Consider the following 144,179-nt stretch of genomic DNA (forward strand, 5'->3'; position numbering starts at 1 on the left):
ATATACTCGATCAATACACTCCCTCTGAGTGCTTCTGCATTAATAGGAATGTGGGCTGACCTGTGCTGTAAAATTGTTTATCTTCTACAGCGGAGTTCAACGAAGCAAGTTAATTGTCATGTCTAGAGGGAAAGGCTCGGTGATAAGTGCAGGTTTGTTGCCTAGTTCCTTCGATCTATCTAACTCTCTTTTGAGTGCATCCAGTGAATTGGCCTCCACTGCCTTCTGAGGCAGGGAATCTCACAAATTCACAACTCTCTGTGTGGAAAAAGGTTTTTCCTCATCTTATTTTGAATGGCCGACCCCTTATGCCCCTGTCCCACTTAGGAAACCTGAACGGAAACCTCTGGAGACTTTGCGCCCCACCCAAGGTTTCCGTGCGATTCCCGGAGGTTTTTCTCAGTCTCCCTACCTGCTTCCACTACCTGCAACCTCCGGGAACCGCACGGAAACCTTGGGTGGGGCGCAAAGTCTCCAGAGGTTTCCGTTCAGGTTTCCTAAGTGGGACAGGGGCATTTCTCTTAAACTGTGGCCCCTGGTTCTGGACTCCCCCAACATTGGGAACATGTTTCCTGCATCTAGCCTGTCCAATCCCTTGATAATTTTATGTTTCTATACAGTTAACCTAAAACTGGCATGTCTTTGGGATGTGGGAGGAAACCAGAGCGCCCGGAGAAAATGCACACGGCCAGTGAAAGAACGTGCAAACTCCACACAGACAGTAAATGCCGGAATCGAGCCCGGGTCTTGGTTGCTGTGAGGCAGCAGCTAGACCATCTCTGCCCCTGTGCAGCACTTAATTCACCTATTCATCGTTTTCCGCTCCCTGCAGAACTTGGCTCCGGTGACCTCCATTGCCGTCACATCCTTCTAAATGGAACTGCACTCACTCCAGTCCAATCAGTTAATTGCTGATGAAGCATCAGTTCCTGCATTACCCGACATGGTTGCTCCCGATTGGCGATGCTGCTTGTATTCCACCTGCCAACAGCACACAAATAGAGTGACTTTGCATTGGTGGGTTGTGCAAAAAGAATTGCACTCTGCTGAGTTTGTGTGTTAATAAAGAACCATCGATCCTTCACCTTCTCTGCTAGTTTAACATCGCAGAAACAGTCCCACTGAGTCCGCACCGACCAGCGATCCCCGCACACTAACACTATCCTACACACGCTAGGGACAATTTACAATAGCAGTCTGAAGAAGGGTTTCGGCACGAAACATTGCCTATCTCCTTCGCTCCATAGATGCTGCTGCACCCGCTGAGTTTCTCCAGCATTTTTGTCTACCTAGGGACAATTTACACTTGTCCCAAGCCAATTAACCCAAAAATCTGTACGTCTTTGGAGTGTGGGAGGAAACCAAACAATCTATAAACATAAACAATATAATAATAATAATAATAATAATATAGTCCGAAAAAGGTCTTGATCCAAAACGTCATCCATTCCTTCTCTCCAGAGATGCTGGTAGACAAAAGTGCTGGAGAAACTCAGCGGGTGAGGCAGCATCTATGGAACGAAGGAAATGGGCAACGTTTCGGGCCGAAACCCTTCTTCAGACTGCCTCCTCCAGAGATGCTGCCTGTCCGATTGAGTTACTCCAGCTTTTTGTGTATCTTTTAATTTTTTTTAAATATATACATATGAATGAATAAGTGTATTGGCCAAGTATTCACATACAAGGAATTTGCCTTGGTGCTCCGCCCACAAGTGACAACATGACATACAGTGACAGTTAGGAATGACACATAAAACATTAAACATTAAGAATAAAACATTATTGATTAAACATGTGAATTAAATAAAAATACTAGAGCAAAAGAAGGCTACAGATTTTTGGTTATTGAGCAGACGTTACAAGGCCTTCTACGCCCGAACCTCCAGACTCAGAAACAGCTTTATTCCAAGAGCTATAGCGGCTCTGAACCGGCCCTGCTGAGTGCCCCCCACCCCCCCTAGACTGTCTCCCTCGGATGGCCACGACACGCAGCTTATTTATTTATTTTACTTTTCTTTTTCATCGGTTGGAGCTGCATACTAAATCTCGTTGCACTGACGTGCAATGACAATAAAAGATATTATTATTATTAGAGCTACTACTTGTGTGGAAAATAGCTGTTTTTATGTCTGGCTGTGGCTGCTTTGACTGTCCGTATATGTCCATATATACGTACACATAAAAGCCAAAGGGCAATAATCACAATGTAGTTCAGAGCCAAATTGTGGTTGTCGTGTTGTACAAACGGTGTTTCAGAACTGCTGCCCACATCTTTGCTGGTGCTGGATTTAGAATGGTGGTGGACTTTGTGGCTCCGTGTGTGTGTGTGTGTTTGGGACTTTGACCCGCTGCTGTGCAGTTGAACAGATGGCAGATTGTTCCCTTTTAATCCATCGGCGGAGAATTGATTGGAAGGAGGACTTGACCTTCGTGAATCTAGTGCCGCGGAGAATTGGGGGCTGGGAGGGGGATTTAACCACGGCTCTTGATTGCTGCCCAAGGGCTGGGGCTGTGCACCTGTGTCTGTCCTGTCTATGAAGCCTGTGTTAGATGCAAGTCAAATGTGCGTGCAGATATCACTAAGCTGATAAGAACCATTCTAGATCAATCCAGACTGGCCCAGGTGAATTTGAGTGCAGTTTGGAGGTTGATAGTGCAATTAATAAAGCCTTTATCTGAGGAATTTCTGGTTGGCATGCTGTTTGCAAAGCAGTTTGATTGTCGATGGGGTGGGAGATCGGGTGGGGGGTGGGGGGTGGGGGGGGGGAATGGTGGGATGGGGGTGGAGGGAGAATATGGGGTGGGCGGGGTGGTGTGGGGGGTGAAATCTGGGGGTGGGGGGAGGTTGGGGGGGTAATGTGGGGATGGGGCTGTGGGGGGGGGGATGGGGGTGTGGGGGGGGGGGGAATATGGGGATGGTGTGTGAGGGGGTGTGGTGTGGGGGCGGGCCACTGAGAACATTGGGAGATCTGGCAGGGGCCCCACAAGAACATATGGGGACCCGATACCAAAGATCCTATAGCAGAGCTATAAGATCTTTGCCCGATACTGCTATGTGCGGGGGCAGTCCTTGTTCACCACTGTGAGAAGATCGGACTGTTCGATTAATTTTGTCAGCACTGGCAATGTGGCAACTCTTTGCGAACTCGGGTGAGGCCTGTATGGGTTTTACTGGGTTGTAAGTGAGAACAAAGCATTCCGCTAGTACAGGTGACAATAAGGTATTATCGAACCATTGAAGTTGTGTGGTGAAGACAGACACAAAGTGCTGGAGTAACCCAGCGGGTCAGGCAGCAACTCTGGAGAACGTGGACAGCACTCGGTGTCAATGCCACGACAACAGGCCTTCAAGGCCAAATTAAGACTCTGATTTTAAAAAAAACTTCAGAAGTTGGTGCCAGAAACGTGACTCTTTTGTGTTTGGCCTCGGGTGGTGCAGCGGTAGAGTTGCTGCCTTGCAGCACTTGCAGCGGCGGAGGCCCGGGTTCGATCCCGACTACAGGTGCTGTCTGTATGGAGTTTGCATGTTCTCCCTGTGATCTGCGTGGGTTTTCTCCGAGATCTTCGGTCTCCTCTCACATTTGAAAGACGTACAGGTTTGTAGATAAATTGGCTTGGTGTGTGTAAAACCTATCCCCAGTGTGTGTGGGATAGTGTTACTGTGTGGGATTGGCTGGTCAGTGCGGACCGAAGGGCCTGTTTCCGCGCTGTATCTCTAAACTAAAGTCTACTGTTCTTGCTCTTCGATCGCTGGACTTTTGTGCTTATCTATATAGAATGACTTTACCAGACTATATGCAAAACACATAATTTCTCTGTAACGAGGTATATGTGGCAATAACGTCTAATCAGTGTGACGCTTTGGGTTCAGACACATCTTTAGACTGTGGAACGTCCAGAAATGATGCCTTGCCCATTAAGTTACTCCAGCACTTTGTCTGTTGTTTTGTAAACCAGCATCTGCAGTTCCTGGTGTCTACATGTAAAAGATGATATTTTGTGAGCTTGCTGTTTTGTTGCCTATTGCTTCACCAACGACACCCTCGGGAGTACATGAGCTTTGAAGCACGCTTCAGGGACCCGGAGCAGTAATGTATCTGTCTAGTGTTTGTACCGGGGGGGGGGGGGGGAGTTGTTTATTACCTCTCCCCACTCTAAAAATCCCAGTACACTTTGGATTCCTAATGCATGGACATGAGGCCCTTCAGCCCAACTTGTGCATGTTGCCCAAGTGTTCCAGTCCCACTGGCATGCACCTGGTACATATCCCGACCAATCTTTCCTACCCATTTACCTGCCTTCAATGTTGTAACTATTCCTGCCGCTCGTCGCTCATTCCATGTACTCCCTATGTGGGAAAAGTTACCCTTCTGGTCCCTTTATGGTAAATAGTCCTTGTCTCACATGAAACCTATTCTGTCTAGTTTTAGGCAAAAGGCTAGTTATACCCCCTGTGACTTTAGAAATCTTTCTGAATATGTCAAGGGTCTCGACCCGAAACGTCGCTCTATTGATGCTGCCTCACCCGTGTAGTTTCTCCAGCATTTCTGTCTACTTTAGAAATCTCTCTCGTTGATTCTTGGTCTCTTATGCTCCAGGCAAATAAGTTCTAATAAGTCTGAAGAAGGGTTTTGGCCCAAAACGTTGCCTATTTCCTTCGCTCCATAGCTGCTGCCTCGCCCGCTGAGTTTCTCCAGCATTTTTGTCTACCTAAGTTCTAACCTCTCCAGTCTCTCTCTATCTGTAAATCTCACTCCAGTTCTGGTAACATTGTCAATGTCCTCAAATCTTTTTTTTTGCAACCCATCCAGATTAATGAGAGTTAATCTGTTTGGCTGAGAGACTAATTTGTTGCCTGCATATCTACTTGTTTTATTTGGGTTTTGGGTGGGGAAGAGAAAAAAGGGAGGGGGTGGGGCAAGAGGGAGAAGGGGGGGGGGAAGAGAGGGGAAGAGAAAATGAGTGGGGAGAGGGGAAGGGAAAAGAGTGGAGGGAGGGGAAGGGAAGACAGTGGGGGAGGAGAGGGGAAGAGAAAGAGTGGGGGCGGGGGAGAGAGGGGAAGAGGAAACATGGCTGTCGTGTAGAGAGATGAGAAGGTGCAGGACAATTATAGTGGCAGCAATTTATCCTAATGCATTAGGACTGCTGTTGATTGTATGTCTGCAGCTAATACGAATGCTCAGTAACCCTTGACTCTGAAGCCTGCTTTAAGCTAGCGGATGGAGTGGTTGTGACCTGTTCCCATTTCACACCGCACCACTGAGGTCCAGGAAGGAGCGCTCACGTCGATCGCGGCCCTGTTTCCACCAATCTTTATACCACCGCTCACAAGAAGCGGCAAGACAGACACCATTGTGTGCAGATGCCGAGAAGAGTGTTCATCTCCGGTTGGACAGCTTCTAATCTTGTGTTGTGGACTCAATAAGAAGACTGCACCACTGTTTCACAGCCTTGTCACTGTGCATGAACTGATATTCAATTGGACATAATTGCCTTTGCTGTTGTGCTCATTATTTCATCAGGAGCTCAACAATATTTAGTTGTGCGATGTGCACAGACTAAATAGCCAGTGACGATGGCAAATTGCCAAAACCAGTCGGCAACAAACCTTTAAACCGTGTTACCTGCTGCTGAATGGTAATGCACTAATGCCTCGGTTTCAATTTTAGTGTAGAGATAATAATAATAATAATAATATAATAATAACTTTATTTATAAAGCACTTTAAACAACCGCAGTTGCCACAAAGTGCTGTACATGAGAACTCGTGGACAAAAAGTTATTGCAAACCATTAAAAACCGTAAAACGAAGGACTAAAAAACAGTAAAAATTAAAAGACATTAAAAGCACTAAGAACAGGAGCAATGTCTCAGACCAGTGTCGAAAGCCAGAGAATAAAAATGAGTTTTTAGGGAGGATTTGAAGATGGACAGTGAGGGGGCCTGTCTGATGTGCAACGGCAAGGTGTTCCAGAGTGCCGGAGCAGCAACAGAAAAGGCTCTATCCCCTCTGAGCTTCCGCTTAGACCTTGGTACCTCAAGGAGCAGCTGATCAGCTGACCTGAGGCACCGGGCAGGAGCATATAGGTGGAGCAGCTCAGAGAGGTAAGGCGGGGCGAGCCCATTCAACGATTTGAAAACAAATAAAAGAATTTGAAAATGAACTCGAAAGTGCACTGGGAGCCAGTGAAGGGAGGCCAAAATTGGCGTAATGTGCTCCCTCTTTCGAGTTCCGGTCAAAAGGCGAGCGGCAGCATTTTGAACCAGCTGGAGACGAGCCAATGAAGCTCGTGCGACTCCAGAGTAGAGTGCGTTACAGCAATCCAGCCTAGATGTAATAAAGGCATGGTTTACTGTTTCAAAATGCTGCCGCTCGAGGATGGGCTTCACCTTTGCCAGCTTCCTTAGGTGAAAGAAGCTGGACTTAACCACCGCGCCTATTTGTTTATCTAGTTTAAAATCACCGTCCATCCTAAAACCCAGGTTTAAAACTGTTGGCTTTACGGACAGGCCCTTCAGCTCACCGAGTCCTCGCCGACCAGCAATCCCCACACACTAACACTATCCTACACACTATAGCCCCTGTCCCACTTTCCAGAGTTACTCACAAATTCTCCTGAGTTTTCCCCATGATTCAAACTCGGAGAATGTCCGTAGGAGCCCGTAGATGTTTCGTAGCGGCTCGTAATGCCAGCCGTAGGTATTCGGGGCATCGGGTAAGTCGGGACGTTTTTTCAGCATGTTGAAATATGTTCACGAGTAAAAAAAAATAGCCCTGAGTACCCACGGCTGGCATCTCCGAGTTTGAATCAAGGGGAGAATTCGTGAGTAAATCGGGAAAGTGGGACAGGGGCTTAAGGCTTCATAAGTACCCTGAGACAATCGCCATTGAATGCCAACTTCTACAGATGCGCCATGGAAAATATTTTATCGGGATGCATCGCAGCTTGGTTTCGGAACAGCTCCATCCAAGACCCGCAAGAAATTGCAGCAAATTGTGGGGCCCAGACCAGATCATCACCCAAACCAACCTCCCTTCCATTGACTCCATTTGTACCTCACTCTGCCTCGGCAAGGCCAGCAGCATAATCAAGGATGAGTCACACCATGGCCACTCCCTCTTCTCCCCTCTTCCCATCAGGAAGATATATAGATGTGTGAAATTGCACATCTACAGATTCAGAGACCGTCTGAAGAAGGGTCTTGACTCGAAACATTACCCATTCCTTCTCCAGAGAGGCTGCCTGTCCCGCTGAGTTACTCCAGCATTTTGTGTCTATCTTCGGTTTCAACCAGCATCTGCAGTTCCTTCCGACAAAGTTTCTTCCCAGCTATTATCAGGCAACTGAATCATCCTACCACAACCAGAGAGCAGTCCTAAACTAGTATCTACCTCATTAGTGACCTTCGGACTATCCTTGATTGGACTTTGCTGGCTTTACCTTGCACTAAACGTTATTCCCTTATCATGTATCACTGTGACATGTCTCGATTGTAATCGGATATTGTCTTTTTGCTGGCTGGCTAGCATGCAACAAAAGCGCGTACCTCGGTATATGTGACACTAAACTGAAACTTGGAAGTACGTGTTGGAGTGTGTGGGAAGGAACTGCAGATGCTAGTTTACACCGATGATAGACACAAGATGCTGGAGTAAAACGCCTGTCCCACTTTCACGACCTCTGCCGAGTTTGTCCTTGACTCGTACTCGCAGCATGGTCGTCACGAGGTCGTAGGTAGGTCGTAGCAGGTTGTGATGCTAGTCGTAGGTACTCGTGGCATCAAGTAGGTCGGGCGTTTTTTCCAGCCTGATGAAAAATGTCCACGAGTAAACAAAGTTGTGAATTAGGTCATGAAAGTGGGACAGGCCCTTAACTCAGCGGGGGCAGGCAGCATCTCTGGGGAGAAGGAATGGGTGACGTTTCGGGTCGAGACCCTTCTTCAGACTGGTTAGGGATAAGGGAAATGAGAGATGTAGACGATGATGTGGAGAGATAAAGAACAATGAATAAAAGATGCAAAAAAGTAACTATGATAAAGGAAACAGGCCATTGTTAGCTGTTTGTTGGATGAAAACGAGAAGCTGGTGCCACTTGGGTGGGGGAGGGATGGAGAGAGAGAGAGAGGGGGAATGCCGGGGCTACCTGAAGTGAAGGAAATCAATGTTCATACCACTGCCCAAGCGAAATATTAGATGCTGTTCCTCCAATTTGCGTTTAGCCTCACTCTGACAATGGAGGAGACTGGGGACAGAAAGGTCTGTGTCGGAATGGGAAGGAAAGTTTCCTCTTTCTGTTTTTGGGACATATGACAATAAGACACTCTCTTGTGTGTGAATGAGCAGGAATGTTAATGGTTCCAGAATTCCTCTGATATGTTTAAGATGGGTGACTGAATGCAGGAAACATCCCGCCACTCCAAGGGTGACAGGGTTTCCTTGTCAGTGAATGAACAATCTATTCAGTCATTATCCATATGTAGCTGAAGGCAAAACTGTCAGTCCCCTTTTTATCCCCTCCGAGTTTTGGTTTTAGAGATACAGCGTGGAAACAGGCCCTTCGGCCCATTGAATCTGCACCATGCTGCGATCCCCGCACATTAACACTACCTCACACACACACACACACACACACACACACACACAACAATTTACACATACACCAAGCCAATTAACCTACAAACCTGCACGTCTTTGGAGTGTGGGAGGAAATCAAATATAACCATATAACAATTACAGCACGGAAACAGGCCATCTCGACCCTTCTAGTCCGTGCCGAACACATAATCTCCCCTAGTCCCATATACCTGCGCTCAGACCATAACCCTCCATTCCTTTCCCATCCATATAACTATCCAATTTATTTTTAAATGATAAAAACGAACCTGCCTCCATCACCTTCACTGGAAGCTCATTCCACACAGCTACCACTCTCTGAGTAAAGAAGTTCCCCCTCATGTTACCCCTAAACTTCAGTCCCTTAATTCTCAAGTCATGTCCCCTTGTTTGAATCTTCCCTACTCTCAGTGGGAAAAGCTTTTCCACGTCAACTCTGTCTATCCCTCTCATCATTTTAAAAACCTCTATCAAGTCCCCCCTTAACCTTCTGCGCTCCAAAGAATAAAGCCCTAACTTGTTCAACCTTTCTCTGTAACTTAGTTGCTGAAACCCAGGCAACATTCTAGTAAATCTCCTCTGTACTCTCTCTATTTTGTTGACATCCTTCCTATAATTAGGCGACCAAAATTGTACCCCATACTCCAGAATTGGCCTCTGATTAGAATTCTCGGAGAAAACCCACGGGGAGAACGTACAAACTCCGTACCGACAGCACCCGTAGTCGGGATTGAACCCGGATCTCTGGCGCTGTGAGGCAGCAACTCTACCGCTGCGCCACCATGCCGCCCCCTAACCTGCTGAGTTCCTTCTCACAATATTTCTGTCACTGATTTGAAGCCTACCATTTTTATTCCATGTGTTTTGTCCCATTAATTGTGAAGATAGACACAAAGCTGGAGTAACTCGGCGGGTCAGGCAGCATCTCTGGAGAATCAGTAGAGGTGACAATTCGGATCGAAGCTCTTCTTTGGACTGAGAGTCGGGAGGGGGGGGGGGGGGGAAAGGGGCACGAGAGATATAGAAGGTACGTAGAACAAATGAATGAAAGATATGCAAAAAGCAACGATGTTTCAAGGAAAGGTAGAGCCCACAATGGTCCATTGTTGGCTGTGGGCTAGGTGATAACGAGATGCTTAGATACTCAGCAGGACGACAGTGCAACTTGGGTGGGGGCGGGATGGAGAGATGGGACGCAAGGGCTACTTGTAGTTAGAGAAGTCAATGTTCATACCGCTGGGGTGTAAGCTGCCCAAGTGAAATATGAGGTGCTGTTCCTCCAATTTGCGCTGGGCCTCACTCTGACAATGGAGGAGGCCCTGGACAGAAAGGTCAGTGTGGGAATGGGAGGGGGAGTTAAAGTGTTTGCCAACCGGGAGATCACATGGGCCTAGGCAGACTGAGCAGAGGTGTTCAGCGAAACGATCGTACAGCCTGCGTTTGATTCCTTCCTTTACATTAATTGTACTGAATTCTAATTTTTAAAAAAATATATATATTTTTTTGTAGCAAGACCTTTCTTCAGACCCGAAATGTCACCTATTTCTTGTCTCCAGAGATGCTGCCTGACCCGCTGAGTTAGTCCAACCTTTTGTGTCTAAGGTGTAAGCCAGCATCTGTGGTTACCTCAGGGGACTGTAAATTTCACAGCACAGATTGGACTATGCAGCTTGATTGGGAATGTAACAATCTGTGATGACACCAGCTTGTCCTTGCTAAGCTGCCCATCACATCTCTATTTGCTCAAGTCCCGCGGGTAGAGTCCAATATTCACATGCTCTCTGACTTAATTTTGAATGGAATTTGGTGACCATTGTACATGGAAGCCCTCCCCTCCATCACCTCTATCATCTGCTTGCCCCCTTAATACATTTACAAGTCGCGCCCTCTGGGTTTGCTCTGCATATTTTCTTCTTTCCCACCTCATTGCCTACTTTCCATTGATGAAGATCATCCTCTCACCTCTTGGGTGAGGTGAAAGCAACATTAATGACCTCCGAGACCGTCAAATCTCCATTTGGTCCTTTCTTGATTATTACGGGTGTCGGGGGTTATGGGGAGAAGGCAGGAGAATGGGGTTAGGAGGGAGAGATAGATCAGCCATCATTGAATGGTGGGGTAGACTTGATGGGCCGAACGGCCTAATTCTGCTCCTTATGAACCATGAACCAGTTTTGTTCCAAATCAAATAAAAAGAGGCGGTCAAGGTGGCGCAGCGGTAGAGTTGCTGCCTTACAGTGAAAGCACCGTTGGAGACCCGGGTTCGATCCCGACTACGGGTGCTGTCTGTACGGAGTTTGTACGTTCTCCCCGTGACCCGGAAGGGGTTGGACAGGCTAGATGCAGGAAGATTGTTCCCGATGTTGGGGAAGTCCAGGACAAGGGGTCACAGCTTAAGGATAAGGGGGAAATCCTTTAAAACCGAGATGAGAAAAACTTTTTTCACACAGAGAGTGGTGAATCTCTGGAACTCTCTGCCACAGAGGGTAGTCGAGGCCAGTTCATTGGCTATATTTAAGAGGGAGTTAGATGTGGCCCTTGTGGCTAAAGGGATCAGGGGGTATGGAGAGAAGGCAGGTACGGGATACTGAGTTGGATGATCAGCCATGATCATATTGAATGGCGTTGCAGGCTCGAAGGGCCGAATGGCCTACTCCTGCACCTAATTTCTATGTTCCTATGACCTGCGTGGGTTTTCTCCGAGATCTTCAGCTTCCTCCCACTCTCCCTGACGTACAGGTATGTAGGTTAATTGGCTTGGTATAAATGTAAAAATTGTCCCTAGTGTGTAGTGTTAATGTGCGAGGATCGCTGGTCGGCACGGCCCTGGTGGGCCAAAGGGCCTGTTTCCACGCTGTATCTCTAAACTAAACCCGACTATAATCTTGCCCAATTGTTAACATATTTGTTTAGTGATTACCTGGCCGGTGCAAGGTTGAAGAGCACTATACGATGCCAATCCCTCTGAATAATGCAACAAATGTACTTGTTGCAAAACCTGACTACCCGTTGTGTGTGTGTGTGTGTGTGTGTGTGTGTGTGTGTGTGTGTGGCAAGCTCTTGCCTGGGTCCCTGTTTATCCTCTGTCGTTGCAGGCAATCTGTGAATATTTCCAAATCGAGGGGTGCGGAGTGCTGGAGTAACGTGGATTGGTGGCGTTTTGGCTCGTGTCGCTTGTTTAGTAGTTTAGCGATACAGCGCGGAAACAGGCCCTTCGGCCCACTGAGTCCACACTGACCAGCGATCCCCGCACATTAACACTATCCTACACACACTAGGGACAATTTACACTTACACCAAGCCAATTAACCTACAAAACTGTTCGCCTTTGGAGTGCGGGAGGAAACCGAATATCTTGGAGAAAACCCACACGGTCACGGGGAGAGCGTACAAACTCCGCACAGACAGCACCCGTAGTCGGGATCGAGGGCAGCAACTCTACCGATGCGCCACCCTGCTGTGGGTTTGCAGGTTAATTGGCTTCTGTAAATTGCCCCTTAGTGTGTAGGATGAGAAAGTGGGATAATGTAGAACTAGTGTAGGGGTGACACATGGTCAGTGTGGACTCAATGGGCCAAAGGGCCTGTTTCCACACTATTTATATATATTTTTTAACTTGCTGCAAATGATTTTTCAGCTGCTGTTTATACAATTAATCTGGTTATAGACTTTGGAGTGTTTGCAACACATGTTTGGTGTGTGACATCTCTGGCCTCTTTCAAACGGTCAAAATACCAAACTGCATAGCTGATTGCTATCTCCCCCCCCTAGCCTTCCCAATGCTTAATCTGGACTGACTGAGGTTCTGTAATTTTAGGGAGAAGTGACAAATGATTATGGGGTTGTCATTAAGAATCGGCTGTCTAAATATTTGCCCAATGAAGTGCTGGGTGAGCTGCCAGTGCATATTATGCTTCTCGGTCATTAACCAGACGCCTGCTTCAACAGCGTGCGAAGGTTAATTTATCTGAAGTGTTCCTGGTGTTGCTGGGTGGTGAGAGAAACCTACTTTGCATTATTTGTGTAGGAAGGAACTGCAGATGCTGGTTTACACTGCAGATGGACAACACAAAATGCTGGAGTAACTACTTCTTCTTCTTGGGTATGGCGTGCACAGCCTAAAGTTGCAGGACAACTTGTTCGATTTGATTGTGCACGCCAGGTTGATTGCATTCGTCGAAACAGGGCGGACCACGTGAAGGTTGCAATCTCCCACCCCCTGGAGTAACTCGGGCAGCATCTCTGGAGAAAAGGAATAGGTGATGTCTGAAGAGGGATTTCAATCCAAAACCTTGCCCATTCCTTTTCAGAGATGCTGCCTGCCCCACTGAGTTACTCCAGCATTTTGTGTCTTATCTTTGGTATTGTACTGCACATTCTGTCACATGTACCGAGGTACAGTGATTTCATTTATGAATAGGTGACATTTTGGGTTGAGGCCCTTCTTCAGACTGAGAGTCAGGGAGAGGAAAACTAGAGGTAGGTAAAGGTACAGAACTGATCAGAGCTGGCACAGATGGCCCAGGAAAAGTGGAGCCCACAATGATCTATTGTTGGCTGTGGAAAAGGTGATAACAACGGGATGCGAACAGTGAAACTAGGGGGTGGGAGGGGAGGGAATGCAAGGGGGATCTTATAGAAACTTACAAAATTCTTAAGGGGTTGGACAGGCTAGATGCAGGAAGATTGTTCCCGATGTTGGGGAAGTCCAGAACAAGGGGTCACAGTTTAAGGATAAGGGGGAAATCTTTTAGGACCGAGATGAGAAAAACATGTTTCACACGGAGCGTTGTGAATCTGTGGAATTCTCTGCCACAGAAGGTAGTTGAGGCCACAGTTCATTGGCTATATTTAAGAAGGAGTTAGATGTGGCCCTTGTGGCTAAAGGGATCAGGGGGTATGGAGAGAAGGCAGGGATGGGATACTGAGTTGGATGATCAGCCATGATCATATTGAATGGCGGTGCAGGCTCGAATGGCCTACTCCTGCACCTATTTTCTATGTTTCTATGCAAGGGTTACTTGAAGTTGGGGAAATCAATTTTGATTCTGCTGGGTTGTAAGCTGCCCAAGTGAAATATGAGGTCCAGTTCCTCCAATTTGTGTCTCATGGTGGAGGAGGCCCAGGCCAGAAAGGTCGGTATTAGAAGATAGACACAAAAAGCTGGAGTAACTCAGTGGGACAAGCAGCATCTCTGGAGAGAAGGAATGGGTGACGTTTGGGGTTCAGACCCTTCTTCAGAATGGGAGTCGGGGGAGAGGGAGTCTAGAGGTATGGAAGGGTAAGGTGTGAAAACTCCAGATCAAATCGGATAATGAAATGTAAAATGGTTCATTGTTAGCTGAGGGGAGGGTGACGAGGAGTGGGGGGGGGGTTGAAATATTTGGCAGCCATGAGATTGGGGATGTGGGGTTTTGGGAGTAGAGATGACAAACACTTGAGTGAGATGGGAATCAATTTGGTTGCAATCTTCCACAAGCAGAATGAATTGGTAAAGGTGATGCTCTGAGCAGATCGAGCAGCATCTCTGGAAAGAGGCGAATGTCAAATTGAAGGCAGATAAAAATGCTGGAGAAACTCAGCGGGTGAGGCAGCATCTATGGAGTGAAGGAATAGGTGACCGTTCGGGTCGAGACCCTTCTTCAACGTTGAAGGCTGACAGTTGGGAGGTCTGTAATGCAAGGGTTAAAACTGACCTCTGCTGCCTAAAATGGAGTTATTATTATTATGATTAAACTTTTATTTCAGACTCAAGGTCCAGATAAAGAGGACATTACATAGAATACATTGCATATAAAAACACCATAAAATACATATTAAAAAAGCATGACTTATAAAAGCATCATAAATGATATACAAAAACACTAAACATGGTTTAAAATCCAGAATAACAAGAAAGGTCAGTGTCCTACAATGAGACCACTTTACCAATGTCTCCACAGCGGGGATTCGTCATGTGTGGTGCTAAACCTTATGTTTGATAAGACCAAGATAATTTCATTTTCAGAGTCATTAGTCGGGCAAATAAATGTATACATAATATTTCTTGGGCTGGCTTGTAAAGTTGCCGGCTATATCAGCAGCTCCACACCTCCAACCCTGTTTAAGACAACAGATGTTTGGAAACACATGCTGTGGTTAATTTGAAGTGAGCAGTAAATCAAGAGGCCACCTGTGCAGTCGCCAGATAAAACTCGTTCCTTCCTAGAACCATCAGAGGCTAGCCTGGCGCCCGATGCACAACATAACTGGTGCTTTCGACACCTGGTAGGATAGCCAGCTTTGAGAACCATGGGTTACCCGCTGTTCTTGCATCGGGGTGAATACGGGCAATTAGTTTCTAAAGCCCACCACTGAGGGAGGCAGGGGAGTGCTGGAATCTTGCGTTCGGGAACAGCTTGAGTTGGAGGACTACGCTTCCAGGGGGGGCTACGGATGGGGAACGGGTACGTTGGGGGAACAGTCCCAACGGGTCTGCACTTAGTCTAGATTTAGTATAAAAGTGCGTGCTTCAACCCAACTGTTGGAACTTCACCTTTGGAAGGAGAGAGGTATAGATCTTAGGTACACAAAATAGCTGGAGAAACTCAGCGGGTGCAGCAGCATCTATGGAGCGAAGGAAATAGGCGACGTTTTGGGCCAAAACCCCAGGTATAGATCTTGTCTTTTGGGGGTGGGGGAGAGGAGGAGAGGATCTTGACTTTTGAGAGGGGGAGGTCGAGGAGAGGAGGATCTTGCTCTTTCAGGAGGGAGAGAAAAAGACCCCTCCTATGTGGTGGGGGGGGGGGGGGGGGGGGGAAGAGAGACAGAGTTCACTGATTCTGTTCTGTAGGTTTTTTTGCACAATCTGCAGGCATTGCCACTTTCATTTTGTATGTGTATGTAACAAATAAACTTGACTTGACTTGAGAGGGCTTGTATTGTGGTGAGATACAACCACTGCAGCCAGGAGACTCTGGTGTGCAGAGGGACGTGAGGTTTGTTATTTGGTTAATGCTTTTCTGTATTTTGCTTTAATATTTAGTAGTATCTGCTCTGGAAAAAAAAAATTATTTCTCCCGTCATCGATGTGAAACCTGCTTGCATTTCATTGCAGGGTCTCCAACCAAAGCTAATTGTTTCTCCAGATCCTCCCTGACGTGAGTATCCCCAGCCGTGCTGGCTCGAAGGGCCGAGTGGCCTACTCCGGCACCTGTCGTCTATTGTCATTCTCTGATTTCTTGGTCTAATTGCGGTTAGAGCTGTGAAGGTTGTTTCAAGGACCCGCTGGCTGTAGATTCTTGCGTTTCAACGCAAGCTTTTGTACGATGGAAGTTGTTGTCACACTCTCGATGTGTGCAGATGCGATGTAAATCTTGCTTTTAGTGACAACACCTTAAATGTGGAATTTCTAACGGGAAAGAGTGGTGAAAGGGCAGGGAACCAGGAGATCCAATTTCAGTGGATAGAACCCAGGTGCTTGGCAGAGCAGTCACCTAACGTGGGGCAGCGGTAGAGTTGCTGCCTTATTATGCCCCTGTCCCACTTGGGAAACCTGAACGGAAACCTCTGGAGACTTTGCGCCCCACCCAAGGTTTCTGTGCGGTTCCCGGAGGTTGCAGGTGGTTGCCGGAGGTTGCAGGTAGTGGAAGCAGGCAGGGAGACTGACAAAAACCTCCGGGAACCCAAGGTTTCTGTGCGGTTCCCGGAGGTTCCCGGAGGTTTTTGTCAGTCTCCCTGCCTGCTTCCACTACCTGCAACCACCTGCAACCTCCAGGAACCGCACGGAAACCTTGGGTGGGGCGCAAAGTCTCCAGAGGTTTCCGTCAGGTTTCCTAAGTGGGACAGGGGCATAACAGCGCCAGAGACCCAGATTCCATCCTGACTAAGGGTGCTGTCTGTACGGAGTTTGTACCTTCTCCCTGTGGGGTTTCTCTGGGTGCTCAGGTTTCCTCCCACACTCCAAAGACGTACAGGTTTGCATATTCATTAGACATGGGTAGCAATAACTGGTGGGAGGTTTCTTGTTTTTTTCCCTCTCTATCCTGGCACTGTTAATATGCATATTGGAGTGCAAGCTGCTTCTTGTGGTGCAGTAATGAACATTTCAGCAGCTTTGAAATGTCATTCGTTTGTTGAATTCTACTCTGCAAGATTTTCCTTGGGAATAAATTATCGACTGGGGGAAAAAAAAATCCTTCTCCTTGATGAATATTGCTGGAGGAACTTGGTAGATGGGCAGCATCTGTGGAGGGAAATGGACAGAGAATAAGGTGGCACAAGCTGCTGCCTCACAGCGTCGGAGGTCTAGGTTCGATCCTGACCTCTGGTGCTGTTTGTGTGGAGTTTGCTTGCACCTTCTCTCCGCGCGGATGACCGCGTGGATTTTCTCTCGCATCCAAAAGACGTGCGGGATTCTGGGTTAATTGCCCGTAATGTGTAGGGAGTGGATGAAAAGAACAAAGGGGAGGCCATTTAAGACTGAGGTGAGAAAAATTGTTTTCACCCAGAGAGTTGTGAATTTGTGGAATTCCCTGCCACAGAGGGCAGTGGAGGCCAAGTCACTGGATGGATTTAAGAGAGAGTTAGATAGAGCTCTAGGGGCTGGTGGAATCAAGGGATATGGGGAGAAGGCAGGCACGGGTTATTGATTGGGGACGATCAGCCATGATCACAATGAATGGCGGTGCTGGCTCGAAGGGCCGAATGGCTTCCTACTGCACCTATTTTCTATGTTTCTATAAAAGGTGAGATAACATTGAACAGGTGATCATTGCATCTGGTGGGCTGAAGGGCTAGTTACCTTGCTGTATGGGGGGGGGGGGGGGGAGGAAGAGACTGATTTGAACCTTTCACACTGAGTTCCTCCTGCAGTCCTTGCTTGTCTACTTTGGTTGTTTAATTCCAGTTGTAACCCCCGCCTTTACTCAAGTCATGGGGTATTTTTAAAATTAGACATTGCTAGTAAGGGCATCAACAGTTGTGGGGTGCAGGCTGGAGAATGGGGCTGGGCGGGGAAAACGAATGATCGAATGGCAGAACAGACCTGATGGGCTGAATGGCCTAATTCTGCATCTATGTCTTGTGGTCTCCAGCCAGCAATAAATCTCTTTAGAGGACGTTTCTAGTGATGGATTTTGGTTTGTGCAACTTGGTTATTTTGCTCTGGAATTCATGTTTTTTTTCTCTCTCTCCTTTTGTCTTTAAATCTCAGCCCCTCTCTGCTCCCAAGACCCCCAGGCCATGAAGTCTGAAGAGTCGGAGGAATCCCCTCCAGCTGATGCCAACGCCAAAGGTGCAGTGGCAATGCCGGGCAAGCAGAAGAACGATGGGGCCACCAAGGAGAGGCAGAGTTCGAAGCCCACCGCTGGCTCTCAGGTCAAGGCCAAAGTGGGCACCTCGAGCAGTAGACCACCCACCTCCAGCCGGACAAACCCCTCCCAGGCCAGCAAACTGGTCAAGAAGACCAATGAGCAGGATCCAAGAGCGGCCAAAACTGCGCCGAGGTCGGGCATGTCTGCCCACGACAAAATAATGGAGAAGAAAATGATGGCCAGGAATAAGATGGCTGAGGAGAATGTGGCTGTGCCCAGCAGTGCCAGCACCAACGATAGCCTATCCACCCAAGTGGCCAGAGGTGCAGCAGCCAAGGCATTGCCCCCTGCCAAAACTGGTGCTAAAGTCAAAAACCCAGCGCAGCACACCTCTGCAGGTAAGTCTATTCCGTGTCCACTTTGGTTGGGGTGGGACATGACGAGACTGAAACACATGGGAGATCTCCAGCATTGCGGAATGTGTGGGATACATTGCTGGAGTAACTTTTGTATTGTATTGTATTCAATTTATTGTCATTATCTCATATTGGAGACAACTAAATTAATTTTCCTTACAGTCAAGTATCATAAAAATAAATGATAAATAAATAAAACATATTAAAATTTAAAAAAAGCACAAACACAGAAGTCCATGATACAACATAACCACAACACAGTGGAACCAAAGTTGAGGAAGGTACCATAGTCCAGTCAGCTTCCCCACCGATCTTCCCAGATGTTCACCCGTGGTCGGGGCCTCCCAAGCACCTGCAGTTGCCGCCAAGGCAGGTCGGGCTGCTTTAAGGGCCTGTCCCACTTTCACGACCTAATTCAAGACCTCTGCCGAGTTTGCCCTTGACTCATACTCGCAGCATGGTCGTCACGAGGCCGTGATGCTAGTCGTAGGTACTCGTGGCATCAAGTAGGTCGGGGCGTTTTTTCTAGCCTGATGAAAAATGTCCACGAGTAAAAAAAGATCATGAATTAGGTCGTGAAAGTGGGACAGGCCCTTTATTGTTTAGTTTAGAGATAGTGTGGAAACAGGCCCTTCGGCCCCACCCAGTCCGTGCCGACCAGCGATCGCCCGCACACTAACACTATCCTACACACACGCGCACACACACACACACATACACACACACACACACACACACGTATACACACACACACACACTAGGGACAATTTACAATGATACCAAGCCAATTAACCTACAAAACCTGCTTGTCTTTGGAGTGTCGGATAAAACCCACACAGATCCTGGGGAGAATGTACAAACTCTGTACAGACAGCACCCGTAGTCAGGATCGAACCCGGGTCTCTAGTGCTGTGAGGCAGCAACTCTACTGCTGAGCCACCGTGCCATCCACCGCCCATGGAGAACATGGATAGATGGATGTTTTGAATCCTAATTCCCTCCCCCCCCCCCCCTACTTAAATTCAAGTAATTTAACTAAATATATTCCTCTCGGCAGTAGCTAGGAAAACCACTACACCACATGGTAATCCTAGTTCTTGAAGGGACGTCTAACCTGGAGTGTGTGTCTGCGGTATTTTACTTGTGTAAAAATAGAAATATAATCTAGTGTAGTCTGTTTCTGAGGCAGTGTTCAATTTCAGTGCAAAGCATTCTGTGTCTGTGCATACCTAGTCTATTATTCAAGAAGGCGACCCGGAAAGCTAACTCTCTCTCCGAAACCTACCTGATCCAAGGGTCTCTTCCAGCAATGGGTTTTGGACCTTGGCATGTTTGGCACAGGAAATATTCTTAACATTCTGTGTCACTCACCTTCAGTGTGTCTCGACTGGGGGTAACAGCAATGTGGAGGCTAAAATGCCTCTTCCATATGTTTTAGCAGCTGAATCTCCCTTCTCTGTATGTAGCTGGGTCTCCCCCCCCCCTCTCTCCCTTCTGGCTAAGCTCACCACAAGACTACGCCACATAATTTAAAAAAAAATCTTTAAAAGTTGCATTAATTTAGACCAGTTATTTATCAAAGCCTGTTTACCAAAATGGTTTAAAATGAAATTATTTTGTAATAGAAACATAGAAATAGAAACATAGAAATTAGGTGCAGGAGTAGGCCATTCAGCCCTTCGAGCCTGCACCGCCATTCAATATGATCATGGCTGATCATCCAACTCAGTATCCCGTACCTGCCTTCTCTCCATACCCTCTGATCCCCTTAGCCACAAGGGCCACATCTAACTCCCTCTTAAATATAGCAAATGAACTGGCCTCGACTACCCTCTGTGGCAGAGTTCCAGAGATTCACCACTCTCTGTGTGAAAAAATTTCTTCTCATCTCGGTTTTAAAGGATTTCCCCCTTATCCTTAAGCTGTGACCCCTTGTCCTGGACTTCCCCAACATCGGGAGCAATCTTCCTGCATCTAGCCTGTCCAACCCCTTAAGAATTTTGTAAGTTTCTATAAGATCCCCTCTCAATCTCCTAAATTCTAGAGAGTATAAACCAAGTCTATCCAGTCTTTCTTCATAAGACAGTCCTGACATCCCAGGAATCAGTCTGGTGAACCTTCTCTGCACTCCCTCTATGGCAATAATGTCCTTCCTCAGATTTGGAGACCAAAACTGTACGCAATACTCCAGGTGTGGTCTCACCAAGACCCTGTACAACTGCAGTAGAACCTCCCTGCTCCTATACTCAAATCCTTTTGCTATGAAAGCTAACATACCATTCGCTTTCTTCACTGCCTGCTGCACCTGCATGCCTACTTTCAATGACTGGTGTACCATGACACCCAGGTCTCGCTGCATCTCCCCTTTTCCTAATCGGCCACCATTTAGATAATAGTCTGCTTTCCTGTTTTTGCCACCAAAATGGATAACCTCACATTTATCCACATTATACTGCATCAGCCAAACATTTGCCCACTCACCCAGCCTATCCAAGTCACCTTGCAGTCTCCTAGCATCCTCCTCACAGCTAACACTGCCCCCCAGCTTAGTGTCATCCGCAAACTTGGAGATATTGCCTTCAATTCCCTGTTCCCTATAACTGTTCTCTGACTAGCTTTGTCGAAGGTTAAATCGGTCTCATTATTTTGAGCTATTCTGGGCAGAATTAAAGATAGACACAAAATGCTGGAGTAACTTAGCGGGGCAGGCAGCATCTCTGGAGAGAAGGTTTGGATGATGTTCTGGGTCGAGACCCTTCTTCAGACTGGGCAGAATGAATGTGTAGCTGAACCACCATGTTGCAAGCTTCCACCATCTGTCTTGCTGGTGAACAGAATGGGCGTGGAGAGGGGGCTATCACAGCAGTGTGTGGGGGTTTGGTTTAGAGATACAGCGTGGAAACCAGCCCGTCGGACCACTGAGTCCACGCCGACCCGCGGTCCCCGTACACCAGCTCCATTCCACACACGTTAGGGACACTTTGCAATTGTATCGAGCCAATTCTTCTTAATGTGAATGGCGTGCACAGCCTAAAGTTGTAGGACAACTTTGTTGTACGTCTTTGGAGTGTGGGAGGAAACTGGAGATCCCGGAGAAAACCCACGTGGGTCACGGGGAGAACGTACAGATGGCACCCGTAGTAAGGATCGAACCCGGGTCTCTGGCGCTGTGAGGCAGCAACTCTACCGCTGCGCCCCCCACCAGGTGGTGAACCCACTTAACGCGGAGGAGGTGGTTGATATCACACCCAGGGATGCATGCGGAGAATTGTGGACGCAGCCCAGACCATTGCACAAACCAACTCCCCAAATCCTGGGGTTAATTTTAACACTGGACCCCCATCGATGGAGGCATGGGGTGGAGGTGTGTGCGTGTGTTTGTGTGTCTAGTGCAGGTGGCATAATTCCTGCTTGCAGTATCTCCACACATGGTCACCCCCCACCCCCCCACCAACACTCATTGTATTCTTTAGACGTTAGAGGGAGAGGCACTTCGACTGCCAAGCCACATGACTTTGGGATGTGGAAGGAAACTGGAGAACCCTGAGGGAACCTGTTGTGGTCATGGGGAGGATGTCAAACTTCCCATCGGTGCACGACTACAGTTCAGTTTCACATATACGCTGGAGTAACTCCAGTAAGTTTAGGGTGGGGCAGGCAGGCAATTCAGAACAGCTACAACCTTGATTAAGAAACATTCAAGCACTAATTAGACTTCAGAGGCAGATAAAGACAGGTTCAGCCAATAATAATCTCAAAAACCTACGCATGATAATGATACTCCATGACAAAAAAATCCCTTCAGGACAAAAGAAATGCCTTCAAGAAATGTCACCCATTCCTTCTCTCCAGAGATGCTGCCTGGCCCACTGAGTTACTCCAGCATTTAGTGTCCGTCTTCAGTTTAAACCAGCATCTGCAGTTCCTCCCTACACAGTATAAGCAGGTGTTGCTATATTTCTTTCCATCCCTGTGAAAACATTTGCACGCTTCAGCCTTAATCAGTTTTGGCCACTATCTCCTCACTTTGAAATGAAGGCATTGAAAACAACTGCATTTTGCAAAGGAAAGCATTTTTGCATTTTGGTTACTAAGGCCAACTTTTTCCTCTTACTGCAAATGCATTTTAAACCTCTTTTGGGTTTGTTTTTTGTTTTTTTTGCCTTGAAGGATTTTTTTTTTTTTATCATGGAGTATTTTTATCTTGCCTAATTTTTTGAGATTATTATTGGCTTCACATGTCTTTATCTGCCTCGAGACCCAATTAGTAACTGGCTGTTCCTTAATCAAGATTGTAGCTGTTCTGAATTGGTGTGGATATTTCTTCCTTGTTGCAACGTAGGGTGTGTCGAGAATGTGATGCACACTCACTCTGTGTCTCAACCCAAAACATTGTTGGGACGACAGATGTTGTGACGACAGATGGCACAATGGGCTAAGTGTTCGGCTGGCAACCGGAAGGTAGCCGGTTCGAATCCCGCTTGGAGTGCATACTGTCGTTGTGTCCTTGGGCAAGACACTTCACCCACCTTTGCCTGTGTGTGAATGTGTGTGAGTGATTGGTGGTGGTCGGAGGGGCTGTAGGCGCAGATTGGCAGCCACGCTTCCGTCAGTCTGCCCCAGGGCAGCTGTGGCTACAGAAGTAGCTTACCACCACCGAGTGTGACTGAGGAGTGAATGAATAATGCGATGTAAAGCGCCTTGAGTATTAGAAAGGCGCTATATAAATCCCATCCATTATTATTATTATTATTATTATCACCCATTCCATCTCTCGAGATGCTGCCTGCTCTGCTGAGTTACTCCAGCATATCTTTTGTCTATCTTTGGTGTGATCCAGCATCTGCAGTTCCCTCCTACACATTCACTCTGACTAAACTGACTATTTTTTCTAATGTTGCAGATATTAAGACCATGGCTCTTGTCCCAAGCGATTTCTTTAAATAATTTGAATTTAAATCATTCTGTTTTTTTGAGAATCCATGCTAGCTGTCAAAATGCAGCATCTGATGTGAGGATTGGGCTGTGGTCAAGGAAGGTTGGTTATAAATGGTGCCTTCACTGATTCATTGTAATTGTCTCCACAGCTTCAAAGAAACCACCACCAGCACCAGCTGCTGCTGCAGTGAAGCCAGCAGGAAGACCAGTCAAGCCTAGTTGCAGCACAGTGAGCAGGTAAAGGGTTAATTTAGCTTGGAGATACAGCGTGGAAACAGGCCCTTTGGCCCACCGGGACCGCACCGACAAGCAATCCCCGCACACTAACACAATCCTACACGCACTAGGACCAATTAACCCACAAACCTGCATGTCTTTGGAGTGTGGGAGGAAATCGGAGCTCGCGAGGAAAACCCACGGGGTGAACGTACAAACTCTGTACAGACAGCGCCCATAGTCAGGATGGAACCCAGTTCTCTGGTGCTGTAAGGTAACAACTCTACTGCTGCCCCACCGTGCTAACCTATGAGTTCAGAGGGAGCGATCAATCAGCCATGATTGAATGGCAGAGTAGACTTGATGGGCTGAATGGGCTAATTCTGCTCCTAGCATTTATGACCTTCTGCACCTGCAACCATAGATCCCTCTGCCCAACAACCTGCCCAAGAGCCCTGCTATTCACACTTTTTGATTAGCCAGAGAACATTCAAGCACAGATTAGGTAAATATAGTCTTTTACCCAGGGCAGGGGAATCGCGAGCCAAAGGATATGGGTTTAAGGTGATGGTTAAAGATGGAATAGGAACCTGAGGGGAAACCTTATTTACACAAAGGGTGGTGGGTATATGGAACGAGCTGCCACAGGAGGGAGTTGAGATAAGTATCACATTGTTTGAAAAACATTTGTACAGGTTCATGGCTAGGACAGGTTAGAATGATGTAGGTGAAAGCCAAGCAGGTGGGACTAGCGTAGATGGGGCATGGTGGTTGGTGTGGGCAAGTTGGGCCATGTTGGTTTGTGTGGGCAAGTTGGGCCACGTTGGTCGGTGTGGGCAAGTTGGGCCACGTTGGTCGGTGTGGGCAAGTTGAGCCATGGTGGTCGGTGTGGGCAAGTTGGGCCACGTTGGTCGGTGTGGGCAAGTTGGGCCACGTTGGTCGGTGTGGGCAAGTTGGGCCACGTTGGTCGGTGTGGGCAAGTTGGGCCACGGTGGTCGGTGTGGGCAAGTTGGGCCATGGTGGTCGGTGTGGGCAAGTTGGGCCATGGTGGTCGGTGTGGGCATGTTGGTTGGTGTGGGCAAGTTGGGCCATGTTGGTCGGTGTGGGCAAGTTGGGCCACGTTGGTCGGTGTGGGCAAGTTGGGCCACGTTGGTCGGTGTGGGCAAGTTGGGCCACGTTGGTCGGTGTGGGCAAGTTGGGCCACGTTGGTCGGTGTGGGCAAGTTGGGCCACGTTGGTCGGTGTGGGCAAGTTGGGCCACGTTGGTCGGTGTGGGCAAGTTGGGCCACGTTGATCGGTGTGGGCATGTTGGGCCATGTTGGTCGGTGTGGGCAAGTTGGGCCATGTTGGTCGGTGTGGGCAAGTTGGGCCATGGTGGTCGGTGTGGGCAAGTTGGGCCATGTTGGTCGGTGTGGGCAAGTTGGGCCATGTTGGTCGGTGTGGGCAAGTTGGGCCATGTTGGTCGGTGTGAGCAAGTTGGGCCATGTTGGTCGGTGTGGGCAAGTTGGGCCACGTTGGTCGGTGTGGGCAAGTTGGGCCATGTTGGTTTGTGTGGGCAAGTTGGGCCACGTTGGTCGGTGTGGGCAAGTTGGGCCAAAGGGCGTGTTTCTCTGCCTATAACAACTACTGGCCAACCTGATTTTTTTCTCGTGTAGTGAGGAACTGCAGTTCCAGGTTTAAACCGAAGATAGATAGACAAAATGCTGGAGTAACTCAGCGGGTCGGGCAGCATGTTTGGAGAAAAGGAATGGGTGAAGTTTTGGGTCTGAAGGGTCACCTATTCCTTTCCTCTAGAGATGCTGCCTGACCCGCTGAGTTACTCCAGCATTTTGTATCTACTGGTTTTCTGCTTTCAGGTCTGTGCTGGGTGGGTGCAGGGTGGATGTTGCCTCTGTAGGTGGAAGGTCTTGAATTCCTGCTGACCGTTCCATTCTAATAACAGTGGCTGCTCCCTTCTACTGCCTGAAACCTGTCCCTTTGTCTAATCTTGCAATATATTTATGCCGTGAAAATGCTTCTGACAGCCTCACAGTGGTTAATCCGATCCTGCCTGATATCACAAAGGGGCGGGAGATATCGGAGTCGCTCCAGACAATTGTTGTGATTATTGGCTGACTGATTCATCCGTTATGCTCCCCGCCATTGTTCCATTTCATTCCTGCCTTTGGGCCAACATGACTTGGGTAACTATGCTATCGGATTGCTCGTTATGGAGTCATTGTAGGCAGCAGATTGAGCTTGTTCTATAAAGGTGCAGGAACGGAAGGGTGGTGCAGCGGTAGAGTTGCTGCCTCACAGCGCCGGAGACCCGGGTTCCATCCTGACTGTGGGTGCTGTCTGTACGGAGTTTGTACGTTCTCCCCGTGATCTCCGGGTGTTTAAGTTTCCTCCCACACTCCAAAGACGTACAGGTGTGTAGGCTTGGTATAAATGTAAATTGTCCCTCGTGTGTGTGTAGGGTAGTACAGGGATCGCTGGTCAGTGATGGCTCGATGGGCCAAAACGCCTGTTTCTGCGCTGTATGTCTAAAATCGCCACCCGTATGCCTCAGAATAAAGTTCTAGCTGGACTTTGCTCTTGAGAGGGACGGCAATTTGGAAAGCTGTGGGTCTTGACGGCTGCGAATGTTAAAATGGAAACACAAATTTAAAAAGAAATTGAATATTTAAAAATAGGACAAGAAGCAAGGGAACTGATCTAAATTGGCGCTGCTGGGGTTGATAGGCCACCCACTATCACATTAAATAGGCCATTGTGTCATCACCAGCTTTTAGTTTTGTGAGATACAGCATAGCAGTAGGCCCTTCAACCCACCAAGTCCACGTCAACCAGCGATCACCTCCACACTGGTTCCATTCAACACACACACTAGGGACAATTTTTAATTTTACCAAAGCCAATTAACCCGCCGACCTGCATGTCCTTGGAGTGTGGGAGGAAACCGGAGCACCCGCAGAAAACCCACGCGGTCACAGGGTGAACGTACAAACTCTGTACGGGCTGCGTCCGTAGTCGGGATCGAACCCCATTTTTCGTGTCTCTTGTCCGTCAACAGTTGGGTGAAGGGAAATGGCACCACCTGCAGGCAGTGTGCAGAACATCAGGGAGCTATGTTCTACCCTTAAACCTGTCAGACTAGGAGGTTTAGTTTAGAGATACAGCGCGGAAACAGGCCCTTCGGCCCACCAGGTCCGTGCCGACCAGCGATCCCCGCATATTAACACAATCCTACACCCACTAGGGACAATTTACACATACACCAAGCCAATTAACCTACAAACCTGTATGTCTTTGGAGTGTGGGAGGAAACCGAAGATCTCGGAGAAAACCCACGCAGGTCACGGGGAGAACGTACAAACTCCTTACAGACAGCACCCGTAGTCGGGATCGAACCGGGGTCTCCGGCGCTGCTTTCGCTGTAAGGCAGCAACTCTACCGCTGCGCCACCGTGCCTCATTAATTCTAGGATCTATCTCCTGCCTTCTCCCCGTAACCGCTGTCACTTGTACTAATCAAGAACCCACCAATCTCCGCTTTAAAAATACCTACTCACTTGGCCTCCCCAGCCATCTGTGGCAAAGAATTCCACAGATTCACCACCCTCTGAGTAAAGATTCCTCCTCATCTCCTTCCTAGAGGAACATCCTTTAAATCTGAGGCCATGACCTCTGGTCCCAGACTCTCCCACTAGTGGAAACATCCACTCTATCCACACCTTTCACTATTTGGTAAGTTTCAATGAGACCTCCACCATCCTCCTGAACTCTTGCGTGGAGAGGCCCAGAGCCAACAAACGCTAAATAACTTTTTTTTAAACGTTAAATAAATCTAACAGGCTGCTATGCTTCCAATTGTTTCCCAGGCCCAACAGCTCGATGGCCACCTCCTGCCAAGCAAGTACTGGAGCAGTGAGGAAGCCACCAATGTCGAAGCAACTCAACGAAGGCCTGACTTGCGCTCGAACCGTCAAACCCAGTGTCCTGACGGCAGGATCCAAACCGGAGAAGCGCTCTCCTGCCTCTAACAGGACGTCTAAAGGTGGTCTGTACATGATTTCTCCCAAATTGTACTGCTGAGTGTCTGCTGAGTGAGACGTGTTTGCTGGAGTACGGAGCAGTTCTTAGATGAAATTGGCAGAAAAAGGGTTAAAGTATTATTGTGACTGGGACTGGGGAAGGGTCTCGACCCGAAACGTCACCCATTCCTTTTCTCCAGAGATGCTGCCTGACCCGCTGAGTTACTCCAGCGTTTTGTGTCTATTGCAGTGAGACTTATTGCATGTAGTGTGTGTGTGTGTGTGTAGGATTGTGTTAGTGTACGGGGTGATCACTGGTCGACGTGGATTCGGTGGGCCAGAAAGGGCCTGTTTCCGCGCTGTATCTCTGAAGTCTATGACTCTATATGTTCGTATCTGACTGATGGGTCCCTTAGCCAGGTAGTCTATCCAGTCAGCACCCCGCCTGCCCCTCCCTCAAGACCCTGAACTAGCCCACACCCCTTTGTAGCGGCACCAAACGTGGTGAATAAGGCTAGACGTCAGGCAGGTTCAAACAGTAGTTTTATTTAGGTGTTACATGTTAAGTTGGTCCGCTGACGTAATTATCATTGCTGCTGTAGCTGAGCGAGGTTGTTCTCTCGGGCTCAGCTACCTGTCGACTGCCGAGGTCTCAAGGTGAGACAAGCTTAAGTAGCAGGACACTCCCCCTTAGCCCATTGTGTCATGTGCTAGCCCTCGTAGCTACTGGCGAGGGTTCGACCATAAGTGGTCTGTGTATCAGCTGACGCCACACCTTTGACATTTGCACAAAGTTTGTCTGAATCCTTTCTTGACAAGGTGCATGTGTTGAAACTGCATCCACTATCCACACATTGGCCCATGATACCTAGAGTTAATGGCAAGTCTTTCATTTTAAGAGAATATGTGAATAATGATTTTTGCTGACCAGGATGTACAGCAGTGGGTGGAGCAAACCTACACCATGGTATTGAAACTGAAGGTAGCGTTCCAAGATGGAGTCTCTCAAAGATGGATACAAAGTGCTGAAGTCACTTAGTGGGTCAGGCAGTGTCTCTGGATAAAACGGATGGGTGATGTTTTGGGTCGGAACCCATCTTCAGACTGACCGTGAAAGGGGGTGATCTGGAGGTAGGGAAAAGGCCAGAACAAAGTAGATGACCAAGGAGGGGTACGGCCCAATGTATTTCTATCAACTCTCATGTGAAACAGTGACTGCATGCAAACTCTGACTCTCTTGGTGTTGTGTGTGTGTGCGTTAATCGGTGATTGCAAGGCTAAAAGTAACGTTCGAGGGCAAGCTATGTGGACCAGGCCCACGTTTCCTGAAGTCCATAGATATCTCCTCCTCGATCAAAGGATCCATTCACCTTCCATGTACGAGGATTTTAACTTTACTGCACCATTCTACTCTTGTGTGGTGTCTTTTTAAAATTGCTGTTTTTTTCCTTTTTCTTCCCTCCCTCCCACAAATATGTAATATTTGTAGTTTGTTTGCTCTTTGCACAGTTCGCGAGCATTGCCACTTTTCATTTCACCTCACATCTCGTATGTGTATGTGACAAATAAACTTGACTTGATTATTTGCGGTCTTGAGCAGCGAGGATCTGATGGATGGTGTCTTCTGACTATTAGACCCAACTTGAAGCTGAATGGTGCTGGAGTAACTCAGTGGGTCAGGCAGCATCTTTTGGAGAACATGGATAGGTGATCTTTCTGATCGAGGCCTCCTTCAAACTTTGGGGGGGTGGGGGGGGGGGTAAGAGAAGAAAGTCTAGGTGAGAGAAGGGGCAGAATGGAGACTAGCAGGTTATGGGTGAGGGGGGGGGGGGAACATTTGATAGATGGGAGGTTGGACAAAGGCCAGAGATGAAAAGACAGAAGGTGAGAGAAGTCAGTATTGAAGCATAACATAGAAGCATAGAAAATAGGTCCAGGAGGCCATTCGGCCCTTCGAGCCAGCATCGCCATTCATTGAGATCATGGCTAATCGTCCCCAATCAATAACCCGTGCCTGCCTTCTCCCCATATCCATTGACTCCACTAGCCCCTAGAGCTCTATCTAACTCTCTCTTAAATCCATCCAGTGATTTGGCCTCCACTGCCCTCTGTGGCAGGGAATTCTACAAATTCACAACTCTCTGGGTGAAAAAGTTTTTTCTCACCTCAGTCTTAATTGGCTTCCCACTTTATTCTTGGACTGTGGCCCTTGGTTCTGGACTCGCCCAACATTGGGACCATTTTTCCTGCATCTAGCTTGTCCAGTCCTTTTATAATTTTATATGTTTCTATAAGATCCCCCTCATCCTTCTAAACTCTAGTGAATACAAGCCTAGTCTTTTCAATCTTTCCTCATCTGACAGTCCCGCCATCCCAGGGATCAATCTCGTGAATCTACGCTGCACTGCCTCAATCACAAGGATGTCCTTCCTCAAATTAGGGGACCAAAACTGTACACAATACTCCAGATGTGGTCTCACCAGAGCCCTATACAACTGCAGAAGAAGCTTGAAGAGTTGCAGAATGTGAAGCTGGAGGAAGGGAAGGAGGGGGAGGTGAGGTAAAAGTGAGAGTCCAGGTGAGGCATGGGGGGGGGGGGGGGGGGGGAGGGAATAAAATGACCTGTTTTCACTTTAGTTTTAATGGATTGATTTTGGCATCATGCCACCTGAGTTCATCGCTGCCATCATCCATTTGAATGCTGCCACTTGCTAGTTCATGTTACTGTTGAATGTATTAATAATCTGGTTGACTTTGTCCTCCATCTCTCTAGACCTGACTCTCTGCTCTTCCCAGCTAAAGAAGATTCCAAGTTTGGAAGCGGCTAAAGGCAGCGTCATTGGCAGGACAAGCAAGCTAAAACTGCCGAAGCCTTCAGATTCTTCTTCTGAAACAAAACATGTGGATGCAAGCCTGAAGACCAAATTGCCTGTTAAACAAAGACAGGGGATATTGCCTGATACCTCTGTTTCCAAGAGCTTGGTGGGCACTGTTCACCCTTCAACGAAGACCGCCCAAGCCATCGAGAAGCAACCCTTGTCAAGTGGCAGATCGTCAAACACCACAAAGTCTCTCTCTGAGAATAACGTTGGGAGATGTGGGTTCTTGGAGAGCCGCCTCAATGCTGAATCCGAGGCCACGATGAAGGGGCCATCTACCAGCTTGGTTACTGGACCAGCCGTTGGAGATGAGGTTGAGGAGCCACGGGACAGTCTGACCGTCGGAAACGCGCCCTCTCCACAAGGAATGAAGGCAGCCCTTACCCTTGGCCCTGCCGGTGAAAATGCTCCTGCAGAGGGAAAGGTGGCGGGTGCTGAGGCCAAACCAAGTGTGTATGTGCCGGCATTCGAAGGAGAAGAAGATATGGAATGTTTTAGATCTGTTAAATTGGCTGGCCAGTTAAACAAAGGAGAGATTAATTCTGACCCAAATCTTGAGCCAGGGCTGTGTTTAACCTACATTGATAAAATGGAAAATATTGGAGCCATGGTTGGGAATGAACATAATGTTCCTGAAAGGTTAGATACAGTTAATGTAAACCATTATGAAGTTCAACAGACTAACGAGGATGACAATATGATTGATATTGGTGGAGAAGTAGACTTGATCCATTTGGAAGAATGTTTCCTGCCGAGCCAATGGATTGTTGAGAAGGACTCTGTTTTGCCATGTTCTGAAGGGGCTCCATCCATTGTGGATCTTGGTACTCCCGATCCTACTCCAGCAAGTCCACCAGAAAATCTACCTGTAATTGGGGACAATGTTGTCCTTGCCCCTACTTTGCAGAACGTAACACTTGCTAGGGGGGCTCCTTTAGGAAGTGGCTTGGAAGATGCGAGCTCTCTGGAGTCCAGCAGCAATGTATCTACTGGGGAGCAGGTTATGCTGAGTGTGAATGTGACTGTGTGTGGATACCCCAAGGCAGAGATCGAGGTAACTCCTCCTGAAGAGCTCCTTCCAGAGACGCTCTCGAGCTGCGAGCAAGATGTAGCCTTCAAGCTTTGCGAGCTGCTGGTGGAATGTTTCAGAACAAATGCAGAGTCGCAACATCCCGTTGAAAGTGAAGACTTGCCCTCTGGAGGGAAGCTTGGTATTTTGCTTGGAGATGGGTGCAAAGACCATGGTACATCCCAGGCTAGCTCGCTGAGCGGCCCGGACATGGCTGGGAAGAGCAGCAGTGTCACCAGCACTCCGGAAGAGCTGAAGGATTACAACAGCAGTTCTGGAGTCGAGTCCAAGTCGGGGAAATTGGAATCTGCAGATGACGGCTCTCCTCCAAGAGAGATCTGCGAACCTGATCTGGTGGAGCAGGATTTGGGGATTCACTTGGAAAGGGGTGATTACGAACCGGAGACGCTACCAGCAGATGACCTACTTGAAGGTTCTTCAACTGAACCCATGGTCTCTTCAGATGATGAAGATCATTTGGAGGGTGATCTTGAAAGCGTGGCTGAGATAACGAACCAGCGTGGATTAGAAGGGATCGACAACCCTGTATTTGAGGACAAAGCTGCCACTGAATTGAAAACTGAAAGTCTCTCCCTTGCGTTTAATTCCTCCCAATTCAATCCCTCTAGTCTCCAGGCTGTGGAGGAAATAGAAGAGCTGGCGACTGCCGAGACTCCCAGCTCTCCAGGGTTGGGGCAACTTGCCCTCCAAAGCTGCCTGCTCTCGACAATGGAGCTGCAGGCAGGTCTTCCCGTGGACAACCAGGTCTCGAGCCTCCCCCCGGCGATTGACAGCCAGTCCCGTGGGTCTCCCACTCGGGGTGGCTGCCCTATTGAAGCTGAGAATTTGACTGGAGCCATCCCCGACGTGACTTTAAACGTGCAGCGAGCATTTGACCTGGTGGAAGACCTTCCCAGTGAGTTGGCCGATGAATCACTGCCCATGAATGCAGAGGTCCCAGGAGCAAACCATCCCATGAACTGCCTCGACGGGGAGCTGGCTAAATTACAAGAGATGTCTGGTGGTACGGATGAAGCAAATGGAGGTTGCATGCAACAGCTATGCTACCCTCTGTATGAAAAGAATGATAACATGTTGGCAGGTAATGTATGAAATGCTACTTTAGAAAAATAAAAATTTGCTTTCCCCCTGGGTGGCATTTCTGTAAATGTAATAGATACCACTGTAATATATACACCCTTTTGTCCTGGACTCTGATGCCCAAACACATTGCCTGAACCTACTTTTAATCTGAATTCTATGGATGTTCTTGCTCATCACTGCTAACATCTTGGTAACAAACCTGCAGGGCATTAGAAATTGTGTAAATCATTTTTTTTGTTCATTCAATATTGATTAATAAAGTGTTATACTATGATGGAACTGGCCATTTTGTACAGGCTTTGTGTGCACTGGTTGTGGGTGGGGAGTGGTATGTGAGGGGGTGTGGTGCTGGGTGGAGCATCCTTGATCTCGAAACCAAAGCCCAGGTCGATCCTCCATGCAACCTGATATGATGTATATTTTAAAATGAGTAATACTAGCTAGAGATCTCTCCCTTGACTCTCATTTAGTTTATTGTTACGAGGTACAGTGAAAAGCTTTTTGTTGCGTGCTAACCAGTCAGCGGAAAGACAATACATGATTACAATCGAGCCATTCACAGTGTACAGATACATGATAAAAGGAATAACATTTAGTGCAAGGTAAAATCCGATCAACAATAGTCCGACTGTTTCCTTCCAATGACGTAGATATTAGCTCAGATTCAGATTCAGATTCAGATTCAGATTCAATTTTAATTGTCATTGTCAGTGTACAGTACAGAGACAACGAAATGCATTTAGCATCTCCCTGGAAGAGCGACATAGCAAATGATTTAAATAAATAATAATAAGTGATAATAAGTGTCCGGGGGGTGGGGGGGTGATTGGCAGTCACCGAGGTACGTTGTTGAGTAGAGTGACAGCCGCCGGGAAGAAGCTGTTCCTGGACCTGCTGGTTCGGCAACGGAGAGACCTGTAGCGCCTCCCGGATGGTAGGAGGGTAAACAGTCCATGGTTGGGGTGAGAGCAGTCCTTGGCGATGCTGAGCGCCCTCCGCAGATAACGCTTGCTTTGGACAGACTCAATGGAGGGGAGCGAGGAACCGGTGATGCGTTGGGCAATTTTCACCACCCTCTGCAATGCCTTCCGGTCGGAGACAGAGCAGTTGCCATACCATACTGTGATGCAGTTGGTAAGGATGCTCTCAATGGTGCAGCGGTAGAAGTTCACCAGGATCTGAGGAGACAGATGGACCTTCTTCAGTCTCCTCAGGAAGAAGAGACGCTGGTGAGCCTTCTTGATCAGAGTTGAGGTATTGTGGGTCCAAGAGAGGTCATCGGAGATGTTGACTCCCAGGAACCTGAAGCTCGGGGCTATTCTCCAGTTGGTAGACAAAAGTGCTGGAGAAACTCAGCGGGTGCAGCAGCATCTATGGAGCGAAGGAAATAGGCAACGTTTCGGGCCGACACCCTTCTTCAGACTATTTCCTTCGCTGGAGTAACTCAGCGGGACAGGCAGCATCTCTGGAGAAAAGGAGTGGGCTACGTTTCGGGTCAAGACCCTTCTTCAGACTGAAGAAGGGTCTCGACCCGAAACGTCACCCGTTCCTTCTCTCCAGAGATGCTGCCTGTCCCGCTGAGTTACTCCAGTATTCTGTGTCTGTATCTTCAGTTTAGAATGAGGGTAGGTGTTGCAAAGATGAGTTCAATGCTAGGATAGCTAGAGCTTTGTAGATGTCTGAGGACCACCCATTGCCTAGCTTCGAGTCCTTCTGTCAGAATTAAAATGGGAGGAGTGTTGTATTCTTAAATGCATCTACATCCAATTGGTCTGGTATTGTCTCAATGAAAATGTTCTATTCTGTCCTACTTGTCCAAGCTCTGATAAAGGAAACAGGCCATTGTTAGCTGTTTGTTGGGTGAAAACGAGAAGCTGGTGCGACTTGGGTGGGGGAGGGATGGAGAGAGAGGGAATGCCGGGGCTACCTGAAATGAGAGAAATCAATATTCATACCACTGGGCTGTAAGCTGCCCAAGCGAAATATGAGATGCTGTTCCTCCAATTTGCATTTAACCTCACTCTGACAATGGAGGAGACAGGACAGAAAGGTCTGTGTGGGTAGACACAAAGCTGGAGTAACTTAGCGGGACAGGCAGCATCTCTGGAGAGAAGGAATGGATGACGTTAAGGTCAGTATGGGAATGGGCAGCAGAATTAAAGTGTTTGGCAACTGGGAGATCGGGTAGGTCCGGGCAGACTGAGCGAAGGTGTTCAGCGAAACGATCGCCCAGTCTATGTTTGGTCTCGCCGATGAATAAGAGTCCACATCTTGAACAACGGATACAGTAGATGAGGTTGGCAGAGGTGCAAGTGAACCTCTGCCTAATCTGAAACAAGCTAACAAGTTGCTGTGTTTCCTAATATTATTCCTGTTGAACAGCTGAGGAACTGCTAATGTGTTGCAGTAGTCAAGTCCAAGTGCACTAGAGTGCAAACTGTGGTGGCAAATGTAATACACTTTGTATGCCTCCAATGACTATTGTACTGAGTGTGCTGGCCTTGTATGTTTAGCCTTCCATCTGCACTCGCTCTGCCTGTCTAACACGTCTTGTCACTTTGTGCTGCCGCATCGATCAAGAACCGTTGAAATTTCTTGCAAGTTTTTGTTCTTGCTTTGTCTGGAGCCGTGGCCCTCGTATTCATTAAACGGAAAACGCTGCTCTTGATTGGGAACTGGGAAACTATAATAACCTTGGGGGGAAATTGGACGTTAAGCCAAACTTCAGCCATCAAGCCCAGACGATGCCGTTCTGCTTTGAATTGTAACTTTTCCCCTTTATTGACGGTGCCTGCCGTTTTGCAACATCATCCTATACTAAAAGGAAGTGTATGCCAAATTGGCAGGACCGTTTGAAAGTTGTGTTGTCTGCAAAATGCTTGTGGCGTTCATACAAGCAAGGACCATGAAACGCCTTTAAAACATTTTTTTTTTTTTCCCCCCAATGACTTTATGTAGCGACTTGTCACTGAAAGCACTTTCCCTTTTGATTCAGTTCTAATACATGTTTGTGCATAGATGAATGTTCTGCAAGAAATGTATCATCTAGTTTGTACAATGTCTTCTTGATCCTGTTTGCATTTGCTCAGCAAACGTCAACACTCTAGTTGTAGATTGCATGCAAGAAGGATTTTGCTGCTTTTATTTTTATTTTCTCTCTCTCTTCCAAAATCTTCAAGTGCTGTCACTTGTTGCAGGCATCATGAATGAGGGTGATAAAACAGTGCAGACTCACTGTGTACCTTGGATAACACCACTGCTCCCACCTATCCTCTCCACAATCTATGAAGTGGAAGCGGCCGACTGTGAGGAGAGCAGGCTCGAAGAGGACTATGAGAGCAAAGATCTCCAGACACTGGATCTGCCCTGCCTCGAGTTCATTGAAGATCCCAGCGACAGAGTCTTGTCCCTGCAGATTGAGCCGGTGGAAGTCGTGCAGCAGCTGATCAACCACACGCTACTACTTTCCGGAGATGGAGTCAAGCTACAAAGCAAGGTAATGGTTGACAAAGCAGAGCTGAGCAAGTGGACCAATCTCATATCGCCGTTAGATGACTCCACGGCCAGCATTACGTCCGTAACCAGCTTCTCTCCTGAAGACCTCTCCTCTTCACAAGGGGAATGGACGGTGGTAGAGCTGGAGACTCATCATTAGCCAAATGGCATTGCCTGCCTTTTGCATTCTGGCCAGAAACATCATCTAAATTGGATGGCCCGGTGTGATATTGGAAGGGTGCAAGTCACACCAATACTTGTTCGTACCTGAAGATTATCTTCCTATGATCTTGCTATCGATGTCACTGGTCTGAGCTATGGGACGTTCTCCAATATTGTAACTTCCAGGATGAACGTAAAAGGGATTAAATAAAAACAACTATATTATTCTCATGGGAATGGACCTAAATGCAGCTGCCTATACTTTTAAATTGGATCGGCTTGTAATGCATTGAGGTAGCTTAATGAACAATATGCAATTCTTTAACTGGAATGTAAATCTTGAAACCCTTCATGATAGTTACAAGAGCTTAGAATAGTCTACACTGGATGTGTTTAAAATTGGTCTTTTGTCTACATGTTTCAGCAAGAGTAAAGGGCCTGTCCCACTTACGAGACTTTTCCGCAAACTGTCTGCGACCTTCAAGCTCGGAGACACTCGCCTGAAAACACGCGAGTTGGATCAACCTTCAGCGTGGCGCACGCACACACACGCGCGCACACACACACACAGCGCCAAGGAGGGGGCCAGGGAAAGCGGGGGCGCGCTGTCTGAAATTCACACGGTGCAAAGCCAAGGTGATACCCGCGATGAACAGGAAGGTTAAAGACGGCTAGCACAGTGTACGGTAATTCCTTTAGAAGGGGGGGGAAGAAGGGGCCAGACAAATTTTAATAAACCAGAGGTACACAGCTGTGAAGTTTAGCAGGCATTTAACATTACCGGTCAGTTTTCCTTGGTTCTGAAAACTCGTGCTTAAGTTTCCCCCCCCCCCCCCCCAATGAGCCAATTAAAATGCCTGGTCAGCAAAGGAGATTACCTACGGCTACCTCGACTACTTACACCGACATGGCGACCCCACTACCACTGCACTACGAGTTCAAAATTATCGATTTTCTCCACGCCGAACAATTTTTTTTTTTTTTTTTTTTTTTTTTTTTCCCTCGCAGAAATTTTTTTCAACATGTTGCAACATGTTTCCGCGACCAAACTGAGGCCGCGAGTAGTGACCGCTATGCGGGAACTCCTCTCAACCATGAAGGAGATTCACCAGAGACCACCTACGACCATGTGTCGACCATGCTGCGAGCTTGTGGCGAACGCAGACTCTCCTAAACTCGCCAATAAGGTCACCATAGTGGGACAGGCCCTTAACTGTTGTTGCTCAGGGTGGTGCCGTTTGAGGTCTGAAATTTTGAATGGGAACAGATGACTTGAATAGCATTTTTTTTTAAATGAATTGCATAACCTGTGAATCTAGTCCAAGTCTGCTCTCTCTGACTGCACTGTTTTTTGAAGTTTAAGTTGACTTTGTCAATTTTTTTGGATTAAATGCCGCTTTCTATTTCAGTGGCTGTGTTATGGGTGCTGGACTGGAGTGGAATTTGAGTTTACTTTCTAAGTTTCAGCAGAGCTGCATTTATCCTTTGGCTGCGGGGTCTCTTACCTAAAGTGGTGCTTTATTTAGATTGAATGTCTTGAAGCCATGACGTACCTGCCTTTGTGGCCAGTTCAGTTTGCATTCGCATTCGCCTAATGAGGTCTCTTTGGACATCTCCAAAGGAACAACCCAGCTGGTAATGTTGTGTTTTTTTCTCCCCAAAAGGTGATCACGAGAAACAAGTGGCCTTTTTGTATCGAGTTAAATGTGCAGGGAAAAATAAAAGTTTAAAATGCAGTAAAGCATGCAAATACAAAGCCTTTATTCTGAGTCGACTCAAATTGTCATGACGTTGGGTTGAAACTGTAGAGATACTGTGTGGCATGTTATGTCAACCAACACAATGCAGTTGTTAGAAGCTAATCATAAATGGACTATGCCGACTTTCCTGTTGACAGCCTTCCTGTGATTTTACACTTTTTTTCCTTTCCCCTGGCTTTCTAACTGCAAGCTAAAATTTGGCTTTCAACATGCAGATTACAATGTGTTTTGGCCAATATGAAGCTGGTTCTGTTGAGATGAGTGATGAGTGATGATGATAATATCTGATTTGTCAGCCAGAAGGAGTTATGTCCATCACTTGTCCAACCAGAGTTACATTACATGGGATCAGTAAATGCTGCCACATAGCTGAAGATACACTTGCTAATCGTGGATTATTACTGTCATCTATGCTGCATGAAGCTGACGTCTAATGTGTGAACACAAATTGGTTTTAATTGTTAATTTCCAGCATGTTTTTAATGACTTGTAGAATTCTGAAATCAAACTGCATCCTGAAGTATTCTCAAAAAGCTTTGGATATCGCTGTACATTTCCCCCTTTTTTTGAGTCGGGAGTACCGTGTCTAAGCACTACCTTCCTAGCTGTCTACAACTTGAAGATTTTTGTTTACATTAAAGTTATAACTGGTTTAATTCTGATTGTGGTTATTCTTTTGTTCATTGAGTGTTGCCAATTTCAAACTCTCTAAATAGCCTTGACCTTGACTGTCATGTGTTAGCAAATGTTGAACACGATATTCCTAAACTAATATCTATCTGGCTTAAGGTTCAATTAACACTGAATGTGAGCTTGAATTTTGCTGGTTAATTAACCATCTTTTTGATAAGATTGAACTAATTGTGTCTCGGCTGATCTTAGAGCTTAACCTTCTGTGTACAGCAGTGAGATTCATAAGATTGGAGCAGAATTAGGCCATTTGGCCCAACTAGTCTTCCACTCAATCGTGGCTATTTTTCCTCTAACTCAACCCCATTTTCTTGCCTTCTCCTTGAGATCTTTGACACCCTTCCCAAATGGAGAAGCTATCAATCTCCTCCAAAAATTAATGTTAAACAATCCACTGGCCCACTCCTAAAACTCTGTTTCATATAGAAGCAGTATTAGACAGAGAACAATATTACCTCCATTTATTATTTGGAGGTAAGGTCCAACTGGAGTCCTGTGCAAATGTATCCAAGTCTGTCTAGCCTTGTAGAAGCAGAAGGCTTTGTTGTAGAGGGGAATATTTTGCCAAATGGGGAGGTGTGTGAGTAACATTTTGTTTTCTCTCTTAAGCAAGTGAAGTTGCAAGATTAATGAGCAAGACTGTGACTGGGGTTTAGTACGAGTACCTGGAATAGTGACGTCGGCATCCGAGCCATTGTGCAAATTTCTAAAGGGTGTAAATGTGATTCTTGACTGTGTACAGAAGACTGCTGAGTAAAACCATGCATGATAGTGCAACTGCACATCTTGGGCAGCTTACAGCCCAACGGTATGAACATTGAATCGTCCAATTTTAAGTAACCACCGAGATTGAACCCAGCTGCAAGGCATCAACTCTACTATGGAGCGAAGGAAATAGGCAACGTTTCGCGCCGAAACCCTTCTTCAGACTGAAGAAGGGTTTTGGCCCGAAACGTTGCCTATTTCCTTCGCTCCATAGATGCTGCTGCACCCGCTGAGTTTCTCCAACGTTTTTGTCTACCTTTGATTTTCCAGCATCTGCAGTTCCTTCTTGAACATCAACTCTACTGAGCTACCCACTGTCCTTTAGTCTGTGAATAAAACTCCTTTGAGGAAATGAATTGCATTGTATACACGTGCTGGCTGCCTAGCTCCTCTATCTTAAGCTAACCTTGGCTAGGTGATTTGGTAGGGCCTCCTGTCCAGCTCTCTTTTTCACACAGAGAGTTGTTAGTCTGTGGAATTCTCTGCCTCAGAGGGCGGTGGAGGCCGGTTCTCTGGATACTTTCAAGAGAGAGCTAGATAGGGCTCTTAAAGATAGCGGGGTCAGGGGATATGGGGAGAAGGCAGGAACGGGGTACTGATTGGGGATGATCAGCCATGATCACATTGAATGGCGGTGCTGGCTCAAAGGGCCGAATGGCCTACTCCAGCACCTATTGTCTATTGGAACGCAAGTATCCCTTTCATCTTCCGAAATTGAATATCTGAAAATTGGTCTTGTCACATGCATTCCTTCCATTGTGCGTGCCTCTCCACACTAGTTCATTATCAACTTTTTTTTTTGTCCTAAAATAGTTTTGGTCAAAGTGTTAAAATAGGTCACCATCTTGCCCCAATCTTGGAGAATGCTACATATGAACTGTGAAGTGGCTGCTGAGGACTGGGGGAGATTGAGAAAGGACCTCCAGGTGGGTATGAAGCATCAGGATAGCATGTGGTTCAAGACCCTGGTGGCCAGGAGACAGTGGCAACAGCAACATACTCCCCAATCCAACGTCCCGAGGCCACATCACCTGTGGGAGGGTCGGCCTGCCAAGGATAGGCCTAGTCAACCACAGCAGGAGATGCAACCACGGATGAAACATTCCCCCTCTCCGAGCAAGACAATGTTAAAGCCGCAACATCATCTCAAATCTCAATGCATCTCAAATCTCACTGTACCCATTGGTGCATGTGACAATAAATGTAACTTGAACTAGAATCTTCCTTCGCAGATGTGTAGGAAGGAACTGCAGATGCTGGTTTAAACCGAAGATCAACACAAAATGCTGGAGTAACTCAGCGGGACAGGCAGCATCTCTGGGGAGAAGGAATGGGTGACGTTTTGGGCCTGAAGAAGGGTCTCGACCCAAAACATCACCCATTCCTTCTCTCTAGAGATGCTGCCTGTCCCGCTGAGTTACTCCAGCATTTTGAGTCCAAATTCCTTGCAGACAGCCTTGATGCCAACCACGACATTACACTTGAACAATGAATGCAAGGTCTCCAGGTATTCCAAATCCATGTTGGTTGGTGTCTTCAGGAAGAATGTGCCTAATCATGAATTCTACCCTCCAACAGTGAGCCTCATGTACAAGTTTTAATCTGCAATACCTGTAGAAATTGTGATTTAAAAATGTAATCAATCAAAATCATTTAATACTTGTTTATACAATGGCACTGTCATTTGGTAGTCTGAATTGTAAGTGTTCTGCATATTTCTCCCCCACCCCCCCACCCCCATCTGTGCTCAAATACTCGAAGTTGCCCAGCATCCATTCCAGGGAGAGTTGAGTATTGGCCATAGCTCCCCCCCGAGGCCAAGTCAACTTGTAAAGGCATCTGCGCTGAGCCCATCTGAAACAACCTGGCAGGTAGTGGCCGACTCCAGGTGACCCAGGACCTGTAGGTAAGGGAATGGTTTTGGTTTTGAGGAGGAGCAGTTCCCAGGGACGCTGACATCCCGCCGACTCATCAGGATGTCCACCAGGAGGTCCGTGGCAGCAATCTGTGTTGGTTCTTCAAACCCAATGGTGACGAGGAGCTCATAGTCTCCACGGGGTTGCTTGTACAGAAACCTGGAAACCAGAGGAACGCGTTAATCGCACGGAGATTTATTTCTAGAACCTCTCCAGTCACAGCTTTGGTTTATTGTCACGTGTATGGAGGTACAGCGAAACGCTTTTGTTGCGTGCTATCCAGTCAGCGGAAAGACTATACGTGGTTACAATACAGCGTGTAGATACACGATGAGGGAATATCCTGACCATTTTTGCAAAGCTATTCATTACCAATGAAGGTACAAGAAACCCACCATCCTGTTTTGATCTGATTGGGGGAGTCCAGAACCAGTGGCCACAGTTTAAGAATAAGGGGTAAGCCATTTAGAACGGAGATGAGGAAACACTTTTTCTCACAGAGAGTTGTGAGTCTGTGGAATTCTCTGCCTCAGAGGGCGGTGGATACTTTCAAGGAAGAGCTAGATAGGGCTCTTAAAGATAGCGGAGTCAGGGGAGAAGGCAGGAACGGGGTACTGATTGGGGATGATCAGCCATGATGACATTGAATGGCGGTGCTGGCTGGAAGGGCTGGATGGCCTACTCCTGCACCTATTGTCTATTGATCAGGACTAGTTTTTGTAACATGGCCATTTTATTTTATTTCCTTCCCCTCCCCCTCCACAAAGGAGTGAGATGATCTGATCCCCAGTTGAGATGTAGGAACCTTTGATGGACACAAAGTGCTGGAGTAACTTAGCAGGTCAGACAGCATCTCTGGGGGGGAGGGGTCTTAGAATAAAGGGGAGACCATTTAAGACTTGAGGTGAGAAAAAACGTTTTCACCCAGAAAGTTGTGAATTTGTGGAATTCCCTGCCACAGAGGGCAGTGGAGGCCAGATCACTGGATGGGTTTAAGGGAGAGTTAGATAGTGCTCTAGGGGCTGGTGGAATCAAGGGATATGGGGAGAAGGCAGGCATGGGTTATTGATTGGGGATGATCACAATGAATGGTGGTGCAGGCTCGAAGGGCTGAATGGCCGCCTCCTGCACTTTTCTATGTAAAGCAGCATCTGCAGTTCCCTCCTACATGTTACTTAAATATATTTTCCATCTTTTTGTTAAAGCACAATAACAATAGTTACCAGCAAAGGAGGTCTGGTTCCTCTGGGGCTGGTTCCACCTGAACCCAACGACCGATGGACCACAGTCTCCTGCTCTTGCCCGTTGTCGATGTTCCCGCTTTGGGTCCCTGTTGCTGGATGGTCATCACTTGACTTGCCTCCTTGTAGCACAGGAAATAACTGCAGCGGATGACAATGGGACAGTGGTGATGGACTGGCAACTCTATCAGACACGAGCGGTCAAAACCAAAGATCCTATAGCGGAGCAAGATAGACCACTCCTTCTAAATGCAATGGGCTGAGACGTGTAGTACGGAACGTGAGCCTTTTTTTCATCCATTTCCGTAACCCAACCCGACCCGACTCGCAGTGTAATCAACGTTGCGGGGGAACAGTTTGTGTTAATAAATTATAATTCTGAAAATGAGGAGAAGATTTTTCCCAAATAACTTTTATTTTTACGAGGATGTTTCCGTAACTGGCTTCCGTCTCCGCGCTAGTTATCCTACGGGATCTTTGGTGCGGAGACGGAAGCCGGTTACGGAAATGGGGCCGAAAATTACCCATGAATCTGCCCATGACCGTCTTTTTCGTCGAGTGATCTATCATGCTCGCTATAGGGTCTTTGGTCAAAACTCCACTGCCACCCCTGCACCAGAGACTGTCAGGTGGTCTACACTAGGAGGCATGATTGCCATGAATTCATGGTGGTGTTGCCATCTTTTGGCTTCTTTCCTCGATTGAAACGTTAGCTACAATCTCATTGTTTATCCTGTCATTTGTGGGGGGAGGGGGGTGGGGGTGGGGGGGGGGAGAAAGGGGAGAAATCCTGAAACATGGGCTATTTATTAAACCCAATAGAGACCAATGGATGGTTTAGGCATTGTCACATGCATTGAGGTGCGGTGAAAAGCTATTTTTGCATGCTATCCAAGCAGGTGAGAGATATGGTCAACTCAAGCAAAAGTACAAGGGATAGAGCAAAGGGGAAGATACAGAGTGCAGAATATGGTCATCAGCATCATCGTGCATCAGTTCCATAGACAAAGCCCAATGATCTCAATGGGGTTTAAAACCCTTTGACAGGTGAGACGATGAACCAGAAGCATTGACCATGGCACTAAAACACCTGGATGGTGTTGCATTGTTGCAATGTTGCAATACAAATCATTGCACTTCCCACAATGCCTCTTCACCTCCTGCATGTGGGATCAGTGGGACATTTTTGTTATAAACATATTGCTGATTGGGGAAGGGCAACAATCTACTAAATAGTTTGTAAGTAAATAATTTCACAGTGCGGTTGCCCTTCATACATGTGACAATAACGGCAACATTGAGCGACAGTGGTCACCATTCATTGACTGGGGAATTAATTGAATGGGGAAAGTTTGGCCCAGCTAGAGTTTCCAAAAGTGGTCATGAAACACGAGTCACTCTTCGTACAGGAGCCCTCCAGCTAGTATCAGTTGACCTGAAGCCTCCCTTTACACATACTTACTACTCGGTGCTGGGTTCAGTTGCATCTCCAAAGGGCGTCCCTTCACTTGTGTCCACGTTCCAGCGGATTTTCTTGAAGAGCAGGCTTGGCTCCCTTGCCACCGTATATGGGACCGGCATACAGTATCGATAGATGGAAACGCGAAACCACTGGCCGAGGCGGAACTCTCCTCTGTAGAAGTAGGAGATGCTGGAAAGGCAAATTTGTTCTGTAAAACTGAAGTGATGAGCGCTTCGGAGTGAGGGGAATGAATATTTTCATGTCTCTCTTGCATAGAAGCATAGACAATAGGTGCAGGTGTAGGCCATTCGGCCCTTCGAGCCTGCACCGCCATTCAATATGATCATGGCTGATCATCCAACTCGGTATCCTGTACCTGCCTTCTCTCCATACCCCCTGATCCCTTTAGCCACAAGGGCCACATCTAACTCCCTCTTAAATATAGCCAATGAACTGTGGCCTCAACTACATTCTGTGGCAGAGAATTCCACAGATTCACCACTCTCTGTGTGAAAAATGTTTTTCTCATCTCAGTTCTAAAAGATTTCCCCCTTATGCTTAAACTGTGACCCCTTGTTCTGGACTTCCCCAACATCGGGAACAATCTTCCTGCATCTAGCCTGTCCAACCCCTTAAGAATGTTGTAAGTTTCTATAAGATCCCCCCCCCTCAATCTTCTAAATTCTAGCGAGTACAAGGCGAGTTTCAAGAAGCCAATATTTGGTACTTTTCTCAACCTAAATCAGTCTCCCAGTACCGTCCCTCTCAATGTGTGGGGATTTACTGAAACTGAGCATGGGAATGTGTGTGGGGGGGGGGGAGGAAATCTTGGGTAGGTGGGGGAGATTGGGGGGGGGGGGGGGGGGGGGGGGGGGGGGGAGGAGAGTTGAATTATGGTCATACTGCGCAGAAATGGATAATTGTGGATAAATGTGAGGTTATCCATTTTGGTGGCAAAAACAGGAAAGCAGACTATTATCTAAATGGTGGCCGACTAGGAAAAGGGGAGATGCAGCGAGACCTGGGTGTCATGGTACACCAGTCATTGAAAGTAGGCATGCAGGTGCAGCAGGCAGTGAAGTAAAGCGAATGGTATGTTAGCTTTCATAGCAAAAGGATTTGAGTATAGGAGCAGGGAGGTTCTACTGCAGTTGTACAGGGTCTTGGTGAGACCACACCTGGAGTATTGCATACAGTTTTGGTCTCCAAATCTGAGGAAGGACATTATTGCCATAGAGGGAGTGCAGAGAAGGTTCACCAGACTGATTCCTGGGATGTCAGGACTGTCTTATGAAGAAAGGCTGGATAGACTTGGTTTATACTCTCTAGAATTTAGGAGATTGAGAGGGGATCTTATAGAAACTTACAAAATTCTTAAGGGGTTGGACAGGCTAGATGCAGGAAGATTGCTCCCGATGTTGGGGAAGTCCAGGACAAGGGGTCACAGCTTAAGGATAAGGGGGAAATCCTTTAAAACCGAGATGAGAAAAACTTTTTTCACACAGAGAGTGGTGAATCTCTGGAACTCTCTGCCACAGAGGGTAGTCGAGGCCAGTTCATTGGCTATATTTAAGAGGGAGTTAGATGTGGCCCTTGTGGCTAAGGGGATCAGGGGGTATGGAGAGAAGGCAGGTACAGGATACTGAGTTGGATGATCAGCCATGATCATATTGAATGGCGGTGCAGGCTCGAAGGGCCGAATGGCCTACTCCTGCACCTATTTTCTATGTTTCTATGAAATGGCCATTCGTTTATGCTGAGGAAGATGTGGATGGGTCTAAAATAATCCAAGCTGTGGTGGTGTGTCCTTGTAGCTACAGAAGAATAACGGGATCATTAACTGAGATGTTCCAAATTTGTGGTAATGTAGGAAAGAACCTTTTGCTGCGTCGATAACTAGAAGTCAGGGCTTGAGTAATTGACAAAAGAGATAGAGAGAGAGAGAGAAAGGAACTTTGTGTGGGAGAAGTAGAGAAAGGCTGGATCCAGAGAGGATGTGTGTGTGTAGGAAGGAACTGCAGATGCTGGTTTATACCGAAGATAGACACAAAGCTGGAGTAACTCAGCGGGACAGGCAGCATCTCTGGAGAGAAGGAATGGGTGACGTTTTGCGTCGAGTCCCTTCTTCAGACCGAAGACCCTTCAGGTCGAGACCCTTCTTTGGTCTGAAGAAACGTCACCCATTCCTTCTCTCCAGAGAAGCTGCTGTCCCGCTGAGTTACTCCAGCATTTTTATGTAAATGGGAGTAACCTTCTGCTAATTTATTTGGACTCCAAACTTGATTAAATTTGTAAAGTGACTCATTGAAATGTTGGTAGTTCATCTCATAGATGCTTCCTGCCTGGGCTGTATACTTTGAATGGGCTTGTGAACGTTTGGATAACGTGGGCCACTGGAGGTTGCAAATTCCTTGGCCAAGAATGGACAATAATTCCTATTAATGTAGTTTGATTTTTTTTGGACAAATGGTGAGGTAGTTTTGGTGGTTGGGTGGGAAGGGGTTGGTTAGTACCTTGGCCATGCCACTGCAGTGTCATCCCAAGGCCTAGAAGGATTAAGATTGTGGAGCTGTACAAGATGGAACGACCCACTTTGTCCCACGATCAGGGGATGTGGGGAGAAAGCAGGAACGGGGTACTGATTGGGGATGATCAGCCATGATCACAGTGAATGGCGGTGCTGGCTCGAAGGGCTGAATAATAATAATAATAATAATAATAATGGATGGGATTTATATAGCGCCTTTCTAATACTCAAGGCGCTTTACATCGCATTATTCATTCACTCCTCAGTCACACTCGGTCGTGGTAAGCTACTTCTGTAGCCACAGCTGCCCTGGGGCAGACTGACGGAAGCGTGGCTGCCAATCTGCGCCTACGGCCCCTCCGACCACCACCAATCACTCACACACATTCACACACAGGCAAAGGTGGGTGAAGTGTCTTGCCCAAGGACACAACGACAGTATGCACTCCAAGCGGGATTCGAACCGGCCACCTTCCGGTCGCCAGCCGAACACTTAGCCCATTGTGCCATCTGTCATCCCCATGGGACTGCACCTAGTTTCTATGTTTATATGATGACCATGTTGGACTAATAGGCTAGTCCCATTTGGCCCAAATTCCTCTCAACGTTACTTGCCCAAATGTCTTGAGCTGTAATTGTTCTTCCGGCAGTTCATTCCATATTCAGGTAACAAGATGAGAACTATTTCCCCCGAGGTCCCACTAAAATCTCTCCGCTCTTGCCTTAATTCTAAATCACAAGTGATAGGAGTAGAATTGGGTCAGTCGGCCCATCAAGTCTACTCCACCCTTCAATCATGGTTGATCTATCTCTCCCTCCTAACCCCATTCTCCTGCCTTCTCCCCATAACCTCTAAGTCTCTAAACCTCTAAATCCTCAGTGTTAGAATCAGCCAAACCCAGGAAAAGCATTTGATTTATGAAGAGGTCAAATCCCACTATTTCAGCTGAGAAATGTTAAATTTAAGGACAGGTACCTGAATTAGTAGTAAGGATTCAGTGTTACTAATAGGACAACAGAGTCTCAACTGATTTGATGCCCTACTGGAAGGTACCTGACCCTGTCTGGTTTATCTTGTGTGATGGTTGCAGAGAATTGAGTGATACATATCCCGTCTATATCTCTCGTTTCCCTGTCCCCCAACTCTCAGTCTGAAGAAGGATCTCGACATGAAACGCCACCTATTCCTTTCCACCGACCAGCGATCCCCGCACATTAACACTGCCCCACACTCACTGGGGACAATTTTACATCCATACCAAGCCAATGAACCTACAAACGGGGCGGGAGATTGCAACCTTCACCGTGTTTCGACGAATGCAATCAACCCGGCGTGCATGATCAAATAGAACACGTTGTCCTGCAGCTTTAGGCATATGCAAGAAGAAGGAGAATGGGGGTTAAGAGGGAAAGATAGATCAATCATGATTGAAATGGCTGAGTAGACCTGATGGGCTTCTGAACATATGAGCATGGTTTTACTTCCAACGTGGCTTGGCTTCCAAAGCTGCGGGATGAGCTGCTGGGTTGACGCAGCGTGCTGTCTTGTCTTCCCCCATGGCATCCGCGTCCCTTGTCCACCATGTAAGTAAAAGGTCCCCATTACCTGCAAGGGTCTGTCTCCTCCAGCGAGATGAAGCCGAAGGATGCATACATTAGAACCAGCTGCTCCAGACTCGAGGCCAGCTGCTGGGAGAACTGCAAAAGCTGGGAAAACACAGTAAGTAACGGGCGGACACTGCAAACGGGCAGCGTGGGGGCACAGGACCAGCCAGGGCTCAGCAACGGGTTGGTTTAGTTTAGAGATACAGTGTGGTCACAGCGAACTCCACACTATCACTATCCTACACACACTTCTTAAGGGGTTGGACAGGCTAGATGCAGGAAGATTGCTCCCGATGTTGGGGAAGTCCAGGACAAGGGGTCACAGCTTAAGGATAAGGGGGAAATCCTTTAAAACCGAGATGAGAAGAACTTTTTTCACACAGAGAGTGGTGAATCTCTGGAACTCCCTGCCACAGAGGGTAGTCGAGGCCAGTTCATTGGCTATATTTAAGAGGGAGTTAGATGTGGCCCTTGTGGCTAAGGGGATCAGAGGGTATGGAGAGAAGGCAGGTACGGGATACTGAGTTGGATGATCAGCCATGATCATATTGAATGGCGGTGCAGGCTCGAAGGGCCGAATGGCCTACTCCTGCACCTAATTTCTATGTTTCTATGAGACCCGGGTTCAATCCCGACTATGGGCGCTGTTTGTATGTATGGAGCTTGGACGTTCTCCCCGTGACCTGCGTGAGTTTCTCTCCAAGATCTTCAAAGACCTCCTTCGCTGAGATCTTCGCACTTCAAAGATGGACAGGTTTGTAGGTTAGGTTGTAGGTTTGTAGGTTAATTGGCTTTGGCATAAGTATCAATTATCCTGAGTGTGTGCAGGATAGTGTTAGTGTGCGGGGATCGCTGGTCGGTGCAGACTCGGTGGGCCGAAGGGCCTGTTTCCGCGCTGTATCTCAACTCTGAACTGCTGGCTTCACTTCCATTTCACCGCCCGCTTCTTTCCCCCACCCCCTCCGTTGCTGCCCCAAGTCTATGTTTGTTGGATGAAGCGTATCATTGTGTTTGGGGAACATTGGGCTGAGATAACAGCTCTATCACAGACCATTGTCTGAGCACTGCCCTTTATACCCACCTATAGACTGCCTCTCCACCATTTCCATCTCCATCTCTGCTGTTTATTCCTCAGCTCCTTTCTAAAGGTACACGGGCAGCATGATGGTGCAGCGGTAGAGTTGCTGCCTTACAGCACTTGCAGCGCCGGAGACCCAGGTTCGATGGTCGGTGCGGATTCGGTGGGCCGAAGGGCCTGTTTAGGCGCTGTATCTTTAAACTGAAAACTAAATTGATCTACAAGCCTGTACGTCTTTGTAGTGTGGGAGGAACCAAAATTCTCGGAGAAAACCCACGCAGGTCACGGGGAGAACGTACAGACAAGCCAGGATCGAACCTGGGTCTCTGGCGCTGTGAGGCAGCAACTCTACTGCTGGGCCACCATGGCATGATATGCCAAATCATAGTCATATTGTGGAAACTGGCCCTTCTGCCCAACTTGCCCAAACCTATCAACGTCCCATCCACACTAGTCCCACCTGCCTGCATTTTTGGCCCATAATTTGTCAAAACAAAAATACTGCAGATGCTGCTAATCTGAGGTAAAGTTCTGACAAAGACCATTAACTGCTTCTCCCACAGTTGTGACTTGACTAGTGTTTTTTCTCCTTTTATTGCAATTAAGTCACATTTTGGTTTTGTTCAGAGTTACGGCATGGAAATCCTTCACTGTGGAAACAAAGAACTGACAGAAGGTACACAAAATTGCTGGGGAAACTCAGCGGGTGCAGCAGCATCTATGGAGCGAAGGAAATAGGCGACGTTGCCTATTTCCTTCGCTCCATAGATGCTGCTGCACCCGCTGAGTTTCCCCAGCAATTTTGTGTACCTTCGATATTCCAGCATCTGCAGTTCCCTTTTGAACACAAAGAACTGACAGATGCTGGTTTGTACCAAAGATAGGACACAAAGCTCTGGAGTAGCTCATTGGAAGAACATGGATAGGTGGCGCACCTGAAATGTCACCTATCTTGTTATCTTGTTTTCTCCACAGATGCTGCTTGACCTGCTGAGTTACTCCAGCACTTTGTTTACAGTCTTCACTTTTAGGGTTAAAATATGAATTCTTGTTTTTGGATCCCTTTGGTGGCCTTCAGTGCCAAGCCTGAGATCTTACCATTGATTTCAATTCCGGCTTTTAGACTTGCCTCTGACTGAATCCAACATTGCAACCTGTGTCCCCTTAGCTAACAGAGGTCCACAACATTTCCATCCTATCCACCAGGTTTAAAATCTGCCTCTGGGCTGCCCTGCGTTCTGTCTGAAGAAGGGACCTGACCCGAAACATCACATGTTCCCCAACAATGCTGACTCATCTGCTGAATTACTCCAGCATTTTCTTTTGTAAATCAGCATCTGTACTTTCTGCATTTTGACTGGATAAAATTTTTGTGACCTGCCCTACTCCTAACTTGTAGCGTTCACATTTGCATTAACACTCTAGTATTTATTGAAAGATGTTGCATAAATGAAGCCTGGAGAAGGGACTCGACCCCCAACGTCACCTATTCCTTTTCTCCAGCGATACTGCCTGACCCGCTGAGTTACTCCTGCTTTTTGTGTCTGACATTGGTACTCTTGTACACCCGACTACCAGGGATATCTGCTCTCCCAGATCAAGAACCAGCCAGTTTGTAGGTACCATTAGTCTATAGTCTGCTTGCCTGATCTTTAGTTCTTGGCTAGACACAAAAAGCTGGAGTAACTCAGCGGGACAGGCAGCATCTCTGGAGAGAAGGGATGGATGATGTTTTGGGTCGAGACCCTTCTTCAGATCTTGGCCTCCGTTCACTGTTGGGGTGTGTGGAACAAAACTCTGGAACCTCTCGTGAACGCACGTTGTCACCTTGTTTCCAGCTGCTACGGTCAGGCAAACGCCTCCGTTGCCATGCTGTGAGAACGGAGAGGATGAGAAGGAGTTTCTTCCCAGAGGATATTAAGACTGTAAACTCCTATCTCACCAGAGACTAACTTTACTGTAACATTCTACAGTTTTTTTTTAATTGCTGTGTTTTTTTTTCCTTTTCCTGTCCTCCCAAAATATGTAATGTGTTGAATATGTGATTCTGTTCCATTCTGTTTGTACTTTGGGGTTTTTTTGCGAGCATTGCCACTTTTCATTTCACTGCACATCTGGTATGTGTATGTGACGAATAAACTTGACTTGACTTGCACGGAAAGCATTACCCGTTTCTGGATGTATTCGGGGAGAGGCTTCCTGTCGGAATGGAGGCTCCTTGCTGTAGACTCCAGGTAGGCAAAATACGGCTGGCAGGTTTTCACGAAGATGGGCACAGCCCTTGCAAACTCCTCGTTGTGGATTCTGTCTCTGCTGTAGGGATGGGAGCACACAAACACCACGATGAAGACAAAGACATGGTCGTAGAGTCATAATGCGTGGAAAAAGGCCCTTTGGCCCAACTTGCCCATGTTTTGACCAACACGACCCATCCACACTGGTCCCACCTGCCTGCATTTGGCTCGTCCTCTCCATGTACCTGTCTAAATGTTTTTTAAATTAGTACCTGCCTCAATTACCTCGGGCAGCTCATTCCACACACCCACCACCCTTTTGTGTGGAAAAGGTTACCCTTCAGGTTCCTATTAAATCGTCCCACCCTCACCATAAACCCATGTCCTCTGGTTCTTGATTCCCCTACGCTGGGTAAAAGACTCTGCATTTACTTGATTGTTTCAACCGGAGCACCCGGAGAAAACCCACGCAGGTCACGGGGAGAACGTACTAAAGGGCCTGTCCCACTTGCGCGATCTTTACAGGCGGCTGCCGGCGGAATGTCTGGTTGAGGTGAATTTTCAAAATTAAGATGTTAATGTCACATTCCTAGATATAAACGATACATCAAAGGTCGCCGAATGGATAAATATGGACACATTTATCTGTTTTGTAGTAAATGCCTACTATTTTCTGTGTGCTTAAGCAAAGCAAGAATTTCATTGTCCTATACAGGGACACATGACAATAAACTCACTTGAACTTGAACTTGAAATTTTCAACATGTTGAAAATTCAGCAGTGACCAGAAAGACGCTAAGACTCTTTGGAGACCTCTCATGATCATAGGAGACCTCACGACCATACAGGCGACCCCTGGCGACATGTCGCGGGTGACCTCTCACAACCATAGGAGACCTCTCACGACCTCGGTCGTGAGAGGTCTCCTATGGTGGTGAGAGGTCCCCAAAGAGTCGTAGCGTCTTTCTGGTCGTCGTTGAATTTTCAACATGTTGAAAATTTCGGCGACCTATGACTGGTGCCGGCAGTCGCCTGTAGAGGTCGCGTAAGTGGGACAGGCCCTTAACTCTGGATCGCTGGACCTGTGAGGCAGCAACTCCACCGCTGCGCCTTTAAAACTAAACTAAATTCCAGGAGGATTATGTTTGAGAAAGAATTGCAGATGCTGGAAAAATCGAAGATGGACAAAAATGCTGGAGTAGCTCAGCGGGCCAGCCAGCATCTCTGGAAAGAAGGAAGGGGTGACGTTTTGGGTCCAGACCCTTCGTCAGTATATATCCAGTATTGAATTACAATATTTTAATATATACAATTTATTTATTGTCATTTGAACCTCAAATTTTGAAGTTCAAACGAAATTTGGTTTCTGCAGTCATAAAACCAAGACACACAATTTACACAAGCATCCATCACAGTGAATCTCCTCCTCATTGTGATGGAAGGCAAAGTCTTGTCTCTCCTCTGTGTTCCATTCTGTGCACCGTGCAGATGGAATGAATAGAAACATAGAAAATAGGTGCAGGAGTAAGGTCATTCGGCCCTTCGACTCTGCAGGAGTAGGCCATTCGGCCTTTCGAGCCTGCACCGCCATTCAATATGATCATGGCTGATCATCCAACTCAGTATCCTGTACCTGCCTTCTCTCCATACCCCCTGATCCTTTTAGCCACACATCTAACTCCCTCTTAAATATAGCAATATAGAATCTGCCAGGACACCAAATTAAAGCTAAATGGCTCATCCTTTTTTTTTTTAATGTATTTTCAGATTTTTCATTTACCTGTAGACCAGGTGTGTCTGAAATTCCTCTGCCTTTTTCAGCAGATATTGAAGCTGCTGTTCTATCGGTTGAAGTTTTTCTTCCATCAGTGTCACATCGTATTGGGGCACCTCCTCGTCTGCCCCATGTTGGCCGGCCTTCCCCTGGCGCAGTGCGTGGAATGCGTCGTTGCTCTGCTCTGGTAGGGCAGCGTCCTGCAGTGCCTGCATGGCTGGCAAGGTGTCATAGGTGGAAACTGGCAGGAACACCTCGTTCTCCTTCATTTGCTTTCCATGGTTCATGAGCTGGTGCAGGTCTGCTTCAGTCCATTGGGCCTCCTTTGGTTCTGCACTGGTCACTTCCAATGAGCAGGAGCACTTTGACTTGTCTTTCCTCTTGTATGACGGCACCTCATGGCCACTGCCAATGTTCTCCTCCATTTCCGTCTGCAATATTGAATTACTCCTCTGGCTCGAGCTACCTGCATCAACAAATTTAAGGACAACAAGTTTGATAAGTAACATTTGATAGTAATGGGAGCTTTATGCTCAAGTGAGGTCTGAAGAAGGGTCTCGACCCGAAACGTCACACACTCCTCTCCAGAGATTCTGCCTGTCCTGCTGAGTTACTCAAACTTTTTATAACTATCTTCGGTTTAAACCAGCATAGAAACATAGAAAATAGGTGTAGGAGTAGGCCCTTCGAGCCTGCACCGCCATTCAATGTGATCATGGCTGATCGTCCCCAATCAGTGCCCCGTTCCTGCTTTCTCTCCATACCCCCTGACCCTTTAGCCACAAGGGCCACATCTAACTCCCTCTGAAATATAGCCAATGAACTGGTCTCAACTACCTTCTGTGGCAGAGAATTCCAGAGATTCACCACTCTCTGTGTGAAAAATGTTTTTCTCATCTCAGTCCTAAAAGACTTCCCTCTTATCCTTAAACTGTGACCCCTTGTTCTGGACTTCCCCAACATCGGGAACAATCTTCCTGCATCTGGCCTGTCCAACCCCTTAAGAATTTTGTAAGTTTCTATAAGATCCCCCCTCAGGGAATCTGCAGTTCCTTCCTACACGATGAGTTTTGATTGTCTCTGGATGAAATCTAGAGTTGTTGAATTTCCCTTGGGGAGAAATATCGAGAGTGTCCCAGAATTGATAAATAATTCCGTTGTGTGGGGGGGGGGGGGGGCATTCCAGGATAATGAACAATTTCCAGTCATGCAGTGATTACTGCTTGGGTATACTGTACCAAACACCTTATCAAAGAAAATGTTGGTAGCCAGCCACCAGTTTTACTGGGGTAAATGCAAAAGCTCATTGAAGAGGAAGATTTTCAAGTCTTTGTCAATAGGTCCTGGACCAAGATGCTCCAATGTAAATTCTCAAACTGTAATAGCTTGGAACAAAAGATCAAATTTGTCCTATCTCCTATCCCCACCCGTTCTCTCATTCCACGGAATCCGTTTTCACATTGGCTACTTGTTTTTAGCCCAACATTCATAGTCATAAGAGCAGAATTTGACCATTCTCCCCAAGAGTCTACCCAGCCATTCAACCATGGCTGATCTATCTCTCCCTCTTAACCCCATTCTCCTGCCTTCTCCCCATTACCCCAGACGCCCATACCAATCAAGAATTTGTCAATCTCCGCATTAAAAATACCCACTGACGTGGCCTCCACAACCATCTGTGGCAATGAATTCCACAGACTCACCACCCTCTGGCCAAAGACATTCCTCCTCATCTCCACTCTAAAGGTACATCTACAGTGGTAGGAGGAAGATTTCAGAATAGCATTGGAATCTCCATGTCACAACCACCAATGTCAAGAGCCTCAGACTCTAAATCTACAGTATACATCTCCACCTGGGCCAATTTCCTACTCCGAATAAACCCAATCCCACTAGTACAGGTGTGGACAGACACAAAATGCTGGAGTTACTCAGCGGGACAGGCAGTATCTCTGGAGAGAAGGAATGGGAGACGTTTCGGGTCGAGACCCTTCTTCAGACACAAAACTTCACCCATTCCTTCTCTCCAGAGATGCTGCCTGTCCCGCTGAGTTACTCCAGCATTTTGTGTCTATCTTCGGTTTAAACCAGCATCTGCAGTTCCTTCCTACACAGAACAGGTGTGGATCTGGCAAATGAAATACCTTAAAAAATGGGCAAATGCTCAACGCCTGAGGATTTTGGGTTGTTTATCATTCAATAGGTTAATATTATTGGAATTAATGAGCCAATTATTTCTGTAAACTTTTTTCTCTTATAGTGTTATGACAAATAGAAATAATTGATTAAAGTAACCATAAGATTGTAACTTTTTTTTCAATTAATAGCAATGGAATTCTGATGGATTAATTTTCTTAATAATTGATCCATGTTCCAACAAAGGTCCTGCCAACTTGGGGCAACTTTTCTTCAGCTTGGAGCAACAACCAGGGTTAATCTCCTACCTGTTACTGCGCCCACTCCACTCACCCTGTTCAAATGTCAACACAGGCGCGTCCCCGCGCCTCCTGGCGGGGACGCGCGTCGGCGGAGGCGCGCGTCATCGGTGTACGCGCGGGCCGCACCACCCCCTGGTGGAGAGAGGGAGTGGAGCAACGAGCATCTGAGATTTGCAATGCTTTGGTTATCAATAGGAACCTGAGGGGCAATTTTTCCACACACACACAGTGTGGGGATGGGTATATGGAACTAGCTGGGAGAGCAGGTAGTTGAATATTTAAGACATTTGGACAGGTACATGTATAGGAAAGTTTTACATAGAAACATAGACAATAGGTGCAGGAGTAGAGGCCATTCTGCCCTTCGAGCCTGCACCGCCATTCAATATGATCATGGCTGATCATCCAACTCAGTATCCCATCCCTGCCTTCTCTCCATACCCCCTGATCCCTTTAGCCACAAGGGCCACATCTAACTCCCTCTTAAATATAGCCAATGAACTGTGGCCTCAACTACCTTCTGTGGCAGAGAATTCCACAGATTCACCACTCTCTGTGTGAAAAATGTTTTCCTCGTCTCGGTCCTAAAAGATTTCCCCTTTATCCTTAAACTGTGACCCCTTGTTCTGGAGTAACATTTTAGAAGGATATGGGCCAAAGGCAGGCAGGTGAGACTAGTAGAGACGGGGCATTTTGGTTTGCATGAACAAGTTGGGCCGAAGGGCCTGTTTCAGTGCTGACTTCCAGATGGCGGGAGACTTGGTAGTGATGTTGTCCTTGACAGGTGGTTAGACATCACTTGTCTTACAGGGGTTGGAAGATTGCAACCTTCACGTGGTCCGCCCAGTTTTGACTAATGCAATCAACTCGACGTGCACAAACAGAAGATCAAATAGAACAAGTTGTCCTACAACTTTAGGCTGTGCACGCCACAGGAAAGAAGAAGACTTGTCGTACATGGTCTTTATCTCACACTGGTGCGGTGTTAACATTACCACCTACCAGCCCATACCTGAATGTTGCCTCAATCTTGCTGCATGCAACATTTTCTAAGGTTTAAGAAATAAAACTGAACATTGTGCAATCATCGGCGAAACAGCTGAACTGTTTCAATTGACAATAGACAATAGGTGCAGGAGTAGGCCATTCGGCCCCTCGAGCCAATCAATCAATATAACCATATAACAATTACAGCACGGAAACAGGCTATCTCGGCCCTTCAAGTCCATGCCGAACACTTATTTTCCCCTAGTCCCATCTACCTGCACTCAGACCATAACCCTCCATTCCTTTCCCATCCATATACCTATCCAATCAATCAACCATTCCACATAAAATGCAAGTGAAATGAAGTGAAAGTGCAAGAGCCAGCACCACCATTCAATGTGATCATGGCTGATCATCCCCAATCAGTACCCTGTTCCTGCCTTCTCCCCATATCCCCTGACTCCGTTATCTTTAAGAGCGCTATCTAGCTCTCTCTTGAAAGTATCCAGAGAACCTGCCTCCACCGCCCTCTGAGGCAGTTTCCCATTGCTGCACAACCTGGCCTCATCTAAAAGCCGACTCTTGGCAATTCTATAACATTAATTCCGGATAAGGTTCCTCTTACGGTTCAAACAAAATTCATTTGACCATTAAATAATTCATTTGTCCATTAAAGGAATGTTGTGCCAAATAGCCTTGAGGTTTTTAAACCATGCAATATATTCTCCAAACGATTTAATATGAAGCTAGGATGAAGGAGTATGTTTGAAGTGTAAGCACCAGCTTCGACCAGTTCTGTACTTTAATTCTATGCACAGAGTACTTACTGACAAAACTGAATCAACCATTAGTGTTATTAATGTTCGCAAAGGGTTAATACAGATCAATGTAATTCTGCAGCTTGAAGGTAAACAACATGCTGGAGTAACTCAGCGGGACATATCTGGAGAGAAGTAATGGGTGATGTTTCATAGAAAATAGGTGCAGGAGTAGGCCATTCGGCCCTTCGAGCGAGCGCCGCCATTCAATATGATCATGGTTGATCATCCAAAATCAGTACCATTCCTGCTGATTTAATTAAAATATATATATTTTTGTGTGATCCACATTCACAACGATTAGCTTCCCTTTACTTTGGCCTCCTAATTTGAGGGAGGACATTCTTACTATTGAGGGCGTGCAGCGTAGGTTCACCTGGTTAATTCCCGGGATGGCGGGACTGACATATGATGAAAGAATGGGTCGACTGGGCTTGTATTCCCAGAAATTTACACGGATGAGAGGGGATCTTATAGAAACATATAAAATACTTAATGGATTGGATAGGCTAAATGCAGGAAAAATGTTCCCAAATGTTGGGAGAGTCCAGAACCAGGGGTCACAGTTTAAGACAATAGACAATAGAATAATAGGGAGGTCATTTCGGACTGAGAAGAGGAAAAACTTTTTCACCCAGAGAGTTGTGAATCTGTGGAATTCTCTGCCACGGAAGGCAGTGGGGGGGTAATTCACTGGATGTTTTCAAGAGAGAGTTAGATATAGCTCTTAGGGCTAACGGAATTAAGGGGCTAAATGAATCAAGGGATATGGGGAAAAGCAGGAACGGGTTACTGATTTTGGATGATCAGTCAGGAACATATTGAATGGCGGTGCGGGATCGAAGGGCCGAATGGCCTACTCCTGCACCTATTATTTTTAATGTTGTCTTTCTGTGGTCGGTAGTTGTGATGTAACACTGTATGGTGCCTTTAGCAGCAGAATCTATTCTTGCATTCCTAACCCTGTGTCCATAAGCTTCAAAATGAAAGCTCTCTGAGGCCAGGTACAAAATGACGGATAGGATTGTAATTAGGATGCGCATGGCCTCAGAACAGCCTCGAGTTGTTTTACAACCAATGAATCATGTCTGAGGCTCATCCGCTGTTGTTATGGGATCAGACTTGACAGCAAAATCCTGTAGATAACAGCAATAAAAGAGCAGTTCATTTTCTTCCATAGGACCTTGGAAGCTAATGCAAAGGTTTCAAAGGTCCTTTATTGTCACGTGTACCAATAAAGGTACAGTGATATGCGAATTGCCACACAGGCATACTAAAGAAAAAGCAGCAAGACGCACATAAAAGTTAACATAAACATCCACCACAGTGTTAAAATATTTAAAAAAGATTCTCCCAATCACCACCCCACATAAAACAAGCTAAAGAACACTAAAACCATACATTTAACACATACTATTAAAACAATAAAGGAATGGTCAGACAGACTGTTTGCGAGGCAGACATTGTGGGCGCCACCTGGTGGTTAATTCTACTTTTCAATTGGACTGCATGCCTAATAATATTTTTAACTCCACGAGTCTCCATTTTATCCAAAGCAGCGTTTTGAAAGCCTTAACTTGCACCAGTGTTTCTTGAAGAACATGTTTCTCAGTTCTTGTTGCACCATGTCCGTACCTGTCTAACCTCTCATTTCAAAAGCACTCCTTGGTGTTTTTATGCTTGGGAGAAGAAATGTTTATTTTTCTTTCTGTAAAACAGGATGTTCATAAAATGTATACTATATGACTGGTGTTCTAGCACAAGACAGCAGCCAGGCAATGTACTAATCAATACATGGCATTTTCCTCCCGAGGTCACAATGGGGTTCTGTGCCTAGTAACATAGAAACATAGAAACATAGAAAATAGGTGCAGGAGTAGAGGCCATTCAGCCCTTCGAGCCTGCACTGCAATTCAATATGATCATGGCTGATCATCCAACTCAGTATCCTGTACTTGCCTTCTCTCCATACCCCCTGATCCCTTTAGCCACAAGGGCCACATCTAACTCCCTCTTAAATATAGCCAATGAACTGGCCTCAACTACCTTCTGTGGCAGTAGGAGTAGTTTAGTTTGGTGATACAGCATGGAAACAAGCCCTTCGGCCCATCAAGTCTGTGCTGACCAGCGATCCCTGCACATTAACACTATCCTGCGGACACACGCACACACACACACACACACACACACACACACACACACACACACACACACACACACACACACACACACACACACACACACACACACACACACACACACACACACACACACAAAGGACAATTTACAATTTCTACCGAAGCCAATTAGTCTACAAACCCAGACGTCTTTGGAGTGTGGGAGGGAATGGGAGCACCCAGAGAAAACCCACGCAGGTTACAGGGAGAATGTACAGACAGCACCCGTAGTCAGGATCGAACCCAGGTCTCTGGCGCTGTAAGGCAGCAACTCTGCTACTGTGCCTACACGAATGGCCGCCAGTGGAATGTGGTTGCTGGGGAAGGACGAAGCCTGAGGAGGAGCGTGGTGGGGATGGGTGACGGCAACGGACATTGGTTGCCAGTCGGGGCTCGGCCAGCTCGATTGTAATCATGTATAGTCTTTCCGCTGACTGGTTAGCACGCAACAACAACAAAAGCTGAATGCATGATACTTTATTACCACCCATGTGACATGTCACAGTGAGAGTGTTTGTTTTGAATTCCATACACAAGGTATGCAAAGAGTCGCTATGTATAGGGCACAGACAAGGGTACAAAGTGTTCAGTGTAGTTCCAATGGTGCCCCTTTGTTCTCGACGCCCCCCCCCCACACCAGGTCCCTCTTTGTTCATTGAGATCCCCCTCCAGGCCGGGCCCCCCTTTGTTCTCTCAGTGGCCCACAAAAGCCAGGTGTTCTTTGGTCTCAGCAGCAAATCCAACCTCCTGCACCCAACTAGGTCTGGCCGACCTCTGGTACTCTCTGCCAGCCCCCTCCTCAAAGCCCCCGGGCCCCCTTCAGACAGCCTGCGGCACCTTCCCTGATATTCCCCAATTACCTTTCCCCCTGTATTTTACACTACCTTGTAAGGCTATTCCACAAGAGATTATGAATTAGAGTTAGACACAAAATGCTGTAGTAACTCAGCGGGTCAGGCAGCATCTCTGGACAGTAGGAATGGGTGATGTTTTGAGTCGAGACCCTTATTCAAAGAAGGTGTTGACTCACTACAGCACCCATTCCTTCTCTCCAGAGATGCTGCCTGACCTGCTGAGTTACTCCAGCACTATCTCTATCTCCAGAGATGCTGCCTGACCCGCTGTTACTCCAGCACTTTGTATCTATCCTGAGCCAAAATGTCACCTATCCACGTTCTCCAGAGATGCTGCCTGACCCGCTGAGTTACTCCAGCATACTGTGTCTATCGTCGGTGTAAACCAGCATCTGCAGTTCCTTACTACACCATGAATTAGAGATAGACTTGTTGGAATTGAAGGTTAAGGGCAGAATCTGACTGCTGTTGGTAAGATCTAAGAGGCCAACACTTTTTTTTTAATCAAAAAAATATATTCAATTATTTAAAAATAATATTTACACTACAATAAAACAAGCCAGAACCCACCACCATAATACAATACAAACATATATCCATAATAACCTACTATACAACTATGATACAATCCTTATTCAGGATACATTCAACACCCTGCGGAGCCCAGCGATCCTGGAACTCTCTCAGGGTGCCCGTGGACAGGGTGTATTCCCTTTCTAACCGCACCCGGGCACGGACATATCCCCGGAAAAGGGGCGGACAGCCGGCTCGGGTAGAGCCTTCCACCGCCTGGCGCCGTGACTCACTGATGGCCAGCTTGGCCAGGCCCAGGAGCAACCTAACCAGGACATCTTCAGCCCCTACCCAAGAGGCCAAACACATTGGGTGGATACAGAGGGAACATCTTCAACAGTGGCTCTGAAGAAGGGTCTCGACCCGAAACATCACTCGTTCCTTCTCTCCAGAGATGCTGCCTGTCTTGCTGAGTTACTCCAGCACTTTGTGTCTACCTTCGCTGTAAACCAGCATCTACAGTTCCTTCCTACACCTTGTGAATTAGAGATAGGGTTGTTGGAATACAAGGATAGGGACAGAATCTGACTGCTGTTTGTAAGATCCAAGGAGCCAACAGATTGGATGGATAAGTAAGTAAGTAAGTTTATTGGCCAAGTATTCACATACAAATAATTTGCCTTGGTGCTCCGCCCACAAGTAACAACAGGGACCATCTTCAACAGTAGGGCCTGAAGGATGGTCTCGACCTGAAACATCACCCGTTCCTTCTCTCCAGAGATGCTGCCTGTCCCGCTGAGTTACTCCAGCATTGTGTGTCTGTCTGCCTTCGACCATTTCCAACAGTTGGGAGCAAAGAGAAAAGGTGACAATATAGTAAGTAAGTTTGCGGGTTCAGCGGCATCTAAGGAGCGAAGGAAACAGGCAACGTTCTCGGCCCGAAACGTTGCCTATTTCCTTCGCTCCATAGATGCTGCTGCACCCGCTGAGTTTCTCCAGCACTTTTGTCTACCTTCGATTTTCCAGCATCTGCAGTTCCTTCTTAAAGAAGTAAGTTTATTGGCCAAGTATTAGAAACATAGAAATTAGGTGCAGGAGTAGGCCATTCGGCCCTTCGAGCCTGCACCGCCATTCAGTATGATCATGGCTGATCATCCAACTCAGTATCCCATACCTGCCTTCTCTCCATACCCTCTGATCCCCTTAGCCTGTATTCACACACAATTGTGTTCACATACAAGGAATTTGCTATGGTGCTCCGCCCACAAGTAACAACAGTGACTGTTACGAATGACTCAGAAAACACTAAACATGAATAATAATAATAATAAGACATTCATGATAAAACACCATTGATCAAGCATGTGAACCAACACAATACCAGATCAATGGGAGGCTACAGATGAAATGAAAGTAAATGCAAAATATACTGGGGGGGTATCATGGGGGGGGGGGGGGGTTATCATGGGGGGGGGGTGCATGGGTCGTTGCTAGGCGACGTGGCGTCATACCAAGGGGGGGAGGATGAGAGGGAGGGGGAGTGAGTCGCCTCGGGCAGCAGCAGCAACAACAACAGCAGCAGCAGCAGCAGCAACAGCAACAGCAACAGAACAGCAGCAGCAGCAACAGCAACAGCGGGCGGGGTCTGTGGCCAGCCATGGGGCGGAGGGAAGTGACGAGGCATGGAATGTTCCTGAAAGTTCCAGCAATCTGCTGGAAGTGTCGCGGGGAGGCGAGGAGAGAGCTGGTAATGTCCGCCGATCCTTCACACCGCTGGGGCTGGGGGAGAGGGCGAGGGGATACAATGTCGCGGCCGATACAATGTAGCCCGGCGACGGGATACAAAGTGCAGCACACGGATACAATGTAGCCCAGCCATGGGATACAATGTAGCAGAGCTGAGGGGCACAGTGTAACACAGCTGTGGGATACAATGTAACACAGCTGTGGGATACAATGTAACACAGCTGTGGGATACAATGTAACACAGCCATGGGATACAGTGTAGCACAGCTCTGAGATAAAGTGTATTTTAAAGCTATGGGATACAATGTACCACTATTCCAGCGATGGGCCTACAGTGTTCGACAGGTATGGGATACATTGTACCTCAGCTATGGGATACTGTGTATTGTGGCTATGGGATACAGTGAAGGGCAACTATGGGGTATAATGTATCACAGCTGGGGGCCGGCTTTGTGGGATACAGTGTGTGACAGGTATGGGATACTGTGTGGGACAGTTGTGGGACTGCTCTCTGGGATGCAGTGTAGTAGCACAGCTGTGGGGTGCAGTGCAGAACACCTATGGTATACAGTGTAGCACAACAATGTGATGCACTGTTACACAGTGATGCGATACAGTGTAACACAGTGATGGGATACAGTGTAGCACAGTGATGGGATACAAGGTAGCTCAATGATGCGATACAGTGTAACAGCCATGGGATACAGTGTAACACAGTGATGGGATACAGTGTAGCACAATGATGCGATACAGTGTCACACAGCTATGGGATACAATGTAACAGCCAGGATACAGTGTAACACAACTATGGGATACAGAGTACCACAGCTATGGGATACAAGGTAGCTCAACGATGGGATATAGTGTACGGTGGCAGTTGGATACAATGTATCTAGGAAGAGGGACGGCAGCCCCCTTGGACACTTTGTGTCCATTGCCATCGATGGAGATACATTGCGTCCAGTAACGGAGAGGGAGCGAACAGTAATAGTTGTGACTGTGTGTCTCTGTCTATCTATCTGCCTGCTTTATGCAGCCTGTCTGTCTGTCTGTGTGTGTGTGTGTCTAGTGATTGAAGGCACTGCCCTTTTGTGACAGTTGTGGGTATGGGCGGGGCAGGGCAGGCCATTACATGTTATGATTTCTTAACGTCTATTGGGGAGGGAGGGGGCAGGCGGGGGGGACTTAAAAGATAAGGTACAAAAATATGAAGGGTGGGATGAGGGGAAGGAAATCCTGGGAGTCAACAAGCAGCAGGTAAGTCGATGCTGTCCACTCACTACTTTTAATTTGACACGGGACGAGTTTTCATGGTCAAGGAGTTTGGGGCGGGGAGTTACGATGGGGTCAGGTCTGGTATCTGTGGCCTATGGAGACATGGTGTCTGATCCGTAACCAAACTCTATCCTGCTGTTTCATCACCCCATGTCCATTAATAACCTGCCAATCTCCGATTTAAAATTAATAACTGGCCTAGTGTCAGTTGCTATTTGCAGAAGCTACAAATTCCCCCTGTCCTGTAGAAGTGTTTCCTAACTTTACTCATGTCTCTCTGGTCCCAACTAGTTGAAAAAAGTCTCTCTGTAGCCACACAATCTGTTGGCCTCTTAGTTAAAAACACTAAAATTCTGCCTTTAACCTTAAATCCCAATAACCATGTCACAAAAATTCATAATCTCTTGTGGAATATCCTCTCAAGACCAGTTGTCTGCCTGATAATTCCGCACTGCATTCTTTCCAGTCTGCATTGATGCCCAGATCTGCTCTAAAGTGTGGGCTTAATCCAGTGTCATTTTTGTCATGTGAGGCCCTGATAATGACAAACCAGTTGTGAAATTTGTATAAATAGGGGGTGGCACGGTGGCACGGTGGCGCAGCGGTAGAGTTGCTGCCTTACAGCGCCAGAGACCCAGGTTCGATCCATACCACTACAGGTGCTGTCTCTATGGAGTTTGCTCATTCTTCCTGAGAGAGCGTGGGTTTTCTCCGGGTGCTCCGGTTTCCTCCCACATTCCAAAGACATGTAGGTTTGTAGGTTAATTGGCCTCTGTAACTTGTCACTAGTGTGTAGAATAGAACTAGTGTGAACAGCTGATCGATAGTTGGCGTGAACGCAGTGGGACGAAGGGCCTGTTTCCGCAGTATCTCTAAAACTGAAACTGAAACTAAAGAAACATTTTGATTTTGAGTATTACAAGAATTGGGACATAAGAGCTGTGGAGAAGTATTTAGAGTAATTGAGTCACACAGCATTGAAACAGGCCAATTTATCCACGCTGACCAACATTCCCCATCTACACTAGTCCCACCTGCCTGACTTTGGCCCGCATCCCTCTAAACCTATCCTATCCACGTGCCTGTCCAAATGTCCTTTAAATGTTGTTATAGAACCTGCCTCAACTACCTCCTCTGACAGCTCGTTCCATACATCCACCACATTCTGAGTGATTGACACAAAATGCTGGAGCAACTCTACGGGACAGGCAGCATCTCTGCAGAGAAGGAATGGGTGACTTTTTGGGCTGAGACACTTTGCCTGAAGAAGGTCTTACCCTTCCATATCTCTGTGTCTCCCACTCCCCCGACTCTCAGTCTGAAGAAGTGGCTCAACCCAGAAATGTCACCCAATCCTTCTCTCCAGAGATGCTGCCTGACCCGCTGAGTTCCTCCAGCATTTTGTGTCTATCTTCGGTTTAAACCAGCATCTGCAGTTCATTCCTACACAGATCCCTAGATCTGTGTCTCGACACAATTCTATCTCGGAGGTCTGCGGACAATTTTGAGTGTCATAGCAAAGTGTCTGAAAATGTGATATTTCAGTTATTTCTTTTTAATTACTTTGCAAAAATTTATCAACCTAGTTTCGCTTCTTCAATCTGGGGTATTGTGTGTAGATTGATGATAAAAAAAATGAATAAAATTTTTTTTTTTAATAAGGCTGTAACCTAACAAAATGTGGAAAAAGTGCAGGGATCTGAATACTTTCTGAATGCACTGTAGTTGTCCCGCAAGCTGAATGGATTTGCAAGCCTGAAATTCAGTGGGAATAGCAGAATAGTGTGGGATCCGTTTGGGGTAGGGTTAAGAAGAATTCAGAGTGAAGGATTGATCAGTAATCTTTAGTGCTTCTGAGTAACTTCAGGCATGTTTGGCCTAGTTCAGAGAGCCTGTGAACATGTGCTGGAGAGGCAGAACAAAGATGCCAACAAACAGGTTCTATCAGATACAAACATAAATTTGAAGCAGTTTTAGTTTAGTTTAGTCAGGTGTACCGAGGTACAGTGAAAAGCTTTTGTTGCGTGCTAATCAGTCAGCGACCATCCAAGCAGGTACTAAGATTGAAGTGAAAATCAAAGCAACTGCTTTGATTTACACAGGGCCAATTAACCTACAAATCCGCAAGTCTTTGGGATGTGGGAGGAAACCAGAGCACCCGGAGGAAACCCACGCGGTCACAGGGAGGACATGCAAACTCCACCCAGACAGCACCTGAGGTCAGGATCGAACCCGTGTCTCTGGTGCTGTGAGGCAGCAACTCTACCAGTTATGCCACTGTACCAATTCTCTGGGTTATTTGGAATATTTATATTTACCATGCACCCGATGTAGGTTTGTTTGAATATTGCAGAAGAATTTTATATTCCCCAATTCCTTCCCACCTGTAGGTTTACAGGGTCTTGCCTTACTTTATGCCACCTGAGTTCTTATCGAAAAAAACATTCTTCCACCTCTACCCTGAAGACAGACACAAAATGCTGGAGTAACTCAGCGGGACAGGCAGCATCTCTGGAGAGAAGGAATGCGTGACATTTCTGGGTTGAGCCACTTCTTCAGACTGAGAGTCGGGGGAGTGGGAGACACAGAGATATGGAAGGGTAGGGCGTGAAAATTAGGCATCAAAGGTCAAGGAAAAAGTAGAATAGATCATTGAAGGTGACAACGAAGCATACAAAGATAAAATGTAATCGGGGGGCAGTCAGACTTAGGGAGGGATGGAAATAGAGAGATTGCAAGAGTTACACCGCGGAGCCAGGGAACCCAGATCGCCATAGTCGGAGCTCCAACCAGCGCGGCCTGAGGACTTTGTGAGCCGCGGTCTCCGGGGAGGAAGTGGCCACTCTGGACATCCCAAGCCACTGAGGAGTGGTCACCCGACCCCGGAGTTCCATCTTCCCGGCAAGAGGGCCTATAACATCGGACCCCCGTTGTGGCGACTGGCTGCGGAGGCCTCAAATAGGCCCCGACCTCGGGTGGACTAGGAGGAGGAGGAGGACTGGACTTTTTGGTGCCTTGGTTCCCTCACAGTGGAAAGTGTTGATTCTACTGTTGGGAGGATGTTCATGTTGAATCCTATAGTGTATTGTATCTTTTTTTTCTTTTTTCTTTTATATGGATGTATGGTAATCTAATTTTTTTCTCTGTCAAGCACTTTGGCTCGAATGTGATTTGATTTAAAAGTGCTATATAAATAAAAATTACTTACTTACTTGAAATTAGAGAAATCAATGTTCATACCGCTGGGGTGTAAGCTGCCCAAGCGAAATATGAGGAGCTGCTCCTCCAATTTGCATTGGGCTTCCTACACATTCCAACTCAACCCACTGCCTCCTACCACTGAGACAATTGATATATTTTTGAGAGTTAAGATTGAACGCTAAACCTATTTGTGCACGATCTCTTTTGACTCTTTCAGGCATAAAATGGGGAAGGATTATTACAAAATACTTGGCATTCAGAAGGGAACAGCAGAGGATGAGATCAAAAAGGCATACAGGAAGCTGGCCTTGAAGTATCACCCTGACAAAAACAAATCTCCAGATGCAGAGGAGAGGTTCAAGGAGATTGCCGAGGCTTACGACGTACTGAGCGACCCCAAGAAACGGGAAATCTATGACCAGTTTGGGGAAGAAGGTAAGAAATAAAACTGGAGACTGTGGGAGATGATTGGAAATCCATGGTCTGTGGTGGAGCCAGTTTGAAGGGAGTGTTTAATTTAGTTTAGAAATACAGTTTAGAAATACAGCGCGGAAACAGGCCCTTCGGCCCACCGGGTCCGCGCCGACCAGCGATCCCCGCACATTAACACCATCCTACACACACTAGGGACAATTTACACTTATACCAAGCCAATTAACCTACAAACCTGTACGTCTTTGGAGTGTGGGAGGAAACCGAAGATCTTGGAGAAAACCCACGCAGATTACGGGGAGAACGTACAAACTCCATACAGACAGCACCCGTAGTCGGGATCGAACCCGGGTCTCCGGCGCTGCATTCGCTGTAAGGCAGCAGCTCTACCGCTGCGCCACCGTGACCGCACTCATGCGCCTTCGCCCGGGAGTGGGGTAGAAGGGCTGGGAGAGGTGGTGTTTGTGATGGGCCACCTCTATGTTGTTTGTAACCAAGAATAGACTAGGTCATTGTTAACGTCATACAGGGTGGAAACAGGCCCTTCGGCCCAACTTGCCCATGCCAACCAACATGTATCATCTACACTTCTCCCACCTGCCTGCGTTTGACCCATATCCCTCTAAACTGGGCTTTCTCCGGGTGCTCTGTTTTCCTCCAACACTCCAAAGATGTACAGGTTTGTTGATTCATTAGTTTTGGTTAAATTGTAGGCAGGGCACGGGGAGAATGTGCGAACTCCATACAGATAGCACTGACAGCCAGGATCAAACCCGGGTTTCTGGTGCTGTAAGGCAGCAAATCTACCGCTGTGCCGCCCACAGTGGCACGATTGGACAGTTTCATCGTTTATTTGCACAGCATTTTTAGAATCGTGAGATCAATCAATTGGATATTTTCAAAGTGATTTGTTTTCCAGAACTAATCCCACTTTATGTTCCCTCCATTTGTAGGATTAAAGGGCGGTGGTGGTGGTGGTGGTCCCAATGGCACCAACTTCCAGTACACCTTCCACGGAGACCCCCATGCTGTTTTCGCCGAGTTCTTTGGTGGGAGGAACCCCTTCGACATCTTCTTTGGTCAGAGGAATGGCGACGATGAGATGGAGATCGACGAGGATCCTCTGAGCTCCTTCAGCGGGTTTGGCATGCACGGCATGCCCGGTATGCCCGGTATGGGCGGTATGCCTGGCTTCCAGCGGCCCAGGACGGTGGCCAAGAAACAGGACCCTCCGGTCACTCATGAACTGAAGGTTTCCCTGGAAGAGATTTTCAGCGGCTGCACCAAGAAGATGAAGATACGCCGTAAGCGCTTGAATCCCGACCGACAGACGATGAGGCAGGAGGACACCATCCTCACCATCGACATCAAGAAGGGTTGGAAGGAAGGGACGAAAATCACCTTCCCCAAGCAAGGAGATGAAACGGCCAACAATATTCCCGCAGACATCATCTTTGTTTTGAAAGACAAACCGCATCCAGTCTTCAAGCGGAGTGGATCTGACATAATCTACGTGGCAAAAATCACCCTCCGGGAGGTAACGCTTTCTTTTTTTGACGTGGTAATTTCGTTAGTCAGAGGGTGGTGAATCTGTGGAATTTGCCACACATGCCAGTGGAGGCCAAGTCAGTGGATCATTTTAAGGCATTGATTTAAACCCCTGTCCCACGGTACGAGTTCATTCCAAGAGCTCTCCCGAGTTTGCCCTGATTCGAACTCGGAGATTTACGGTAATGGCCGCTCGTCGGTACTCGGGGCTCTCGTGGACATTTTTCAACATGTTGAAAAATCTTCACGAGTCTTCCCGTGCTTACCTGCCGTTAGCGAGTCTTCCCGAGTACCTGCCGTTAGCTTTACGAGCCGCTAAGAGACGTCCCCGAGCTCCGACGTACCCGCTACGTTCATTCTCCGCGCTTACCACGAGTTAGATTTTTTTTTAAACTCGGGAGAGCTCTTGGAATGAACTCGTACCGTGGGACAGGGCTAAAAGATTTACAGGATTGGAGGTAATTTTTTTGATAGATTATTGATTAGTATGGGTGTCAGGGGTTATGGGGAGAAGGCAGGAGAATGGGGTTAGGAGGGAGAGATAGATCAGCCATGATTTAATGGCGGAGTAGACGTGATGGGCCAATGGCTGAATTATTAGATTATTAAAAGATTCATTATTAATAATAATAATAATAATAAATACTTTATTGATCCCCTCAGGGAAATTCAGGTCCAGAAGCCCCCAACCAACAAACCCACACATTCAAAACGAACGCAGACAGAAAATACATAAAATATAATATGGACACTACCTGAGAGCAATAAATACTTAAAAAGACCAATAATTAACATTAAAAAATTTAAAAAATGCAAAAACGCATCCCTCTACAGCCTAGCGGTCAGTATTATAAAATCTAATGGCTGCAGGGGTGAAGGATCTTCTGAACTGCTCCGTTCTACAGGGCAGGGAGAGGAGCTGGTTGTTGTTCCGAGTGCTCTTTTGACTCTCCAGAATTACATGGAGGGGATGCCCGGGGTTTTTCAGGATGTCCTGCACCTTGTGCCTCATATGCCTCTCAAGCACGTCCATCCCATTATTGTCACGTATTGCTGAAACAAGGTGATATGAATGCTGGAAATCTGAAATCATAAGAAATAGAATTACTCCTTGTGAGGGACTCTGCAGGGAAAGAGTTAACACTGTAATTTTATTGATTACTTTCATTGATCCAGGCATTATGTGGCTGCACGCTGTCGATACCAACACTGGATAAGAAAACTCACACGATGGTCTTGAAGGATGTCATCCAACCTGGGTCACAGAGGAGAATATCAGGGGGAGGGATGCCACTGCCAAAGCAGCCAGACCACCGAGGCGATTTGGTGATTGAGTTTCAAGTGCATTTCCCCGAGACTCTGTCAAACGCAACACGGGAAAAGATGAAGGAGCTACTGCCACTGTAACAGCTACAGGAATCTCTGGGGAGCTGCGTGATTGAGGGTGGGGGAAGGAGCACGATCATATTGTTGCAGACTGTAACATCCATGTGGTGGTTTGGGTGACCACGACAAGTTGGACCTACCATTGAGCAAATTGCTTCCTGGTTTTTTTTTCACAAATAAATCCTATATCCCAGTCTTTACATAATTGGGAACTGTTGGTATACAGACCATACCTTCGAAACACTGCGACATGTATTTACCTTCATTTTACCTTCAGTGTAAATAATTCCTACTTACCAAATATACAGCACAGAAAGTATTGGCTAACCTATTCAAATATTGTTTTTTTTTCTGTAACGTGGCTGACTACTTGTTTATAATAAATAATTTTTCTTCATTTTCTCCTAAACTTTTGCATCCGCCTTGATTCATAGTCTTCAAACTATTGGCCTTGTTGTCCGCTGGCCTTACAGCGCCAGAGACCAGGGTTCTATCCTGAGTACGGGTGCTGTCCGTACGGAGTTTGTACGTTCTCTCCGTGACCTGCGTGGGTTTTCTCCGAGATCTTCGGATTCCTCCCACACTCCAAAGACATACAGGTTTGTAGGTAAATTGGCTTGTTGGTGTAAAATGGACCCTAATGTGTGTAGGGTAGTGTTAATGTGCGGGGATCGCTGTCTGTAACTCGTGACCTGGCAATTCTGTATCCTTATAAGTAATTAAGATCTCTTGACATACACAGTGCACATTTATAGTGTTAAAATGTTTGGGTGGAATAAACTGTGCATTATATTCTGTACCCCATTCTGCAACTTTGTAAGAGATACTGTAAATGTAAGGGTGAACTTTTATGAATGGCCTAAACATTGGTCAATTTTTCCTGTGCTCAATATGAAATAATCTTTGGTAGCGAACTTCAGTAAAAATTGTAAATTGTCCCTAGTGTGTTGGATAGTACTAATGTATGTGGATCGCCGGTCGGAGTGGACTTGTTGTGCCGAAGGGCCTGTTTTCACACTGTATCTCTAAAGTCTAAAGTATATAGAGGTGTACAAAATCATGAGAGGAATAGATCGGGTAAACGAGTCTCTGGCCCAGTTTAGGGGAATCAAGAACCAGGGGACATAGGTTTAAGGTGGGGGGGGGGAGATTTAATAGGAACCTGAGGGGAAAGGTCTTCACACAAAAGGTGGTGGGGTGTATGGAACGAGATGCCGGAGGAGATAGTTGAGACAAGCACTTTGGTAACATTTAAGACACATTTAGACAGGCACATGGATTGGACAGGTTTGTATTAGACTGTTAACAACACATTGAAACTTGACTATCTGAAGTCGATGTTCATACCGCTGGGGTGTAAACTATCTAAACAATATATGAGGTGCTGTTCCTCCAATTTGTGCTGGGCCTCACCCTGGCCATGGAAGTGCGAAAGGGTGCTATGAGTTGGCTGGTACTCAAGGATCTTGACATAGTGTACATGTATTTGCCTGTCTGTCCAGACAAAGTGTACATACACAGGGAACCGGTTTTGTACATTTGGAGTCATAATTATTGAGATGTACAACTTGGAAACAAGTACTTTGGGACCAATGAGTCCACGCTGACCATGAATCATCTGTTTACACTAATCCTACATCAAATCCATTTGTTATTCATGGCATATTCTCATCTATTACCTCTTCGCCCTCATAGATTCGACAGCTCGCCCTCAATTTACAGTGGCTGATTAACCTACCAATTTTTATTTTTATTTTTTTTAATTTATTAGTAACAAATGTACAAAAATGTAACCAACGGCATATGAAAGTACAATTATTGTACATGTTCAATTTTAACTTTTAGCTATAGTTAGAAGAAAAGAAAGGAGAAAAAGCATGATTTTGTGCACCTCTTTAGACTTTAGAGATACAGTGTGAAAACAGGCCCTTCGGCCCACCAAGTCCACTCCGAACGGCCATCCACATACACTAGTACTATCCTACACACTAGGGACAATTTAAAATTTTTACTGAAGCCAATTAGCCAAAGCACCAGGACGAAACCCACGTGGTCACTGGGAGAACATACAAACTCCGTACAGACAGCACCCGTAATTGGGATCGAACCGGGGTCTCTGGCACTGTAAGGCAGCAGTTATACTGCTGTGCTACTGTATTGCCTTAGGACTGGAATAAAAAAACATCTCATCTCACAACTGGTGACCATGAAAAATATCATCGAACTGGCTAAAGTACTTTCAAAAGAAAGTCTAACCTGTTTGCCTGGCATAGTGACTCATGCAACATTGCTGTTAGTTTTTAATGCCTCTAAAATGCCTTGGATTTTTTCACTGTTTCATGATTACAATGGGGGATTAAGTGCTGATTTACACAATAATAACTGATTAAAAATTAATGGCGACCTTTTATCTGAATGTTAATACGAAGCTGCAGGGCCAACATGATGATGGTGGAAGACTGAGAGATCCAACAACTAGTTAAGGGTTAAATGCTATGCATTCCACTGAGTGTAATGTGGTGGGGAATTAGCCTGAATGTATCAGCTGTTGGGTGTGTAAGGTTTCATTAGGTACAACAGATCTCGCTCCCTGGCAACTCGACAAAACTATCCAAACGCAGCTTTTAATGTCACATGCAAAGTTTCATTTTTAGCGCACTTTTCACTATAAGGCACAGCAGGACGACACAGACATACCTGTAGTCTCCCTCTCCCCTGACTATCAGTCCGAAGAACTCGCACTCATTTCACCCCTGCTATCGGGAAGAAGGTACAGGAGCCTGACTACTGTAATGTCCAGGTTCAAGAACAGCTTCTTCCCTACAGCCATCAGACTATTAATCACCTCTAATAACCCCTGAACTACATAGACTTGGGGGCATTGGTTTAGTCTTTGTGCACTTTTATTGTTTTTTTTAATGTTTATGTATATGTCTGTGTGTGTGTATATGTATGTATGTGTATATATATATATATGTCTGTGTGTATATATGTATGTGTGTATATATATATGTGTGTGTATGTATGTATGTGTATATATATATATGTGTGTGTATGTATGTGTATATATATATATGTGTGTGTATATATGTATGTGTATATATATATATATATATGTGTGTGTGTATATATATATGTATGTGTGTGTATATATATATGTGTGTATATATATATGTGTGTGTATGTATGTGTATATATATGTATGTGTGTATATATATGTGTGTATATATATATATGTGTATGTGTGTATATATATATATGTGTATGTGTGTATATATATATATGTGTATGTGTATATATATATATATATATATGTATGTGTATATATATATATATATGTGTGTGTATGTATGTGTATATATATATGTGTGTGTATGTATGTGTATATATATATGTGTATGTGTGTATATATATATATGTGTGTATATATGTATTTCGAAGGTAGACACAAAATGCTGGAGTAACTCAGTGGGTAGAAAGAAAGAGAGGGAGGGAGGGAAGGAGAGGGAGGGAGGGAGAGAAGGAAGGAAGGAGAAGAGACAGAGAGGGAGGGAAGGAAAGAAAGGAGGGAGAGGGGGAGAGAGGGAGGGAGAGAGAAAGAGGGAGGGAGAAGGCGGTGGGCGGAGCAGCAGGAGGAGGGAGGGAGGGAGAGGGGAGGAAGGAAAGAAAGAGGGAGGGAAGGAGAGAGAGGGAGGGAAGGAAGGAAAGAGGGAGGGGGCGGTGGGCCGAGGCCGCTGAGGGAGGAGGGAGGAGGAGGAGCCGCTGGGCGGGTGTAGTAGCTCCAGGGGCCGGGTTGCGGTGCGATGCCGCTGGGCCGCTGGAGGAAGGCGACGCCGCTGATGGAGCAGGACGAGGCCGAGGCCGAGGCCCGGGAGCGGTGGCTGGAGGCGGAGAGGCCGCGGGCGGGGGCGGGAGCGGGGGGCAGCGGGCCTACTCTAGCCCCCGGACCGCGGCCTCTCCGGCCCCGCCTCGCCTTCCACACACAGCTGGCCCACGGCAGCGCCACCGGCCGTGTGGAGGGGTTCACCAACGTCAGGGAGTTGTACAACAAACTGGGCCTAGCGCTGGGGCTGGAGCCTGCTGAGGTGAGGGGGATAAATGTAGTGGAGAGATGGAGGGGTGAAGAGAGGGAGGAGGTGAAGGGGAGGAGAGAGGGGTGGAGAGGGATGGAGAGAGGGAGGGAGAGGGGATGGAGTGAGGGGTGGAGAGGGAGGGAGAGGGGATGGAGTGAGGGGTGGAGAGGGAGGGAGAGGGGATGGAGTGAGGGGTGGAGAGGGAGGGAGTGAGGGGTGGAGTGAGGGGTGGAGAGGGAGGGAGAGGTTGAGAGGATAGGGAAAGAGTGAGAGGTAAGGGATGGAGTGAAGGAGAGAGGGTGAGGGAGGAGAGAGAGGGGTAGAGGATGGAGGGATAGAGAGAGGGAGAGAGTGATGGAGAGAGGGAGGGAGGAGGGAGGTGAAGGGGAGGAGAGAGGGATGGGGAGAGGGGTATGGAGAGAGATGAGGGGGATGGAGGGAGGGAGTGAGGGGGAGAGGGAGAGGTAGGGGATGGAGGGAGAGTGGGTGGAGAGGGTGTGCAGAGGTAGGGGATGGAGGGATAGAGAGAGGGGTGGAGAGAGGGAGGGGGTGGAGATAAGCGATAGAGAGAGGGTGAGGGAGGGATGGAGGAGATAGAGGGAGGGGGAGGGAGAGGTAGGGGATGGAGGGAGTGAGGGAGGAGAGGGGGGTGGAGAGGGAGAGAGGGGGGAGGAGAGAGGGATGGGGAGGGGGATGGAGGGAGGGAGGGAGAGGTAGGGGATGGAGGGAGTGAGGGACTGGGAATGGAGAGGGTGAATAAGGGACAGAGGGATAGAGAGGGGGAGGGGTGGAGAGGTAGGGATGGAGGGGGGAGAGGGGGAGGTGAAGGGGAGGAGAGAGGGAAGGAAGGGATGGAGAGGGAGAGGGATGGAGTGAGGGAGAGATGGGGGTGCAGAGGTAAGGGGTGGAGGGATAGGGAGAGGGAGGGGTGGAGAAAAGGAGAGGGGGATGGAGAGGTAGGGGATTGAGGGGAGGAAGGAGGGAAGGGAGAGAGTGAGGGAGAGGTAGGGGATGGAGGGAGGGGGAAAGAGGTAGGGGGAGAGATAGGGAGCGGATGGAGGGTTTGGAGAGGGAGAGAGCGGGATGGAGAGGTAGGGGGTGGAGGGTAGGAGAGAGGGAAGGGAAAGAGAATGAGAGGGAGAGCGTATGGAGAGGGAGAAGAGGGGGAAGGGAGGGGATGGAGAGAGGGATGGAAGGGGTGAAGATGGAGGGGTGGAGAGAGGGATGGAAGGTGAAGAGGGGGATGGAGAGGTGGAGGAGTGAAGAGGAAGAGGGGATGGAGAGGGAGGGATGAAGATGTGGAGGGGAGGGACGGAGAGGGAGAGGAGGGCATGGAGAGATGGAAGGGGGGATGAGGGGGAGGGAGGGGATGGTAGAGAAGGGTGGAAAAAGGGGAGGGGGAAGGGGAGGGAGTGCTTATGATTGGAGAGGGAAGGTGGCACAGTGGATGAGGACATAATGATGTGTGTCTTAAGCTCTATGATCCCTTTGATGTCTGAAAATATATTGGGCAGAAGATAAGACACAAAATGATGGAGTAGCCTTGCGCGTCAGGCAGCATCAGGACCCACTGAGTTACTCTTGCATTTTGTGTTCCTTCTAACTAAACTAGCACCTGCAGTTCCTTCCGACCAAATATATTGTTGTATATTAGTCTCGAATCTACTCGACAACCGAGTGTCCACACAGCCTCCTAATGTGGAGGATTTGCAACCGTATGGAAAGAATTTCTCTCTCTTCGTCACTAAAGGCTGGCACACAACGAGGCAGAGTGTCGGCCGTTGTTCTTGCCCGACCAAGCAGACAAGAGGGTCACTTGGCAACTGCACGGAGAAGGGTTTGTCCAGAGGCACGGTGTCACCTGATGTTGCATCAGTGAGATCGGAATGGTCGCCCTTTTGGGTTGCCGTGGAATGCAACCTCAACCCGCCGCCATGCCGAGGGGCTGTGTACTTAAAGGGGGGAGCAAGCATCCACCCGGAGACGTTGGCAGCATTACCCTGCAAACCTTGTACTGTATTGTGCTTTCTACGTGTGTGTGTGTGAGGAAAGACGGAGGAATACTCTGGGAGTGATGGGCATAAACAATGTTTTTCATCTTGGACATAATTTCTCCTTCAGTGTCTTCTTCTTGCATGTGGCGTGCACAGCCTAAAGTTGTAGGACAACTTGTTCTATTTGATTGTGCACGCCAGGTTGGTTGCATTCGTTGAAACAGGGCGGACCACATGAAGGTTGCAATCTCCCACCCCTCCTCCAGTGTGAAGGTTCTCGACTCAAAACGTCACCTATCCCTCCCGACATATGTCCAAGACACCTTACGTCTGAAGAAGGGTTTCTGCCCGAAATGTTGCATATTTCCTTAGCTCCACAACTGCTGCTGCACCCGCTGAGTTTCTCCAGTACTTTTGTCTTCCTTCGATTTTCCAGCATCTGCAGTTCTTTCTTGAACACCTTACGTGCCCTTCTTCTCTTCAATGACTTCCCTTTTCCAGGCCCCCACTCCCTCATCTTTACTATGGACGATCAGTCACTCTACACCTCCATCCCCAACCAGGAAGGCCTGAAAGCTCTCTTTTTACTCCAGCCTTTTGTGTCTATCCTCGGTGTAAACCAGTATCTGCAGTTCCTTCCTACTCCTCTTCCTTTTCTGCAAAGATGCTGCCTGATCCGCTGAGTTTCAATAGACAATAGGTGCAGGAGTAGGCCATTCGGCCCTTTGAGCCAGCACCGCCATTCAATGTGATCATGGCTGATCATCCCCAATCAGTACCCCGTTCCTGCCTTTCCCCCATATCCCCTGACTCCGCTATCTTTAAGAGCCCTATTCAGTTCTCCCTTGAAAGCATCCAGAGAACCTGCCTCCACGGCCCTCTGAGGCAGAGAATTCCACAGACTCACAACTCTCTGTGAGAAAAAGTGTTTCCTCGTCTCCGTTCTAAATGGCTTACCCCTTATTCTGAAACTATGTGGCCCCTGGTTCTGGACTCCCCCAACATTGGGAACATGTTTCCTGCCTCCAGCGTGTCCAAACCCTTAGCAATCTTATATGATTCAATGAGATATCCTCTCATCCTTCTAAACTCCAGAGTGTACAAGCCCAGCTGCTCCATTCTCTCAGCATATAACAGTCCCGCCATCCTGGGAATTAACCTTTAAACCTACGCTGCACTCCCTCAATAGCAAGACTGTCCTTCCTCAAATTAGGGGACCAAAACTGCACACAATACTCCAGTTTCTCTGGTATTTTGTGTCTCCAGTCATTTCTCCCACTGGTTTCCAGTGCCATGTTGAAGCATAGAAGAGCTGCGAGTCGCAGGTGCAAGTGAGATGTGTTGATCTTTTAGCACGTGAGCCCGCAAAAACTGCATCTTGTGAATCTCCAAGGAGCATCGAGCTCAACAACAGCCCACAGCACCAACACTGCCAGCTCCAATAGGTCTGACACTAAGTTAATCACGTGAGCATTTTCCTCTCTGGATGCATCATTGAGATCGGCAGGCACCTCGCAAATAGTCCCTTCATTAAAAATGATTGAAAACACAGTTTAAACGCAAGTTGTTGATGTGATTACAAAAATGTGAACACTGCCCGGTTCATCGTGACTACTGACCTCCCCATATATCGAGGGGATCTAAGAGAGGCGCTGCCTCAAATAGCCAGCCAATATCATCAGAGACCCACACCACCCTGGCCACACTCTCATTTCACTCCTGCCATCAGGAAGAAGGTTCAGGAGCCTGAAAACTGTAACGCCCAGCTTCTTCCCATTAACCATTGAACGCAATGAACTCCAACTAAACTCCGAATGCCTGGATTGTGCTCGGGACTTGGGGTTTTGGTTTGTTTTTGCACTATATTCGTTTTTTTAATTTCAGTTCGGTTTAATTTATTGTCAATGTGCACAGCAGTAGAGTAGCTGCCTCACAGCGCTTGCTGTGCCGGAGACCCGGGTTCGATCCTGACTACGGATGAGTTTGTACGTTCTCCCCATGGGTTTTCTCCGAGATCTTCGGTTTCCTCCCACACTCCAAAGTCGTACAGAATTATAGGTTAATTGGCTTGGAACAAGTGTAAATTGTCCCTAGGTGTATGTAGGCTAGCGTTTTTGTGCGGGGATCGCTGGTCGGTGTGGACTCGTTGGGCCGAAGGGCCTGTTTCCGTGCTGTATCTCTAAACTAAACTACAGTGATCAAAGATAGTCTGAGGGTCTTCAATAGTAGTTCAGGACTGCTCTCCAGTTGTGGTCTTTGCAAGCAACACCACTGAGATTGCCATGATGCACTACACAAGGAGAACAATTGTCCTATTGTCAGTCGCAAACTCCACCACAATTCGCTGCTGTTTGTGCACATCTTCAACATCCCTCCCCAGGGCGTTAAACCTGCCCTGCAGTATTCCTGAAAAGCCACCCTGTGCCTTATATTAGTGCAGCAGCTGCAGACCAGCATTAGACAGAAGCCCTGCAAACTGGCTCACTGAAGCCAGACAGTAACTCAGCAGGACAGGCAGCATCTCTGGAGAAAAGGAATAGGTGATGTTTCGGGTCGAGACAATAGACAATAGGTGCAGGAGTAGGCCATTCGGTCCTTCGAGCCATTTAATATGATCATGGCTGATCATCCACATTCATTACCCTGTTCCTGCCTTCTCCCCACATCCCCTGACTCCGCTATCTATAAGAGCTCTATCTAACTCTCTCTTGAAAGCATCCAGAGAATTGGCCTCCACTGCCTTCTGTGGCAGAGAATTCCACAGATTCACAACTCTCTGGGTGAAAATGTTTTTCCTCATCTCTGTTCTAAATGGCTTACCCCTAATTCTTAAACTGTGGCCCCTGGTTCCGGATTCTTCTTCAGACTGAGACCCTTCTTCAGACTGAGATTTTGCAACCTTCATGGAAAGAAAATTTTTAAAACGACATTATTAACAAGTAACAACTCTACCTCGACACGCCCGAGATTTCTGCATCTCGGCTTCTGGTTCCTTGTTTGCTCCAAACCTAATCATTTCATCAGAGGTGCGTGTGCCCACGGCTCTCTAGTCCCCATCCCACCACTGTGCTCCATATAATCTTCTATTCTGCCCTGTTATTCAGCATTAAATTCTATCAGGACACTACTCAGGAGAGTCAAGAGTGTTTAATTGTCATATGTCCCGAAAATGGAACGATTTAATTCTCACTTGCAGCAGAAGCACAGCAGATTCGTAAACACCCTGCTCAGTAGATAATATAATAAGCAAAACCAACAAAAAGTCCCATAAATACAAACACTTCCAGATTCAGGGACAGTTTCTTCCCAGCTGTTATCAGGCAACTGAATCATCCTACCACAACCAGAGAGCAGTGCTGAACTACTATCTACCTCATTGGTGACCCTCAGACTATCCTTGATCTAAACGTTATTCCCTTATCATGTATCTACACACTGTAAATGGCTCGATTGTGATCACGTATTGTCTTTCCGCTGACTGGATAGCATGCAGCAAGATAGCGGAGTCAGGGGATATGGGGAGAAGGCAGGAACGGGGTACTGATTGTAGATGATCAGCCATGATCATATTGAATGGCGGTGCTGGCTCGAAGGGCCGAATGGCCTACTCCTGCACCTATTGTCTGTTGTCTTTTAACCAGCTCCTCCATCTTGCTGACTTTGAGAGAGAGGTTGTTGTCATGACAACATGTCTGAGGATGGGTCTCGGCCCAAAATGCCACCCATCCACGTTCTCCAGAGATGCCGCCTGCTCCGCTGAGTTCCTCCAGGACTGTGTGTCGTTTTTCTAACATCCTTTGTTTGAAGAAATGCATCCTGACACATTTCCAGAATAAATCCAGCTCAGACGTTAAGGTTACAGCAGTGGTTCTTGGCTCCACCATACACCTCGACTCTCTCCCTTGCCATCCTCTCTCCTTCCAACATCGAGTGCACTGTTCCAAACATGGTGTAAAAGAAGCTTTGCATTGCTGGAAAGTATTGGCTATGCAATACTGCAAATCATTATTTCATTCCCTCAAGCTGCTGAGTTGACATTAAGTTGGACAGTTTGCATCTCCGATGTGCAATGGAATGGCTTTGTGTTCACCAATGTTCAATGTGCTGGGACTATTGCCTTGGCTTAGTTTCCCTGGGTCTAAGCATGTTATTCCAGCTGATCGGAAGAGTGCTGTGTGCGTCTGCTCCCTTGCGAAGGAAATTATTGGGATTTTTACTTGACATGAAATTTGAGAGAAAGGTTGGCTCTATGGAGCTTGAGTCACTACAGTCGGTTGGAACAGGCTTATGGGGCGTAATTGCCCATAAGGTTTGGAAGAAATGTTGACATCGATATTGGTGTATTATTATAGAAACGAAGAACTGCAGATGCTGGTTTATACCAAAGATAGACACACAGCGCTGGAGTGACTCAGCGGGTCAGGCAGCATCTCTGGGGAATAAGGATGGGTGACGTTTCGGGTCAGAGTCCGAAGAAAGGTCCTGACCCAAAACATCCCCCATCCTCTTTCTCCAAAGATGCTGCCTGATCCGCTGAGTTACTTTAGCATTTTGTGTCTATCTTATTATTGTTCGGTTCACTGAGGTACAGTGAAAAACATTATTTTGTCTGCTATCCAGGAAAATCTGGACAAAAGCTGGTCCTGTTCTGGCCTTCTCTATCTTTCAGTCTGAAGTAGGATTCGGACCCAAAACGTCACATGGTCCTTTTCTCCAGACATGCTATCTGACCCGCTGAGTTACTCCCAACATTTTGGGCCTGTTTCGAAGCTGTATGACTCCATGTAAGATCATCGCTGTTTCAATGCAGTATCAATTCAGTTGAGAATTTATTAGAAATTTCTTCAGATAATGAGATCAATAAATTAAATAATGGATACTATTAACAGAAATTGAGTGAAATGAGAGAGAGCAGAAGGGATGAATATCTGGGACTGGATTAGGAACTAAATAATATTCTGCGAAGGTGGACAAAAATGCTGGAGAAACTGGAGAAACGCAGCATCTATGGAGTGAAGGAAATAGGTGATGTTTCAGGTCGAGACCGTTCTTCAGACTGATGAGGTTCCCGCCTCCCCCCCACCCCCACCGTAACAGCCTGTTGCATTTTATCTGCTTATTTATGTGCATATTGATCTGAACTGGTCTGTATTATGTTTACAATATTCTGTTGTGCTGCAGCAAGCAAGAATTTAATTGTCCTATCTGGGACACATGACAATAAACTCTCTTGACTTGAAGAAGGGTCTCGACCCGAAACATCACCTATTCCTTCGCTCCATAGATACTGCCTCACCCGCTGAGTTTCTCCAGCATTTTTTGTCTACCTTCGATTTTTCCAGCATCTGCAGTTCCTCCTTAAACAAATAATATTCTGCAATGGTTTTCCTTTTGCGAGCGAAATAGTTGGTTGAATTGATGGTATATGTATTTCTCTGCTTATCCATAGATCATATTCTGCACTCTGAACACCCATAAAGTGGACATGGACAAACTGCTGGGCGGTCAGATCGGCCTGGAGGATTTCATCTTTGCCCACGTCAAAGGGCAGAAGAAAGAGGTGGAGATCGTTAAATCGGAAGACGCTTTGGGACTGACCATCACTGACAATGGTGCGGGCTATGCCTTCATAAAGGTGAGTCCAAGTGCGAGCGAACCAGCCTCCCTTCCATCGATTCCATGTATACCTCGTGCAAGGCCAGCAGCATCACCAAGGACGAGTCGCTCCCCGGTCACTCCCTCTTCTCCCCTCTCCCATCGGGCAAAAGGTACAGAAGTGTGTAAACGCACACCTCCAGATTCAGGGACAGTTTCTTCCCAGCTGTTATCAGGCAACTGAACCATCCCACCACAACCAGAGAGCAGTGCTGAACTTTGTCCTCTGGCTTAATCTATGTCCTCTGGTAGAATTAACGGGCAAAGAGTAGAAATGCTGTAAATGCATATTTATCAGATTGGCCGGCTACCAGAGAGGTTGGTCAGAATTGGGTGTATATGTATTTTTATGCTATCCAAAGCAATGCTACAGGTGCTGTCTGTACGGAGTTTGTACATTCTCCCCGTGACATGTGTGGGTTTTCTCCGTTTTCCTCCCACACTCCAAAGATATACAGATGTGTAGGTTAAATGGCTTGGTATAATTGTAAATTGGCTCTAGTGTGCGTGGGATAGTTTTAGTGTGTGGAGATTGCTTCACGGAGCAGACTCGGTGGGCCGAAGGGCCTGTATCTCTAAACTAAACACTGCTGTCATTTAAAGACTGATGGATGAGAAGCTTGTGCTGGCCGTGTCATCTGTAAAATGTGCCATTTGCTAGCTGGTGGGTAAGGGAGAAAGAAGGGAGAGCAGCAACAATAGCCTGTTCTATATTTTGACAGCCCAAGGCTGGGCGTACCGTGACAGCAACTGTTATCTTGTTGCTAAGGAGTGGCTGTAAATAAGGCCTCATCCTGCAGACAGCAGCGTGGCACTCCTCCAGTTTGCACCAGGCGCATCTGCCTGCAATTTGCATCTGGCCTGGGACTAGCATCCCCACCCTTGTCAAAATAATTCCTTGCATTGAACTACTGTGTACACCAATACCCCAGCAGTGATAACCTTGAGATCCACCCAGGTCAGGGTGGCCAGTCGGGCAGGTTTTGAAGACTGAAGTGGAACTGGTCTTTCTGGGTGAGGCTTATAGGCCTGTCACACTTGGGCAACTACAGGTGACTGTTGCAAAATTTTCAACATGCTGAAAACTTTTCGGCAACGGCGGCAACTATTTTTGCTGTGGTAGGTTAATGTAGGTTGTCGTAGGTGTTGTTGTAGGTTGTCGCCAGGTGTCGTGGGTGAATTCCATTAAAACTAGTCCCTGGCAGTCGCCTAAAGAGTCGCCTAAGTGGGACAGGCCCATTAAGCAAGTAAACTTACAAAATGAAAAAAAAACCTTAACTGAAAGTAGGCACCCCATGGTGCAAGCAACAGCTTTTAATCCAATCACAATTGTGACATGGGCCTGGTGTTGCAGGATAGTGGTGGGAACATCAACCTACATTCCTTCCTCTTGCTTCACAACTCACAGCTCTTCAATCCGTTTGTCTCAAACCTTATTTTCCCCCTCTGGCCTTTGTCCACCCACCTGCTTATGAAAACCCACCTCGCCTGTGTAAGAAGGAACTGCAGATGCTGGTTTGAACCGAAGATGGACACAAAGCGCTGGAGTAACTCAGCGGGACAGGCAGCATCTCTGGAGAGAAGGAATGGGTGACAGTGAGTGAGTGAGTGAGTCACCCATTCGTTCTCTCCAGAGATGCTGCCTGTCCCGCTGAGTTACTCCAGCGTTTTGTGTCTATCTTCGCCTATGACCCGCTGTGCTTTGCGCTATCAAATGGAACAAGTTGCCAGCCCCTCCTCTCTTCTAGCTTTCTTCTTCCCAGCAGATCATTTCTCATAGTCGACTTTCGAGGCTGACTTTTCAGTCCGGTGTCTCGGGGCTCCTGAGTGGTCTAGGTAGACCATTCCGGTAGTGTTCGGCTCCTCTCTTCTCCCGGGGCCGTGACATCTGTTGGTCTGGCAAATCGGATAATCCCGAAAGGCTCTATGGGTGACGGAAAATCACCCTTGACTTTAGAGAGCATGCTGACCGGTTGCATCGTGGCTTGGTTCGGCAACTTGAGCGCCCAGGAGCGGAAAAGATTGCAAAAAGTTGTAAGCACTGCCCAGTCCATCATCGGCTCTGACCTCCCTACCATCGAGGGGATCTACCGCAGTCGCTGCCTCAAAAAGGCTGCCAGCATCATCAAGGACCCACACCATCCTGGCCACACACTCATCTCCCCGCTGCCTTCAGGTGAAAGGTACAGGAGCCTGAAATCTGCAATATCCAGGTTCAGGAATAGCACCTTCCCCACAGCCATCAGACTATTAAACTCAATTCAAACAATTCAAATTAATAGCCCATTGCACTTTATCTGATTAATTATGTGTGTACATATATATATATATATGTATGTATGTATATATATATATCTATATATATCTATATATATATATATATATATATATATATATATAACACACACACACACACACACACACACACACACACACACACACACACACACACACACACACACACACACACACACACACACACACATATATATATATATACATATATTCATTGGTACATTGGTGGGGTGCCGCAAGGCTCTGTGCTGGGACCCCAGCTATTTACAATATATATTAATGATTTGGACGAGGGAATTGAATGCAACATCTCCAAGTTTGCGGATGACACGATGCTGGGGGGCAGTGTTAGCTGTGAGGAGGATGCTAGGAGACTGCAAGGTGACTTGGATAGGCTGGGTGAGTGGGCAAATGCATGGCAGATGCAGTATAATGTGGATAAATGTGAGGTTATCCACTTTGGTGGCAAAAACAGGAAAGTAGACTATTATCTGAATGGTGGCCGATTAGGAAAGGGGGAGATGCAACGAGACCTGGGTGTCATGGTACACCAGTCATTGAAAATAGGCATGCAGGTGCAGCAGGCAGTGAAGAAAGCGAATGGTATGTTAGCATTCATAGCAAAAGGCTTTGAGTATAGGAGCAGGGAGGTTCTACTGCAGTTGTACAAGGTCTTGGTGAGACCACACCTGGAGTATTGCGTATAGTTTTGGTCTCCTAATCTGAGGAAAGACATTGTTGCCATAGAGGGAGTACAGAGAAGGTTCACCAGACTGATTCCTGGGATGTCAGGACTTTCATATGAAGAAAGACTGGATAGACTGCTTGTACTTGCTAGAATTTAGAAGATTGAGGGGGGATCTTATAGAAACTTACAAAATTCTTAAGGGGTTGGACAGGCTAGATGCAGGAATATTGTTCCCGATGTTGGGGAAGTCCAGAACAAGGGGTCACAGTTTAAGGATAAGGGGGAAATCTTTTAGGACTGAGATGAGGAAAACATTTTTCACACAGAGAGTGGTGAATCTCTGGAATTCTCTGCCACAGAAGGTAGTTGAGGCCAGTTCATTGGCTATATTTAAGAGGGAGTTAGATGTGGCCCTTGTGGCTAAAGGGATCAGGGGGTATGGAGAGAAGGCAGGTACAGGATACTGAGTTGTATGATCAGCCATGATCATATTGAATGGCGGTGCAGGCTCGAAGGGCCGAATGGCCTCCTCCTGCACCTATTGTCTATGTTTCTATATGGTCACACTAATCAGTTCTGTATTTATTCATGCCTACTATATTCTGTTGTGCTGAAGCAAAGCAAGAATTTCATTGTCCTATCTGGGACACATGACAATAAACTCTGAATCTTGAATCTTGAAATCGGTGGTGGGCCTGCAGTCTCGCACTTCACCACTGGGTAGAGCTGTTGGCCGTGAATTGGGTGTTACTGTAAGAAGCTGGAGTGGTGCCACAACCGGTGTTTCCAGTGGCAAAGATGGCTACCGTATTAATTGTGGAAACGCCGTACTGTTCAGCTTTACTTACACATCAGCACCAGTCCTTATCAGCCGGGATTCCGGCTCAACAGATGCTTTCCAAATCCCTAGGTACACAAAAATGCTGGAGAAACTCAGCGGGTGCAGCAGCATCTATGATGCTGCTGCACCCGCTGAGTTTCTCCAGCATTTTTGTGTACCTTCGATTTTCCAGCATCTGCAGTTCCTTCTTAAACACTTTCCAAATCCCTGCTGTGTAAAGTGCCGATTCGGGCGTTCCAAGCAGCGGAGTGTGTTTGACCGTCCCGACGTCGGAGTTTGGATCATCCCGGGCTGTACATGGGGTCCGTCCTTAGCGGCGACTACGGAGGTTTCATGGCCCCGACCACGGGTGAAGAAAGGAGGAGGACTGGCCGAACTTTGCTGCCTTCCACCACAGCGAAGAATGCTGTCTTCCACCACAGCGAAGAATGCTGTCTTCCACCACAGCGAAGAATGCTGTCTTCCACCACAGCGAAGAATGCTGTGGTGGATGTTGGTATTAAATTCTATTGTGTATTGTGTGTTCTTTTCAAATGTATCGCTGCTGGCAAATTCATTTCACTGCACCTTCGGGTGCATGTGACAAATAACATTGACTTTGTAATCTTTGACTCTGGGAAATGGTGTACTCACTTCCTGCTGCCTAAGCTGAAAAAGTATTCTTATCCGTGGGCCATGAGTTAGCGATCCGATCGTGGTATTGTCACCTCCTAGTAAGGACGGGGGTCCTCAGAAATGGCAGCTGAGGCCCACTCTCGAGTTGTTGATAGCTGCTCTTCCACCTGCTTTGTGTAATTTCTCAGTACATCAAATGTTTAGTGATCCTTGAGTTCATCCCATTCTTTCTCCCGAATAGTGCAAAGACAATATCAGAGACTAGTAGCCACTGGTACTTTCCCCCAGTGTTACGTGCTGGTGGCTCTGTGTTTTCTCTGTGTTCAAAGCCAGTCTGAAGAAGGGTTTCGGCCCGAAACGTCGCCTATTTCCTTCGCTCCATAGATGCTGCTGCACCCGCTGAGTTTCCCCAGCAATTTTGTGTACCTGTGTTTTCTCTTGTTGTTTTACATTGCCGCCCATCTCCATTGTGGTCTTGTGCAGAGCGCAGTGCTGCCATTCCAGTCTTTCAAGAGGTGCGTAACAAGCTCCTTAATCTCGGCAAAGTGACAGAAGCAAAGAGGTCTTCATACGTTCGAGGAGCAGAATTAGGCCATTTGGCCCATCAGGTCCACTCCGCCACTCAATCATGGCTGATCTTTCCCTCTCGATCCCATTCTGCCTTCGCTCCATAACCCCTGACACCCGTCCTAATCATGAATCTCGATCTCTGCCGTAAAAATATACCCATTGACTTGGCCTCCACAGCCGTCTGTGGCAATGAATTCCACAGATTCACCACCCTCTGGCTAAAAGGATTCACCATCCTCCGACTCTATTAATAGTCTTGCATTTCAGCGCAGCAGAGAAGGCAGGAACGGGGTACTGATTGGGGATGATCAGCCATGATCACATTGAATGGCGGTGCTGGCTCGAAGGGCCGAATGGCCTACTCCTGCACCTATTGTCTATTGTCAGAGCAGCGTGAAAACACGACCCTTGCCCAGCCTCCCTAAGCACTGTGTTTGAATTGGCAGAGAATCAAGGAAGGCAGTCTCATTGATCGGATACAGGCCGTCAAGGTGGGGGATCTGATCGAGACCATCAACGGCAAGAATGTCATTGGATCCCGCCACTTCGAGGTTGCCAAGTTGCTGAAGGGTCTCGTGAAGGGGCAGTTGTTCACTCTGCGTCTCGTCGAGCCCCTGAAGGCTTTCGGTGAGTAAGTCGTCCTCGTGTGAAATTAAAAATGTTCTATCTCTTTAAGATACTTCCTAAAACCTGCACCCGAGGCAAACATTTGGCCACTGATCCCAGCATCTTAAGTGGAGATGAACACAAAGTGCTGGAGTAACTCTGCAGGTCATGCAGTATATCTGGAGAAAAAGGATGGGTGACGTTTCGTGTCAGAGCCCGCCTTTAGAGTTTCTTCAGCAAAACAAGGAACTGCAGATGCTAGTTTATACCAGAGATAGACAAAACGTGCTGGAGTAGCTCGGTGGTTCATCTCTGGAGAAAACTGATGGGTGATGTTTCGGGTCCGAACCCTTCTTTAGACCTTCCTCAGAAACAAGGAACTGCAGGTGCTAGTTTATACCAGAGATACACAAAAAAGTGCTGGAGTACAATTTATACCGTAGCCAATTAACCTGCAAACATGTGCATCTTTGGAGTGTGAGAGGAAACCAGAGCCCCTGGATAAAACCCACGAGGTCACAGGGAGTACACACAAACTCCGTACAAAAAGCACCCGTAGTCAGGATCGAACCTGGGTCTCTGGCGCTGTAAGGCAGCAACTCTTAAGGATAAGGGGGAAATCTTTTAGGACCGAGATGAGGAAAATGAGGTGAATCTCTGGAATTCTCTGCCACAGAAGGTAGTTGAGGCCAGTTCATTTGCTATATTTAAGAGGGAGTTAGATGTGGCTAAAGGGATCAGGGGGTATGGAGAGAAGGCAGGTACAGGATACTGAGTTGGATGATCAGCCATGATCATATTGAATGGCGGTGCAGGCTCGAAGGGCCGAATGGCCTACTCCTGCACCTATTTTCTATGTTTATGTCTAAATCTACCGCTGTGCCACCGCAGTTCATATGCTAATTGGAGTTTGGTCCCTATTAACTTGCCTAACCACTTGAAATTTTGCAAATATTGATGCAATGCCCTTTTAAAAGAGCATTTTAAACCTGCGGCCACATTTCAGGTCATAGTGTCTCGCTGCATTTAAAAAAAAACACATATCTGTTGCTGTGGTCTTTTGACATTTACTTTTCCAAAAAAAAATGCTGGCACGTTTACAAAGGGAATCTAATTTCCGTAGCTCCTTTCACGCTATCCCAACGTGCTTGACAACCAGTCAACTACTCGGTGTGGTCATTTGCAACGTGGGAAACTTGGCAACCATTTTGTGCACACCAAGGTCTCGCAAACAGTAATATAATATTGACCAGATAATCCGTTTCAGTGACCAGTTCCAGTGATAAACACCAGGCACTAGGGAGACCAGTTTTTCTAGAAAAGGTGCTGCTGTCCGCCCGAGAGATCAGATAAGGACTTGCTTTGTCATCTTAAAGACAGTGCAGCATTCCCCAATGGGAACTTCCTAAAATGTTGTGCTCCTCTGTGTTAAAACTTCTCCTGAGATGGTTGTAAGCACTAAGTCTATGAGGCTGTCACTAACTGTCCTCTCATCACCTGGAGAGCGGTCCTGACCCATCTACTTCATTGGAGACCTTTTAACTTTATTTAATCGGATGTTATCAGACTGCAATGTTATATCTTTGCACTAAAAGTTGTACCCTTTCTGTACACTGTGGACAGTCAAGTCAAGTCAAGTTTATTCGTCACATACACATACGAGATGTGCAGTGAAATGAAAAGTGGCAATGCTCGCGGACTTTGTGCAAAAAGACATTGTATTTATTGTATTTGATTGATTGTATTTATGAATTGTCTGGATAGCAGGCAAACAAAAGCTGTTTCACTGTGCCTTGCTTCATGTGACGATACTAAACAAAACTAAACCAAGTTGCATCTTGGACAAGAGTAAAGTTCTCTAAGCACCTTTTTCTTCAGTCTGTTCCCCAACAAAAACACTGGGTCGCTCACAAGTTAGCATTGCTCACGTGCTGCAAACAGGACAACAAAGATTGTTAACAAAGACCATTTTAGGATAGGATAGGAAATGAAAAGTATGGTCAATGGCTTGTGTTTTAAGGATAGGACGAAGGGTTTATTGCAGGGGGACTATTGGTCCGTGGGACTGGATAAATAGCGTCAATGGTGAAATTATATGAGACAAATTGAACATTCCCAATTGTCTGATTTAGAGGTGTGTAGTTAGCTCCATGGGGCTCGAATGTAGTGAGGTAATGTACTACTGCATACAAGTGGGGTTGGGTTCCAAACCCACCCTTCTTAATGCTTCATGATGGCTGAGTGAGAAGGTGAGCTGAGAGACTTTTGCTTTGTGCTGAAGATTGCTTTTGTACTTTAGACTGGAGCAAGGGTTCCCAACCTGGGGTAAATTTTTACCCCCAGGGGGTAAATGTGTTGATTCTGGATCTGTACATATTTATTCTCATTGACTGACTGTGTTTGGTTCTGGTATACTGTTCATCAATAGTTGTTCATAAATAAGTGGAATAACATTGTTATATGCTATTAAAGTTGCCTGGGGGAAATGGGACGAACAAGGTTGGGAACCCCTGCTTTAGAGATACAGCACGGAAACAGGCCCTTCGGCCCACTGAGTCCATGCCGACTAGCACACTAACACTACCCTGTTCTCCAGGGATGCTGTCTGACCCGCTGACTTACTCCAGCACTTTATAGTCTGAAGAAGGGTCTCGGCCCGAAACGTTGCCTATTTCCTTCTCTCCATAGATGCTGCTGCACCCGCTGAGTTTCTCCAGCTTTTTTGTGTACCAGCACTTTGTAGCATCTCTGGAGGATGTGGAAAGGTGTCGTTTCAGGTGGGGACTCTTCTTCAGACTGGTGATCAGTCTAGCTTTAGTATTGAGGCACAGACTAGAAAGAGGAAGAGAAGCAATAGAACTTTACTCTTGTCAGTAATGCCTATGGTAAAAGTTGAATGGTTTATTTATAGTCGTGTGTACAGAGGTACAGTGAAGTGCTTGTTCCGGTCAAATCATTCCGCACATAACATGAGTACAATAGATCCTCCTCTGGAACAACACGCAGAGAGTCGCCATATCCCGGCACCATCTTGCAAATTCAAGTCTCTGAAAAGTCTTAGAATTTGCAAGATGCCGTCAAACAAGGCAGCGTGTTGTTCGAGGACGCTGAAACCACATGTGACAGGGTTTGCAGTTCCAGAGCACCTTTTACTCCTTTGGTATATTTTTGTCAATGATCCCTGCTGCAACACGGAGGGATCTGTGTGAGTGATCCTGTGCTTGCCAGTCCGTGTATAGCGAGGTCTTGGCTGAGAGCAAACAATTTGTTCATCGAGTATGCCCATCAATCATTACCTTGTTACTGTGAACGCAGCTATTGTTGTGTTTATTTCAGGTCGCTAAACTCTAAATGAGATAAATGTGTCACTGGGCTGTTCTTGGAAGTGGACTTGTTGTCGCAAACTACAATGGAACTACATCACGAGAAATTGGGGGGGGGGGGGGGGTGAATTACTCCTCTTTTGTCATTTGTAATGTGAAATCCATTCAGCAGCCCACTATTAATTGCTTTCTGCTGGGTGATACGATACGATAGAACTTTATTTATCCCAGGTGGGAAGTTGTTCTGCCAACAGTCATAAAAACACAAAATACATGAAACATGAAATTAAAGTGATGAATGGAAAGGCTTGGGGGATGTGCAAAGATTGTGGGTGGGGGGGGGGGGGGGGGGGTCCAGTTTCAGTCTACCCTATGGGGGGGGGGGAGGAGTTATAAAGTTTGATAGCCACACTGCTATCTTATAATTAATTGCTAAAGTTTTAATGTGGATGTAACAAGATCAATGACTCATTACGATGCGAGATTGTTCCCAAACTTGTTCACCATTACTTGGAAATTATGATTAATCCACTGCCCAAATCCACATTTGAATACTTCTATTCATCAACCCTACTCATCTCTCTGCCCTGATATGGTGTTGGTATTAGATTAAATTTATTTTTGTCGCTTGTGTTTCAATGGAAAAGCTTACTTTGTGTCCTCCCAGTCTGGGAGTGTCCTGCTATTAACGTTCTCATCCTTGCTTTCGAATCTTTCCACTGGTCATTTCCCACCTCTCTCCAAGTCCCCTCCAGTCTCCAAATCCTTGTGAGATTTGTGCTCTTTCCATTTTGGCTCGATTGCTTGCAGATTAAATCATTGGGGCTCTGCCTTCAATGGCTAGCCCTGCGACTCTGAAATATGTTTTACCATCCCCTCTGCCTTCAATGAACCCTTCTGCCCTGAGTGCAACTCAGAGAAATAGGGTGGCACAGCGTCAGAGACGCAGGTTCGATCCGGACCTTCGCTGCTGTCTGTGTGGAGTAAGATTGTCAAGGGCTTGGACACGCTAGAGGCAGGAAACATGTTCCTGATGTTGTGGGAGTCCAGAACCAGGGGCCACAGTTTAAGAATAAGGGGTGAGCTATTTAGAACGGAGACGAGGAAACACTTTTTCTCACAGAGAGTGGTGAGTCTGTGGAATTCTCTGCCTCAGAGGGCGGTGGAGGCAGGTTCTCTGGATGCTTTCAAGTGAGAGCTAGATAGGGCTCTTAAAAATAGCGGAGTCAGGGGATATGGGGAGAAGGCAGGAACGGGGTACTGATTGGGGATGATCAGCCGTGATCATATTGAATGGCGGTGCTGGCTTGAAGGGCCAAATGGCCTACTCCTGCACCTATTGTCTATTGTCACGCAAGTATCCCTTTCATCTTCTGAAATTAAATATCTGAAAATTGGTCTTGTCACATGCCTTCCATTATGCGTGCCTCTCCACACTAGCCATTTCTCCCTGGGACGGTGTGGGTTACCTCCTGGTGCTCCCGTTTCCTCCCACATCCCAAAGACATGCAGCTTTGCAGGGTAATTGGTAGCTAGTGTGGAGGGAACAGATGGGAAAGTCGGGGAGCGTAGAACCAATGTGAATGGGTGGCCGATGGTCAGCATGGGCTCGGTGGGCCGAAGGGCCAGTCTCAATGCCCTGTCCAAACTAAAAGCCAAACCCATGTACAATAGGTAGAGCATAGAGAAAGATACAGTGCCGAATATAGTTCTCAGCAGTTGTTTTTGACTCACCCGGTCTAATATCTCAATGTGAGCTCTGTCAATGTGTAATAACATTACCATGAAGTTCCACGTAATGTTTTATGTTGAAGGTGCTATAAAAACTCAAGTGTGAGAGTTTCTGCATTATGCATTCCTGTATAACAAACCAGCGTTTGTATTTGATGGGAACTCCCTTTCCTCAACCCCAAGTATGCTTTTATCAGTGACATTTAACTGCATTACCTAATCAGCAAGTGGCTAATCAACAGACATGTTTGTCCACAAGATCAAACAGTGGGCTGACGGGAAGTATCATTGATCTGAACTATCACCTCATGCTTTACTCTGTGCAGATGTTGCCTGCCTTGTGCTTGGCTTCCTCTGAACATTGTCCTTAATATTATTGTCTATATAATCAGTGGATGCTCAACCTTTCTGAATTTTGAATGAGGCTGGCGAATGAACTAGTGTGTCGGAAGGAACTGCAGGCGCTGGTTTACAGCGAAGATAGACACGACATGCTGGAGTAACTCAGCGGGACATGCAACACCTCTGGGGAAAAGGAATTGGTGACGTTTCTGGTCGAGACCCTTCCTCAGACTCAGATTTCAGTCTGAAGAAGGGTTTCGGCCCGAAACGTCGCCTCTTTCCTTCGCTCCATACATGCTGCCGCACCCGCTGAGTTACTCCAGCAATTTTGTCTACCTTCGATACTCCAGCATCTGCAGTTCCTTCTTGAACATTTTATCTACTCCACTGCGATATCTCCTCAAGGTATGCCTATTTTGAAGAAGTTCTCCTCCTCCCTCCGAAGACATCAGTCTGAAGAAGGGTTTCGGCCCGAAACGTTGCCTCTTTCCTTCGCTCCATAGATGCTGCCGTGCCCGCTGAGTTTCTCCAGCATTTTGTCTAGCTCAGATTTCAGACTCCAGTCTGAAGAAGGGTCTCGACACACAATATCACTTATTCGTTCTCTCCAGAGATGCTGCCTGTTCCGCTGAGTTACTCCAGCATTTTGTGCCCATCTTCGGAACTAGTTTGGTAGTTTTCTGGCCTGGTGTACTCCTGACTTTATGGCCTTTGAAGGCACCACGCTGATATCTGATTTGATGCCTGATACTGATCACGGTTCACATCTCTTACAGACATGATAAGCCAGCGTTCCAAAGTGGGTAAGTCTGCATCAAGCGGGCAGATGGGCACTGGAAAAGGCACACTACGGCTAAGGGCGAAGGGCATTGCCACCGTGGAGGACGAGGTAGGCTGTTTCACGTTGAGTGCCTTGGAAGGGCTCGGCACATTTTATACTGGGGAAGGGCAATGGGGGATTAGTTGAGATGTAACACGAGTTGCTTTCTTCCTCAATTCGCCCTCTTCACACCTCAACTCGAGCTCTTAAAGATAGCGGAGTCAAGGGATATGGGGAGAAGGCAGGAACGGGGTACTGATTGGGGATGATCACAGTGAATGACGGTGCTGGCTCGAAGGGCCCAATGTCCTACTCCTGCACCTATTGTCCATTGTCCTCATTCCTGTTAGATGTGTAAGTGCAGTGCTGTGTCTCAGGGGTCCGCAGTGCATTCTGGTGGGTTTTTGTGCACCATTTCAGAAGCATAAGAGGATGAAAATGGGTTGAAAAATTGTGAGCTATCAGTGTTTGGTTTCCCCATTTGAAGGAGACGAATAAGGGTGACTTTTTCTGTGCAGGGAGAAAATTAGAAACTGAGTTTCCATAAGTGATTGGAGCAGAATTAGGCAATTGAGCCCATCAAGTCTACTCCGCACTTCAATCATGGCTGATCTGTCTTTCCCTCTCAACCCCATTCTCTTGCCTTCTCCCCAATCCCCTTGACACACGTACTAATCTAGAGAATGTGACACCCTTACTAATCAGTGTCAGGTATCTTCATTACCAGGTGTGTTCTTGCCTAATATTTTAAGAATAAGGGGTAAGCCATTTAGAACGGAGATGAGGAAACACTTCTTCACACAGAGAGTTGTGAGTCTGTGGAATTCTCCGCCTCAGAGGTCTGTGGAGGCTGGTTCTCTGGATACTTTCAAGAGAGAGCTAGATAGGGTTCTTAAAGATAGCGGAGTCAGGGGATATGGGGAGAAGGCAGGAACGGGGTACTGATTGGGGATTGGGGATGATCAGCCATGATCACATTGAATGACGGTGCTGGCTCGAAGGGCCAAATGGCCTACTCCTGCACCCATTGTCTATTGTTTCTGCTGCCGTTGATGTGTGTTCCCTGTTTTCCGATGCTTATTCCGACGTTTATTGACGCCCACCTTTCCTTCCTGATTCAAGCCATCAGCGTTCGAAGAGAAGGCCATTGAGAAAGTGGATGACCTGCTGGAAAATTACATGGGAATCAGAGATACTGAACTAGGTGAGTGAACCGTTCCCCCTGCACCAGACAGGTACATGTGGTCAGAGTGCTGGAGTTACCCAGCGAGTCAGGCAGCATCTCTGGAGGACATGGGATAGGCAGCATTTCTGGTCTGGTCGCTTTGTCCACATTCTCCAGAGACACTGCCTGACCCGCTGTGTGTAATGCCCCTGTCCCACTTAGGAAACCTGAACGGAAACCTCTGGAGACTTTGCGCCCCACCCAAGGTTTCCGTGCAGTTCCCGGAGGTTGCAGGTGGTTGCCGGAGGTTGCAGGTAGGGAGACTGACAAAAACCTCCGGGAACCGCACGGAAACCTTGGGTGGGCGCAAAGTCTCCAGAGGTTTCCGTTCAGGTTTCCTAAGTGAGACAGGGGCATTTCTCAATACCTTTGTGTGTGTGTGTTTTTTTTTTGTGAACCGGCATCTACAGTTCCTCGTTTCCACAAGGTACATTCAGCACCTTACTAGTTAAATGTCAGACTGCTCCTCTGAGTTAATTACTTTTGCATGGCGATTTATGGCATTGTGTTCATTTTATAGCCATGTGTTCTTTGTTTCTCCCTTGCTGCCTTTAATCAGTACTCAGAAGAGATGATGAATATAGCTGCACCCCTAACAATGTCTGTGGATTTTATGCGCCACTCTGCAGTTATCCAGTTGCAGTGGCTATTAAGTTACGAGGTTGAATTTATTTGATTTTACAGCTTCTATGCCACAAACACTTGTGATTATAGATTGCGTTGAGAGATATGACAAATTGATCTAGTTTATATCCAATTGAAGCAACAATTGAATGTAATGAGGGATTTTAACAACTTTCACAGAGTGCCATGTCCTTGTCCCTCTCCTTGTCCCTTTGGTCACATTAGTATACAAAATCATGAGAGGAATCGATCGGGTGGATGCACAGAGTCTAGCCCAGAGTAGGTGAATCGAGGGCCAGAGGGCACACATTTAAGGTGAAGGGGAAAAGATTTAATAGTAAACCCGAGGGGTAACTTTGTCCCACAAAGGGTGGTGGGTGTATGGAACGAGCTGCCAGAGGAGGTAGTTGAGGCTGGGGCTATCCCAACGTTCAATAAACAGTTAGCTACATGGATAGCTACATGGATCGGAGGGATATGGACCAAACGCGGGCAGGTGGGACTGGTGTAGCTGGGACATGTTGGCCGGTGTGGGCAAGTTGGGCCGAAGGGTCTGTTTCCACGCTATATCACTCTATGACGATGACATCCATCCTTGCAATTCTCCAAGACCCGTGATCTCCAGTCTCCCTGCTTCTAGCGTGCCAGTTTTCATTTCCCCTAGCCAACAATGGGCTATTGTGGGCTCCATCCTTCCCTGGTCATCTGTTGCTGGCCCTGATTTGTTCTGGCCTTTTCCTACCTCCAATTCCCTCCTTTTTTTGCTTTCAGTCTGAAGACGGGCACCGACCCGAAATGTCACCGGCGTGTGTAGCTCTGAACCATTGTTCTGTTCCTCTCTCCCCACCATTTCCCAGCAATTCCGCTAGCATTATGATCATCTTTGGGTTCTCAGCCAAAACCCCTCCAACCTCAATTTGTCCAGCGTGTTGTGGCCAATGTTTCAGTGCGGTTAACGTGTGTGGTCGTTGTAGACTCTTGTGTGTTCAGCTGCTCGTTTTATTGGGAAGATTCCACCACGAGTTGATTATTAGTTGTGATGAACGACCGTACAGGGATCCTGCTAATTATTCCACTGCCCTCCAAGCTGCCAAATGTGTACGATACATTGTGTAGGAAAGATTTGCAGATGGGCCTGTCCCACTTTCCCGAGTTATTCACGAATTCTCCCGAGTTTTCAAACTCGCAAGATGTTCGTAGCGAGTCCGTAGGAGTCCGTGGATATATCGTAGCAGCTCGTTAGGCCAGCCGTAGGTACTCGGGGCTATTTATTATTTGCTGAAAAAACGTCCCGACTTACCTGATGCCCCGAATACCTACGGCTGGCATCTCGACCTGAAACGTCACCTTTTCCTTCACTCCATAGATGCTGCCTCACCCGCTGAGTTTCTCCAGCATTGTTGTCTACCTTCCAGTAAAATGTATGATATGTGGATACAGATGATGGGGGGGAGGGGTCTGCTTGTGAGGACATTGCTGTATAAATATCTTTGTTGTCTGAGCTCCTGTCATGCTTCTGGGTGGCGGGGGAGTATCTGCGGTGGTCCCGTTCAGTAATTGATATTCGGGAGGGAGTGGGAGACACGGTTGCTCGATCTTGACAAACTATATTTGAGTTTAGTTTATAATCTCGTGTACCAAGATACAGTGGATAGCTTTTGTCGCCTGCTAACCAGTCAGCGGAAAGACTATACATGATCGCAATGATTACAATCGAATAGATATCCATCGCTGAAGTTTAGCCTATTCGCTGGAGTTCAGATGGATGAGGGGGAGACATCAATGAAAGTTATCAATTAGAGAAAGCCCTGGATAGTGTGGATGTGGAGAGGATGTTTCCACTAGTGGGAGAGTCTAGGACCAGAGGTCACAGCCTCAGAATTAAAGGACGTTCCTTGAGGAAGGAGATGAGAAGGAATTTCTTTAGTCAGAGGGTGGTGAATCTGTGGCATTCATTGTCACAGAAGGCTTGTTGGGCGAGTCCAGAACCAGGGGGTCACAGTCTTAGAATAAAGGGGAGCCCATTTTAGACTGAGGTGAGAAAAAACTTTTTCACCCAGAGAGTTGTGAATTTATGGAATTCCCTGCCACAGAGGGCAGTGGAGGCCAAGCCACTGGATGGATTTAAGAGAGAGTTAGATATAGCTCTAGGGGCTGGTGGAGTCAAGGGATATGGGGAGAAGGCAGGCACGGGTTATTGACGGGACGATCAGCCATGATCACAATGAATGGCAGTGCTGGCTCGAAGGGCCGAATGGCCTCCTCCTGCACCTATTTTCTATGTTTCTAAGGCAATGGAGGTCAATAGATATTTTTAAGGCAGAAATAGATAGATTCTTGATTATTAGGGGTGTCAGGGTTTATGAGGAGAAGGCAGGAGAATGGGGTTGAGAGGGAGAGATCGATCAGCCGTGATTGAATGGCGGAGTAGACTTGATGGGCCGAATGGCTTAATTCCGCTCCTATCACTTGCGAACATGAATCTTCAGGCTTCTCTCACCTCTGCTCTCCATTGCAGCTACTACCATGGTGGACCTGGGCAAGGACAGGAGGAACCCCGATGAGTTCGCACAGGCGCTGGATGAAGAGCTCGGTGACTTTGCCTTTCCCGACGAGTTTGTCTTCGACGTCTGGGGCGCCATTGGGGACGCGAAGGCAGGCCGGTGATGAGCAAAGGCCAGTTGCAAAGACTTGACACTCAATGGATGCATCACTGGAAAATATTTATATAGAGAGAATATATGCTAATAATTTTAGACCTTTGGGAGCTGGGTTACTTTTTATGAACATTTTTGAACCATTTTATACGGTAGCACTGACCAATAATAGTTTCTAGTCAACATCTCTATTTGGAGGGGAGTCGCTTGTGGCTTTTAGGTGCTATATTGTGGTTTGCTGCTGGACTCTGCAATGTGAATGCTGACATTTTGAGAGCATTTTCCCCCTGACACAATTATGCAGAAAGTAATTTTTAATATATTTTTGCAGGTACATTAGTGAGAATCGATTTTTTTTTGAGGCGGGTTGAGAAAGAGTGGAGGATATGGGGAAAACAAAAAACACACTCTAAAGATGTGAATTCCGGCCAGGATTTGCGGGCGGCTGATTGGGTTCAAACAATGCTTGTGCCCAGTAAAGGGCCAGTCCCACTTTCACGAGGTAATTCACAAATTCTCCCGAGTTTTCCCCTTGATTCAAACTCGCAGAATGTTCGTAGCGAGTCCGTAGGAGTTCGTGGATATATCGTAGCGGCTCCTTATGTCACCCGTAGGTACCCGTGGCATCAGGTAAGTCGGGACATTTTTTCCAGCCCAATCAAAAATGTTCATGAGTAATAAAAAGGGTCGGGATCAAAGAAATTGCAACTTTTTACTCGTAAGAAGGGCATCAAAATAGTTGTGGGAATTCATAGACTTACTCGTAGGAGTTTGTGAACATAGTCGTGGAAGGTCGTAGGAGTTCGTAGATTATCACCATCTTGTTTTGTTTTTTTAAGTCCTTTAAACTCGGCAGAGGTTTTGATTTAAATCGTGAAAGTGGGACAGGCCCTTAAGAAAATTTGGTGGTTCCCAATCTTGGAACAGAGTTGCACCTGTTCACGGTGTCTAAACCCACCAAAGCCTGATGATCTCTGTACCCCCTGGGCTGGAGGTAGTTTTACATTTTGAGCTGCTAGTGCACTAAGTATACGTTTATTTATTACTTGTGAGCTTTCTAATTAAATTACCTCAATGCTTTTAAAGCCTTTATAATTACCAGTGCACTCCAACCTGTAGAAAGGTCACTTGATCTAATCTGGGACCATGACTCTTAAGGGAATCTGTTCACTGAAACGCTTTATATCTTTCACACAAAGGATGCCAGAGGAGGTAGTTGAGGCAAAGTTTAGTACCTGAAACATTTAGACAGGTACATGGATAGGACAGGTTTAGAGGGATATGGGACAAACGCAGGTAGGTTGGACTAGTGTAGATGAGACATGTTGACCAGTGTGGGCAAGATGGGCCGAAGGGCCTGTATCCACACTGTAAGACTCAATGACTCTATTTAACTGATGCTTAACATTTCTGTCTTTTGCGATAATTCTACGTTTAAATACCGAAATGGGCAGCACGGTAGAATTTCTCCCTTCGGCGCCAGAGGCCCGGGTTCGATCCTGACTATGGGTGCTGTCTGTACGGGAGGTTGTCAAGACACTTTCTTCAGATTGTGGAGATTGTGAATTGTGGAAATCTGAAATAGAGCATCAGTGGCTCAGGCAGCATCCGTGGAAAGGGAAACCGTTAACATTTGGAAAAAGCTGGAAGCAGATGAAAAGGGTCTCGATATGAAATGTTGACTGTCCATTCAGACTGTCGTCAAGTCTTGACCTGAAATGTCGCCCATCCATCTTCTCCAGGGATGCTGTCTGACCTGCTGAGTTACTCCAGCACTTTGAGTCCTGTTGTGTACTAACCAGCATCTGCAGTTCTTGTTTCTACCTTTTCTCAGCCTATTTGTCTGGTTTGGATTTTGTTTTTACAGCTTTCACTGAGTGGGGATAGTGGGCTGTTATTTGCCATTTAAAGGTCAAAATACAGAAGATTTGCTGTTGGGACACAGTGAGCAGCATGTTTTTTTTGGAGGGGATATATAATAAAGTTTTGGATCGCAACTTAACTACACGTTTAGAAATTCTCTTTAAGACAGAGTTAACAGTTTGTGTAACAAAATCAATGTTACGACATTGAAGCTCATATGGTCTACGATCAACTTGCATTGAACAGACTATCCAATTAGTTCCATTCCTCTTCATGAAAGAACTAGATAGCGTGGATATGGAAGGTGGTTACTTGCAATGGGAGCGTCCAGAGCCAGAGGGCACAGCCTCAGAATAAAAGGACGTACCTTGTGGTCTGAGCGCAGTTATATGGGACTAGGGGAGAATACGTGTTCGGCACGGACTAGAAGGGTTGAGATGGCCTGTTTCCGTGCTGTAATTGTTATATGGTTATATGGTACCCGAACGGAAATGAGGAGGAATTTCTTTAGCCAGAGGATGGTGAATCTGTGGAAGTCATTGACACAGGCGGCAGTAGAGGCCAAGACATTGGGTATTTTTGAAAGCAGAGATTGATTGATTGATTGTTCAAAAGGGAACTGCAGATGCTGGAATATCGAAGGTACACAAAATTGCTGGAGGAACTCAGCGGGTGCAGCAGCATCTATGGAGCGAAGGAAATAGGCGACGTTTCGGGCCGAAGAAGGGTTTCGGCCCGAAACGTCGCCTATTTCCTTCGCTCCATAGATGCTGCTGCACCCGCTGAGTTCCTCCAGCAATTTTGTGTACCTTTGATTGATTGATTGATAGATTTGTAAGGACTGTCCCACTTACGCGACCTTTACAGGCAACTGCCGGCACCAGTGATGGGCCGCCGAAATTTACAACATGTTGAAAATTCAGCGGCGACCAGAAAGAGGCTACGACACTTTGGAGACCACTCATGACCATACAGGCGACCCCTGGTGACCTCTCACGACCATAGGAGACCTCTCACGACCTATCACCGGGTGCCGGCAGTCGCCTGTAAAGGTTGCGTAAGTGGGACAAGCCCTTAAGGGTGTCAAAGGTTACGAGGAGAAGGCAGGAGAATGGAGTTGAGAGGGAAAAATAGATCAGTCGTGATCAGATGGCGGAGCAGACTCGACGGGCCGAATGGCCTAATTCTGCTCCTCTATCTTGTGGTTTTGTCTCGCTATTCAGTTAGTTCCATTTCTCCTACTCTAAGCCCAACACACTGCAAATATTTTTCTGATCTGTCATTTTTTCAAAAACCAGTTTCCTCTGATCTTTCAAACAGTCCAATCCATCATAACTTGAAGCTTAAAATAGGAATTGCTCACGCCATCAGTTCCAACGCTAAATAAAATTCCTTCCAGTTATTGACACTCTGCCACTAGCTATATCTGATTCTGGACTATTATCAAAACTATTTATAATTTTGAATATTTTTAAATTAGTCTCATCTCTGCTTATTGAAGATAAATTCTAGATTTCTCTGCCTTTGTGTAACAAAACCCCTCTCTTTCCTGTTTTAATTATAAACCCACACAGCTAAATATTAAGAAACAACACAAAGTGCTGGAGTAACTCAGCAAGTCAGGTAGCATCTGTGGAGAACATGGATAGGTGACCTTTCACAGAGTGCTGGAGTAACTCAGCAGGTCAGGTAGCATCTGTGGAGAACATGGATAGGTGATTTTTCATGTGTGGGCAGGGACTGCAGATGCTGGTTTACACCGAAGATAGACACTGAAATGCTGGAGTAACTCCGATTTTTCAAGTCAAGACCCTTCTGTAGACTTGAACTTTAAATATGAAGAAAGATACTTGCAAATGGGAGCAAAGTGCCTGAGTCTAGCATCCAGTTACCAACACATAGACTAATAACTTAAATATAATGGAGCGGCTGGGCTTGTACACTCTGGAGTTTAGAAGGATGAGAGGTGAGTTAATGAAACATATAAGATCATTAAGGGTTTGGACACGCTAGAGGCAGGAAACACATTCCCGATGTTGGGGGAGTCCAGAACCAGGGGCCACACAGTTTAAGAATATGGGGTAAGCCATTTAGAATGGAGACGAGGAAACACTTTTTCTCACAGAGAGTTGTGAGTCTGTGGAATTCTCTGCCTGTGGCGGCCGGTTCTCTAGATGCTTTCAACAGAGAGCTAGATGGGGTTCTTAAAGATAGCGGAGTCAGGGGATATGGGGAGAAGGCAGGAACGGGGTACTGATTGGGAATGAGCAGCCATGATCACATTGAATGGCGTTGCAGGCTCGAAGGGCCGAATGGCCTACTCCTGCACCTATTGTCTATTGTCTATAACCTTTCCTTTTGTTTATCATATTTGCTGGTGTCCAGCATGGAATAGATGACCCGTATCTAATGTTTCATTGTGGTAGAATATCACTGAACACTTGGCCCTTTCGGAGACCACTTGGAGAGCTGCTGTCATTTTGTATACAGTTGAAATAATTTCTACAAAGTTAGTTGTCAACACTGAAAATGTTCTATTTATTTTTGATTCTATTGCATTTTTCACTTTATATATAGTCTGTTCCGCACAATATTTCAGTTTATTTATTTAGCGAATGCAAAGTCCTTTAGCCAAGCAGTTGCCTCTTGATCTGCTGTATGAAGGGTGACAAGTCCTCCTTTGAGTCTTTGTTGAGGGCATGCTTCAATGATGTGTTGCATTGTTTGCTGCTCTCCACAAGCACACCATGGGGTTGGACTGCTGCCCCATTTGTGAAGGCTGGCCAAGCAGGGGCCATGTCCAGTCCTGAATCTATTCAGCGTCGTCCACTGCTTCCTTGGGAGATTGGTGCCAGGGACCGGTAGGGTGGGGTCTGACACCAGATGTTTATTTGGGACGTCCTTGGACTCCCATTCCCTTTTCCAAGCTGATTGGATGGTGAAATCAGCTGGTGGTGGGTTCTTCCAAATTGGTCGTCTAGATGGAAGTCGAGCAGTGGGTGGGTTGAAGATGTCCATGTGAATTGGCAGGTGAGGGGAGTTTTTGGTCTTTTGGAGCATCCTTTGAGTGAGGACTACTCGCCGGATGTGTGGAGGGGCTATGTTGGATAGGACAGGGAGCCAGGGGAGTGGTGTTGAGCGGATTGTTCCTGTGATGATCCTCATTGTTGAGTTCAATTGGGTATCCACATGGTGTGTGTGGGATGACCTGGACCAAACAGGGGCACAATATTCGGCTGAAGAAAATGCAAGGGCTAGTGCTGAAATGCGCAGTGTGGGGGCTGCTGCCCCCCACTTTGAGCCAGCAAGCTTACTGAGGAGATTGTTTCTGGACTTCACCTTAGCTGCTGTTCTTTTAAGATGTTCCTTGAAGGATAGGGTCCTGTCAAGGGTCACTCCGAGGTAGGTTGGAGTGGGGGCATACTTCAGTTTGGTCCTGCTCAGATAGATGTTTGGTTCTCTTGTGGCTTCTGCATTATGGAGGTGGAACACACTAGAGACCGTTTTTGCTGGGCTTGGTTTTAGGCGCCAGGTTTTGCAGTACTCGTCCAGTTTAGCAAGGTCTTCATTGAACACCTGTTCCAATGTACCAAAATCTGGTGCTTGGAAGGCCAAACAGATGTCATCTGCATAGATGTCATCTGCATATTTCAGTAAATGTATCTCACATTTTATGTATGTTTGATGAATGTGTTTTTGCAATAACATGCTTGTTTAATTAACACTAAAACCTGATTCACGCGCTGTACTTATGAAATAGCCCGCTCAAATTTATCGGAAGGAACTAGAGATGCTGCTTTACACCGAAGATAGACACAAAATGCTGGAGTAACTCAGTGGGACGGGTAGCATCTCTGGAGGGAAGGAATGGGTGACGTTTCGAATCGAGACCCTTCTTCGGACTGAGCTCAGTCACCCATTCCTTCTCTCCAGAGATGCTGCCTGTCCCGCTGAGTTACTCCAGCATTTTGTGTCCATCCTCGGTTTAAACCAGCAGCTACATAATTCCCTGGCCGACACTGAGCAAAAGGGATACTTGGTACGAAACTGGGCCGTTTATCTCCTGTTATACTTTCTGTTACTGATCTGTGTAGCTTTGGGCAACAATAGTTTTTGTATTACTAATACAGTGTGGTATATTGTTACAGAAAAATCTGACGTAGACATTGTATGATGGGGTTATGAGGTGCATATTTTCAGCTTTTATGATGCCAGGTGAACGTGGTTGGTAGCAGCACTTGGCACTTTATATAAAACTCCTTGCCTCCTGTTGCCTTTTCTTCTGACTTCAGGGTCGCTGTGAAGTGTGTACTCTTCTGATTTTCGATGCTTTTGTAAAGCTTTGCCACCCGGCAGCTCGCTGAAGCGACGTTTGCTTTGGACTGGGGTGTGTAGTTCGGGGTGGCAGGGCTCGAAACATTTGCACTAACGGTTGCTGGCAGCACAATGGGGTAAAACTCTGGGTGGGAGGGCAAAGCGTTTGGTTTGAGACGAGCAGACCGGTTGGCAAGATGACTGACATGTGTTGGATTGTTTTAACTTTAATGCACTTATTAAAATGAACTATTTTGTATTGCAGTTGTCGTCCCTTTTTGCAATTACTAACCTTGCACTGTTGACAGGTAATGGTGGCGCAACTTTCAAAGTGGTTTAATAGTTCTTTATCATCTTCTTTCGTGTCCATCTTCCATGTTTCAAATGTTGACATCGCTGTCATCGTCTGTCCTGGAAGGGACGCAAGTCGATGCCTCAAAAAGGCTGGCAGCATCATCAAGGACCCACACCATCCTGGCCACACACTCATCTCCCCGCTACCTTCAGGTAGAAGGCACAGGAGCCTGAAGACTACAACGACCAGGTTCAGGAATAGCTACTTCCCCACAGCCATCAGGCTATAAAACTTGGCTCGGACAAAACTCTGAACATTAATAGCCCATTATCTGTTATTTGCACTTTATCAGTTTATTTATTCATGTGTGTATATATTTATATCATGGTATATGGACACACTGATCTGTTTTGTAGTAAATGCCTACTATGTTCTGTGTGCTGAAGCAAAGCAAGAATTTCATTGTCCTATCTGGGACACATGACAATAAACTCTTGAATCTTCAGCTTCCAGCGACAATCGGTGTTGCAATAGATGATGGTGGTAGCAGAATTAGCTCAGGATACTTCCAGTTTCCAGCCCCTGCCACTGGACGCTTCTGCTATGGGGCCTTTATTATCATATGTATAGAGTCCCACCCTACTCAACCTCTGCCTATAGCTCAGACTCTGTCGTCTTGGCAACATCCAACATCCTCGTAAATCTTCTCTGTACCCATTCCAGCTTGACAACATCTTTCCTATAACACGGTGCCCAGAACTGAACACAATACTCTAAATGTGGCCTCACCAATGTCTTAAGCAACAGCAACATGAACTCCCAACCGCAAATCTCAAGCCTGGGGCTATATTCAAGGCTATGTTCTGGGCTTCAAGGCTAGATTCGGAGGTTCAGCCGACATACAACTGAGTAACCATAATTGGCAATGTTCTGAAATAAATGCATGGGAATGAATGAATAACGGAAGATGGTTATTCAATCCCTTGAGCCTATCTTGCGATTCAGTGGCATGAAGGCTGGGTAGTGAATCATTTTCTGCATCTCTCCACCTCCCATTGATCTGCAAATCACAGTTTTTGCTGCGTGCACGGTGTCGCAGCGGTAGAGTTGCTGCCTCACAGCGCCAGAGAACGGGGTTCCACCCTGACCACGAGTGCTGTCTGTATGGAGTTTGTATGTTCTCCCTGTGACCACGTGGGTTTTCTCCTGGTGCTCCGGTTTCCTCCCACACTCCAAAGACGTCCAGGCTTGTCACTGGCGTGTAGGATGGAACAAGTGTGTGGGTGATCGCTGTTCGGCGCAGACCGATGGTTTGTTTCCACGCTGTATCGCTAAATAAATAATATTAAGGAAGTGACTCTAAATACTGTAGATTCAATCAGCTATGAAAAACAATCTGGATTCCATGTCCCAGTAAAACAAATGGCCTTTTGTTTGAGTTGGTAAGGAGTTGGCAGAGTCGAGAATCTGGAGCGGAGAAATGGAACAATGAACCATTGACGGGGAAAAGCCAGTGAGATACAGCAGAGAATGAGCCTCTGGTGGTGAATTACTGGAGATAGACACAAAATGCTGGAGTCAACTCTTGCATTTTCACAGCATCCGTATCATTTCATCATTAGGTATTGGGCGAGTTCCTATACATCACCACAAATAGCCTGGCTCCAACAAGTACGGAAATCACATGCAAAGCAATGACAAGCTGTTGCCATGGTACGAGCGAGTGTGCAGTTAAATAAAGCAAAGATCTGTATAAATAGGAATTGCAATAGAGGATCCGAAGATAGACACAAAACGCTGGAGTAACTCAGCGGGACAGGCAGCATCCCTGGAGAGAAGGAATGGGTGACGTTTCGGGTCGAGACCCTTCCTCAGACTGAGATTCAGGGGAGAAGGAGACATAGAGATAAGGAACAGTAAGGTGTGAGAACGTGACATTAAAGGGGATGCAGATCAAGGAAAATGTGGAATAGATCAGGAGAAGGTGACAACAAAGCATCTGGAGATAAAATGTAATCAAGGGGACAGTCAGACGTGTCGGAGAATGGGGATGGGGGAGGGACGGAGAGAGGGTAATGCAAGGGCTACTTGAATTTAGAGAAGGCAATATTCATACTGCTGGGGTGTGAGCTGCCATGATCGAATGGCGGAGTAGACATGATGGGCCGAATGGCCTAATTCTGCTCCTCTCGCTTATGAACTTATGAACTAAATTAATGATTGGATTATTCAAGTTGTTTTATTTGCCTTGGGATATTTATACCTGAACTTTTAAAAATTGTTGGTGAGGCTTATTTACACAAAAGTATGTTTGAATTTGAACCTGTTTCAATCTATTATTTTGTCTCTCATTTAATTCCCACCACATACAGATGTTCCACAGCTGCAAAAGTGGACAACAATATTTTATTCATTGCTATTGCGCTAATGTGTCCCCAGCTGGTGTGGTTTGTAACTGGGCCCTAAATAGCGAATAGCTGGACCAAACTACAAGGCTCTTCTGGACTACTCTGGAAGGTTGGCCCTGATCTCTGGAAGATCACGATTTATCTCACAGTTGGCATTATCCCCACGTTCCCGCCCATATCTCTCGATTCCCTGAATTTCCAGCAATCCACAATCAACATCTCTTCAACAACACATGAATAGGTCTCATTGTTCCAGAATGCAGAACAATGAATAAAGACATTTCTCATCTCAGTCTTCAATGGCTGTTCCCATATCCTGAGACTGGTCCCCTACTGTTTTGGCCTCCAGGGTGTAAATAGTGGCATCAGAAGCCTGGACATTAGTCGGCAGCACGGTGGGGCAGCAATGGAGCCAGAGACCTGGGTTTCACTGTGGTGCAGTGGTACAGTCCGATATAGTTTGACATATCGTGGGTGGCACAGTGGCGCAACAGGAGAGGTCGCTGCCTCACAGCGCCGGAGACCCGGGTTCGACCCCGACTGTGGGCGCTGTCTGTACGGAGTTTGTACGCTCTCCCCGTGACCTGCATGGGTTTTCTCCGAGATCTTCGGTTTCCTCCCACACTCCAAAGACTTACAGGTCTGTAGGTGAATTGGCTTGGTGTAAATGTAAATTGTCCCTGGTGTGTGTAGGATAGCGTTAGTGGTCTGTGTGGACTCGGTGGGCCGAAGGACCTATTTCCGTGCTGTATCTCTAATCTAAAAAATATATAAAGCAAGTTATTTGGGGACAATCAGAGAATTTAAACTCAAGAGAATCTTATTTTAATCTAATCTCGACCCAAATTATTTTCCATGTCTGACAAGGCCTTATCCATGTTTGTTTATTGTTTCCAGACCAGCGCTATCGTAAAGATCTGTTAACTGACGTGAGTATGTGTGTTGTTTGTCTCATTCATTTCTACAGCGCCTGCTTTCTGAAACTCAACAGCAATGGTCCACAAACACAGCCATCTGATTTCATTTTCCTCTCGTTTCCAAGTTCAGATTCAATCCCAGAAGAGACTGAAGTTGAAGAATAGGCTCCTTGCCATAGCTCGATGGAAAAACATCCCACCTGGTTTTTCCCTGCGTTGGGAAGCTAAGCAGAGGAATTCCGGGAATCAACCGAGGGCTTGGGAAGCTGAGAGACTTTTGCTTTGCTTTTAGACTTTAGAAATACAGCACAGAAACAGGCCCTTCGGCCCACCGAGTCCAGTGATCACCCCATACACTAATGGGCCTGTCCCACGTAGGCGATTGTCATAGTTGTAGCAGGTCATTGAAAAAACGGCGACTGGACCCCTCCTCCCGACAACAATGTCAACAACAATCTACCTTGTACATGCCTTTATTAATAGTAGGCTAGATTATTGTAACGGTCTCCTTGCAGGTCTTCCAAAAAAAACTGTCAGGCAGCTACAGCTTGTTCAGAACGCTGTTGCTAGAGTTCTAACAAAGACCAAAAAATTTGAACACATTACACCAATTCTTAAATCCTTACATTGGCTCCCTGTATGTCAGAGAATTGATTTCAAAATCCTGCTGCTCACCTATAAATCACTACATGGTTTAGGACCAAAGTATATCACTGACATGCTTCCACTATATAAGCCTTCTAGACCGCTAAGATCTTCTGAAACCAATCTGCTAGTGATTCCCAGAGTAAATACAAAACATGGGAAAGCAGGATTTAGTTACTATGCATCAAATAGCTGGAATAAACTTCCTGAAGATTTAAGACTTGCCTCAACTTTGACCACTTTTAAAACAAGACTGAAAACTTTTATGTTTACTTTAGCTTTCAGCTAAATCTTAACTACATTGCACTTTTAACTTTTGCACTTTTTATAATGCATTTTTAATTTTGCTTTTCTTTTCTTTTAGTTCTTCTATTTTATTTCATTTTATTATTTCATTTATTGTATGACATGTTTTTATGTGAAGCACTTTGAGTCTGCCTCGTGTATGAAATGTGCTATATAAATAAAGTTGCCTTGCCTTGCCTTGCCTACCTCCTAGTCGACATCAAAATCCAGCGGCGACCAGAATAAGGTATGACTCTTTGGGCTACCAACCACCAAACAGGCGTCACCCCGCAACATGTCGCGGGCTGACTCCTGTATGGTGGTGAGTAGTCGCCCAAAGAGTTGTACCTTTTTCTGGTCGCCGCTGGATTTTCAACATGTTGAAGATTTTCGTCAACCTGCTGCAACTATGACGGGTGCCGGCAAGTCGCCGAAAAAATCACGTAAGTGGGACAGGCCCTTAAGAGGGAGGTGGGACTAGCATCGATGGTGCATATTTGTCCACATGGACAATTTAGCTCAACATCTTGTTTCCCTGCTCTTAGTGCGGCTGTTTAATTTTAGTTTGGTTTAGAGATACAGTGTGGAAACGGGCCCTTCAGCCCACCGGGTCCGCGCCGACCAGCGATCCCTGCATATTAACACGATCCTACACACACTAAAGATAATTTTTACATTTTTACCAAGCTAATTAACCTACAAACCTGCACGTCTTTGGAGTGTGGGAGGAACCCAAAGATCTCGGAGAAACCCTACATGAACACGGGGAGAACGCACAAACTCCGTACAGACAGCACCCGTAGTCGGGATCGAACCCGGGTCTCCAAGCGCTGTAAGGCAGCAACTCTACCGCTGCACCACCGTGCTGCCCATTGTCCCTAGTGTGTGTAGGCTAGTGTCTGTGTGCGGGGATCGATGGTCAACGCAGACTCAGTGGGCCGAAAGGCCTGTTTCCATTCTGTAACTCTAAACTGAACTAAACTAAACCCTTGAGTGGACAAGAAACAGAAAGAAATGAACCTGAAGTGAGTAAATGGGATTAGTGTTGATGCTCATGATAGTCAGTGTAGACATGATGGGCTGTTTCTCTGCTGCAAGTCTCTAAACTCTTCCTGGGGTTAGGAGGGAGAGATAGATTAGCCATGATTGAATGGCGGATTGGACTTGATGGGCCGAATGGCCTAATTCTGCTCCTATTACTTATGACTTTATTACCTTATGAGGACGCAAAGTGCTGGAGTAACTCAGCGGGTCAGGCAGCATCTCTGGGGCACACGAATAGCTGACATCTCGGGTTCCCCTACCTCTTCGAATCTTTGACCAAATCTTTGATCGCTTGCTCCAATACTTTTTCATCTTGATGTCGAATTATTATAGACAATAGACAATTGGTGCAGGAGTAGGCCATTCGGCCCTTCGAGCCAGCACCGCCATTCAATGTGATCATGGCTGATCATCCCCAATCAGTACCCCATTCCTGCCTTCTCCCCATATCCCCTGACTCCGCTATTTTTAAGAGCCCTATCTAGCTCTCTCTTGAAAGCATCCAGAGAACCTGCCTTCACCACCCTCTGAGGCAGAGAATTCCACAGACTAATTTTTAGCATGCCGTCCTATGGAGCTGAATGATGTGTTTATACCATGTTAGAGGTGACACATAAATGGTAGTTATAATTGTCTATGCCGGAAAAAAACTTTGACATTCCTGTGGTTAGTTCAAATTTGTTTTTATATTTACATGGGTTAAAAATGTGGTGTTTGATTGGGCTGCAAAGCCTGTGACGTAACCTGTTTGGGTGCAAATCTCCTTGGCAGAGGCCTTTGTGCAAATTACAGTTCATTGAGTTCACGCTGGTCGTTTAGTTTAGCTTAGAGAGACAGCATGGAAACAGGTCCTTCGGCCCATCGAGTCCGTGCCGACCAGTGACCATCCATTCACACTAGTTCTATATGATCCCACCTTCTCACCCACCCCCGACACTACACACTAGGGGCAATTTACAGGCAATTTAACCTACAAACCCTCACATCGTTGAGAATGTCTGGAAGAAACCGGAGCATAGAAACATAGAAAATAGGTGCAGGAGTAGGCCATTCGGCCCTTCGAGCCAGCACCGCCATTCAATATGATCATGGCTGATCATCCAACTCAGTATCCTGTACCTGCCTTCTCTCCATACCCCCTGATCCCTTAGCGACAAGGGCCACATCTAACTCCCTCTTAAATATAGCCAATGAACTGTGGCCTCAACTACCTTCTGTGGCAGAGAATTCCACAGATTCACCACTCTCTGTGTGAAAAATGTTTTCCTCATCTCGGTCCTAAAAGACTTCCCCCTTATCCTTAAACTGTGACCCCTTGTTCTGGACTTCCCCAACATCGGGAACAATCTTCCTGCATCTAGCCTGTCCAACCCCTTAAGAATTTTGTAAGTTTCTATAAGCACTTGGAGGAAACTCACTGGGCCACAGGGAGAACGTGCAAACTCCACACAGACAGCACCCGAGGTCAGGATCAAACCCGGGTGTCTGTGGTTGTGAGGCAGCAGCTACTCCAGGTGCCGCCCTGTTAATGGGCATATGGTAGTTAAAAGGTGTTGGGAAATAGGTGGATTGGATGTGATTACTCCGAGAGCTAGTATAGACTCAGTGGGCCGAATGGTGACCTCCCAATGTCAAATGGAAACAGCATTCAACGTGCACTAGTAGCCATGCTTATGCCCAGTCATGGGCAGGGAGGATATCCATGCATTGTTGGTAAGGTTTAAGAAGGAACTGCAGATGCTGGAAAATCGAAGGTAGACAAGTCTGAAGAAGGGTTTCGGCCCGAAACGTTGCCTATTTCCTTCGCTCCATAGATGCTGCTGCACCCGCTGAGTTTCTCCAGCATTTTTGTGTACCATGTTGGTAAGGTTGTTGGTTAGTCTTTTAAACTCTAGAGATACAGCATGGAAACAGGCCCTTCGGCCCATCGAGTCCAGGCTGACCAGCAATCACCCCGTACACCAACCTACACATGCTAGGGTCAATGCTACAACTTACCGAAGCCAATTAACCTACAAACTTGCACGTCTTTGGATTGTGGGAGGAAACCAGAGCACCCGGAGAAAACCCACACGGTCCCAAGGAGAGGGTACAACCAGCACCTATAATCAGGATGGAACCCAGGTCCCTGGCGCTGTGAGGCAGCAACTCTACCGTTTACGCCACCGTGCCACCCATGGTCTCCAGTGCTGGTTATTAATGTGAAATTTGTTACTACTCAGTGATACTGTAACTAACATCAATGTGAAAGAATGCCTCAGTGGTCACTGGACTGAGATTAATGAGAAGACAATGTTCTACTGAACAACAGAATATTTAGGCCTCCACAAAGAACAGCGGGACATGTTGACCAGTGAGTGTCATCAAACAATACCTCCTACTTGCCTTTGTTCTCTATAATTAGACTAGCTCGCCAATTACTTGGCAAAAACCTTTCAAAACAAGCAAGACCAAATGACCTGTAACCATTTTGTTACATCAACCAGCCTATCTTCAACTAACAGGTGCCAGGGGTTATGGGGCGAAGGCAGGAGAATGGGTTGAGAGGGAGAGATAGATCAGCCATGATTGAATGGGAGAGTAGTTGTGATGGGCCGAATGGCCTAGTTCAGTTTAGTTTATAGATACAGTGTCCTTCGGCCCACCGAGTCCACGCCGAACAGGGCCTCGACCCGAAACATCACCCGTTCCTTTTCTCCAGAGATGCTGCCTCACCCGCTGAGTTACTCCAGCATTTTGTGTCTACCTTCCATTTAAACCAGCATCTGCGGTTCTTTCTTACACCCCAGCGGTATGAACATTGACTTCTCTAACATCCCCCTAGTGTGCAGGGAGGGGAAGAGCAATTGGGATTATAATTATAATTTCTTTATTTATATAGCACATTTTTAGTCAACTTGCATTGACCCCAAAGTGCTTCACATAATTACATTCACACACACAGGCAAAGGTGGGTGAAGTGTCTTGCCCAAGGACACAACGACAGTATGCACTCCAAGCGGGATTCGAACCAGCTACCTTCCGGTTGCCAGCCGAACACTTAGCCCATTGTGCCATCTGTCGTATGACATAGAACTAGTGTGAACAGGTGATCGATGGTCGGCACGGACTGGGTGGGCCGAAGGGCCTGTTTCCATGCTGTATCTCTGAACTTAACAGAAGCAGCGGAGTAGCCCGATCCCCAAACTATCACGGAGACCCCCCTTTTCCTCCATTTCCCCGTTCTTTTCGCAACCCACGACATGTTTGCATTTTAACTTTTCCCCGTATATTTCCTAACTTTTCCAATTTGATGAAAGATCATCACCCTGAAATGTGCAGGAAGGAACTGCAGACGCTGATTTACACCGAAGATAGACACAAAATGCTGGAGTAACTCAACGGGTCAGGCAGCATCTCTGGAGAAAAGTAACAGGTGACGTTTCGGGGAGGAAATCTGAAGAAGGGTTCTGACCTGTTTGGCAGAGTTGCTGCCTTTCAGCGCCAGAGACCCGGGTTCGATCCTGACTACGGGTGCTGTCTGTACGGAGTTTGTACGTTCTCCCCGTGACCTGCGTGGGTTTTCTCCGGGTGCTCCGGTTTCCTCCCACACTCCAAAAACGTACAGGTTTGTAGGTTAATTGGCTTCTGTAAAAATTGTAAATTGTCGCGTGTGTGGGGTGTGATGGATGGTGTTCGTGTGCGGGGATCGCTGGTCGGCACGGACTCGCTGGGCCGTAGATCCTATTGCCACGCTGTATCTCTAATCTAAACTTTGAGATAGACACAAAAAGCTGGAGTAACTCAGCGGGACAGGCAGCATCTCTGGAGAGAAGGAATGGGTGACATTTCGGGTTGGGATCTTTTTTCCCCCTTGTACATACTTGCACCAGTGTTAGCAAGATGAGACGTTAATGATTAAGGGCCTGTCCCACTTTCCTGAGTTACTCACGAAGTCTCCCGAGTTTTCCCCTTGATTCAAACTCGGAGAATGTTCGTAGCGAGTCTGTAGATATTTCGTAGCGGCTCGTAATGCCAGGCGTAGGTACTCGGGGCATCAGGTAAGTCGGGACGTTTTTTCAACATGTTGAAGAATGTCCACGAGTAAAAAAAGATATCCCTGAGTACCGACGGCTGGCTATTACCGTAATTCTCCGAGTTTGAATCAACGGGAAAACTCGGGAGAAGTCGTGCGTAACTCGGGAAAGTGGGACAGGGCCCTTTAGACACTCCAGAAGAGGCCACGACAGACAATATCGCCTCCAGGATTCTGCTTCCTGGATTACTGGAGTACATTGTCCCAGATTCCCACTGGGATGGGATTGGATGAAGATCCAGCTGAAAGCGGAGCCTGTGGGAATATTCTCCGCTGGCAGAGGGATGGATAGAGTGGAGATTCCGGTAAGTGGGAAGTTGCCTTCTTTGCAATCCGGAAGGGCGTCATGGTGAGCAGAGGTTAAAATGAGTGGGAGTGGGAAAAACAAATGAAGTTGTTTTAAATCCATTGACAGCCATAAACATTTTGGAATGTCTCTTGAAAAAAGTATATGGTCTTCGCAAGGGAACATTGGGATGATGGGGGGAGACAGAGAGAGGAGTTCTTTATAACATGCAGCACAGGAGACGGCCATTCGGCCCTTTGTAAGAACTTTCTAATCAGTCCCATTCCCTCTGCTCATTCCCTGAATCCTGAAAAGTTGATTTTTCCCTTTTCCTCTTTTTAAGGAGTCAACCAATAACTCTTTCGGTTTATTGATCGCTGAGTTGCTTGAACAGGAGCTGGAATCTCTAGAACTGGCCAATTCACCGGATGTTTTCAGTGGGAGAGTTAGAATTAGCTCTGATGGCTAAAGGAATCAAGGGATGTGAGGAAAAAGCAGGAACGGGGTACTGATTTTAGATGATCAGCCATGATCATATTGAATGGTGCTGGCTCGAAGGGCCGAATGGCCTACTCCTGCACCTATTTTCTATTGTCTATTTTCTTTGGATGGTAATGCACTGATTCAAGTTTCTAAACATGAAGTGTAGCTACAAAGAAACATTCTGTAATGAAATAGATGCCAGGATTTTGAGGGTGTGACTCTTGTAAATACCATTTAACTATTTTAAGGTACTGAGTGATTCCGTAAGCAGTGAGCCGTATTTTTTCTGGAAGGTTTCCAGGGATATTCCCGCTTCCTCGTTTAATTCTGATGTTTCTCCTCCAAATTAGGTTTGATGTAACTTGTCATCGCATAGCACATTACATCACAGGAACAGTCCCATTAGCCCATGGTGCCTGGCTGTACTCAACATGATGCCAACTTAAACTAATCTCTTCCGCCTGTCCATATCCCTCCATTCCCTGTACGTCTGTGTAGCTATCCAAAAGTCCCTTAAATGCCACTATCGTATGTACCTCCACCACCACCCCTGGCAGCGTGTTCCTGGCAGTGTGTTCCAGAGTTGCCGCTTCACAGCGCCAGAGACCCAGGTTTGATCCTGACTACGGGTGCTGTCTGTACGGAGTTTGTACATTCTCCCCATGACCTGCGTGGGCTTTCTCCGGGATCTCCGGCTTCCTCCCACACTCCAAAGACGTACAGGTTTGTATGTTAATTTGCTTGATATAAATGTAAAAACTGTCCAATATAAAATTGTCCAACTTCCAGTGGACTCTTCGGAAGGTACAAGGTACAAGATACAAGGGTCTGAAGAAGGGTTTCGTCCCGAAACGTTGCCTATTTCCTTCGCTCCATAGATGCTGTTGCACCCGCTGAGTTTCTCCAGCATTTCTGTGTACCAGTGAAAACTTTGGTTTGCTAACCAGGCAAAACATTGCGCACTTGGCCTCATGAGGCAGTGCAACTGAGAAAATAACGAGTGTAGAATAAAAGTGCCGACAATCAAAGAGTATGTTTCCAGGGAACATGGGGAGAATATGTGAACAGATGTGCACTTTATGCTGGATGAAGTTTCAACTAGAATTGACTTCTTTGGAACAACTATTTTCTTTGAACTGGTATTTATTTCCTTTGGCCAAGAGAAGGCCTAATTATGTGCCTAGGATTATTGCAAGGTTTAGATTGAGTGGATAGGAAAAACAGTGGCCAGTAACTAAAGAACATAATCTCAAGGTAAAGATAAAAGGTTCGAGAGAGACGAGGATTCATTTGGGGAGTGGGGAGGCAGGGTGGTGCAGCGGTAGAGTTGCTGCCCCACAGCGCCAGAGACCCGGGTACCATCCTAACTACGGGTGCTGCCTGTACGGAGTTTGCACGTTCTCCCTGTGATTGTGTAGGGTTTTTTCAGATGCTCCGGTTTCCTCCCACACTCCTACAAACACGCTGGTTTGTAGGTCTTCCTCTTCTTGCGTATGGCGTGCACAGCCTAAAGTTGTAGGCCAACTTGATCTAATTGTTTGTGCACGTCAGGTTGATTGCATTCGTCGAAACAGGGTGGACCAGGTGAAGGTTGGAATCTCCAGCCCCAGGTTTGCAGGTTAATTGTCTTTGGTAAGTTGTAAAATTGCCCCTAGTAGGTTTATTGCACGGGGTGATCGCTGGTCTGCACGGACTGGATGGGCTGAAGGGCCATTGTATCTCTAAAGTTTAAAATGCGCAGCATTGTCTCGTGTTGCCGATTCCGTTAACGCTGCAACCTCCAATCATCAACCCATCTCCCATGGAAATAGTTTCCTTCACTTTATCGGTTATGTTTGTACGAGTCATGCTGTCACACCACTGCAGGACTGAGGGAGCACAGCATTGGTGGAGGAGTTGCCCTCTAGATGAGATGTTAAGTCCACGCCCCACTTATTCTCCCACGATCACCTACTGGTCCCAGCACAACCTTTGTTAAGGGGCTATCCCACTTGGGCGACCTAATTGGCGAGTTTAGCCGAGTTGGAAAAATGACATGCAGAAGACCTCCTTCGACTATGTAGAAGACTAGCTATGCCTAACGTCATAGAAACATAGAAACATAGAAAATGGGTGCAGGAGTAGGCCATTCGGCCCTACGAGCCTGCACCGCCATTCAATATGATCATGGCTGATCATCCAACTCAGTATCCTGGACCTGCCTTCTCTCCATACCCCCTGATCCCTTTAGCCACAAGGGCCACATTGAATTGAATTGATTTTATTAGGGACAGTGCATATTAATAAACATTTACATGTAATATGCAAGATTGTAGCCAGTAGCTAATTTCCATCTTTAGTCCCACACAAGGTAAACACATCCCAAACAAGGTAAAAACAAAAGACAAAAACAAAAACAAAACAAACAGTATGGTTTAGCCTGCAATCATAACATAGAATAAATAACAAACACTCAACACAGTTTAAAGTCCCAAAGTCATTGTCTCTTCCCTCCTTGCTCTCCCTCTGCGCCGAGGCAATCCAAGCCTCCAATGTTATGACCCCGCCGGGTGATGGTAGGTAAGTCCCGCGGCTGAATCCGAGCTCTGCAAACGGGCCGGTTCAAACTCCGCGGCCCGGGGCGGTCGAAGCTGCCGAAGCTGCCGTCCTCCAGTCCAGCGGACGCAGCTGTAGTTGCGGGAGCTCCGGAAAACAGAACTCGAGCTCCCGATGATGTCGGCCACTGGCCCACATCTAACTCCCTCTTAAATATAGCCAATGAACTGGCCTCTGTGGCAGAGAATTCCACAGATACACCACTCTCTGTGTGAAAAATGTTTTTCTCATCGCGGTCCTAAAAGATTTCCCCTTTATTCTTAAAATCAGGAAAATTGGACACCGAATAGTGGAGAGTGAAGACGACCTCCTTCGATCTCCTTCGATCTCCTTCGATCTCCCTTTGACTATGATGAAGACTATCTACGACTACCTTCGACTACCCTCGACTACCTTCGACTAACATGCCCACCTACTACAACCTACTACGACTAAACCTACGAGTAAAAAAAGTATCGATTTTTTCCATGGCGACCTTTTTTTACTCGCTGGCATTTTTCAACATATTGAAAAATACGCCGCGACCTTGCTGAGGCCTCGAGTACGCGGGGACTACTCTCGAGCATGAAGGAGAGTTACAAAGACCTCCTACGACCTCGTGTCGACCATGCTGCGAGTATGAGTCGAGGGCAAACTCACCAGAACTCGCGGATTAGGTTGCCCATGTGGGACAGCCCCTTTACAACAGACCATAATGAGAGTAGGTGGTGGCTGTTATTGCCGGATGTCCGCTAACACCATGTGTAGGAAGGAACTGCAGATGCTGGTTTAAACCGAAGATAGACACAAAATGCTGGAGTAACTCAGCGGGACAGGCAGCATCTCTGGAGAGAAGGAATGGGTGACGTTCTCTGGAAAGAAGGAATGGGTGATGTTCCCTTACTTACTTACCCACTGCATATTATGCCTCCTGGCATGTCGGGCAGCAACGAAGGTCCTCCACTCAGTAGTGTTGATTCCTTCAGTTGCTGTTTCCGTAACATATTTGTTTTACGAAACAGGGTTGTTAGCTCTGTGCTCAACCCCCAACCTGGAGGACCAGTGGATTGCTCTTCATCTCGCCTCTACCCTTCGACCTGTCCAGCATGGGAGACCCTAACAGGAGAGGAATCTCCCGCTGGCATAGCTCTTGGGGTCACTGAGACACACAAGCTCCCCGACCACGACAAGGTTGCAATGCAAAGGGGAGCTGGAGAGAAGGAATTTTGTTGTGTAAGTAGTGGAAACAGACAACTTCAGTTGCTGGTTAATACACAAAAGGACACAAAGTGTAAAGGCTAACATGAATGGGAGACTGGAACTCGCTGTCAGCATGCAGGTAGCAATTAGAAATTAGAATTAGAATTTCCTTTATTGTCATTCAGACCTTACGGTCTGAGCGAAATTTCGTGCCTGCAGTCATACATACAATAATAAACAACACTAAACACAAATTAACATCCACCACAGTGAGTCCTCCAAACACCTCCTCACTGTGGTGGAGGCAAAAATCTTAGGGCTGCAGTCTCTTCCCTCCTCTTCGCTGAGGCGATTCCCCACCGGGCGATGGTATAAACAGTCCCGCGGCTCACCGAACCCCGCGAACGGGCCGGCTCAAACACCGCGGCCCGGGGTGGTCGAAGCTGCCGCCCTCCAGTCCAGCGTACGCAGCCGCTGGCCCGTGGCTGAACCCCGGACTCAGGTCACCGCCGCCAGAACGCCGTCCCAGCCACCGGAGCACCGTTCCAGCCCCGAGCCGGATCGCCCTCACGTGAGTGCCGTTCCTCCTTCGAGCTGGGCCGCTCCGACGGGAGTGCCGTTCCTCCCTCGAGCTGGGCCGCTCCGACGGGAGTGCCGTTCCACCCTCGAGCTGGGCCGCTCCGACGGGAGCGCCACAGCCCCTCTCGGGAGAGTCTCAGCACCGCGCCAGGCCGCCCTCACGGGAGCGTCACAGCCCCTCACGGGAGCGCAGTTCCAGCCCCGAGCCGGACCGCCCCCACGGGAGCGAGCCCAGGGTGAGTCCTGACTGGCTCTGCCTCCGGAGTCTCGAGGTCGCCAGCTCCGCCATTAGGCCTCAGCGCAGACGGAGGCAAAGAAGGGGGATACGACAAAAAAGTTGCATTCCCCCGAAGGGAGAGACAGCAAGCCCCGTTTCAACCCCCCCCCCCCCCCCCCCCACATAAACACAACCTAAAAACCAAAAACTTAACTAGACAAAACGTAAAAAAACAACACAAAAAAGCAAAAACAAACGGACTGCAGGCGAGCCGCTGCTGCCAGGGCAGCGCCGCCAATTCCAAGAAGCTTCATTGCATTTAAAATGTGCCAGGAAGATTCTTGAAATTCTAATCCCGTCTTCAACACATTGATGTTTAATCTAAACCAGAAGGCACCTCCTCTGAGCAGATCCTCAGCTGCCCATGTTTTCACACGGCAACTTCTACAATCAATCTGAAGGAGAGTCCCGACCTGAAACGTCACCTATCCATGTTCTCCACAGATGCTGCCTGACTCGCTGAGTTACTCCAGCACTCTGTGAAACGTCACCTATCCATGTTCTCCACAGATGCTGCCTGACCCACTGAGTTACTCCAGCACTCTGTGAAACGTCACCTATCCATGTTCTCCACAGATGCTGCCTGACCCGCTGAGTTACTCCAGCACTTTGTGTCCATTTCACATACACTTTAATGTAGACACAAGGAACTGCAGATGCTGAGTTACTCCAGCACTTTGTGTCTTTTTTTGTGCGTAAACCAGCATCTGCAGTTCCTTGTATCTAAAATTAAAGAATATCTAATGATAGATACAAAGTGCTGGAGTAACTCAGCGGGTCAGGCAACATCTCTGGAGAAAAAGAAAGGGTGACGTTTCGGGTGAGGACACTTCTTCAGAACGTAATAAGGATTGCAAAGAGAACTTTTAACAGAGTACGCTGAAGAAAAACATTTACTCTTTCCACATCTTCTTCTTCTTCTTCTTCTTCTTCTTTTGTGTGGCGTGCACAGCCTGAAGTTGTTGGACAACTTGTTCTATTTGATCTTCCGTTTGTGCACGTCGAGTTGATTGCATTAGTCGAAACAGGGCGGACCACGTGAAGGTTGCAATCTTCCAACCCGACCACATCAACGTAAAACAAGTGTTTAACGGGTTGGAATCTTCCAGCCTTGACTGAAAGCTCAGCTGCTAAATTAAATAGATATCCAGTGCTTATGATGAGGGACAAACCTCAGTTTGTTTTAGTGGGTGAAACACAATAGCTAAATAAAGATGTTCCCCTCCTAATATAGCAATCAAACCACTCAAGCCAAATACCATTGCTTACATGGAATCTCCCTCTATCTATTTATGTCCACTCAACCCAGCTTCAAACTTGACTTTAGAGTATAAAGCCCCTGTCCCACTGTACGAGGTAATTCAAGAGTTCTCCCGAGTTTTCCCCTGATTCGAACTCGGAGGATGTCTGTAGGAGTTCGTAGATGTCTCGTAGCGGCTCGTACGAATAAAAAGTAACATTTTTTTTAATCACGGGTTTTTTTTGACTCCTGGACATTTTTCACAGTGTTGAAAAAACGTCACGAGTTTACCGGATTCCCCGAGTACCTACCGTTACTCGTACGAGCCGCCACGTGACATCCACGAACTCCTACGGACCCGCCACGGACATTCTCCGAGTTCGAATCGGGAAAACTCGGGAGAGCTCTTGAATTACCTCGTACAGTGGGACAGGCCCTTGACAGTGAGGAAACAAGCTCTTCGGCCCAACTTGCCCACCAGACTTACTTTAGACGTTGGAGATACAGCGTGGAAACAGGCCCTTCAGCCCACCGAGTCCGTGCCGACCAGCGATATCCGGTACAGTAACACTATCCTACTTACTAGGGGCAATTCACAATTAACAGAAGCCAATTAACCTACAAACCTGCACGTCTTTGGAGTGTGGGAGGAAACCGAAGATCTCGGATAAAACCCACGCAGGTCACGGGGAGAACGTACAAACTCCGTACAGACAGCACCCGTAGTCGGGATCGAACCCGGGTCTCCGGCGCTGCATTCGCCGTAAGGCAGCAACTCTACCGCTGCGCCACCGTGACCGATAAGGGAGAGCCAGTGGATGTGGTGTATGTGGACTTTCAAAAAGCCTGTGACAAAGTCCCACACAAGAGAGATTAGTGTGCAAACCTAGTACACGTGGAAACATCGGCTATCCAGGGGTGACAGTGGTGATGGAAGCAGGTACCATCGGGACGTGCAAGAGGCTTTTAGATATACCCACGGATATGCAGGGAATGCAGGGATATGGATTACGTGCAGGCAGAGGAGCAGCATGGACACTGTGGACCGAAGGGCCTGTTTCTGTGATATTCCATTCTCTGTTCTATGTTCAGGACTGATGCTAATTTTATTGTACGGGTACCAGTGATGGCTTAAACATTTGGGAATGGGACAAGAATTAATCAGTACGGGTGTCGGGGGTTATGGGGAGAAGGCTGGAGAGTGGGAGAGATAGATCAGACATGATTGAATGGCAGAGTAGAATAGCCTAATTCCGCTCCAATCACTTATTCACTTATAAAGAAGCACTGAGGTGGTCAGAAGCTAAAGCGTTTGATTATTTAAAAAAGTGCTTGGCAGCAAATCAAGAAGAGAGAGCCCCTGGAATAAATATTTCAAAGTGGTTACAGACAAGATGTTTACAGGGAAACCTTTTTATTTTACTTTAGTGCTTTGAATGTCGTCAACTATATAGTATTTTACAGTTGACGATATTCATGTATCACTACATCTAGAAAAAAATAAGGCTTGTCTTGACTGACAAACCAGATCAATTTTCCAAAATATGGTCTCCTTTTATTGAATTTCTTCAACAACATAATGGTTGAACATAAACTCAAAACCGACGCTAGGGTCGGGTGAGTGGGCGTAGGGAAGGGCAGTGGGGTATATCTCCACTTCTTTCACTTCTTCGTTAGTTCTGGGGTTTTCTTTTTTCTTTTTCGTGTCCTCTTTCCTAACCTCATCGAGTCATAAATCATGTAAAAATCATTTTGTACACAGAGAGTGGTGAATCTGTGGAATTCTCTGCCACGGAAGGTAGTTGAGGCCACAGTTCATTGGCTATATTTAAGAGGGAGTTAGATGTGGCCCTTGTGGCTAAAGGGATCAGGGGGTATGGAGAGAAGGAAGGGATGGGATACTGAGTTGGATGATCAGCCATGATCATATTGAATGGCGGTGCAGGCTCGAAGGGCCGAATGGCCTACTCCTGCACCTAATTTCTATGTTTCTATACAGCGTGTAAACATGCCCTTCAGCCCAACTTGCCCACACCCGCCAATATGTCCCAGCTACACTAATCCCACCTGCCTGCGTTTGGCCCATATCCCTTCAAACCTGTCATATCCATGTACCTATACTATGTACCTTAACTATTATAATGGATGGGATTTATATAGCGCCTTTCTAATACTCAAGGCGCTTTACATCGCATTATTCATTCACTCCTCAGTCACACTCGGTGGTGGTAAGCTACTTCTGTAGCCACAGCTGCCCTGGGGCAGACTGACGGAAGCGTGGCTGCCAATTCTCGCCTACGGCCCCTCCGACCACCACCAATCACTCACACACATTCACACACATTCACACACAGGCAAATCACCCTTTTCTGACACCCTTTTGTCTCTTCATCTCCAGCCTTTGTCACTTACTCTTTCTCGAAATTCTTTCTTTTCTTTTTCTTTTCTTTCCCTTTTTTCCTTTTTCCTTTTTTAGTTAGTAGTTTATAAAATGTTAAAATTGAAGCAGTGCGATAATTGTATAATTGTTATGTCGATTACTTTCTCATTGGACGATTGCTTCTAATAAAATTAATATATATTTTTAAACTGTATAGTATTTTTGCCCTTGTCTCGGTGCCTGGAAATCCTTGGGTTTTTATACTTTAGTTTAGTTTATTCTCACGTAGAATAAATAATTGAAGAATAATATTTTTTGCAAACTAAAATGAGATTAGTGTGATGTATGTTTGATGATTCTTAAATGGAAACATGCAGACTGGTTTAATTAGTTTAGTTTATTGTCACGTGTACCGAGGTACTGTGAAAATGTGTTTATTGGGTGCTATCCAGTCAGCGGAAAGACTATACATGATTACAATCGAGCCGTCCACAGTGTACAGATTCATGATAAAAGGAATAATGTTTAGTGTAAGATAAAGTCCGATTAAAGATAGTCCGAGGGTCTCCAATGAGGTTGATGTGTAGGTCAGGACCAGAGTGGATCGTGGAAACTTAGTAGGAACACAATGTGTGTAGATTTGTAAGCAAGGTGTGGCTAAAGTCCACAGGACATTATTCCTTGGAGCACAGGAGGCTGTGAGGTGATCTTATAGGGGGGCGAGGGGAATCATGAGGGGAATAGATCGGGTGAATGCAGAGTCTTTTACCCAGATTAGGGGAATTAAGAACCAGAGGATGTAGGTTTAAGGTGAGAGGAGAAATATTTAATAAGAATCTGAGGGGCAACTTTTTCACACAGAAGGCAGTGGCTATATGAGGTAGGTGCGACAGGTACTATAGCAACATTTAAAAGATATTTGGACATATACATGGATAGTGAAGGTTTGGAGGGATATGGGCCAAAGGCGGGAAGGTGGGACCAGCATAGATGGGGCATTATGGTCGGCATGGGCAAGTTGGGCCGAAGGGCCTGTTTCTGTGCTGTATACCTCTGTGACTCTATGATCATTGGTGGCACAGTGATGCTGCCTTACAGCCCCAGAGACACGAGTGCGATCCTGACCACGGGCGCTGTCTGTGCAGAGTTTGTACGTTCTCCCCGTGACCTGTGTCGGCTTTCTGAGATCTTTGGGTTTTCTCCGGGTGCTCCGGTTTCCTCCCACACTCCAAATACATGCAGGTTTGTGGGTCATTTGGCTTTGGCAAAATTGTAAATTGTCCGTAGAGTGTAGGATAGCGCTAGTGTGCGGGGATCGCTGGTCGGCACGGACTCAGTTGGCTGATTCCAGGCTGATTCTCTCGGCTAAAAAAAACTATAACTCGTGAATTAAAAACAAATCTCCTCATCTCCCCTTTGGTTCCTTTACCGCTTATCTCTGATCTGCTTCCTCTGGTCACTGGCTCTCATGCCCATGGAAAGAATTCTTCATTATTTCCTCAATTAAAACCATGCTTGCCTGGCCAAGCACACTGAAGACTAATTATAGTTCTTCTTTGTTAAGGACAAGAAAGAGGCTGCTACAAACTTCCAAAGGAACTCGACACTCATAGTCCTCCGATCACTTGGTAAGTGCGAATGAATAACAATCGCACAGCATGGAAACAGGCCCTTCGGCCCAGCATGTCCATTCTGACCCATCTATACCCATCCCATTGCCAGCAATTGGTTCCCCTGCCTCCTATGGCCTGATGATCTGAGTGCTTGTATAGATAAGAGGCATACAGCATGGAAACAGGCCCTTCGGCCCAGCATGTCCATTCTAACCCATCTATACCCATCCCATTGCCAGCAATTGACAGTATGGCCTGATGATCTAAGTGCTTGTATAGATAAGAGGCAGGGAGTCATGCAGCATGGAAGCAGGCCCTTCGGCCCAACTCACCCACACTGACCAACATGGACCATAGAAGCCATTTTGCCTGCATTTGGCCCGAATCCCTCTAAACCTTTCTAAACCAGTCGCACCCCGGCCACTCCCTCTTCTCCCCTCTCCCAACGACAAAAGGTACAGAAGTGTGAAAACGCACACCTCCAGATTCAGGGACAGTTTCTTCCCAGCTGTGGAAACGACACAGGACCAGGATATATTTAATTGGCTTATTATTTTCATGTGTACCAAGATAAGGCGACACGCTTTGTGAGCGTGCTATCCAGTCAAATCATGCTGTACATGCATACATTCAACCCACACACAAACCACCTGCTGAAGTACAACAGGTGCTTCGACAGGTACACAAAGAGAAATATATCAGAATGCAAAATTACAGCGTTATAGCAATACAGTTAGAGAGAGAAAAGTGCAAAGTCCGCAATGAGGTTGGTTGGAAGATCAGACCACACCCTAGTTTATGCCAGAAGTTTTATGATAGCAGGGAAGGAGCTGTTCCTGAATGTGGTTGTACTTGCCTTTGTACCTTCTGCCCAACAGGAGAGAGAAGAGAGAGTGGCTAGATATGACGACAGATGGCACAATGGGCTAAGTGTTCGGCTGGCAACCGGAAGGTAGCTGGTTCGAATCCCGCTTGGAGTGCATACTGTCGTTGTGTCCTTGGGCAAGACACTTCACCCACCTTTGCCTGTGTGTGTCCTTGGGCAAGACACTTCACCCACCTTTGCCTGTGTGTGTGGATGTAATTATGTGAAGCACTTTGGGGTCAATGCAAGTTGACTAAAAATGTGCTATATAAATAAAGAAATTTTAATTTAATTTAATTTCTAGGTTTATGTTTGTTGTTGGAACGTATGCTGAGGTAAAGTAACATGCTTTGTAACTGAATCAGACCAGATAATACTAGACATAAACACAATCATGTCAAACTCATGTACAATAAGTAGTGTAAAGGGGAAGGTACAGTGTGCAGAATATTGTTTTGAAAGGAGTCCTATTCTTTCAGGTAGAGACAAAAAGCTGGAGTAACTCAGCGGGACAGGCAGCATCTCTGGAGAGGAGGAATGGGTGACGTTGGTTGATATTGGTTGATATTCATTTTTACGTAGGTGCAAACATACTTGGCATGAGAGGATTTAATGTGTTGGGATTAGAAAGCAAAGAACTGAACACTTACAGCGGCAGTCAGAAGTGAAAATAAACAAAAGATCCTTAAGCATTAATGATATGGAACTAACCACAGACAACTATATTTGGATCTTTTGCAATTAATTATGGTTATTGTCTATGGTCCCAGTCCTTGCCATGGTAGTATTTCATTTCAGTCTAATTAAATGGTGGCACAGTGGCGCAGCGGTAGAGTTGCTGCCTCACAGCGCCAGAGATAAGGGTTCTATCCTGACTACGGGTGCTGTCGGTACGGAGTTTGTACGTACTCCCAGTGGCCGCGTGGGTTTTCTCCGGGGGTTCTGGTTTCTTCCCACATTCCAAAGACGTACAGGTTTGTAGGTTAATTGGCCTCTGTAAATTATCCCTTGTGTGTGCGTGTGTAGGATATAACTAGTGTACGGGGAGATCACCTGTCGCCACGGACCCGGTGGGCCGAAGGGCCTGTTTCCCCACTGTATCTCTAAAGTGTAACGTCCAAGAGCATCTCCCATCCCCCTGTGCGTTAATCCATATCCCTCCATTCCCTGCATCTCCATGTGCCTCTTAGACGCCACTATCGTATCTGCCTCCACTACCATCCCAGGCAATACATTAAAGGCACTCACCATCTCCTGTGTAAAAAAAATGTGCAGGTGATCGTTGGTCGGCACAGACTCGGTGGGCCGAAGGGCCTGTTTCCATACTGAGTCTCTAAGCTAAACTAAATACATTTATTGAAGTCGTCCTTTGATGTTGCTTGCCGTCAACTTTAATGCTTATTAATTTACAATTAGAAGGAACAAAGTGAAGAGTTGAACTTGTGTTCCCTTGCCAGAGTCCAGACCCCCTAGTGTGATCATTCGCAGGGAGCAGCAACGAATGAAGCCATTACCAAGTTTGGACTCTCCGCAGTCTAAGTTTATTTAATCGTGACAACAGCTGAAAGAAAGCCTTTTGTTTGTGCCAAGATTCCATCTAATCATGCTGGAGGAGTACATCTATTATTGGTGTTAGATAGTCACTAAGTGCTGGAGTAACTCAGCGGGTCTTCTTCTTGCGTATGGCGTGCACAGCCTAAAGTTGTAGGTCAACTTGTTCTATTTGATCTTATTTGATTGTGCACGCCAGGTTGATTGCATTCGTCGAAACAGGGCGGACCACGTGAAGGTTGCAATCTCCCACCCCACTCAGCGGGTCAGGCGGCATCTTTGGAGAAAAGGAATAGGTGACGTTTCGGGTCGGATGGAAAAACAGAAAAATAATCCCCAGCAATAAACATCTCAAAGTAATTACACCGCAACATAGCAAAACATCATTTAACTCTGAGCCACACCAGGTAATGGGATCGCAAAACATTAAAGACACATTTAGACAAGCACTTATAGACAATAGACAATAGGTGCAGGAGTAGGCCATTCGGCCCTTCAAGCCAGCACCGCCATTCAATGTGATCATGGCTGTGATCATCCCCAATCAGTACCCCGTTCCTGCCTTCCCCTCATATCCCCTGACTCCGCTATCTTTAAGAGCCCTATCTAGCTCTCTGTTGAAAGTATCCAGAGAACCTGCCTCCACCGCCCTCTGAGGCAGAGAATTCCACACTCACAACTCTGATCACAATGAATGGCGGTGCTGGCTCGAAGGGCCGAATGGCCTCCTCCTGCACCTATTTTCTATGTCTCTGTGGGAAAAAGTGTTTCCTTGTCTCCGTTCTAAATGGCCGACCTCTTATTCTTAAACTGTGGCCCTTGGTTCTGGACTCCCCCAACATCGGGAACATGTTTCCTGCCTCTAGCGTGTCCAAACCCTTAACAATCTTATATGTTTCAATAAGATGCCCACTCATCCTTCTACATTCCAGAGTGTACAAGCCCTTGACTCCAGAGTGTACAAGCCCTTGACTCCAGAGTGTACAAGCCCTTGACTCCAGAGTGTACAAGCCCTTGAATCCAGAGTGTACAAGCCCTTGACTCCAGAGTGTACAAGCCCTTGACTCCAGAGTGTACAAGCCCTTGGCTTCAGAGTGTACAAGCCCTTGACTCCAGAGTGTACAAGCCCTTGACTCCAGAGTGTACAAGCCCTTGACTCCAGAGTGTACAAGCCCTTGACTCCAGAGTGTACAAGCCCTTGGCTTCAGAGTGTACAAGCCCTTGACTCCAGAGTGTACAAGCCCTTGACTCCAGAGTGTACAAGCCCTTGACTCCAGAGTGTACAAGCCCTTGACTCCAGAGTGTACAAGCCCTTGACTCCAGAGTGTACAAGCCCTTGACTCCAGAGTGTACAAGCCCTTGACTTCAGAGTGTACAAGCCCTTGACTCCAGAGTGTACAAGCCCTTGACTCCAGAGTGTACAAGCCCTTGACTCCAGAGTGTACAAGCCCTTGACTCCAGAGTGTACAAGCCCTTGACTCCAGAGTGTACAAGCCCTTGACTCCAGAGTGTACAAGCCCTTGACTCCAGAGTGTACAAGCCCTTGACTCCAGAGTGTACAAGCCCTTGACTCCAGAGTGTACAAGCCCTTGACTCCAGAGTGTACAAGCCCTTGACTCCAGAGTGTACAAGCCCTTGACTCCAGAGTGTACAAGCCCTTGACTCCAGAGTGTACAAGCCCTTGACTCCAGAGTGTACAAGCCCTTGACTCCAGAGTGTACAAGCCCTTGACTCCAGAGTGTACAAGCCCTTGACTCCAGAGTGTACAAGCCCTTGACTCCAGAGTGTACAAGCCCTTGACTCCAGAGTGTACAAGCCCTTGACTCCAGAGTGTACAAGCCCTTGGCTCCAGAGTGTACAAGCCCTTGGCTCCAGAGTGTACAATCACTTGTCACCAAGTCAATTTGTGGACCAAAAGCAGGGAGGTAGAATTAGTTTGGTTTGGTTTAATGGCAGATACAGCAATGGATACTGGACCTTCAGCCCACTGAAACCGTGTCAACCATGCTCAGCTGACTAACTCCCTCTATTGTTACATCGGGGACCTCCGGAGAAATTGTGTGGAGTTTATATTAGTGACAGTAAGTAGGCATATTGGTGAAACATTGGAATCATGTTTCCGTTGTGCCTGTCAGGCCTGCCCAGAACCGCCATGCATTCCCATCACATCACTTATTGGAAGGGTGCGTAGGAGTAACTAATAGCCTCCATTTGCTCATCGCAGCAACAGTAACAATTACAGGCCCTCAAATAGCCTACTCTCTCGCCTCAGAGACCCCATTGAGTAGAGTTTGTCCATTTTCCACTCTGAAGGTCAACGCTAATGTCTTATCCATATTTTTGGCCGTGACCAAGTGCTTTGTCTAAATGGGAGGAGAAGGAAATTGGATTAATTTGGGCCTAATCAAACCCTTTGAGGATCCAGGTCAGTTTATATTGGCAAAATGCCCAAGAGTATCTGTTGTAACATGTTGCTGCTGAACGGAAGGGCGTAAGACATGAGTGGAACTCACCACTAATTTGTCTGTCTCTCTTCCTCTTCGTTAAGGAACATTGGTGTACAAAATCACACAGAAGGGTTGCATTTAATATAGAAAATAAAGCACTACAGTACAAGAACAGGCCCTTCAGCCCACCATGTCTGTGCCAAACATGATCAGAATCAGAATCAGATTTTATTCGCCAAGTATGTTTTGCAACATACGAGGAACTTACCCTTGATGGTAAGTCCGCAGGCCGTGGTGGGAGCGATCCCAGACAAGGGATCCGCTCCGATGTTAAGTCCGCGCCCCGCGGTGGGGCTCACGACAGCTCCAGCGATGGTAGGCCGCAGAGCCCGGAGAATGTGATCCGAAAAATGATCACATCTCCGGGAAGGTAAGAACCTGCAAAAAGTTTCCCCCGATCCTCCCCCCCCCCCCCACAAAACAAACCAAAGTAGATAAATCAAACTTTTACCAAACACTAAAAATAACAAAAGATGAAAAAAACGAACAGACTGCCGGCAGGGATGGCCATCTCCCCAGCGCCCCGGTGGTCTTTTGCCAAGTGAAACTGACCTCATCTGCCTGTACTCGATCCATATCCCGCTATTCCCTGCATTTCCATGTGCCTATCTAAATGCTTCTTAAACACCACTATGGTAGCTGCCTCCACCACCATCCCTGGCAACGTGTTCCAGGCTCTGAATGAAGAATAATTTCCTTTAAACTTTCCTCTCTCACCTTCAAGTTAGCCCCTCTCATCTTTGATATCTCCACCCTGGCAAAAAGATTCTGACTGTCTACCCTATCTATGCCTTCCAGCGTTGGTGATTTGGTTGACAAATTCTTGATTACGATACGACACGATGGAACTTTATTTATCCCAGGAGGGAAGGTGATCTGCCGACAGTCATAAAACACAAAGTACATTGAACATGAAATTAAAGTGACGAGTGGAATCTGCAAAGATTGGGGCGAAGGGGAGAAGGGAGGGGGGGGGGGGGGGGGAGAGGGGAGGGGAGTCAGTCTGCAAGGGTGTCATAGGTTATTGGGAGAAGGCAGGAGAATGGGGTTGAGAGGGAACCTTTTTTTCCCCAGGGTGGCAATGTCAAGGACTAGAGGGCTTAGCTTTAAGGTGAGAGGGCCAAAGTTTGAAGGAGATGTACATGGCATGTTTTTTTACACTGAGAATGGTGGGTGCCTGGAACGCGCTGCCATGGGTGGTGGTGGAGGCAGATACGATAGTGATGTTTAAGAGGGTTTTAGATGATCACATGGACATGCAGGGAATGGAGGGACATGGGTCACATGCAGGCAGAGGAGATTTGTTTATCTTGGCATTTTGTTCACCTATAATTTATCCCCAGTATAGGTGGGTGACAGAAGAATCAGTCTGGGGTTGGTAGGTATGTGAGATAGAACAGGTCACAGTGAATCAAATGGGTGAATTGGGCTGATGGGGTTGCTCTGAGTGCCAACATAGACCTGATGGGCCTAATGGCCTCCTATCTCTTGAGAAACATGAGAAATTGGAGAACCAGACCTCAAATGGACACAGATCACAGATAATGGACACATTATCAAAGGATAACGGGACTAAATAGGACTCATTAAATCAATCAATGTTGGGAAATATGACATGGAGATAATGTTCGCTGACAGATAAATCTACAGATGGGGTTAGCTGCTTATCCTCAAACCACACCAGATATCCCCAAAGGGCAGAGAGATGGGAAAACATAGAGAAAGCAATTTATGCCTAAGTGTAATGGTCAAATTGCTAGATTAGCAACCAGAGTGGCAGACCATTGAATCAGGGATGCAAGTTCCAATATCACCACGGCAACTGGGGAATTCAATTAAAATAATTAAATAAATCTGGAATGATGAAGTAAACCAGATAGTTTCAGATAACAAAGGTAAAACAATTATAATGGGTGACTTCAATCTACATATAGATTGGGTGAATCAAATTGGCAGGGGTGCTGAGGAAGAGGATTTCTTGGAATGTATGCGGGATAGGTTTCTAAACCAACATGTAGAGGAACCAACGAGAGAGCAGGCTATTCTAGACTGGGTATTGAGTAATGAGGAAGGGTTAGTTAGCAGTCTTGTTGTGCGTGGGCCCCTTGGGCAAGAGTGACCATAATGAATGAATGAATGAATGAATACGTTTATTGTCATTGCACAATACTGTGCAATGAAATTCCATTACATCTCCTCCGGTTAAAAAAATACAAACACGACAACCATTGACACATATGTACACTTATTAGTAAAAATAAATAGGTATTTTAAAAGAATTTAAAAGAATTTAAAAGAATTTGGCGGCATTTCTTAGAATTACATTTTGCTTCCCCAGCATTCTCTGTTGGAATTTAGCTCTTTTATCGCACATGGGTAGAAACTATTCTTTAGTCTACCGGTGCGAGCCTTCAGAGTCCTGAATCGCCTCCCAGAGGGTAGCAGAGTAAAAAGGTGGTTGGCAGGGTGGGATGTGTCCTGCTTGATATTTGTGGCTTATTGTGTTCTTCATTAGGATGGAGAGTGACATTGTTAATTCAGAAACAAGGGTCCTGAACTTAAAGAAAGGTGACTTTGAGGGTATGAGACGTGAGTTGGCCAAGATGGACCGGCAAATGATTCTTAAAGGGTTGACGGTGGATATGCAATGGAAGGCATTTAAAAACTGCATGGATGAACTACAACAATTGTTCATCCCAGTTTGGCAAAATAATAAATCAGGGAAGGTAGTGCATCCGTGGATAACAAGGGAAATCAGGGATAGTATCGAAACAAAAGATGAAGCGTACAAATTAGCCAGAAAAAGCAGCCTACCGGAGGACTGGGAACATAAAAACTGACTGAAGAGGAAAAGATTAGCTAACTGTGACTCTGTCTCCATGGTTGATACTTAAACCTGCCAACTATTTCTAGCGTTTTATGGTTATATGGTTATATTTTAATTGGGTAATCACTCCTCATAATTTAAACAGGTAACAGCCTGGCAAAGGTAGACACAAAAAGCTGGAGTAACTCAGCGGGACAGACAGCATCTCTGCAAGGGAGGAAGGGGTGACGTTTCAGGTGGAGACCCTTCCCCTGAGTCTGAAGAATGTCGCCCATTCCTTCTCTCCGGAGATGCTGCCTGTCCCGCTGAGTTACTCCAGCATTTTGTGTCTGCAGTGAAAACCAGCCTCTGCAGTTCCTTCCTACACATATCAGCCTGGTTTAATTTAGAGATGGAGTCAGCAAGGAGTCAGACCTCTGTACCATCGAGTCCATGCTGATCACCTATGTTATCCCCACGTTCCCATCCACTCCTTACACACTAGGGGTTATTTACAGAGGGCCAGTTAACCAACAAACCCGCACGTCTTTGAAATGTGGCAAGAATCCGGAGCAAACCCGCGCGGTCACAGGGAGAACGTGCAAACTCCACATAGGCAGCACCCGAGGACGGGATCGATTTGGGTCTATGGTACTGTGAGGCAGCAGCTCTACCAGCTGTGTCAATGGGTCACCCTAAGTTAATATCGACATCCCCAAATATCTGTGTGGAGTTTGCACGTTCTCCCTGTGACCACGTGGGTTTTCTCCGGGTGCTCCGGTTTCCTCCCACATCCCAAAGACGCGCGGGTTTGTAGGTTAATTGCCCCTTAGTGTGTAGAGAGTGGATGAGAAAGTGGGATAACATAGAACTCATGTGAACCAGCGGTCAATGGTCGTCTTGGACACGAAGGGCCTGTTTTCATGCTGTATGCCTCTGTCTCTCTCACTATGAAATCTCCAGGTAACTCTTAAAAATAACTATTGATTGACTATTTTTGGAGTTGTGGGTTGTTTGGACAGCAAAGCTAAGTATAGGGAGATAAAAGCTCTGGAGATGAATGCATTCCATTGATTGTAAAGATGTTTTGGAAGCAGTTAAGATGGCAATAGAAGTCTTCAGGAAATTAATCATTTGTTGCCTTTGAGACAAATTAACAACTTCATAGAAACATGAAGTGAAGTAACGGAAGCTGATCCAAGTCCTGGTGGCGAGACATTGGAGTTACGTATATTTTAGGATACACACGCACGCACACGCACGCACGCACACACACACACGCACGCACGCACGCACGCACTCACACACACACACACACACACACACACACACACACACACACACACACACACACACACACACACACACACACACACACACACACACACACACACACACATACACACACGCACACACGCACGCACGCACGCGCACGCGCACACACACACACACACACACAAACACACACACACACATACGCACACACACACACACACATACACACACACACACACCACACACACACCACACGCACACACGCACACACACGCACACACACATACACACACATACACACAACACACACACACACACATATACGCTCACACACACTCACATACACACAGACACATACACACACACACGCTTACACACTCACACACACACACACACACACACACACACACACACACACACACACACACACACACACACACACACACACACATACGCTCACACACACTCACATACACACAGACACATACACACACACACACGCTTACACACACACACACACACGTACACACACACATGCACACACACATACATATACATGCACATGGACACACACAGATACACTCACAGTCACATGCTCATACATATACATATATGCACACATAAAGTCACACACATACAGAGACACACATACAGTCACACAAATACACATAAACACACATACACACACACACACACACACACATACATACACACACACACTCACAGTCACACACATACTCATACACAGACACACACATACACATATTCACACATATTCATACATACACATACACACAGATTTACACATAAATACACTCAGACTGAAACACACACAGACGCACATGCAGACACATACACAGTCACACAGTGGCAAGGGTGAAGAAACAACATTGAAATATCAGGTCGATCGTCTCTGCTCAGGGTGCCTTTCTTCCCCTGCATTTATGGTCAAGTATAAAGGATCCCCTCTGGTTTAAGTCAACAAGTCCTGAGGGGCAAGCGTGGGAGGGTTTAGCCATTGATATTGTGTTGGGGGTTTTACCTTTTGGCCAGTACTCTTGTTCATACACTGACAGTCACGGACAAAAGTGCGGCATGGTGGCGCAGTGGTGAAGACCCAGGGTCAACCCTGCCCGTGGGTGCAGCCCTCACTTTGTACCTTCTCCCCGTGACCCGCGTGGGGTTTTCTCCGGGTGCTCCGGTTTTCCCCCACACTCCAAAGACCTTGCAGGTTTGTAGGTAAATTGGCTTGGTATTCTTCCAAATTGTCCCTAGTGTGTGCGGGATAGTGTTAATGTGCGGGGATCGCTGGTCGGTGCGGACTCGGTGGACTGAAGGGCCCGTTTCCCAGCTGTATCTCTAAACTAAACAAAACTAAAAACTCACTCTCCTCACTAGTATAATATAAATCATGTCTTTACTTTGGCTGTTCAGAAATAACATTGAGTAAAGTTGCTTATTATAACTCCTCAGTTTAATTCATATTGGAGCGCAGATCACTGTCCAATGTATTCATTGATCAAAGTGTGCTTTGTGAGGTGAACTTGTTCCACAGTGTGAGCCAAAAGCATAATGCGTGATTTAATCATTTAGAGATGTTGCGTGGAAACAGGCCCTTCGGCCCATCGAGTCCATGCTGACCATCAATCACCCGTACACTAGTTCCATCCTACACACTAGGGACAATTTACAGAAGCCAATTAACCTACAAACCTGCTCGTCTTTGGAGTGTGGGAGGAAATTGGAGCACCCAGAGAAAACCCACGTGGTGAATATAATGACTAGGTACAGACCGAGCCCGTGGTCAGGATTGAACCTGGGTCTCAGGCTCTGTAAGGCAGCTACTCCACCGCTGTGGCACTGTGCCGCCCAATTCTCAATGTTGGGGATTGAGTCACAGAGTCATTCAGAGCAGGAACAGGCCCTTCGGCCCAACTCGTCCATGCAAGCCCCCATCTAAGGTAGTCCCATTTGACCCAGATACTTCAGAACCTTTTCTATACATTTACCTGAGCAAATGTCTTTTTGCATGTTATTAATGTACCTGCCTCCACAACTCCCCCTGAGTTATGAATGTCTATGGCTGTATCACGGCAACTGGTCTTTTTCCAAGGAAGAATCAAGGAGAGGTTACTACAGTGGAGGCCATTCAGCCCATTGAGTTTGTGCTGGTCACAACAGCAGCAAATAGTCCCATTTAATAATAATAATAAATTTTATTTAATGGGCGCCTTTCAGACATCTCAAGGACACCTTACATAGTAATCGGAATAACGTATAATCGGAATATAACAAGTAATAAAGACATCACAGAGACACAAATTAAAAACAGAATTCAATCCAAAAACAGAAAATCAAAAACACAGTGTGAAGAGAGAGCAGCGGCAGCCAAAGCGCGCCAGCGTCCACTCTCTCTTCACGGCAGCCATCTTGGACACAGACCTACAGGACTACAATTAGACAATTTAGAGACCATTTAGAGACCATTAGACAAAGAGACCATTTGCTCTCTCCCCCAACCCTCCCCCCAAATTTTCACTGACTGAAAGTCCCCATTGTAATCAAAGACTAGAGGTAATAGCTTAAAGCTGAGAGGGGAAAAGTGTGCAGATGTGTAGGGAACGCTTTTACACAGATGTTGATGAGTGACTGGAGCAAACTGCCAGGGGTGGGGGTGGAGGCAGATATTTGATGGTGGCATTGAGGTGGTTTTTAGATGAACTAAACATCCATTCCATTTTCTCGTTTAGTTTAGAGATATGGCACGGAATCAGGCCCTTCAGCCCACTGAGTCCACACCGACCAGCAATCCCCGCACACTAGCACTATCTTATAGACTAGGGACAATACGCACTTACCAAAGCCAAATTAATCTACAAATCAAACAAACAAACATAAGTTGAACATAAAGCCCCGCCATTTCTCCCAATTGTTAAAAAAACAGAAGCTAAATATACAATGTAAAGTTGTCCCTAGTGTGTGTAATAATAATAATGATGGATGGGATTTATATAGCGCCTTTCTAATACTCAAGGCGCTTTACATCGCATTATTCATTCACTCCTCAGTCACACTCGGTGGTGGTAAGCTACTTCTGTAGCCACAGCTGCCCTGGGGCAGACTGACGGAAGCGTGGCTGCCAATCTGCGCCTACCGCCCCTCCGACCACCACCAATCACTCACACACATTCACACACAGGCAAAGGTGGGTGAAGTGTCTTGCCCAAGGACACAACGACAGTATGCACTCCAAGCGGGATTCGAACCGGCTACCTTCCGGTTGCCAGCCGAACACTTAGCCCATTGTGCCATCTGTCGTCCCAAGTGTAGGTAGTGTTAATGTGTGGGGATCGCTGGTCGGTGCAGACTCGGTGGGCCGAAGGGCCTGTTTCCGCGCTGTATCTCTAAACTAAGCGAAACTAAACTAAAATAAACCCAAAGGTAGACACAAAATGCTGGAGTAATTCAGGAGAGCCCGTCCTGCTGAGTTACTCCAGCATTTTGTGTCTACCTTCGATTTAAACCAGCATCTGCAGTTCTGTCCTAAAAATATGCCAGTACTGGTAAATAAATGAATTAACTCAAAAGATCATGGTATACAACACAGAGATGTGTCAAGTTTCATATTTAATTTTCAAATTCATTTTAGATTGTGTGGTTATTGATAGGGGATGATCAGCCACGATCTCAATGAATGGCGGTGCTGGCTCGAAGGGCCGAATGGCCTGCTCCTGCACCTATTGTCTATGTTTCTATGTTTCAAGCTTTGTACAGCTGGGATTAAAGTCCAAAAAAGAATCAAAGATTACCATCATCTGTTTAGACAGATGAATAGTGTCAGAAATCCAATATTGTAGATATGAAGTGGCTCTTTATAGAGTCTTGTCGTCAGCGATGTTTACTTGGTAGACTATAATATAAGTACGCAAATCCCAGCCAGCATGGAAACGGTTAACAGAGACATCATTCATTCAAAGCATGACAAGCATCACATCCTGTATTGCTTTTTCATCCACTTAGCTGTAATTAGTTAGATGTCTTTTCTCGTTACATTTTGCCAAGAATTAAACCTGATCTTTTGTTTTCTTATTTCAAAATGGACAGTCAGATCCATGTTCCCAGGGTGGCAATATCAAAGACTTGAGGACACAGCTCATAAAGAGGCTTTTAATGGGGCACATGGATAGGCAGGGAATGGAGGGATATGGATCACGTGCTGGCAGTTGAGATTGGCTCATCTTGGCATTATGTTACGCCCCTGTCCCACTTAGGAAACCTGAACGGAAACCTCTGGAGACTTTGCGCCCCACCCAAGGTTTCCGTGCGGTTCCCGGAGGTTGCAGGTGGTTGCCGGAGGTTGCAGGTAGGGAGACTGACAAAAACCTCCGGGAACCTCCGGGAACCGCACGGAAACCTTGGGTGGGGCGCAACGTCTCCAGAGGTTTCCGTTCAGGTTTCCTAAGTGGGACAGGGGCGTAAGGCTGTAATTTACCCCTAGTGTGGGTCATGGAGTCATACAGCATGGAAACATGCCCCTGGGTTCCACTTGCCCATGCCGACCAACATATCCCATCTACTCTAGTCCCACCGGCCTGCGTTTGATCCATATACCTCTATACCTGTATGATTAATACACCTGTCCAATTGCTTCTAGATGTTGGGATAGTCCCTGCCTCAACTATCTCCTCCAGCAGCTCGTTCCATACACCCACCACCCTTTGGGTGAAAAAAGTTACCCCTCAGATCCCTTCTTCACCTCAAACCTTTGCTCTGCAGTACTCGATTCCCCCTCTCTGGGCAAGGTCTACCCAACCTATTCTGCTCATGCTGGTGAAGGAAGAATCAGGTGCATGCAGAGGAGATCAGTTTAAACTTGGCATCATGTTCGGCATGGACATTGTGGGCCGAATGGCCTGTTCCTGTGCTGTAACCTTATGTGTTCTTAAAGAGAAGTTTACTATAATTTTGGTCAGGAACTATGCCGTAGTTTGTATCGACTGTTTAAAAAGACACCATTGACTATGTAAATAAACTCTCTAGAATAGCAAATTGCAGCAAATTGTTTGCTTTAGTGCATGGAAATTTAATTTGTTTACTGAGGATTTAGATAGAGTAAACAGGAGGCAACAAATTTTCCAACGCGCAGGATGACATGAGTGCTCCCCCCATTGATTTTAATGAAGGATTAAGGTTTGTTATAATCTGACCCTACGAATGGAGCAGAAGAAAATGCCAAGCATAAAACATGAACCATAACTAAACATAGAAACATTGAAAATAGATGCAGGAGCAGGCCATTTGGCCCTTCGAGCCAGCACCACCATTCAATATGATCATGGCTGATCATCCAGAATCAGTACCCCGTACCTGCTTTCACCCCATATCCCTTGATTCCCTTAGCCCTAAGAGCGATATCTAACTCCCTTGAATATATCCAGTGAATTGGCCTCCACTGCCTCTGTGGCAGAGAATTTCCACAGATTCACAACTCTCTGGGTGAAAAAGCTTTTCCACATCTCAGTCCTAAATGGCCGACCCCTTATTCTTAAACTGTGACTCCTGGTTCTGGACTCCCCCAACATGGGGAACATTTTTCCTGCTTCTAGCCTGTCCAATCCCTTGAGAATTTTATATGTTTCTATAAGACCCCCTCTAAATTCTTCTAAATTCCAGTGAATATAAGCCCTGTCGATCCATTCTTTCATCATATGTTAGTCCCGCCATCCCGGGAATTAACCTGGTGAACCTACGCTGATGGAGGTACTATGAAAGGGTGGCACGGTGGCGCAGGTGTAGAGCTGTTGCCTTACAGCGCCAGAGACCCGGGTTCCATCCTGAGCCCAGGTGCTGTCTGGTTCTCCAGTTTCCTCCCACAATCCAAAGACATGCAGGTTTGTAGGTTCTGAAGAAGGGTCTTGACCTGAAACATCACCTATTTCCTTTCACCAGAGATGCTGTCTGACCCGCTGAGTCACTCCATCAGTCACTCCATCACTCCAGTTCCTTCCCGCACAGGTTTGTGGGTTAATTAGCTTCTGTAACACTGTCTCTAATGTGTAGTATATAAACCAGCATCTGCAGTTCCTTCCTACACAAAGGATTTCCAATGTTTGGACAGAAGCAGTTGGAAGTGTGGAGGAGGTCTTCCCTCTTGATGTAAAGGGTAAAATGCACCATGCGCTTAGAGACTTGCGGCAACAGTGGCGCAGCGGGCAGAGCTGCTGCCTGGCAGCGCAAGAGACCCAGGTCCAATCCTGACCTCATGTGCTGACTATGTGGAGTTTGCACGTTCTCCCTGTGAATGCGTGGGTTTGCAATTTCCAAAAGATGTGCGGGTTTGTAGGTTAATTATCCCTCTGTAAAATTGTCCGTGGTGTAGTTGTATTATTGATAGTTTATCCTATTTTTCTAATTTCTTTCTTTCTTTCTTTATTTTTCCTATCTATAAATATAAATAAATATTTAGAGGCAATGTTAATAGGTAACTGATAAAGGGGGGTCCCAGCTACTTTGGTAACTGAGTCCCTGAAAACTTGGATATTTAATATGTAACCATTAAACAAAATCTGTACTGGTTTGGATTATGATATGCAGATGCCTCTAATAAAAATGTATTTCAAAAAAAAAAAAAAAAAAAAAAGTTGTACGTAGTGTGAAAGTGGAATAACATAGAACGAGTGTGAATGGGTGATTGATGGATGGCCAACTTGGGCAAGGTCTTCACCTGAAACATTGACTTTGTTTCTCTGCCCAAAGAAACAGTAGACCTGCTGATTATTTCCAGCATCTACTTTAGATATTTAGCATCTGCCATTTTTCTTTCACTCTTAATGACTCCTTTATAAATATTTAACTGATTTGCAAGTGCAAGTTGCTGTTAAATCTGCTTCCAACAGGCACGGACTTCCAGACTGCTGCAGAAAGATTTCTATCCCCGTGCAACCTCTGCTTTGTCACCGATTATCATAGTTTGTTTTGACAGGTTCTTAAACCCCCATGTCCGACCAATTCTCCTTTGGCCCACCATTGTAGTTTAGTTTAGTTTAGAGATACTGCTCGGAAACAGGCCCTTCGGCCCACAGTGTCCATGCCGACCAGCGATCCCCGCACATTAACACTATCCTACACACACTAGGGACATTTTTTGTTACATTTACACCAAGCCAGGTTCTTGGTCCTCCAAAATATTCCAAATGGAATTTAAACTGGAGGTTACAAACCTGCACATCTTTGGAGTGTGGGAGGAAAACGGAGATCTCGGAGAAAACCCACGCAGGTCACGGGGAGAAGGTACAAACTCCGTACAGACAGCACCCGCAGTCGGGATCAAACCCGGGTCTCTGGCGCTGTGAGGCAGCAACTCTACCGCTGCGCCACCGTGCCACAGGGTGGGGGGGATCATCTTTGCCAATGTCCTACAAAAACACATTTTTTATACATTCCTTCCTTTAATCTCCAGACTTTGTCTGATTTATTAACTGCCGATAACATTCCATATATGTATATTTTCTTCAACTTCACCGCTTGCTATCTCTACTCCCGGCCTTGAGTTGTCTAAGGCCACACAGTATATCAATTGCCTTTATGCATTGAGTGTGACAACCAGAATATATCTTGCTCCACTCTGCAGCATTTGACTGCTCAAGGTCTCTCCTTGTACCTCTTAGCTCGGAGTCTGTACTCTTCAACCCAGTCAATTCTTAGACTGGAGGAGCTCTGCCTGTAGATTCTGTAGGGATGTTTTTCGATTTCTCTCTCTCTCTCTCACGCAAACTCCGCACAGACAGCACCCGCAGTCGGGATCGAACCCGGGTCCCTGGCGCTGTAAAGGGCCTGTCCCACTTACGCGACCGTTACAGGCGACTGCCGGCACCCGTGATATGCTACCGAAATTTTCAACAGGTTGAAAATTCAGCGGTGACCAAAAAGACGCTACGACTCTTTGGAGACCTCTCAGGACCATTGGAGACCTCTCACAACGAGGCAGGCTGTATGGTCATGAGAGGTCTCCTATGGTCGTGAGAAGTCACCCACGACATGTCGCATGTGGTCGCCTGTATGGTCGTAAGGTCATCGGTTCATAAGGTCATCGGTGGCAGAAGCAGAATTAGGCCATTCGGCCCATCAAGTCTACTCCGCCATTCAATCATGGCTGATCTATCTCTCCCTCCTAACCCCATTCTCCTGCCTTCACCCCATAACCCCTGACACCCGTACTAAATATCAATCTCGGCCTTAAAAATGCCCATTAATTTAGCCAAAATGCAGCCAAAACAAGCGACCAAATGATTTTCTTAAATTTTGACAAGCTAGATGTTCTCTTCATTATATATGAACTATTTTAATGGGCCAGTATTCAAATGCATTGGATCAAATATTTATTCAAATAATTTATCATACAATAAAAGCAAATATCCATGTTGCCTGTTGTCACATAGTCATGCACAAAGTAAACAAAAGAGACATGTTTTGGAAAAATTCTTCTTGATTGAAATAAATAAGCTTAAAATAATTTTAACTCATGTCCCATTTACTGGAAAGTCTTCCTGACATTTATCAAAAGGGACTAATTTGCAAATTCTTTGTTAAAGGTCATGTTACTGTTGTAAGAGTTAAAAGCTTGTGGTTTTAAAATTGGTTCTTCATGCTAGTGCTAACTGTCCTAATCGCATATTCTACCTCCTGGAGACACAATGAACTGCAGATGCTAGAATCTTGAACAAAGTACAAAGTACTGGAGGAATTCAGCAGGTCAGGCAGCATCTGTGGAGGGTAAGGATCCAGTTTCTGCCCTCACATTTAGCATTAAGTGCGGCATGTTGGCGCAGCGGTAGAGTTGCTGCCTTATGCCCCTGTCCCACTTAGGAAACCTGAACGGAAACCTCTGGAGACTTTGCGCCCCACCCAAGGTTTCCGTGTGGTTCCCGGAGGTTCCCGGAGGTTTGTGTCAGTCTCCCTACCTGCTTCCACTACCTGCAACCTCCGGCAACCACCTGCAACCTCTGGGAACCGCACGGAAACCTTGGGTGGGGCGCAAAGTCTCCTGAGGTTTCCGTTCAGGTTTCCTAAGTGGGACAGGGGCATTACAGCGCTTACAGCACCAGAGACCCGAGTTCGAACCTCGCTACGGGTATTTATCGGTGCGGAGTTTGTACGTTCTTCCCGTGACCTGCGTGTGTTTTCTACAGCTTTCCTCCCACACTCCAAAGTTGTACAGGTTTGTAGGTTAGTTGACTTGGTATAAATGTAAAAATTGCCTAGTGTGTGTAGGATAATGTTGATGTGCGGGGATCGCTGGTCAGTACAGGCTCGGGGGGAGGGCCAAAGGGCCTGCTTCCGCTCTGAATCTCTAAACTAAACCAAACTAATCGCACCACACAATTAATTTTGCAAGGCCTCGCTTCAGTTTGCAAAACACTTCAAGTACAATTTCTCACTGACATTTCTGTCTTTTGAAAGATTCAGAAAGTTTGTGTGAGGCTTAAGATGCTCTCAAGTCCAAACAAGTAACAGTCAGGAAAATATTCCCAATTAATAATTTCCTTAGGCCAATGGAACTACAACCCATAAACAACAGGCCAGGTTTCATAGAACTGCATCCAAGATAAACCAACAATGGACAATAACAACCTCCGCATTATTGAACGCATGTGCCTTTTCTTTGAACTCTCTTCCCATTATCTTCCCACTAAATCTACTTCAATTTCCTCAAGATAATGTCAAAGGTACAAAGATTAATTTTGCATTAGCTTTGAATCCACGTTACAAGCAAGAGCAAGTCAGAACACAAGGAACTGCAGATGTTGGAACCTCACATAAAACACTAAGTGCTGGAGTAAGTTAGGATGTCAGGCAGCATCTCTGAAAGACATGGACAGGTAGCATTTCGGATCGAGGTCCTTCTTCAGACTGAAGGAGAGTCCAACGTGAAAATTTGCCTATCTTTGGGGGGCACGAAGGCTCGACGGCAGAGTTGCTGCCTTGCAGCGCCAGAGACCAGGGTTCGATCCT

The 144,179-nt window shown here is 46.7% G+C and overlaps 4 protein-coding genes and 1 long non-coding RNA gene across 7 annotated transcripts; 4 read left to right on the forward strand and 1 right to left on the reverse strand.

Annotated features, from left to right (window-relative positions):
• The first annotated feature begins 15,509 nt into the window (after positions 1-15,509).
• LOC116966111 lies at positions 15,510-36,763 on the forward strand. Of its 3 annotated transcripts, XM_033012294.1 has the most exons (6): positions 15,510-15,863; positions 17,808-18,305; positions 23,411-23,498; positions 27,339-27,517; positions 30,265-32,541; positions 35,741-36,763. In XM_033012294.1, the coding sequence occupies exons 2-6, from the start codon at positions 17,837-17,839 to the stop codon at positions 36,196-36,198; spliced, it is 3,471 nt and encodes a 1,156-aa protein (XP_032868185.1). In that variant the 5' UTR covers positions 15,510-15,863; positions 17,808-17,836; the 3' UTR covers positions 36,199-36,763. The 3 variants fall into 3 exon arrangements, with proteins under 3 accessions (XP_032868185.1, XP_032868184.1, XP_032868186.1); XM_033012293.1 differs by lacking the exon at positions 15,510-15,863 and having other exon boundaries at positions 17,806-18,305; XM_033012295.1 differs by lacking the exon at positions 15,510-15,863 and having other exon boundaries at positions 17,806-18,305; positions 27,339-27,514.
• A 4,404-nt stretch (positions 36,764-41,167) lies between these two features.
• c35h19orf67 (chromosome 35 C19orf67 homolog) lies at positions 41,168-53,715 on the reverse strand. Its single transcript, XM_033050883.1, has 6 exons — positions 53,259-53,715; positions 51,413-51,557; positions 48,168-48,268; positions 44,035-44,223; positions 42,555-42,713; positions 41,168-41,490 (listed from the first exon to the last, which is right to left on the reverse strand). Exons 1-6 carry the CDS (start codon positions 53,675-53,677, stop codon positions 41,238-41,240), a joined length of 1,266 nt encoding a protein of 421 aa, XP_032906774.1. The 5' UTR covers positions 53,678-53,715; the 3' UTR covers positions 41,168-41,237.
• Positions 42,779-52,894, forward strand: LOC116991906. Its single transcript, XR_004416923.1, has 3 exons — positions 42,779-42,852; positions 45,170-45,173; positions 52,882-52,894. It is a non-coding gene; the product is annotated as an uncharacterized LOC116991906 (long non-coding RNA).
• Positions 53,716-62,587: 8,872 nt separating the features above from the next.
• On the forward strand, positions 62,588-71,036 carry dnajb1 (DnaJ heat shock protein family (Hsp40) member B1). Its single transcript, XM_033050796.1, has 4 exons — positions 62,588-62,786; positions 67,479-67,696; positions 68,647-69,230; positions 70,418-71,036. Exons 2-4 carry the CDS (start codon positions 67,486-67,488, stop codon positions 70,646-70,648), a joined length of 1,026 nt encoding a protein of 341 aa, XP_032906687.1. The 5' UTR covers positions 62,588-62,786; positions 67,479-67,485; the 3' UTR covers positions 70,649-71,036.
• Positions 71,037-74,396: 3,360 nt separating this feature from the next.
• LOC116991792 (PDZ domain-containing protein GIPC1-like) lies at positions 74,397-99,263 on the forward strand. Its single transcript, XM_033050717.1, has 6 exons — positions 74,397-74,712; positions 82,144-82,329; positions 87,805-87,985; positions 94,137-94,249; positions 95,303-95,384; positions 98,548-99,263. Exons 1-6 carry the CDS (start codon positions 74,431-74,433, stop codon positions 98,694-98,696), a joined length of 993 nt encoding a protein of 330 aa, XP_032906608.1. The 5' UTR covers positions 74,397-74,430; the 3' UTR covers positions 98,697-99,263.
• Positions 99,264-144,179: the final 44,916 nt, after the last annotated feature.

This window comes from Amblyraja radiata, chromosome 35 (genome assembly GCF_010909765.2).
Source record: "Amblyraja radiata isolate CabotCenter1 chromosome 35, sAmbRad1.1.pri, whole genome shotgun sequence".
Lineage (NCBI taxonomy): Eukaryota > Metazoa > Chordata > Chondrichthyes > Rajiformes > Rajidae > Amblyraja > Amblyraja radiata.

Coding starts and splice junctions, on each gene's coding strand:
- LOC116966111 (XM_033012294.1), top strand. CDS start 17,837: ATGAAGTCTGAAGAGTCGGAGGAATCCCCTCCAGCTGATGCCAACGCC. Junction 18,306..23,410: donor AGCGCAGCACACCTCTGCAG/GTAAGTCTATTC, acceptor TTGTCTCCACAG/CTTCAAAGAAACCACCACCA. Junction 32,542..35,740: donor GAATGATAACATGTTGGCAG/GTAATGTATGAA, acceptor CACTTGTTGCAG/GCATCATGAATGAGGGTGAT.
- dnajb1 (XM_033050796.1), top strand. CDS start 67,486: ATGGGGAAGGATTATTACAAAATACTTGGCATTCAGAAGGGAACAGCA. Junction 67,697..68,646: donor TGACCAGTTTGGGGAAGAAG/GTAAGAAATAAA, acceptor CTCCATTTGTAG/GATTAAAGGGCGGTGGTGGT. Junction 69,231..70,417: donor CAAAAATCACCCTCCGGGAG/GTAACGCTTTCT, acceptor TCATTGATCCAG/GCATTATGTGGCTGCACGCT.
- LOC116991792 (XM_033050717.1), top strand. CDS start 74,431: ATGCCGCTGGGCCGCTGGAGGAAGGCGACGCCGCTGATGGAGCAGGAC. Junction 94,250..95,302: donor TTGCCACCGTGGAGGACGAG/GTAGGCTGTTTC, acceptor TCCTGATTCAAG/CCATCAGCGTTCGAAGAGAA. Junction 95,385..98,547: donor AATCAGAGATACTGAACTAG/GTGAGTGAACCG, acceptor TCTCCATTGCAG/CTACTACCATGGTGGACCTG.
- c35h19orf67 (XM_033050883.1), bottom strand. CDS start 53,677: ATGGAGGAGAACATTGGCAGTGGCCATGAGGTGCCGTCATACAAGAGG. Junction 48,269..51,412: donor CCGAATACATCCAGAAACGG/GTAATGCTTTCC, acceptor GTGTTTTCCCAG/CTTTTGCAGTTCTCCCAGCA. Junction 42,714..44,034: donor ACTGAACCCAGCACCGAGTA/GTAAGTATGTGT, acceptor CATCCGCTGCAG/TTATTTCCTGTGCTACAAGG.